This window comes from Coregonus lavaretus (assembly GCF_964263955.1).
Source record: "Coregonus lavaretus genome assembly, chromosome: 13".
Lineage (NCBI taxonomy): Eukaryota > Metazoa > Chordata > Actinopteri > Salmoniformes > Salmonidae > Coregonus > Coregonus lavaretus.
In genome coordinates this window covers 44,040,372-44,178,239 of record NC_140000.1, presented here as the reverse complement: position 1 = coordinate 44,178,239, position 137,868 = coordinate 44,040,372, and the positions used below count along the sequence as shown (strand labels likewise).

Genomic DNA, 137,868 nt, shown 5'->3' with positions numbered 1-137,868 from the left:
TATGAGGTTTTACCATTATAAGAGGGATAGCATTGGACACAGCTAAATCTAGAGTTAGAAGGGTGACATTACATTTACATTTTAGTCATTTAGCAGACACATGGCGACATGTCATAGTCTTCAAGCCTATCAGTGAAGAATAAGTTTAAGGGAGAAGGGGGGACTTCATTCATGGTATGGTGTAACATTTGGAAAATATAAGGGATGCATTTGAAGGGATTTGGTTGCAAGATCAATTAGGCCAGTAGGGGCAGTGATGGGTCAGATTCTAGTAGTTTAAGCTTTGATAACACTGTGTGATGTTTGTACTGACTTTTGAGAAAGTTATGAGATTGAGATAGGTTGGAGAAGTGGTGCCTGGAGACAACACTCAGATGCCGGTGTGGACTGTTCCTGATCTGGATAAAGATGGACAAGTGGAACTGAGGGATAAATATCATTTTGGATTATTTGATGATTTTTCAAATTGTTTTTTCAAATTTAGTATGATTTTTAGTGTGATTTATGAATCAATGGGGGGAATGGATAATGTGATTCATGCATCATTTATGTATCATTTTTTAAATTCTTAGGTGAAATGGAGGTTTAATTTGAAAGTGGTTGTTTTGCAAAGGATACTGTTTGGTCGTTTATTTTCTTGTCATTCCAGAAGCATGTGGAGATTGGAATACTCAAACAAAGACAATATGACTGGAGGAGATGAAACAAGGAGGGTGTGGCTGATTCCATCATCAACAAGTCCATTGGAAGAGGACATTACAGGGAGACGAAGTGTAGTGGACTACATTCCAGTGTCTGCAATGAAATATAGACATATTTGATGTGTAATACATAATTGTGTCATATTCTTAGGTATTGATTTTAGTAGAATTATGTTTGATGTTATTGAATGCAGATGAGGATCGTAGATGCTTTTGTTTATTTCGATGGGGTTAGGGACAGAATGTTTAAGCAGGGAGAGATTCCCTTTCAGGTCCTATGGGTTGACCAGCCTGAGAGTGGATATTTATGGATAGGATTTTGTTTACATGGGTATTTAATTACATCATAGTTTCGAATGCATTTACATGAGTTATGAGGTTATCTGGAGTACCGACGGTGGTTGCCTGGGGCAGAGGGACGGTGAGAGAATTTTACTGTCTTGATTGATATGGATGGATGGCTGCTGGACAGTTTTTCGCTCTCACACTCCATAGAGATATATTCATAATTCATAGTAATGTATTTACACTTCATATAGAGATTTCTTCATGGGTCATAGTAATGTATTTACACTTCATAAACAGGTATTTCATAGAAAGGTATTTACACTCTAGAGGAGAATGTTTTTGGGTTTAAGGTTAAGAATATTCAATGAGATAAATGGTTAATAGTCATAATCTTATTCTGTTTGTTTTCGAGACGTTTATTTCGTCTCGAAAGGGGGGAATATCGTATCTGAAGATTATGCCTTTGTTAAATGTTTTTCATGACGAAATGGAATGTTGGTTGTTAGTATAATGTAACATATAATAGACAGGAAGTGTATTGTAAACTGGCCAGCAGAGGGAGCCATCTTGTTGCATTGGTTATAAATAGGGGTACACGAAGAAGATAGGTCAGAGCAGACATCAGAATTGGACGACACTACTGCTCTCCGGGTGTCATGTCACCTGTTACTCATGCTGAAGCTTATGATCTGAATAAACCTTATGATCGACGTTCAGTATGAGCAGACTCCTTGATTGACGGTAACACCTACGAATAACATACACTACAGAACAACATAAGTTTGGCCTTGAATGCTTTCACGTTGGAATACAGTTCATGCACAAAAACACAATTTCCCTGCAGTTTCACATTTAGATCGTTCAAATGCCCCAATATGTCCACACTGAAAGCAAAGTCGCCCAGCCAATCTGTGTCTTTCAACCCGGAGAAGTCGTCAGCTATACCAACCGAATGAAGGAACATACCTATCCCCCCTCTCAGTTCCCACACACAGCTAAATACTTTCCCCAGGCTTAGCCAGCGCACATTTGAATGGTACAACAAGTCCTGGTGCTCTGCCTCTGTGTGGAAATCCTAAAAACTTGTCTGCTCAACTGCATGCCACTACGCAAATTCGAGTTTACTGTAGATGCATGCAATGCTTTATTATAAAGGGGATTTTTTTTATCCCCCTCCACCACCCTCAAAACATCTTCCCGCTGCTATGACAGTGTCCCATTGCAGACGTTCAGTATAGTTCCATGATGTTGTGTTTTCAGGAGGGATTTAGCCACATAAGTAAGAGTACTGAGGAAGAGGAACAAAGCCTTAATGAAGATCAATAAACTGCTCAAGAAAGGAGAGTTACAGATGACAGAGGTGAGTCTATGTTACATCCTTAGATATTAAAAGAACAGAACAGATCAGAATTGCTTATTCCACATGAAATGTCATGGGCAAACAAACCTCCACAGAGAACAAATACACAAAGAACCAGGACACCGATAAGTGTTATCACGCATCTCTCTTGTTGACAATGTCCTCCCACATATGGTGGAGTCCATAAACATAGTCCCTCACGGAGTGACGTTTCACTGTGGTCACGTGGGTTGTACTGGGGTACTGTTTATGGTCACACATGTGCACACAAATACACTTGACTTCTGAACCCTGAGTGTACATCCTGGAGAAACCACACAGCTGCATGTTCTTTGATGATGAGATCAAGACATCCATGTTCTTCCCCACTTCATTACGCCAGATCATTCACAGGACATGCATAAGGTAAGGCATGAACCTCAAGCATAACATATTACTTCACAATATGTAGTGTCAATTACACATTAGGGAATTGTGTGTACACAAAGGTCTTTCTGTCACAGTATCTTCAGACTCCACTCTTTGTCATTCAGGTAACAGACTGAAGGGTCTGGAAAAGTCAGAGGTCATAGTGTGTTGCCCCTGCAGCCATTTAATGTAATTAGAGGCATGTATATAGATTTTAATGGTTAATAATGACAAGTAATAAGCAATAACTAATGTACTAATGTAGTGAGTAATGATTGGACTGGCTTGTAACCCAAGATCTCATAACAGATAGGCTAAATATGCACGACATGTTGATATGATGATTGATATGATGATTTGCTGATATGGTACTGCTAATACCTATATACACACCTTTTGTGTATACAGTGGTCTGCGGTTGTGAAGCCGGTTGGATACTGCCAAATTCTCTAAAACGATGTTGGAGGCGGCTTATGGTAGAGAAATGAACATTACATTATCTGGCAACAGCTCTGGTGCCAACTGCACGCTCCCTCAAAACTTGAGACATCTGTAGCATTGTGTTGTGTGGCAAAACTGCACATTTTAGAGTGGCCTTTTACTGTCCCCAGCACAAGGTACACCTGTGTAATGATCATGCTGTTTCATCAGCTTCTTGATATGCCACACCTGTCAAGTGGATGGATTATCTTTGTAAAGGAGAAATGCTCACTAACAGGGACGTAAACAAATTTGTGCACAACATTTTTGAGAAATACGCTTTTTGTGCATATGGAACATTTCTGGGATCTTTTATTTCAACTCATTAAACACTTTACATGTTGCATTTATATTTTTGTTCAATGTATATACCAGACACGTACTTTTACAGGGCTTCTGGTTTAGCATGTGAATGGAGAAGAAGCTTGTGGAGAATAAGCTTGCTCCTATGTATGAGTTAATTTAGCCACATTTTTACTTTGCATTCCACTTTCTTACATATCAGATTTTTATTGATGAGTTCGTAAGTTACCTTTTTAATTCAAATGTCACACGATCTGAGGAGCAGAAGACCTGAAACTAACTTTTCAACCACGATGGCAAACGTGAATGGTAAAGGCGCCGACTCCAGTCCAACCGTTACGGAGTCTCATACGGTCACACTCCTCACAGATCTTCAGAACCTCAATACGGTTATGATCTCAGAAATTACAGGTACCATTGAGACTCAGCTCAAAACTGCCATCGATGCCGCTCTGGCCCCCTTCTCCACCGTCCTGGATGATGTCCGAGCCGCTGCGGAAGAACAAGGCCGCCGACTTGACGGCTTTGAACATGACCTGTGTGACTACAGTGACCGCATAGCAGACCTTGAGAAAACGGTCACCCGTCTGAGCTCCGAAAACCAAAAGCTGATTGACAAGACCGATGACCTGGAATCCCGTTCTCGCCGTTGCAATCTTCGGGTTGTTGGTATACCAGAGAAACTTGAAGGAGGGGACTCCGTTAAGTTCATGTCAGACTTCTTCGCGGAGGTGCTGGGTCCGGCCATCGTTCCATTACCCCCAAAAATGGACAGAGCCCACTGCATTGGCCCCTCCCCAGCGGGCAGAGACGACAACTCCAAGCCTAGAGTGTTTATCATCCGTTTTCACTACTACCATGACAAGGAGCGCATCCTCCAGAGGTAGGGCAGAGACCAGCTACACTTCTGCAGACGCAAGGTGTTCATCTTTCCTGACCTCAGCTCATGTCGCAACAGAATAGCTAAATTCCTCGATGTGAAATGCAACCTTCATGAGAAGAAAGTGAAATTCTCACTCCACTTCCCTGCTCGTCTCCACGTTGAACGTGCCGGTGGAAAGCTACAATTCGACTCCCACGAGGACGCCCAGCGTTGGTTCGACAGTCACTTCTGAGCCGTATCTTGGATCTGTGACCTACTCTTTTGCCAGGTAGCATGCAAAGCCTACCCTCCAAGTTGAAGGTATGTATTTATTTCTACGGCAGGGCCCTTTTCCCCCTGTTGCCATTCCTTTTCTATTCTGCAGAAACACTATTGAACTCTGATAGAAATGACTAATACTGTCTTGTGTGGTTGTTATTTAAGCTACACGTTTGGGAGGTCCTTTTTATTTGGCTAGACAGCTAGCGTAGAAATACAGTGGGGAAAAAAGTATTTAGTCAGCCACCAATTGTGCAAGTTCTCCCACTTAAAAAGATGAGAGAGGCCTGTAATTTTCATCATAAGTACACGTCAACTATGACAGACAAATTGAGAAAAAAAATTCCTGAAAATCACATTGTAGGATTTTTAATGAATTTATTTGCAAATTATGGTGGAAAATAAGTATTTGGTCACCTACAAACAAGCAAGATTTCTGGCTCTCACAGACCTGTAACTTCTTCTTTAAGAGGCTCCTCTGTCCTCCACTCGTTACCTGTATTAATGGCACATGTTTGAACTTGTTATCAGTATAAAAGACACCTGTCCACAACCTCAAACAGTCACACTCCAAACTCCACTATGGCCAAGACCAAAGAGCTGTCAAAGGACACCAGAAACAAAATTGTAGACCTGCAACAGGCTGGGAAGACTGAATCTGCAATAGGTAAGCAGCTTGGTTTGAAGAAATCAACTGTGGGAGCAATTATTAGGAAATGGAAGACATACAAGATCACAAGAATGATCACAAGAACGGTGAGCAAAAATCCCAGAACCACACAGGGGGACCTAGTGAATGACCTGCAGAGAGCTGGGACCAAAGTAACAAAGCCTACCATCAGTAACACACTACGCCGCCAGGGACTCAAATCCTGCAGTGCCAGACGTGTCCCCCTGCTTAAGCCAGTACATGTCCAGGCCCGTTTGAAGTTTGCTAGAGTGCATTTGGATGATCCAGAAGAGGATTGGGAGAATGTCATATGGTCAGATGAAACCAAAATATAACTTTTTGGTAAAAACTCAACTCGTCGTGTTTTGAGGACAAAGAATGCTGAGTTGCATCCAAAGAACACCATACCTACTGTGAAGCATGGGGGTGCAAACATCATGCTTTGGGGCTGTTTTTCTGCGAAGGGACCAGGACGACTGATCCGTGTAAAGGAAAGAATGAATGGGGCCATGTATCGTGAGATTTTGAGTGAAAACCTCCTTCCATCAGCAAGGGCATTGAAGATGAAACGTGGCTGGGTCTTTCAGCATGACAATGATCCCAAACACACCGCCCGGGCAACGAAGGAGTGGCTTTGTAAGAAGCATTTCAAGGTCCTGGAGTGGCCTAGCCAATCTCCAGATCTCAACCCCATAGAAAATCTTTGGAGGGAGTTGAAAGTCCGTGTTGCCCAGCGACAGCCCCAAAACATCACTGCTCTAGAGGAGATCTGCATGGAGGAATGGGCCAAAATACCAGCAACAGTGTGTGAAAACCTTGTGAAGACTTACAGAAAACATTTGACCTGTGTCATTGCCAACAAAGGGTATATAACAAAGTATTGAGAAACTTTTGTTATTGACCAAATACTTATTTTCCACCATAATTTGCAAATAAATTCATTAAAAATCCTACAATGTGATTATCTGGATTTTTTCTCTCTCATTTTGTCTGTCATAGTTGACGTGTACCTATGATGAAAATTACAGGCCTCTCTCATCTTTTTAAGTGGGAGAACTTGCACAATTGGTGGCTGACTAAATACTTTTTTTCCCCACTGTAAATGGCTACAATTCCAGGCTTATGCAGAGCTTTACTTTTTTTGTTTTTTCATCTAGATACTTACTGAAGGACATTTCACCCCTTTATTACGCCCCATTGATCATTCGTACGTGTACAGACACTCGGCCCCTTTTCTTTTTTGTAACAGGGTAATATACTGCGGGACACTTATTTGGCCATCCTTAAGACACATTGTACGTGTTGCACTGAATGAAGACTCCCTGAGTCAGCATAATCCATTTTACTGTTATGGGGTTTCTGTCTTTGTTTTGGTTATCTGTTGACCTACTTTACAGTTTTGTGAATGCCTTTTCAAATGTATTTCACTACTCGTGCAATGGAGCCTCTCCGCGTTAGGATAGGAAGGTTTTCTGTTTATATTTTACATTTACGTCATTTAGCAAACGCTCTTATCCAGACTGACTTACAGTTAGTGAGTGCATACATAAAAAAAATTCATACTGGCCCCCCGTGGGAAACGAACCCACAACCCTGGTGTTGCAAACGCCATGCTCTACCAACTGAGCTACATCCCTGCCAGCCATTCCCTCCCCTACCCTGGACGACGCTTGGCCAATTGTGCGCCGCCCCATGGGTCTCCTGGTCGCGGCCGGCTACGACAGAGCCTGGATTCGAACCAGGATCTCTAGTGGCACAGCTATGCACCGAAGCTGTGCAAACATCAACCTGCTGTCTCCATTTGCTGGGGAAGGAGATTTTGGGTTTGGGTGTGAGGGGAGGGGAGGGGAGGGGAGGGGGAGTGATAAAGAAATGTGTGAGTAAGATATGACTAAAATGTCACACCCTCAGTTAAACTAATAATGTATGACTAATTAGTAGACTAGAGCTTAGAGAATTAATCAAATGTTTTTATATCCCAGCAAGAGTATAGACTGGTTCCCAAAACACACAGGGAAAGGGGAGTGAAAGACTTGCAGGATAATGTGAGGAGGCGATAACTAACTGCATCATTGTGTTAACCATATTATGAATTAATCCAGGTCAACCTAAACAGGGAAATGATGAACAAAATAATACCAAGGCACTGATTCAATCTCGTAGAAATACTGAAACCAAGAAAGATTATTGGGGGAATGATTATTTTAATAGTTAAAGTCAGTTTAGGACAAGATGGGGGATTCAAGATACCATTCGACTTCTCCCATGAAGAGATAGGAGGTTTTGGGGGCTTTGGTAAGAAGGGGGCGTGTACAAGAAAGTTAGGTCCTAGAAGGTATGGTAAATACATTTGCACTGGGAAACGCTCATGTCCTTGGGCAAGGGTGTTTAAACATACCTGGGGAACATACTATGAGAAAGGAATGGACGCAGCACACCGATGGGGAATTAAACAAACCCATGATAAATGTAAAACGAAACTGGTGATAACGGTACAGTCAATTATGCAAGATGACATAGCAAGGAACTATTGGGCCTGTGTTGATGATTTTGGGGCAGATATATGTTTGAGGTTCATTTTTCAGGAGAGAAATGAATCTTCCACCCCCGAGACAGAACAGCAGATAGATCTAATGTTATCACCAGAGGTATCAAAAAATAGTCTAATACCCCTTGAAAGGCCCTCAGAAGGAATCCTAAATAGCACTGAAACACCAAGGGTAGAAGATTTCCTCTTGCAGGAAATGAACCAAGGAGAAGTAGAAGGAATTTCAAATGAGAACTTCTGGGTAAGGTGGATGAACTACACAGCTAGGGCGTTGGGTCAAACTAATTGTTATGCCTGTTCAACAGGTAGGCCAACCCTTCTAACTGCACCTATGCCTCAGACCATGTTCTCTTGTGTGATATATTTGGGATCAAACCAAACCTCACCTAATTGTTCTGATATTAAAATAACCACTCTTAAAAAGGATAATACTAAGGCACCCCAATTCACCATGACCCCCAGAGATTATCAATGTTATAGACACCAAAGTAATGCGAATCACAGATCAAATTGGAGAAGGGTTTACAACTATGTTTTTCTGGTGGGTTACAATTGATAGAAATGTTGACAGGATTAATTACATCTACAAAGGTTTGTTAATTAGACAAGGGATGCAGTGAAGAGAATCTCAGACCAACTATCCGCCACCTCACTCATGACCGCAGAATAGGTTGGCTCTCTATATGCTTTTAGCAGAGAAGGGCGGATTTGCAGATGGTGAGGTGTGGACCTGTCCCAAACTCAGACCGATGGAACGACGACCTACAGTGGGGAGAACAAGTATTTGATACACTGCCGATTTTGCAGGTTTTCCTACTTACAAAGCATGTAGAGGTCTGTAATTTTTATCATAGGTACACTTCAACTGTGAGAGACGGAATCTAAAACAAAAATCCAGAAAATCACATTGTATGATTTTTAAGTAATTCATTTGCATTTTATTGCATGACATAAGTATTTGATACATCAGAAAAGCAGAACTTAATATTTGGTAGAGAAACCTTTGTTTGCAATTACAGAGATCATACGTTTCCTGTAGGTCTTGACCAGGTTTGCACACACTGCAGCAGGGATTTTGGCCCACTCCTCCATACAGACCTTCTCCAGATCCTTCAGGTTTCGGGGCTGTCGCTGGGCAATACGGACTTTCAGCTCCCTCCAAAGATTTTCTATTGGGTTCAGGTCTGGAGACTGGCTAGGCCACTCCAGGACCTTGAGATGCTTCTTACGGAGCCACTCCTTAGTTGCCCTGGCTGTGTGTTTCAGGTCGTTGTCATGCTGGAAGACCCAGCCACGACCCATCTTCAATGCTCTTACTGAGGGAAGGAGGTTGTTGGCCAAGATCTCGCGATACATGGCCCCATCCATCCTCCCCTCAATACGGTGCAGTCGTCCTGTCCCCTTTGCAGAAAAGCATCCCCAAAGAATGATGTTTCCACCTCCATGCTTCACGGTTGGGATGGTGTTCTTGGGGTTGTACTCATCATTCTTCTTCCTCCAATCACGTTGAGTGGAGTTTAGACCAAAAAGCTATAATTTTGTCTCATCAGACCACATGACCTTCTCCCATTCCTCCTCTGGATCATCCAGATGGTCATTGGCAAACTTCAGACGGGCCTGGGCATGCGCTGGCTTGAGCAGGGGGACCTTGCGTGCGCTGCAGGATTTTAATCCATGACGGCGTAGTGTGTTACTAATGGTTTTCTTTGAGACTGTGGTCCCAGCTCTCTTCAGATCATTGACCAGGTCCTGCTGTGTAGTTCTGGGTTGATCCCTCACCTTCCTCATGATCATTGATGCCCCACGAGGTGAGATCTTGCATGGAGCCCCAGACCGAGGGTGATTGACCGTCATCTTGAACTTCTTCCATTTTCTAATAATTGCGCCAACAGTTGTTGCCTTCTCACCAAGCTGCTTGCCTATTGTCCTGTAGCCCATCCCAGCCTTTTGCAGGTCTACAATTTTATCCCTGATGTCCTTACACAGCTCTCTGGTCTTGGCCATTGTGGAGAGGTTGGAGTCTGTTTGATTGAGTGTGTGGACAGGTGTCTTTTATACAGGTAACAAGTTCAAACAGGTGCAGTTAATACAGGTAATGAGTGGAGAACAGGAGGGCTTCTTAAAGAAAAACTAACAGGTCTGTGAGAGCGGGAATTCTTACTGGTTGGGAGGTGATCAAATACTTATGTCATGCAATAAAATGCAAATTAATTACTTAAAAATCATACAATGTAATTTTCTGGATTTTTGTTTTAGATTCCGTCTCTCACAGTTGAAGTGTACCTATGATCAAAATTACAGACCTCTACAAGCTTTGTAAGTAGGAAAACCTGCAAAATCGGCAGTGTATCAAATACTTGTTCTCCCCACTGTATATCCTCCCGCTCTAGTGGAAGATGCAGAACATTTCAATCCTGATGAATCTGTATTAAATGAGACAATTTTTGATGTTTAGTATACTATCTTTTCAATGAAAGTTATAGTGAAAATCCTAACAAGGAGAGTGAGTTATGGTTGGAAGTAAAATTTGGTAGCAATGCAAGACAAATTGTATTTTAAGGTGTGTTTTGTACTAGTGATTCATTTAATATGCAAAACAAGTTGTATGCCTTGTTGTGTGGTTCATTTTATAAGAATGTATTTTAAATGTGTGTGTGAAATTTAGTCAAAGGGTGGATTGATAAAGAAATGTGTGAGCGAGATATGACTAAAATGTCACACCCTCAGTTAAACTAATAATGTATGACTAATTAGTAGACTAGAGCTTAGAGAATTAATCAAATGTGTTTATATTCCAGCAAGAGTATAGACTGGTTCCCAAAACACACAGGGAAAGGGGAGTGAAAGACTTGCAGGATATTGTGAGTAGGCGATAACTAAGCAGCCTATGATAAGAACATGTATGTCTGTGTGTGTGTGTGTGTGTGTGTGTGTGTGTGTGTGTGTATGTGTGTGTGTGTGTGTGTGTGTGTGTGTGTGTGTGTGTGTGTGTGTGTGTGTGTGTGTGTGTGTGTGTGTGTGTGTGTGTGTGTGTGTGTGTGTGTGTGTGTGTGTGTGTGTGTGTGTGACCTGATGGTCAGGAGAGCAGTTTTCCAGTGGAAAACTACAGCTCGCCTAAAGAGGGGTGGGATTTTTCCTCTGACATGTGCGTATAAAAATATTGTACCACCATTTTGTTTCAGAGCGCTCTCATTAATAAATATGCTGACCATTGCAGGATTGAGTCTTTGTTTAATTTTATTTAAACTAAGATATTTACAACCTTTTGGGAATTATTCAGAGATTTAAGAAGTAGTTGACTTCAACCATTGAGATAACAAAATTCTTGTGACCTTTTTTGGTCCCATTTTTTATTATTTTATGTCTATTTTTTATTTGTATTTGTTACAGTTTTTGTGCTTTTTTCATCTGTTTACTCTGTTATCTTTGCAAATGCTTGGTCTGTTTTCACACCTTTTTCCTTTCAATATTTTAGATGGCTAACAACGCTAATAATAGTACAGTGGCTTGCGAAAGTATTCGCCCCCATTGATATTTTTCCTATTTTGTTGCCTTACAACCTGGAATTCAAATTGATTTTGGGGGGGTTTGTATCATTTCATTTACACAACATGCCTACCACTTTGAAGATGCAAAATATTTTATTGTGAAACTGTCACGAGAATTTCTATCTCTAAATAAACCTAAGCTTGAATCATTACCAGCGGTTGTAAGGCTCTGGTTTTAATCATGAATAATTCAAGGTCCACAATCAGCAAGAATGATCTGTATGTTTAATCATGGAGAGCTCTCCCGCCAAAACACATAACCAGCCTTTATATATGCTTCACACAAAGGAACTTTGCTCCGCCCACCTTTAGGCAGCCTTTAACCAGTTTCTCAGTCCCCTCCATCCTGGAATGTTTGTCTCAGCAGTTTCTAACTCACCCCCTCTGTTAGTGGGTTTATAATGATAACCCTAACACAGTTCACACAGTCATCATCAGTATTGGGGTGAACAATTTCAGTCATAATCATAAATCCTCTATCAATCCACCCTTTGACTAAATTTTTTCACCCTTAGGATAAATGTATTTACAAGCATGATCAATCTGATCTTCATACGTCAGAACTAATAAACGTTTCATCCAATTGCGGTCTTTCAGGGTCAAAATCTTCGTCATCCACCAAGCCTGGAGGATCGTTTTTCACATGTCCGGATTCCCTCCATATCTCACCATCGGTTGAGACACTGCATGCTCCAATGCCTTACTCACCAACCCTCGGACACAGGGAACAAGACAACAACCACATAATACAAGAATACCCATATAAACGCTGGCTGCCCCCAAGAAGGTTGCTGCTATGGTTTTCCATTTACCAAACATTTCATCAAACCACCCTATCCAATATGTACTAACTCCTGAGTTCTCAGCCCATTCTTCACTTAGAGCAGTTAATTCTGCAAGAGCTCTGGTGACCGTCCCATCCGGTGCGGTGTTGTTAGGGATAAATGTGCAACAATGGCCCACCATTCTATAGACACCGCCCCTTTTTGCCTGATCTAGAGCCAACCTCTTTTCCTAAGTCATGAGTGAGATGGCGGATAATTGTTCAGCGATCCCTTTTACTGCATCCCTAGTCTGGCCAATAAATCGTTGTTGGTCGTAATAGATATAATTAATCCAATCCACAATTTTGTTTATTGTCACCCACCAAAAGAACGTGGTAGTAAACCCTTCCCCTAATTGTTTCATAGCTTGGTATCCATCCGATACCCCCCTTGGTATCCCAATCGCATCCATCTAAATAGGGCTATTCTCCTTCTTGTTAAAACGCCTCCTACGTCTGTTTAACCCTTTACTTGGTTCCTGGTGACTAATTCTAACTAGCTGAATCAGTAGAACCAGGGCGCACGTATCTAGCCACCCTTTTGGTATTCTCTGCCTTATACTGCCTTTACTGGCACACGCCCACCACACATCGGTTACAGGGGCTGTAATGTTCAGAATTCTCTCATGTGCTTCTGAACTTAAGTCAGTCACATTACTACTATCTCCAATTGATAATTGGTGATGTCTTTGTTTCTCTTTACCCCCCATCTGGATGTTCAGTCCTGCCCGGTCTCATATCCCCGTCCCCAAGTGTGTTTAAACAGTTGAGTCTAGGAACAATCCGCCGTGGGGGCCGAACACGAATATAATGGGATTTTATAATCCCAAGTTGCTTATTGACATGTACCCCACCCGTTGGCTACGTCCCTAACCCTTATTTTGAATCCTACAGTCTGCCCTTCTCTGACTCCCATTTTGTAGGCCACTCGTCCTTGACGGTCAGTATGTCGGGTCGCTTCTCTTCTCTTTTACTTCTTAACAATGGTAAGGGCATAGCATAATTGGTGGTGGATCTTGACATATCAAGACCATTGCCGAGACTATGATGCAGCTCAAGTCACCCATATTCCCAAAAACCGCCAACCCTCTCCTGTCCTCAGTCTTTCTGCTTGGTACTACCCCATGCTCACACCCTGAGAACACAATACAGTGATGATAGGTCGAGGTAGGAGATCTTCGTTAATAGAGGTGATCCCCAGACCCTATTGGGCCAGCTCTTCTCTCTAACTCTGCGTGTGTTCAGTGGTGCTTGTATGTGTTCTTACCTTTTTGCAGTGGGTAACGTGGACCCAGGTTGCTCTTTCTGCTATTCTAATGGCAAAGGCAGTGACCAATATAACCTGATAGGGCCCTTCCCAACAGGCCTGCTTCCAGTCTTTCTTCTTTAGGGACTGGATGCTCACCAGTCACCTGGTTAGATAGAGTGGGTCACCTTCTCCTTTAGTTCACCTGTGGCGCACAAAACCTCTGACATACGGGTGTGGTTAATAAACTACCTTCTCATGTGTTCTGCCAGGGTGCTCTCAATTTCTATTTCTGACTGCTCCGGTCCTCCTAACTCGGGCATTCTGTATGGTCTACCAAATCCCTTCTCCAATGGCAATAACCCTTCTTTATCTGGAGTTCTCCTGATCGTCATTAATACTGTCGGTAGATCTTGTACCCCATTTCTTCCTACTCTCCTGTGTGTTTTCCTTAACCCCTCTCTAATAATACCGTTCACATCAGTATTCTCTTTCTAGACTGTATCTAAAATAATGTTTTTTAAGTATTTTGTCCTCTCCTTCGTATATTTATTATTTAATCCTACCATCTACTATCATCCCCCCTCTTGACACATGTCTCTGCCCATGTGTCAATATTACCACCTACCTAAACAATCACTTAGGTAATATTGGTAATTTATCATCCAATTGCCATCCCTTATTTATTTTTGAGACTGTCCCTTGCTTCTTTATTGCTCCTCCCACTTCCTTTGTCTATTATGGCGACTAAATTCGACTTTCATTCAGTTCAGAATCAATAGTAATCCAATCAATCAATCCCTTATCTTGTAAAAACACTCATGTTTAGTTCAAACTCTGTTCTACCCCGGCTCTCCCGGACTTGACCTGAAGACGGACTTGATAGGTCCGTACTCTAATCTTTCAACCATACACAAACCCCCTTCATGCTGTAATCAATCAAGAAGATAGCAAAGGAGAGACAAAGGTTTTAGCCTGAACTCTGCTCAACCCTGGCAGCTTTTTCCTCTCTGTTTGAGGAGAGAAGCAAAAGGCTCCCTTCTGCTTTCATTCACTGATAACGTAGGACAGCCGTAGGACAGCCATGGATTCCCACTTCACTTACACATCTCTAAAACATTCAATCTAATCCATAACACATTAATTACTACTGCTCATTCTCTTGCTACAATCTGCAAATGTACCAATAAATTCTCTTACCCTCATCCTAAATATTTCATAAATGTTACTTATCCCAAGTGTTCATTAAGTCCTCATGACATTTATTCTCATAAGAAATCATGTATACCCTAAACTCAGTAAAAAACGAAAAACTCCATAAAATTCACTGTGTGTGCTCCTTTAAGACTTATCACCTTTGACCTGTTGAAACCCCCCTAAAATCAAAATAACAACCCTTTATAAACATCATACTAGGTGTGTTGTTTTTTATTTGAAAAACCAAATTGAAAAACACAATTGAAAAACAACAACCAAAAATAGCCAGGCCCCACTTAATTTGGTAGCTCACTTTTACGACGTAAATACTGCCTAACTCCACTAAACTGCTCCCCCTAGCCCTGGGCAACATTCCAATGAGATAAAATAATATCTTTCTCCTGGAAGAGGAATTATACATTTTGTTAACCTTCAATTACCATCAGTAATCTAAAGATGGTAAGTACACACAAAACATGATACAGATATCCCCAGTCCTAACTCATCAATAATCGTTTGTATCAATCTAATTCCTCATAATTAATCCATAAAACCACCCAAAATTCCTCGAGTATACAATGATTATGTTTAATTGAATACCCTTCAGATCATATCCTCTTTAAATCTCACTGTCACACCCTGGCTCTGGGGACTATGTTATGTTGAGCCAGGGTGTGTAAATCTATGTTTGATTTTCTATGTTGGGCTGAGTGACTCCCAATCAGAGGCAACGAGTGTCAGCTGGGTGTCTCTGATTGGGAGCCATATTTAACTGTCTGTCTTTCACTTTGTGTTTGTGGTTTCTTGTTCATTTCGGTTTGTGTTAAACTGTAGACGTCACGTTATCGTTTATTGTTTTGATCGTGTGATCAGTAATAAAAGGATATGTTCACCTTCAACGCTGCGCCTTGGTCCTCATCTCTAACCAACGATCGTGACACTCACAATGATTATTGAACCCCTAAATCTGCTCCATGTGATCTCATCTCAAATGATCCATTATTAATTATTTGATCAACACCATAGGAAAATCTGTCTCCCCTTCTATTGTTCCTGTCGCCCCTGTAAATGTCATATTTCATTCATTAGCCAATACAATCACATACTCTGTGTAAGTAAGACATATTTTATCCCAGGCATCCCCTTAACATAATGCTATAGGAGACTTCCATCAATCCTGGAAGACACTATATAGTACCACGTTTCATTAAGTTCACTACAACTTCTAATATAAACCTATAACCCCTTTCTATTAATTTAATCATCGCAACCTGTTGCATTGATGTTTTTCAAATAAAAACCTATTGTTTAATAACTTCATACTTATAACCAATGTTTATTCAATTCATCATCCTAATAGTCACAACTATATCCCATTGTTCAACGTACCATAAACAGATTATCGTTTTAGAAATCACCGATTATTTTCATACACCACTGGTGTTACCCAACCTATACAATAAAGTAATAACCATTAGAATTTGTCTAGGAGTGGGCCAAAATCCCTGCTGCAGTGTGTGCAAACCTGGTCAAGACCTACAGGAAACGTATGATCTCTGTAATTGCAAACAAAGGTTTCTGTACCAAATATTAAGTTCTGCTTTTCTGATGTATCAAATACTTAAATAAAAATTACAGACCTCTACATGCTTTGTAAGTAGGAAAACCTGCAAAATCGGCAGTGTATCAAATACTTGTTCTCCCCACTGTGTGTACTGTCTCTCACCCCCCCCCCCCGCTCCTTCCTACACAACGGGGGAGGCGCGGGGACCTGCCATAATCATCTTCCTTCTTATGAAATCATGTCATTAGTACTTGTAACCACAACCCATTACTACTTAATAACATATTTTCATAGACCTTTCTAGAATATTCATCTACTTAAGCCATCTAATTCAACCTTTCACATTTCTCAATCCACCTAGTAATCTAGGTCCATAGCCCCAATGCGAAAGCTTTACCCACTGTCCCTACCTGGGTTTGAACCAGGGACCCTCTACATACATTGCCAGTCACTCCACAAAATCCACGATCCTTTCAAAGCACGCCAAACAACCAGTTCCATGTCGCACAGCAAACCACGTCATCACTCCCAACTACCCAGCCCTTTCATCCCAAACACTAAACCGCCTAGTAGCCAAAATAAAACACCCTCTCAAACAGCATTCTGCATTTACCTCTATCATCGGGTTTGAAAACTAACGTAACAACATTAACCATCCTCTATTGCTTTAGTAACGTCATGTTTGGTTCAGTTTATTTATTACGATAGTATGTCCATAATACTTCTCTATTCTCAATAGGTTTTAACTCTCACCTCATTCGGCAACACAAAAACTCTCTTCCCGCACCTATTCCTGTTAAATAAGTGAGCCTTTCTATTTAACCCAAACCACGCTACAAATCTTCCATTCAACATCACCAAACCAAATACTCAGTAGTATTCGGTTACCACCCATACCAGCCGTTGAATTCCACTCATATGTCCAGATTTCACCTTATGCCATTGAAATGCCCAATAAACCATAATAGTTCAATGGAACCCTATATTGGCTTTCTACTATATTATACATTACTTCTATAACCACATTAGTTATGGTCCGATTACCCATTAAACCTTATCACATGATCAAACAACGGTACAACCTTAAACTCATAATCTCTACTTTCTCACCCATGACATACGTCTACGTTTGGGTGAGCAAGTTCATACGTATATATCGTTAGAAATGTATAGGTACCTCCCAAATAATCCCTTCGTGGTGTTTTTAGCCAATTCTTAATCAACACAAATCACTTCTTCAAACTTTTTACCCGTGGAACCAAAAAATAGACTGTCATTTCCCGGACACTGCCCTTTCCTTTATCCCTGCAGTCGCGATGGTTATGACCTGTTTTGTTACAGTATTTACACGGGGCCTTACACTCTCTGGCAAAATGACTTTCCTTGTTACAGTTAATGCACTTCCTCTTATCTCCTCCCCTATTCTGCCTCCCTGACTTATTATAGCTCTCTAATCTCTTCAACTCTCTACATCAAGATGCCCAATAAATCCATACCTCTTCTCCCAAATGGATCCATAATAAATATTCCTTTGATCTCTTCCTAACATATATCTTTCATCCCCCGTTAATCCTCGGACCACTTTAGAATATTTGTTTCCCATGGTAGAAAAATAAGAAATCCCCCCGTTTCCCTTATAATTTAGTAATAATTCAATCAATAATTATTTTCTTTGGGACTTATTATTAGGTGCGACTTTTGAGCAAATGTTATGATCAGCTTTTGTAATCAACCATTTAAATTATTCAACCCGTAACCCAGAGTGTTTTAAGACCCCAGTTTCATGAAACAGATGGGACAACCATTTTTTCTCACGCAACCTATTTTAATCCCTTCCTTGAAACAATTATCGCATATTTCGATGGATCATTAGGTCTCACACGTATACAACCTTATATGATATTTTGCTAACACTATCCGTAACCCAGAGGTCATAAAGCTCTAGTTTCATGAAACAGACAGTTAGAGCAAATCTCCAGTTGTTTATGACTCTTGACTTGTTTAAATGTATCTCACACGATGATAATTATCTCCCTTCCTGTTTATATTGTAAAGACTGTATCTTGTACAATCTCAATATTAACTCGTTTATTTTGGTATAGGCCTATTACCTTGAGTCATGTCGGACCCCCTTCCTTCCTTTATACCACTCTAGAATATGGCAAGTCTTATGAGATTTTGGTAATTATTCTCTGCCCTTCACAAGAATTACTATTCTTATACAAGTTCAAATCATTTCACCAAATCCATGAATAAAAATTACTGACCTCCTCCTTGCAGTTGGGATTTAAATGCTTTTTCAGATCTCGTTAACGTCTTTATCGTTCATAAGGTTCATCACTGGATGTTATCATCCGCCCGTGCACGGTTTTCGGTGTCCTCAGAACAATAAAGACGTATTTTTGAGATCCGGCTCGAAGGACCATTTGTCACAAGAATTTCTATCTCTAATTAAACCTAAGCTTGAATCATTACCAGCGGTTGTAAGGCTCTGGTTTTAATCATGAATAATTCAAGGTCCACAACCAGCAAGAAGGATCTGTATGTTTAATCATGGAGAGCTCTCCCGCCAAAACACATAACCAGCCTTTATATATGCTTCACACAAAGGAACTTTGCTCCGCCCACCTTTAGGCGGCCTTTAACCAGTTTCTCAATCCCCTTCATCCTGGAATGTTTGTCTCAGCAGTTTCTAACTCACCCGCTCTGTTAGTGGGTTTATAATGATAACCCTAACACAGTTCACACAGTCATCATCAGTATTGGGGTGAACAATTTTAGTCATAATCATAAATCCTCTATCAGAAACATACAAATTCTTTCAATTTTTTAATAATGGACTTAATGGTGCTCCGTGGGATGTTCAATGTTTCTTATATTTTTTATAACCCAACCCTGATCTGTACTTCTCCACAACCTTGTCCCTGACCTGTTTGGAGAGCTCCTTGGTCTTCATGGTGTCGCTTGCTTGGTGGTGCCCATTGCTTAGTGGTGTTTCAGACTCTGGGAACTTTCAGAACAGGTGTATACATACTGAGATCATGTGACAGATCATGTGACACTTAGATTGCACACAGGTGGTCTTTATTGAACTAATTATGTGACTTCTGAAGGTAATTGGTTGCACCAGATCTTATTTAGGGGCTTCATAGCAAAGGCGGTGAATACATATGCACGCACCCCTTTTCCATTATTTAATTTTTTTAATTTTTGAAACATTATTTTTTTCATTTCACTTCACCAATTTGGTCTATTTTGTGCATGTCCATTACATGAAATCCAAATAAAAATCCATTTCAATTACAGGTTGTAGTGCAACAAAATAGGAAAAACGCTAAGGGGGATGAATACTTTTGCAAGGCACTGTAATATTGGAAAAGGTAGGCCTAATCTTATAACGTTTTTATCTTGGAATAATAAAACAATGAATAATCCTGTCAAGAGGTCTAGGGACTTCCCCTATTTGAAAAAGCTAAAAGCAGATGTGGTATCTTAACAACAGACCCATTTAAGCATTAAAGATCACTCAAGGCTACAAAACTCCAGGTTCAGTCAGGTTTTCCATTCAGACATTAACTCCAAAGCCAGAGGGGTTGCAATTTTGGTTAGTAAAATAATACATTTCTCTACTACTAATGTTCAGACAGTAATGGGAGATTCATGACTGGCTGTAATATTGGTATTCATGACTGTAATATTGGTCCATGTATATGCTCCCAATTTTGATGATGTTGAATTTGGCAATGGGTTGCTGGAGGAAATCCCTTCTCTGAACACCCATCTTTTGATATTTGGCGGGGATCTGAATTGTGTTATTAGCCCGGCTTTAGACCTCTCCAACCCCAGAACTATGTCTCCTTCTGCTATGTCAAAGTCCTTCTCATGTTTTTATGGTTCAGAATGGGTGTACAGATCCCTGGAGCTTTCAGAATACCCAGGCAAAAGAGTATTCTTTCTTTTCACATGTACACCATTCTTTTTCTACTATTGACTATTTATTTATTGATCATAAATTACTTCCAAATGTCACCTCTTCTGAATATTTACCCATTATAATTTCTGACCATGGACCTTTAGCCCTTGACATAGTCCTATCAGGACAAAATCGTACTCCTCTCTGTTGGAGATTCAATTCTCTTCTCCTGTCTGATGCAGACTTCTGTAACGTCATCTCCAGTTCTATTGATAATTTTATTTTTTCAAATCAGACAAGCTCAACCTCTCATTCTCTCTTATGGGAATCACTTAAGGCCTATCTTAGAGGATAAATTATTTATTATTATTCTTATTTAAACAAAACTCGGAAAGTTAAACTAGAAGAACTCTCTAAAGCCATCCTTGACTTAGACCACCAATATGCCTTGACACAGTGAGGGAAAAAAGTATTTGATCCCCTGCTGATTTTGTACGTTTGCCCACTGACAAAGAAATGATCAGTCTATAATTTTAATGGTAGGTTTATTTCAACAGTGAGAGACAGAATAACAACAACAAAATCCAGAAAAACGCATGTCAGAAATGTTGAATTTTAATGAGGGAAATAAGATTTCTGGCTTCCAGGTGTCTTTTATACAGGTAACGAGCTGAGATTAGGAGCACACTCTTAAAGGGAGTGCTCCTAATCTCAGTTTGTTACCTGTATAAAAGACACCTGTCCACAGAAGCAATCAGATTCCAAACTCTCCACCATGGCCAAGACCAAAGAGCTCTCCAAGGATGTCAGGGACAAGATTGTAGACCTACACAAGGCTGGAATGGGTTACAAGACCCAAGGTGACAACAGTTGGTGTGATTATTCGCAAATGGAAGAAACACAAAATAACTGTCAATCTCCCTCGGCCTGGGGCTCCATGCAAGATCTCACCTCGTGGAGTTGCAATGATCATGAGAACGGTGAGAAATCAGCCCAGAACTACACGGGAGGATCTTGTCAATGATCTCAAGGCAGCTGGGACCATAGTCACCAAGAAAACAATTGGTAACACACTACGCCGTGAAGGACTGAAATCCTGCAGCGCACGCAAGGTCCCCCTGCTCAAAAATCACATATACAGGCACGTCTGAAGTTTGCCAATGAACATCTGAATGATTCAGAGGAGAACTGGGTGAAAGTGTTGTGGTCAGATGAGACCAAAATCGAGCTCTTTGGCATCAACTCAACTCGCCGTGTTTGGAGGAGGAGGAATGCTGCCTATGACCCCAAGAACACCATCCCCACCGTCAAACATGGAGGTGGAAACATTATGCTTTGGGGGTGTTTTTCTGCTAAGGGGACAGGACAACTTCACCACATCAAAGGGACGATGGACAGCGCCATGTACCGTCAAATCTTGGGTGAGAACCTCCTTCCCTCAGCCAGGGCATTGAAAATGGGTTGTGGATGGGTATTCCAGCATGACAATGACCCAAAACACACGGCCAAGGCAACAAAGGAGTGGCTCAAGAAGAAGCACATTAAGGTCCTGGAGTGGCCTAGCCAGTCTCCAGACCTTAATCCCATAGAAAATCTGTGGAGGGAGCTGAAGGTTCGAGTTGCCAAACGTCAGGCTCGAAACCTTAATGACTTGGAAAAGATCTGCAAAGAGGAGTGAGACAAAATCCCTCCTGAGATGTGTGCAAACCTGGTGGCCAACTACAAGAAACGTCTGACCTCTGTGATTGCCAACAATGGTTTTGCCACCAAGTACTAAGTCATGATTGCAGAGGGGTCAAATACTTATTTCCCTCATTAAAATGCAAATCAATTTATAACATTTTTGACATGCGTTTTTTCTGGATTTTTTTGCTGTTATTCTGTCTCTCACTGTTCAAATAAACCTACCATTAAAATTATAGACTGATCATGTCTTTGTCAGTGGGCAAACTTACAAAATCAGCAGGGGATCAAATACTTTTTTCCCTCACTGTATATAAGCAATGCTTGAATTTACAATCTGAATTCAATCTCTTGTCCACTACAGATGCAGAACGGTTACTATTGCATTCATGCGGTACCTACTATGAACATGGCGACAGGGCAAGTCATCTGCTCACACACCAATTAAAACACAGCGCTGCTACCCGTCTGATTCCCCACATTAAAGATTCCTCTCATAGCTTGATTTCTGACCCTACGGGGATCAATGACACCTTCAAGTCTTTCTATTCCTCCCTGTATACCTCTGAATTTCCATCAGATACTGCCAATATGACTCAGTTTTTGGGTGAACTGGAGACTCCCACAGTTGAGCCTGAAACTGGAGATTACCTTGATTCTCCTCTCAACCTTGAAGAAGTTATTCAGTCTATCAAGTCAATGCAGAGAAGCAAGGTTCCAGGGCCTGATGGGTTTCCAACTGAGTTCTTTAAGAAATTCCATACCAAGTTAGCCCCTTTACTTTTATCTATGTATAATGAGTCACTTGAACGTGGCTCGCTGCCACCTACCCCAACAGAGGCTTCAATAGCGCTTCTCCTTAAGAAGGGGAAAGACCCACTTCCTGTTCTTCATTTAGGCCCCCAAGCCTCCTTAATGTGGATGTAAAGGTGCTGGCGAAGGTGATAGCAAGGCGTCTGGAAGTAGTCTTACCAGGACTCATATCACAGGAACAAACCGGCTTTATAAAGGACAGATATTAATTTTTTAATATTCAGACGCTGTTTAACATAATTTATTCTAAACAATCCTCCAACTCCCCTGAGGTGGTAATCTCCCTAGACACAGAGAAGGCATTGGACAGAATTGAATGGGAGTACCTATTTGCTCCACTACATCTTGTGCTCGTCTTGGTCTCATACAATTGAAGGTTTTACATTGAGGGCATTTTTCCAAATCCAGATTGTCTGAAATATATCAAAATGTAAATGATGAGTGTGATAGATGTCATGTCTCACCATGTGACCTTAGTCACATGTTCATTCAATGCTCTAAACGACAAAATTACTGGGATTCTGTTTTATTTATTTTTATTTACATTTACATTTTAGTCATTTAGCAGACGCTCTTATCCAGTGAGTGCATGCATTTTTCATACATTTTTTTTCTTCATACTTATTTATCTGAGGTGCTTGAAATTAACCTGCAGCCATGTCCCTTGATAGCTGTTTTTGGTATTCCAGAAGACTTGTTCTCCTTAGACCCCAAACATGCTGATATTGTTGCTTTTATATCCTTATTAGCTCGACCTAGAATTATTTTCCAGTGGAAGTCTGCTCAGCCCCCCTCTATTTCTCAATGGCTCAACGATGTAATGTTCTTCCTAAAGCTTGAGAAAATTAAGTATTCTCTTAGGGGTTCCAATGATACATTTGTTTGAAAATGGCAACCATTTGTATCATACTTCAATGGCTTGCAGAGGCTCCCGTCTGATGAGATGTTTTAAGGTTTCCAAGTAGGTTGGGAGGGAATCGAGGTGGGTGGACTGAGGTAGGGTGGAGAGGTAGGGAAGGGACTTGGGGGGTTGGGATATGAACAAATCTTTGTAATTACACTGATGTACATTTTGTAAAACTTGAATAAAAATATATACACCAAAAAAATAAACATGTACTTTTTCTACTCTTGATAAATCCAATACTGTATAATCAACATGTTTCCTCAGTTATCTCTGTTGGCTTTCTCAGTGGAAAGGTACAAAACAATACAACGAACTTCAGGTAGCCTGGTGGTAAGGAGTGTTAAGCCAGTAACCAAAAGGTTGCAGGTTTGAATCCCTGAGCCGACAAGGTAAAATCCCTAATTGCTCCAGGGTTGCTGTCAATAATGGCGGATCCCCTGGCTGTAGCCCCACTCTCTGGGGGAGTGGGATATGGAAAAAATCTATTTCACACCTGTGCAGGTTACCCACTTGTACATAAGTGAAACAGGACTATATAAGCACCCCCTAATTATTAACTTTGATTGAACAAAAGAGTCTGTCTGTGAATGAAGTTATCCGCATGTGTCCAACATTAATGGGAAGTTCTAGCCTCTTGCTGGGGATGAGCTTGATAACAGGGTCTACTCCCTGGCCTCTCCTGCGAACTGAGAGTCATGGAATTTCGGGAGGGAAGATCTGAGAGAGAGCTCATTATTTTAGCAATAATAAGGTTCCCAAATGATCTTTCGTCCAAAGTCAATCAAGTATGCTGTAATGGTCGATTTGAAACCCAAAACCTTTTAGTGTGATTTTTTACATGTTCACATTTTAGTCATTTAGCAGACGCTCTTATCCAGAGCAACTTACAGTAGTGAGTGCATACATTTTCATACTTTATTTTTTCCATACTGGTCCCCCATGGTAATCAAACCCACAACCCTGGCGTTGCAAGTGCCATGCTCTACCAACGGAGCCACACTGTGATAGGCTGATTGCAGATGTTTTACGTTTATTAATGATGTGTAGACCAATCACTGGGAAGCATTGGAGTCAACATGGGCCAGCATCCCTGTGGAACGCTTCACACCTTGTATAGTCCATGCCCGACGAATTGAGGCTGTTCTGAGGGCAAAAGGGAGTGCAACTCAATATTAGGAAGGTGTTTCTAATGTTTTGTACACTCAGTGTATACTTCTGTGTAGCAAAGCCCTTTTTTTAATGAACATACAATAAAGTTGCTTATTTTCAAATAGCCTCAACAATCCTTGGTATCAACAAAGCAAATACTCCACAGTAAAACACTACTAGTAGCTAGATATAATTTTAGAAGCAGAATAAACTCCTGAGGCATTTGCTAGGGAGGGTGACATCAAATAGCACACTTCAAAAACCATGCAGGATAACAGTTGATAATGGGTCATAAATGTGAGTAAAATACTTTTTAATAAAGTAATCTTGGGGTTTTGTCCTTGACACAATTACAGTGTCACCCCTCTCAAAATGTATTTATTTTCTCCCAGCAGCTATCTTCTCATTTATCGCACATACAGTGGGGGAAAAAAGTATTTAGTCAGCCACCAATTGTGCAAGTTCTCCCACTTAAAAAGATGAGAGAGGCCTGTAATTTTCATCATAGGTACACGTCAACTATGACAGACAAAATGAGAAAAAATAATCCAGAAAATCACATTATAGGATTTTTAATGAATTTATTTGCAAATGATGGTGGAAAATAAGTATTTGGTCAATAACAAAAGTTTCTCAATACTTTGTTATATACCCTTTGTTGGCAATGACACAGGTCAAACGTTTTCTGTAAGTCTTCACAAGGTTTTCACACACTGTTGCTGGTATTTTGGCCCATTCCTCCATGCAGATCTCCTCTAGAGCAGTGATGTTTTGGGGCTGTCGCTGGGCAACACGGACTTTCAACTCCCTCCAAAGATTTTCTATGGGGTTGAGATCTGGAGATTGGCTAGGCCACTCCAGGACCTTGAAATGCCACTCCTTCGTTGCCCGGGCGGTGTGTTTGGGATCATTGTCATGCTGAAAGACCCAGCCACGTTTCATCTTCAATGCCCTTGCTGATGGAAGGAGGTTTTCACTCAAAATCTCACGATACATGGCCCCATTCATTCTTTCCTTTACACGGATCAGTCGTCCTGGTCCCTTTGCAGAAAAACAGCCCCAAAGCATGATGTTTCCACCCCCATGCTTCACAGTAGGTATGGTGTTCTTTGGATGCAACTCAGCATTCTTTGTCCTCCAAACACGACGAGTTGAGTTTACCAAAAAGTTATATTTTAGTTTCATCTGACCATATGACATTCTCCCAATCCTCTTCTGGATCATCCAAATGCACTCTAGCAAACTTCAGACGGGCCTGGACATGTACTGGCTTAAGCAGGGGGACACGTCTGGCACTGCAGGATTTGAGTCCCTGGCGGCGTAGTGTGTTACTGATGGTAGGCTTTGTTACTTTGGTCCCAGCTCTCTGCAGGTCATTCACTAGGTCCCCCCGTGTGGTTCTGGGATTTTTGCTCACCGTTCTTGTGATCATTTTGACCCCACAGGGTGAGATCTTGCGTGGAGCCCCAGATCGAGGGAGATTATCAGTGGTCTTGTATGTCTTCCATTTCCTAATAATTGCTCCCACAGTTGATTTCTTCAAACCAAGCTGCTTACCTATTGCAGATTCAGTCTTCCCAGCCTGGTGCAGGTCTACAATTTTGTTTCTGGTGTCCTTTGACAGCTCTTTGGTCTTGGCCATAGTGGAGTTTGGAGTGTGACTGTTTGAGGTTGTGGACAGGTGTCTTTTATACTGATAACAAGTTCAAACAGGTGCCATTAATACAGGTAACGAGTGGAGGACAGAGGAGCCTCTTAAAGAAGAAGTTACAGGTCTGTGAGAGCCAGAAATCTTGCTTGTTTGTAGGTGACCAAATACTTATTTTCCACCATAATTTGCAAATAAATTCATAAAAAATCCTACAATGTGATTTTCTGGAAAAAAAATTCTTCATTTGTCTGTCATAGTTGACATGTACCTATGATGAAAATGACAGGCCTCTCTCATCTTTTTAAGTGGGAGAACTTGCACAATTGGTGGCTGACTAAATACTTTTTTTCCCCACTGTAACTAAGGCCATGTATTGGTCAATCATGTCACATGACCTGGATTTATACTTTTATTTTAAGCCTTTTCCAGAAATTATAATAAATATAAAAGCAATTGGCTGAAGGATGGTGCTGGACCATCTGACATTTAAAAAAAGGGGAGTTTGATGAAAAAGATTTCAATAAAAGGTTAAAATCCAGGTCATGTGATATGATCAACCAAAACACAGGGCTACCTATACAAACAACGTCAAATGTTAGATCACACGCTGCCCCCTATTGATATGGATGAAATAAAGTTTCCACAACTAATAATATCAAGAAATAATGAGATTTAACTCTTTGTTAGAAAATATTTATTGAGACATCATCAAACCAACATTTTTCAAGATACAATGTCCATTGGAGACCAACACAGGAGCGATTCAAAATGTATCGCTGCTCATTTGACAGTCCAAAAAGTTCATATCAATTCAAGTGAGCAGCAACATACATACATTCACCATAGACTAGTCTCTTTAAAGTGTTTCTATAGAATTAACAGTCGTACAGAACCCAGAGACTCATGTTCACATTATTCAAACCAGTGGAGAGAAATGGGGACAAGTCAAACAATGCCCCTGACTTTGTGGGGAGTTGAGAGTTTACTGATAATAAGGGCGATAGCGGGACTGATCGGGGTGATGGGGTCCAGGCATCTGGCCCTGTGGTGGGGGGCCCTGCATTCGTGGAGGAGGCGGCCCTCTAGGGGCAGGCCACATCCCAGGGCTCAGACCCCCTTGCTGGTTAAAAGGTGGACTGAGTGTGCCCTGATCCTCAGGGAACTGCTGCATGGAGTTAGGGTTGTAGTGGTGGGGAGGGGGGGCGTTGACTGGAGGACCACCATGTTGAGGTGGGGGGCCTGGAGGAGGGTGGTTCATGTAGGGGGGCATCTGACCCATGATGTGTCCTGGCGGGGGGGTAATGGGAGGGGGTGCGTTGGACATAGGTGGGGGAGGGCCTGCCTGGTTGTACACCATGTGAGATGTCCCAGAGCCCTGGGGCGGGTGCTGCATGGGGTGGTTGATGGGTGGAGGGGGAGGAGGAGGGGGGCCATAGTGCTGTTGTGGGGGCGCCATCATGTGGTGGGGGTGGGACACTACAGGCTGACCAGCGTAGTCCCCGGGGTGGTGGTGTGGGGGTGGAGCAGGACCCGGGCCAGGAGGGAGAGGGTCACGGGAGGAAGATGTGGAGGAAGAACCGGAGTCATCCTGGATGGGCACGGTGATGAGGTTGCTGCGTGCGCGTGTAGTTACCGTGGCGATGCGGAAGGTCTCCTGGGCAAGAGGCGGCGCATCATGGGAAGCCGGTGGTGGCTGACCGTAGGGGTCATGACCACCGTGTTGGAGGGGGGGTGGGAGGTGCCCTTGGGTCTTGGGCAGGTGAGGCGGGGGCACGCGGAAGCGGTCAGGCACATCTGAGGATGTGGGAAGGTGCAGGGCATCCTGGCGGCTTGCCAAGGCCTTAGCTGCCCTCATGTGGCGGTGGTTGATGTGGGCCTGCAGGTCACGCTGGGAAAGGTAGGTGCGCTTGCAGCCCTGCACGATGCTGCACATGTACAGGGAACCCCGCAGACACTGTTCAATGCGCTGGACCAGGTCTGTGCAGCTGAAGAGCTGCATACTGAACAAAACAAAGGTTTAATTAGTAGTGCAGTCAGCAACCACACATACAGATAGTATTTGGACAGTTGAATACACTAGTGCAGCGATTCTCAACTGGTGAGAAGTTTTGAATGGGTCGTGGGTAGTAATGGGGAAACAAAAATTCCTGAAGCATTGAGCATTTCCAGCCAGTTGTGTAGAAAATAGGTTCATTACGCAAGGCTTCGATCAACACAGTGTACACTAGTGGCACCTAATGGTCAAAAGAATTTAGAACAGCCAAATTGTTATAGATGACATCACACATGCCTTCACGCCTCGTCTTCTACCGAAACCAATACCAAACCAATCAGGTGGTTGTTCGACAAAACGAAGCGTCGGACGTCATTGATCACGTGCTTCTGATAAAGTGATACAAGCCTCGGCACACTGTTTCGAAGCAAACTGCTTAGCGATTTTGACGCATGCCCCGCAATCAAACGTAAGGTCACTAGACACGGCAGTCTGAACTTAAACAACCAGGTAGAAAGTGTGTAGAAATTATAATGATGCTACATAAAAATAATCTCTTTATTTTTGTTCAATCAAAGTATTTTTTATTGAGCTATTAGCAGAGCTATTTAGCGGATTTGGTTGATTTTTTGGTCTCAAACCAGTGAGCTTATTAATATTATTCATCAATAATATGGGAACATTTTAAATATTGACAATGAAAAATTTGGGAATGTTTTTCCCTCGTCATACATTTTGCTACCTTTACAATCAATATAGCATTCAAAATATTTTACTAGATTGTATTTTGGCTATTTTTGTTTCACGAGACGAATGTTGGGTACCGACTGAGACAACCTGGTTCAATTTGGCAAAAGCAGTTGAGAACCGCTGCAGGTTAAAAATAAGAGCTTACCCTGGGCACATCTTGTCTCCCTTCTTCTCGTGGAGCAATGCACACTCATAGCAGAACACATGTTTGCATGGAATCTGGGGAGTTAATACAGATAATGACATTATATGCTGCTGCACTCATAGCCTTTTACTATAAGAGACACATAACACACTATGAAAAACTTGATCGAAGAGACATACCATGCGTCCATAGATCCTTATGGGCAGACCACACTTGTCACAAAAGTGAGCTGGAATGTCATCCTTTTCACCTATCAAATTCAACTGTGGGGAAAAGACCAAGAGGTCAATGACACAGTAATGATGTAGGACGAATGCATTTTCTCTCCCAAAGATAGAAATGAAAACACTACCTTAAAGTCCCAAAACATTTGCTGGGGGAACCTCCGTTGACTTGCAAACACATCCCCAGCCTTGGTACCACAGTCAAACCTCTCCTCTTGCTTGAAGCTAAAACTCTCTAGAAACACAGATATGTTGCCTTACAGTAGTCCCATATGAAAGCTTGCTTCTATGACCTAGCAACATGCTTCCCTATCCCAATCCTAGCCCTTGGGAATTAAAAGAGATAAGAAAGCACTTGTGGCTGGCTAACCTTCATCCCCAGCCTGGGGTTTGGAGGGCAGCCTGCCCATGGGTCTTTGTGTCCGGGGAACAGGTTTGCTCCTGATGGTCGGTTTGGAGATGAGTTTGATGGGGATGCGTCTGCGGACATCAGGGCCCCCAAGACTCCCCGAGCCGTCCGTGCCTTGCAGGTCATTGTCTGTGGGGGAACGATGGATCATTCAAATTGTCAGTGACCAGATTCAGTCATCAGTTACCAAGCGAACATTTACATGATACTTGCTACTAGCAACGACACTATAAGTTGACAATCCATAGGTGATCAAAACCACGATGATTAGTTTAGCAAAGCGCTCGTGTATCATGTTAGCCAACGCTAACATTGTCTGGAGTTACATAAGTTGATGGGAGAATGCAGACTGTAGCTAGCACTTAGTCTAACCTACAAACATCGCATTATGTACTCTGAATATTTTGTCAAGGTTAGAGTACTGTCCTGGCAATTTGAAGTTATTAGTTTTGTACTGGCAGATCAACTCCAACCGTCACCTTATTCTAAAAAGCACAGCTAACTAGCTAGCTAGCTAGCTACTACTGTTGCAATACAGATCTGTGGAAGCTAATGTTAGCTATATATTAGCTAGCAGTGGGCTGGCAACGAGAGGTTGCTACAAGGCCGCAATTTTTGTACTTTAAAAACTCCACTGATAATACTTGTAATGTACAACTGAATATGAATAAGTTCGCAAATGAAATGTATTTCGCTGTGTATGAAGTTAAATCCACTGATACACAAATAAAACAAAAATACAGCTGAAACTGGAGAGTAATTTGTCGCTTACCACTTTGGTCCATAATTACCGCAATGCAGTATGGGAAATATTATAAAAAGGGAGGAGTTGAATTCAACCATTGAGGGGTCGTCACTAGATACTACGATCGCAAAGTCATAGACCCAGCCCATTTCTCTTCTTAAAATCTGATTTAAACCTAACCCTAACCCCACTGCTAACCTTATGCCTAACCCTAACCTTAAATTATGACCAAAAAGCACATTTTTGTTTTCATGAATTTTTACGCTATAGTCAATTTATACTTTGTGGCTGTGATAATTAGTGGAAACCACCACTGAGGTGCAAAAAACGAGATTTCAACCAAAGACAGTACAGTATAAAGATAGACAGAAACTGCTTCTATGATAGAAATCCCCGATCACGCTTGTAGGCGATATCATGGCGACGTTGGCTAGCTACGCTCATGTGCAGAAACAACGGTCGTCACGCGCAAAACTGCGCATGTGCATGCCGCAAAATCAAAGGCACTCCTTCAATATAAAGTCGTTTTTGACGAAAATAAAAACGTGTCAGTTTGTCACTTTATCGCAGTTGTAGTTATAACATGTTCAACTACTAAATACATTCGCTTGAATCTAGGTTGTGCCTTTAGATTTTGAAAAAATGAACAACTAGGAATAATTATTTACTTCTCTCATTGACTTTCAAACAAAAACCCCGGCCTGGTCTGCTTGGTAAGCGTTCCCAAAAGTCTCGCGATGTTGCACCTCTGGGTTTAAAAACTATGTGGTTCAATGCAGCTGCTTCTGCTTCTGCTTCTTCTGCTTCTGCTTCTTCTTCTTCTTCTTCATGTAGTTTTTCCGTCAGACTAGACGCTTCGTTGTGTATTGCTGCCTGTCAGAGTTCGGAAAGTGCTTTGCACATTTGTTCACAAAAAAAAGGGATATGGGGGGAAAAGGAAATTGCACCATCGTCTAACCAGCTCCTGTATATACCACTATCCCCAACACACCCCACCACCCCTTCCCACTACTTTGGCTGTGAGAGATCCTACTCCAGGCCGTCGGCCTGGGAGGCTGGAACCCCTTCTCTCAGAACCCCCAGTAGTTCTTCTGCACTAAAATCTTTGACACCCAAAAACATCTCTGCTGCTGCTACTACCAGTTCAATCTTCTGGGATTTTCTTTCCATCTGTGCGGTACAATTAATGACCATAGCAATGAGCACCAAGAAGCCAACCTTACTAAAGCACAAACTGTTCGGGTCACTCTGTATTGGCCTACTACTCACAGGGATCCTCTCAGGCTTTCTCACACTTTGCCCTCCATCCTCTACTTTCATCACTGCCTCAGCAAATGACACTTTGTGCACTGCTCTCACCCTAGAAACATCAACCTGTCTCACTTGCATTTCTGAACCCCAGCAACATGGTCACCCCCTGATATAGGAATTAAAATATATACAAGTTAAAAATAATGACTAAATGTTCCACCCTAAAATATAGTTGTGAAATGTTCTTGTTTTAAGTATGATTAGTACTTTCTTAGTAGGGACTAATTATTACACTCTGAAACTGTGTGAGATGTGTTAGAATCTACTACCTGGTAATGTGTGAGTGTAGGACCAGTAAAGATTATGACATTGTGCTACTATTTAGCAATGTGAGTAAGAGTTAGGCCAGACAACAAAGGACAAGGAGAACTGTCTACAGGCAACTGAGAAACCAAGATAACTGAGGAATTTAGGGAGGAGAGAGACTATGATAAGAAAATGTGTGTGTGTGTGTGTGTATGCATGTGTGTGTGTGTGTATGTATGTATGTGTGTGTGTGTGTGTGTGTGTGTGTGTGTGTGTGTGTGTGTGTGTGTGTGTGTGTGTGTGTGTGTGTGTGTGTGTGTGTGTGTGTGTGTGTGTGTGAACTGATGGTCAGGAGAGCAATTATAAAGTGGAGAACTACAGCCTGCCTACAGAGAGGAGGGATTTTTGTATGACGTATAAGTATAAAAGATGGACTCTGAAATTGTGATGGCAGAATTCTCAATGAATAAATATCTCTGACTATGCAGACCGGGACTCTGTCCGTTTCTTGATTTTGGGAGACGCACAGAGACACTGAAATAGTTTGTTAAATAATTCACTTAACAGTTTGGTCCTTCGAGAGCCGGAATCCAATACCTGCCTCTGTCAATCCAGGTAACTCTGAAAACCGTAGACGGGCGAATGATACTAAATGATTGTAAATAGAAAGTCCTGCCCTTTGACATTAAGGGTTAAGACAGGCCAGAGGACACCTGATTAATGACAGAGACAGTGACGGAATCCTACATTGAATCTCGGCTGCAAGGATAAGGTCATTACTTGGTGAAATTGATTTGAGAACTTGCTAAAATAATGACTGAGGGTAACGTCATAATTTAAAGTAGCAAATTGATCAATGCGTAGCCATTTTAAGTGAAATGTTGGTGGGTCCGTAACGATTCACGGTAATAGGCCATTACTAAAAGAAACTACCCGGTGTTGAAATAGAAGTAACAATTAAAAGTACACCTAAGGGATGTAACCTGTAAGAGATTATAGAACAGTCAACAAATAATCCGGGTTAAACAAATACAAAAAGTACACCAGAAGGAATTAAAATAGCATGTGTGAGAAATAGAATATTAGTAAAGTAAAAAGTCACAAACAACTGTAGATTTTGCCGTAACTCTATCCGTTTCATGAAACTGGAGCCTTACAAACTCCGGGTTACCGATGGTGTTAACCAATAATCATGTAAGGTTGCATACGTGTGAGACCTAATATTTGCTCAAAAGTCACATCTATGAATAATTCCAGGTGATTGTATAGAGAAGAGGGAGAACCCATTCCTGTTGTATGAGACTGTCAGGAATTATCAAGATTACATTGTGGGGATAAATTCCTCCGTAGAGTATGAGATAATTCTGGGGGACTAGTCAAAACTACATATACAGGAAGGGGTGGTTCCAGGTGGTTGTATAGAGAGGAAGTAAGTAATTATAATTGACTATTTTGAGGAAGAAACATATAAGAAATTAATTAATGATCGAATAAATCATTAAAAGCAAAATTGTACAATTATTTAATACCTAACAACTCAGTTAAAGTGACAAAAACAATTATTAGAGAGTTGGAAGTAATCTAAATTCAAATAAAGGTGAGATTCAGGAATTTGGTAAAAGCCATAAAGTAATTGTTCAAAGTTTTGGGTATAGGACGATCAAAGAGTCCTGCCAATATGGGAAGCAAACCCTCCAAGGAGGTCCCGGGGTCAACCAGAGATGAGAGATTTATGGAATCCAGGGATAGAAGAAATCTCCATTATGTAACCAGGTGGAGGGAGAGGTATGGTTTTGAGGGACGTCTGGACGCAGATAAACTCGAATCCATGCTTAAACAGATACATAAGGTGTGTAAAGGAGAAAGAAGCAGTGAGAGAGAGAGAGAGAGGTCTAAGACAGAACCCACAGCTCCCCCTGTAGAAAGGTCTAGATCAAGACTATACACCTCCCTGGCAGATCAGGCCTGGAGGAATAAATCCAGACGATGAGGTGGTAGTGGTGAGGGGAAGGGTGCCACAGCAGGCTGCCATTTTGGAGTTTCTACCCCCTTACCAGAACCAAGGGGAAGCTGAGGGAGCACAGAGGGGGGTTGAGGATAAGGCAAAGGAAGATAGTACAGTTGAGGTTCTAAGGAAATGTTTGGAATAACAGCAGCAACCCAATTGGTCATTGCAGAAATTAGAAAGAGAGAGAGAGAGACGGAAAGAGAAGGCTAAGAAAGTAACTAGAGTACTAGGGTACAATAGGGGGGTCAAGGGACCGAAGGGTGGAAGACCAGGTCCCTGAGGAGACTTGAACCCCACGACAAAAGTCCAGTTAGGAGCTGAGCTCAGGAGGGAGTCAGTATGAGTCAGGAGATGAGAGAGTAGGAGGGGGCCAGTACCCCTGATAGCCTTACTTAATCTATTGGCAGGGAATGAAGGGGCCCCAGCAACCTTAGATGTATACAGTAATAATAATAATAATAATATGCCATTTAGCAGACAGGCCATGAACACGGAAGACATGGCCAGAGCGGTAGAAGGAATGACCACCCCAAAACAGGAATAGTAAGGTTTGGGCTGCCGTTAGAGGGCAGTGGGTTTCAGGGGATGCCCAGAGGGCACTTTTGCCATGGGCCGATCACGGAGAGTATGTTGGGAAAATAACTGAATTGTGTAATAGCCTCAGAGAACATTACCATCGTCATGCAGACTTCTCTAAAGTACATGAGTGTAAACAAGAGGATAGTGAGACTGTCAGCCAGTACTTAGAGAGAGTTAAAGATGTGTTTAACGCAAACAGTGGCATACCCGAACCAGACCAGAGACAGGGGAATGATACGCCCTACCATCAGCAATTAAAAATATACTGTTCCTCAGTGGAATGAGACCAGAGATAAGCAGGACCATTAAAAATACTTTGATAGGGTGGAGAAAAGCACAGCAACACATAGAGGTTAAAAGGTTTGCAGTTTACCAAGAGCAGATTGGGAGAGACCTTAAGGGAGTGCCAACTCTCGGGGAGATAGTAAGGCCAGAACAAAGGAGCAGTGTCCTGGAAATCACAGTCTGTTTTGTTTTTTTCAGTTCTGCTGGGAGTATATTTGATGATGGGGATTTGTGTTGAATGAGAGGCTAGAGACTTCATAAAATAATAATTGGAATAATAATTATATATTAACTTGCTCACCCAAACGTAGACATACGTCATGGGTGAGACATAATTAATATAATATTGTACAAAGCCAATTTAGGGTTTCCATTAAGGAACGTCAATCACTACATTGGATATGAATACTATGGAGATAAATTCAAATTGGGTGATGAGAAATGTTGAATTGCATTGTTTAAGCAAGAATGGTATTAAATTCATGCTTTCTAGTTATGTGTATGCAAATATGTTATTCGTTTTTGGTGGTGTGTGGATAGAATTTACTAATGCCAGGATTTAGTAAACAAAGCAGAGAGATGTAGTGAGAGCAGTGGAAGGGATACCTCACCCTAAGACGGGGGTACACCAGTTCAGAAGAGATATGGAAGGGCTGACCGCCAGCTTTAAGCTGAATACAGGGGAACTAGAGAGGGCAGTCAGACAGATAGTGTTAAAGGACTGGGCGGCAGTGAGAGGAAACTGGGTTCCCGGAGATGGGAATGCGCCGGTTCTAGAGTGGGCAGAAGGAGGGGTTTATGGAGATAAATTGGCACAACTCTGTGATAATCTGAGAATATTATCACAGACATGCCAACTTCTCCAAAGTCCACGAGTGTAAGCAGGGAGACAGTGAGGCTATTAGTCAATACCTAGAGAGATGGAGAGATGTGTTCAATGCAAACAGTGGATTTATTAAACAATAGGTTTATATTTTAATAAATTAATGCAACAGGTTTAAATCAGTAGATTACCGGAAGGTGGTTATGGGTTTGTTATTTATAGGTTTAGTGAATTTAATGACAGGTGGAGTTATCCGATGTGTTCTGAGGGGGGAGTTTTTTTTTTTTTTTTTTTTTCCCAGGAATGAGGGAAATCCCCTACAGTAAGGACAGGCAGGGTCTCCTCAGTCTTTTGCTTGCCACCGGGTCTGCATCGCACCAAACGGTATGCATCACAGACACCGGGGATCTTCAACTTCAGTCGATCCACCTCAACATTCAACGCTACCCCAGTTATCACTCCTTTCAGCAGCGCTCTACTCCAGAGAGCAAAGCAGGACACAGCTCTCATCCCGAGTCGCATAGCGCCCTCTCCCTCTGGGCAGCAGACACACAATATTTTTTCCTGATCATTGGGGTGAGGCTCGGAAGGCTTCACCTCACCTGTCGGCACAGGTTCTTCCTCTTCACTTCTGTCAGGTTCAATTTCTGAGAGCACTATCCGTTGACTGCTCAGGGTTTTCAGGAGCGTAATTATCTCTTCTGTACTTGTTGTTATGTGTTAATAACATGAAGACTATGTTAACCAGCAGGCTATGCTAGGGGGAGAAGTTGAAGTATGCCTGCATGGAGAAGGTACTCTGCTTGTGTTTCGCAGATGTTGATTTGGGTTTGAACCTCACACTCTTCTTTCTGCCTCGCTTCATCTCGCCATCCGCCAACTTCCTCGCCCAGGCCTACGACATGAATTCCATCTTCCGCATTTCATCCCAGCTCAACGCAGCATCAGAAGAAGTCCAGTGAGATAAATCAATATCTAACAAATATAATAAAGTCATTAATATCTTTATCATACATAATAACTGAGTTGCAAATGTAATGCATTGTGTTTGTGCAGAAAAACGTATGTTTGAACATTGTATTAGATCTGTAGGCATACTTGAAAAATTAAAGTTATTCCATGCACAGTGCAGATGATGCATGGTCATTTCTGTATTCAACTGATAATTAGCGGTAAATCAATTGATTATCTTATGATGGAATTATCGAAGACCTCTAGTCCACTCTGGTGGAAAAAGGCCTTATCAGAGGAGCAGGCCAAGACCATTAGGTCCACTATCCTAGACAGTAATGTTGCAGACAGGAAATGTCATATGTACTTGTGATTTATTTACATTAATATGCAGCTTGTTGTCAACAATCCACTTAAGCCCCAACCTGGTCCCAATGTATTGAAAACTGTATCAGACAGACAGAACATTCCCCATGCATGCAGCCAGGAGCTGGTGAATTTTTTGAAAAATAAATCAACTGTTTATCCCAATCAAAATGTAATAACGGAAATTATATTGTTTGATAAATTGACAGTCTCGACAGGGAACAGAAGCAAAGAGCTATAGTTTATTCCACGTCTCTCTCTGAAGTCTTTGCACCAAGAAAGGTCGACAGACCAAGATTCAAAGGTCAGATTAGGAAGGAAGAGGTGATGTTTGCTCAGTTGTGTCTAGGACATTGTACATTGAACTCGTCATTACATCTGCTTTGTGTCTGGAATGTATGGTCGATGAAACAGTGGAGCATGTGTTGTTATATTGTTGTAATTATGTTGAAGAGAGGGAAAGATTGAAGTGTAGGGTCATTTGGAAGGGATGGGGAAGGGTCTGTTAGAAGTTAATAGAAGTTAAATGGCATATTATATTATTATTAGTAGGGCTCTTTTAAATGTTGTTAATAGTACAGTTAGGTATGTGGATTTAGGTTTATCGGTTTGTTTCCCTTTATACATGTAGAGCTAATGTAAACAGTGATTGACCACACACTCCAGCACAGTAGGTGGAAGCATGCACCTTAAAGTTTGTGGTTTAAAAGCGGGTGGTTTGAGTAAAAAAAAAGAATAATGATAATAGACCTTTTTATACAGTTTCTTGACTGAGTCCAGCTCGCTAATAATCACAGAAATTCAAGCTAGACAGTCAGGGAGAATATACATTTACATTTTAGTCATTTAGCAGACACTCTTATCCAGAGCGACTTACAGTTAGTGAGTGCATACATTATAAATATATATATATTTTTTCATACTGGCCCCCCATGGGAATCGAACCCACAACCCTGGCATTGCAAATGCCATGCTCTACCAACTGAGCTACATCCCTGCCGGCCATTCCCTCCCCTACCCTGGACGACGCTGGGCCAATTGTGCGCCCCACGGGTCTCACGGCCGGCTACGACAGAGCCTGGATTCGAACCAGGATCTCTAGTGGCACAGCCTTAGACCACTGCGCCACTCGGGAGATATATACTTTAAAATGACTCAATGTAAACTGAACAGAAAAATAAACACAACATGTAAAGTGTTGGTCCCATGTTTCATGAGCTGAATTAAAAGATCCCAGATTTTTTTGCTGATGTCAATGTTGTTGAACAGAGGGCCTCACGGTGGCGGTGGGTGTTATGGTATGTGCAGTCCTAAGCATGATAATGCACGGCCCCATTCAGCAAGGATCTGTACATAATTCCTGGAAGCTGAAAATGTCCCAGTTCTTCCATGGCCTGCATACTCACCAGACATGTCACCCATTGAGCATGTTTGGGATGCTCTGGATCTACGTGTACCACAGGCACAGCGTGTTCCAGTTCCTGCCAATATCCAGCAACTTCGCACAGCTATTGAAGTTGAAAATTGTGGGACAACATTCCACAATCAACAGCCTGATCAACTTTATGCGAAGGAGATGTGTCGCACTGAATGAGGCAAATGGTGGTCACACCAGATACTGACTGGTTTTCTTATCCACACCCCTACCTTCTTTTTAAGGTATCTGTGACCAACAGATGCATTTCTGTATTCCCAGTCATGTGAAATCCATAGATTAGGGCCTAATGAATTTATTTAAATTGACTGATTTCCTAATATGAACTGTAACTCTGTAAAATCTTTGAAATTGTTGCATGTTGCGTTTACATTTTTGATCAGTATACTTTAAAATGACTAAAACCAACTCGAAACTGTGTAGAAATTATAATGGACTGTTTTATACAGTTTCTTGAATGTGTGCAGCTCCCTAATAATCACGGAAATTAAAGGTAAACAGTAAGGGTGTATCGAACATTCCAAAAACGATGGATAGAGGACTATCTTTTGCACATTTTGATGGTGAGGTACAGTAACATAACCCATTTTCAGTGCGGCCCTCCGGACATAGTTGGAGACCGAATGTGGCCCCTGGGCAAAATGAGTTTGACACCCCGGCCATAGAAGAAGTCAATGCGCACTCCCCTGCGCGCCTCCGCGAGAATATTCGCCATTTTGATTCGAAAATATGACCGAGTTTTTCCTGCTTTGCATGCTTGAGCTGGGAAAAGGCTAGCATTTGAATTTATTTACTGTAGAGGATATAAATAGACAGTACGCGTAATAATATTGAATATACAAGGTACAAATGTGAGGTAACTGCCTGTCCGTTGCAAGAGACTAATATCTGTGTCACCAGGTTGACAGATACTTTGCTGATACTGCTCGTCAGCCTGACCCATCAAAACAAATAACGTTTGGCTAGTTCGCTAACTAACGTTAGTTATTAGCAAACGAAGGTAGGTCGCGTTAGCCAACTTCTAGCCGTACATACGAGTGGATTGCAAACTTTGAACAACACGGTAAGTTTCTCAGAACCAACGTTGGCTAGCTAAAGCTGGTGAGTTATTTGTGCTTGGCGACTAACTATCTGGTTAAGCTATCAGTGACAGTACCTAGTTAGCTAAAGAGGGTTAGCTAGCTTTTGCCAATTTAGCTAGCTAGCTCAAGTTATGCTAATGTTAGTTAACGTTAGCTGCTAGTTATCGGACTCCGAGAGAAACTAACGCCGACAACCAGCCATTAACTAACGAACAACGACAAAGTTGATACTAATATGCTCAACTTGTGCTAACGTTAGCTAAATTGTATGGTAACGTTTAGTTAGCTAACTACCTGGAAAGCTAGCGGCTCTGGATTCTCTCTACATTTGACTGTCTATGTCGAATACCTCTGGCTCAGCCAATCTACTTTGCTAACTGAATTAGGAAGCTATTTCGCTTGCTAATGTGTCCTAGCTAACTAATACTAGCTGACGTTAGCTGCTGTTGTTCAGACATTCGACGTTAGCGAGACCAAAAAGAGAGAAGTGAAGTTCGTTCGCAAGATCATGTGTCGGTTGCAAGAAATGTTATTAACTACCTAACATGTTACTTCCTGCATTCGTGAAGATATACTTGTTGCGGAAAATTCCACACAGTTGTAAAATTGTAGTTGTCTAGAAACAAATCGACGGTCTTGGAATTTCTATCCATTGAACAAACAAACTCAACCCCGTTTCCAACTGCAGGGCAAGGGTTTGGCACTGGCAGCGTTACCTTATAAATAATCAATGTCAAATCTCTAAGTAGTGAATAGAAGTAGCCAGCAAGTACTACAGTAGTGACTTGTGAAGTAAACAGAAAGGTGAGTTACCAACACTCAGCAGTTGATGTGCATTTCTTGCCAAGGCCACCACCATATCATTTTACATTTCTACAGAACACCATCCCTGCATTGTCAGACAAGGAGTGATAGTAGACCCTAAAGCAGGGTTCTTCAATTCCGGTCCTGGAGGGCCGAAACACTTCAGATTTTTATTTCTACCTGGTAGTTAATTGCACTCACCTGGTGTCCCAGGTCTGAATTAGCCCCTGATTAGAAGGAGAGGATGAAAAACAGAGGTGTTTCGGCCCTCCGGGACCAGAATTGAAGAACCCTGCTAAAGGGTTCCTCATCTTACAAACGGTTATTCAGAGAAATTATCAACATGGAAAAGTAGAATGGGGGGGTTGAGAAGTGAATGAAACAATAATACAAAATAATATACATGTTTACATGAGACAATAATACAAATAATAATAAGACACTTTGACAACTGTAGCAATGATAAATGTCCATTAGAGATTGGGGGCTATTGGCCATTCTGACAGGTTTTGGCATTAAACTCCTATACTGCCCGCATCAAAGTAATGGAAGCAGGGAGAATAGGCTGTGGTTCAGGTGGCTGAGGTCCATGATAGGCATACAGACAAAATAGAACAGTCAAGTTCGTAAATAAAGCAATTATCCAAAACCAACTACATCTTGAATCCTTGGTATAAGGTGGCAATAAGAAAGAGCATCTTAAATGGGGCTCCCTGTTGCTACTTTTGTTAGCAACTCATGGAGAAGCACACCTGCGCGTGCTTAGCAGTGCAGCCAACTGAGACTGATAAGCACCTAATTAGGAGATGGGAGAGGCTGGCTATGTCCAAATTATCTTAGATAGCCTCCTTTAATCTATCAACTCTCCTTCATAACCACTGATCGTAGTATACTTTATACGTTTCCACCATCTTGCTTTTGCCTAACTAATCAGTGGTCATGGAGGTGAGGAGACAAGGAAAGGAAGCCATCTAAGATTTGTGACATAGCCTGCCCTCTGATTGCTGTCTATGCTGCGTTCACATGCCATCGGAGTTATCAGAAATTCCTAGTTCCGACTGGGAAGTTTCACTTAAACGACCCTCCAAGTCTGAATTACAAGTGGGAAACTCTGAGAAAATTGTTGACAACTACAACCTATCAATATGGATAATGTAGCTAGATTGACCATATTGTCAACAAGCTAGCAAACTTTTATTATTAGCAATGTTAGCTAGCTTATCAAGCTAACTAAAATCTTGTTGGTTGACGAATTGTTCCGATCAAAAAGCACATGAATGAAACAAAGTTGTATATCCAACATCACAACTAGGAAATAGGAAGTTCTGACGAGCATGTGCACTAACGCTGCATTACTACACTGCCCCATAAGCCACTTGCTTTGCTTAATGACAGGCTACTGTTGGGTCATAGCATCCAGTTGATTGCTCTTCAACCATTGTTCCTCTTTTCATCATTTACTACATTAGCCAGTGGACTGTTTTGTTGAGGATGCCCCTGGTGAGTTCTATTTTAGATGAGAAGTCAAGTTTTTGCTTTTTCCTGTGTAGCACTTTGGGGGTTATTGTTGCACTAGTGAGCTCTGTGTAAATGTATGCCAGATGGATGCTCCGCACGTGCAGAGCAGGGTTGTCCAAATAAGTGGAAAAAGAAGGGAAACACGTTGATTTCCTTTTTCAGACCCATTCTTGTGTTGTGTGGGCGGCCAGTCAGTGTTGTATTGCACAGGCCAGCACATTCGTCTTTTGTTGACTAAGCAAGTCGGTTTGACTTTGTCCCTTCTAACATGTCTGAATGATGGTCTTGATAGGTTAGTGTGTTTACCGTAGCAACCATAGCCAACAGATTTTTCGAAACTATTCTCATTTCCTGTCTATAGTTGTGGTTGCCTAGGCTATAGCTAGGTTGTTTAGTGTGCAATGCTGACGTCAAAAACAGTGAAGTAGCTAGAGCTAACCACAACCTTTTCACATTAGTGATGTGTGAGTGAGGGTCCAGGAAAGGGCAGTGTGCACTATATGCAATTTCTTCTGCATATCTTTTTAAAGCATACAGGTAATGATATTAACTGTAGTAGCTAGGCAGCTAACCCTGGTAGTCAGCACAGTATTCATACATTAGACTTACGACAAAGTTCTCATGAATTTGACCGTAATTGGTAGCCTATGCAAGCCTATAATCCATTTCAAAATGCTCATCTCATTTCGTAAAGCATTTGCATAGGCCTAACAAGACCCAAAGCATGCATCTGGAATTTTGTTTAAGATTTTCCAGCTAGCATCTCGTAGTTGATGGCATGCCCATTTTTCAGTGTGAGCCTCTCCATTGTGTTGGCTTAAATGCCATTCACTACTGTCTTCAGGTAATTAAGTTAGCTGGAGTTCTTTGTTGTTTGTGTTCTTGACGACACAACACAAAGCATTGCGCATTTCACCGTTGTTAGGCTAAATTGAGTTGATATATAACGTTAGTCTAGGCCTAGTTTTTTATAAGCCACAAGGCAAGTCAGGGCAAGCTGTTGTAACTGTTGGCACATCAGTTCATTGTCTCATTCATAAAACTGAAGCTAAGAATTCTATAGAAGCAGGTTGACTTAGGGTTTGGCTGCCCGAGGCTAAGATTTCAAAAGTCAAACCCTGCTTTCTCACTAGCAGTCTACTAACTATAAGGCTAGGTCATGACCTTACAACTAATGGCAGCCAGACAAACGTCTTTCTTGAACATTTCTGTTCAGAATCCTTCTTGTGATGTCAAGCAGTCTGAGTAAATATGATGCAACACATGCATCTTGTGTTTAAAGATGACTATGCAAATACTGCTGCTGACTAATAATAGATGTCTTTGAGAGCTGATGCAAGGTCCTATATGAATTTAATTATAATTTATTGTAACCCCCATCCCTTTCTCTCTCTCAGGTTATGGTGAGCCCTTCAGTGTGTTGTGTACTAAGGAGGCCCATGTTCTAAGAGGAGACCCATGCTGATAAATGCCAGGCCTCGCCACTCTCTCTGCCGTCTGCACAAACACAAATGCCTGCCTGTCTGTGAGGGAGGTCTGATTAAAGATACCCACATTTCATCTACTGGTAAGCACAAAATTATATCTGTAATGAGTTTGTTGTTCATGTGTGGACCGAGTCAGTGACTGTGTTTATGTGGATGTTTTTAGATGTTCCTGCTTCATTGTTTTCATCTTTGTGTGTGTATTTCCCCTGTTACCCTCCCCACCTACGCATGAACCTCACCTCTTTTAATCTCCCCCTTTTTCTTCCTCTTCTCCTTTTTAGTAAATTACATTTCTTTTCATAATCTCAAAGCGCTTCAAAAGCAAAAAACTAAAGCAATACATCATCATGAGTAGCCTAGATTTAGTTAGCTATGTCAACCAATACATCATCATGAGTAGCCTAGCTATAGCTACATCATCATGAGTAGCCTAGCTTTAGTTAGCTAGGTCAACCAATACATCATCATGAGTAGCCTAGCTTTAGTTAGCTAGGTCAACCAATACATCATCATGAGTAGCCTAGCTTTAGTTAGCTAGGTCAACCAATACATCATTGTGAGTAGCCTAACTATAGTTGGCTAGGTCAACCAAGAGGCCACGTCTGAGTGTATGCATCCTTTAAAGATGGAGAGGGACAGTTCATGGCTTGCACAGAGGAAGGTAGTCAGGGAGATGGTTGAAGTGTCTGGTGGTGATCTTGTAGAGGGCTACAAGATCAAAACCACCAGAAACATGCAACAAAACTCAATGTTATCAAAAACAAAACAGCTGATAAAAAAAAAAAAACGTTTAAAAACACATTTACAGGAGCTCTCTGCTTAGGCTGCTACTAGGGCGCCATGCCAACATTGCGTCTCTGACTCTCTCCTTCCTTCTCCTCCTAGGGCTGTGCCCCCTGTCCAAGCAGCCATCATGTTCTGGAAGTTTGACCTGCACACCACGTCCCACATCGACCAGCTGCTGGACCGGGAGGACGTGACGCTGCGGGAGCTCATGGAGGAGGACGATGTCCTGCAGGAGTGCAAGGCCCAGAACCGCCGGCTGCTGCTCTTCCTCTCCCAGGACCACTGCATGACAGAGCTGGTCAACCTCATCACCACAGAGCCCCCTGCTGACCTAGAGGAGAAGAGCCGCTTTAAGTGAGAGAAAAGGGTTGACCGAGGGGGAAGAGGGATGGGCTGAGATGTGGCCGCTCAACACACGTGTATATTATGTCATTATTGTAAGAGAACATTTGTGCTAAACAAAGGATACTTTGAATGAAATAAATATTCAAATACACCCTATGCTTATGCCATCACGGACTGACCTTCCCTTTAAAAACCAGTTGTACGAAATGAAAGGGGCTTCTCCGTAACATGCTCTGACATTGCCTGGGTTCTATGCTCAGTGGATGAGAAGTACCAACTGCCAAGTTTCAACGCAAGACCAGCACGGATACACTATTACGGTCTTTTTTATTTTCCTGTGATTCTCAATGTCAAACACAGAGAGATCCCTGTCTAGAGTGAAAGAGCTTGTGGCTGTGGGGTCTAGTCCTCGCCTTGTCGTTAATGAGTTCAAATCCAGTTATGTCTGCTCAGCTGTTATCTGCAGAGTTGGTCGAAGGGCAGCTGTGATGATTGGAGGAGGTTAAAGGGGCTGGAGCACAATGGCCACTTGGTATTTAAATACAGATTTTGCCTATAAAAACTAAAGCCTTGTTCACATTAGCAGTTTGAAGTGACTCAAATCCTTTTTTTTTTTGTTGGAATATCTGTTTAGAATCTGTTCATTTTCCTACAGTCTGAACAGCCAAAACACACATGGAATCAGATATTTCAAGCCACATTCGTAGGTGGTTTGAAATCAAATACAAATCTGATTCCTGGCCATGCAACTTGTCTGAACGGTCAAATCTGATCATCACTCCCTTACAACACCACTGCCCTCCAACCATTTTTGTGGCAGCCACTCCTCAAGAACATAAATAAAACCAGTTAAATTTGAACCCATAACCATCAGTATAGGAGGAAAGGTTCCTACCCCAGAGCCACAACTCCTTCACACATATGTTTGACATTGAGAAAGCACAACCAGTTAGATTTGAACCAATAACCATCAGTATGGGAGGTAAGGTTCTTACCCCAGAGCCACAACTCCTTCACACTTTAAACACATATGTTTGACATTGAGAAAGCACAACCAGTTAGATTTGAACCAATAACCATCAGTATGGGAGGTAAGGTTCTTACCCCAGAGCCACAACTCATTCGCAGTTCATACATGCCTCTGCGTATGATTGACATTGAGAATTGTGAAAGCACAAACTAAAACACAACCAGTTAGCTTTGAACCCATGACCATCAGTTTTGGAGGCAAGGTTCTTACCCCAGAGCCACTGACTACTTCGCTATACATGCTCTCTTTACACAGTTGAGGTTGAGTAGAACAAACACAAGCGCAGCCAGCTAGATTCAAACCTTTGAACCAATGCTTGAGGCAATGGTCTTACCTCATACTCCCCAAAAAATACACAGTTCTCTTCAAATATTTGATGTTAAGAATTGTTCAAACAAAAACAAAGCCTACTAGATTTGAACCCACAAGTTTAGACGTGTGAGGCCAGGTTGTTACCTCTCACCCATTGTCTCCTTCAGGAAATGTGAAATGTCTTTGAAAATATGTTGGGATTCAATCCCATCTATAATAGGCATTGCGGCTTTTAAAGGCAATTTCTATTGAGCCGACATATGCAGCGGTTACTGTGTATGGGATCTCTGCAAAAACGGGAACATTGCCTTTAAAAGCCACAATGCCTATAACCCGTGATTGGATTGAATCACGGCCTTAATGGGAGCCAAGATACGTTTTTGATGGCTTTAAGGTTGAAGACTGATAATTGACAGTGTAGAAACACAATAGGATGTTTTGAACTCACAACGTCATGAACTGGGAACAGAACTACCAGTGCCATGATAGATGCCTCTAAATTAGTTCATGTTTTTAGGTTGATTCTTCTAAATGTGACAGAAAAGGACAACAGCTGGCGTTGGGTTTGATAATGCCCTCATAGAAAACCTATTAAATTACTATTCTAATTCCTAACTCTATGCATGCCCTCTTGTAGACAAAATCTAGCCATGTAAAGAAGCTTACAAGACACAAAGAACACCCAATAGGGCCTGGTTTCCCAAAAGCATCTTAAGGTTAAGTTCATCGTTAGAACCATACTCACTCCTATGGTTCTAACGATTAACTTAGCCTTAAGATGCTTTTGGGAAACTGGGCCCTGATCTTGATTGGGTCCCTTAGCATAGCATACACAACATGGTCTTCAGCATACTCAGTCCAATAAACATGAATTCAGAAATGACGAAATGAGCATCGTCAGAATATTTCCAAACATCGTAAAAGTATCATATTTCAAGAATGAATACAGACTGTACACCTCCCTCCCACACTGACACCCTTTCCTTAGACTGTTTTCTCCCCCTCTCATCCTGTTGTTGTCGACCCACATTACAGGTTCCCTAACATCGCCTGTGAGCTCCTGACATCAGACGTGTCCCTCATCAACGACAAGTTGGGCGGGGACGAGTCACTCCTGGAGACTCTCTACCACTTCCTGGAGCAGGACCCGCCCCTCAACCCGCTATTAGCCAGCTTCTTCAGCAAGACCATTGGCAACCTCATCGCTAGGAAAACAGAACAGGTAATCTCAATGCCCAAGAATTCATAAAGGTGGATAAAGAAAATGTAAGGACCTATCTGGAGCTCACCAAATGTCTATTTTGCTCCAGGTAATCTCCTTCCTGAGGAAAAAGGATGGCTTCATCGGCCTGGTGCTGAAACACATCGACGCCTCCGCCATGATGGACCTGCTGCTTCGCCTCATCAGCTGTGTGGAGCCTGCCCCCTTGAGGCAGGAGGTCCTCAATGTAAGCTGCCACTGTGGGTCTGTCTGTCTGCCAGCCATTCCTGTTCTCATACATTTTGTGTTCAATTAGAAATATCATTTCTTATTGACTTGGACGTCTTGTATTTCTCTCATTCATTCCCTGTCGTACTTTTTCTTTCCTTATCTCAGTGGCTGAACGAAGAGAAGCTGATTCAGAGACTCACAGAGCTCATCCATACAGGCAAAGACGAGGAAGTGAGTAGACTTTAGTCTGATATTGCAGTACTCTACCTGGACAAGGCATGGTAGTTCATATTAACCATCTGGTCAGAAGTATAGTAGTTTTTTTACATTTTTTTCTTTTCTTTTTTTTTTAGAGACAATCAAATGCGTCCCAGACGCTTTGTGACATCATCCGCCTTAGTCGAGACCAGGCCAACCAGATGCAGGAGAACGTCGAGGCTGACCCCTTATTGGCTGTACTAGAGTCGCAGGAGAGCGTAGCGGGGCTCCTGAAGACCATGTTTGAGGGGGAGAGGAGTGAGGCCTCCATTGTTAACGGAACTCAAGTGCTACTTACCTTACTGGAGACCAGGAGGTCCGGGTGAGTGGAACAACTGTTCTCTCTCATATAAACTCTTCCTCCCTCATATCTCGTTCCATTGCCTTGTCCAGAAACAACTCTAGCCACTTGTGGAGATCTTAAAAGGATATGATAGAGTTAAGCTATATGGTAATACCTCCACCTCGCCTTCTGAGAGGCTGGCTGGATTTATCACCACATTGCTTACACCTGTCCAATCCTCTCAGATCTCCACAAATGTTTAAGGCAGGGGCAGGGGTAGGGGCTAGAGGTTGTTCCTGGACAGGGACCATCTCCCCAGCTATTTTAGCATGTGAACATCTTTTTCCTTATCCCTCCCTCGTTCTCTCTCTCCGTCCCAGGTTGGAGGGGCTGATGGATCTCTATTCTCAGGGATATGAAAGGACTTACACTGTCAACAGCAGTATTCTACATGCCATTGAGCCCCATCTAAAGGACTTCCAGCAGCTTCTCCTGAATCCACCCAAGGTAAGGACATACAGTAAGGCCGTATGGCTGTGGCTGATCAGTTTACAGTGGTCAGTGGGTACTAAGAAAGAAAGAGAGACACTCAGTCAGGCTACAGTCAATCATTTTTATGAAACATACAAATACATTTTTGTTTAAAATTGTCTTATTCGATTATGTTGGAAGCCAGCAGACTGCAGTAGAATTCCAACCATACTTTAATAAATAAACTGTTCAGGGGATTTACAACCATTTAACGCACATAATTGAAATCAACTTGTTCAACACAGTTTTTCCTGTATGCATTGGACTGTTGATGGACTGTTTAGTCATTTTATTGAACATGGTGTGTGTTTCTATGTGTGTAGAAAAGTGCAATACTGACGACCGTTGGCCTTCTGGAGGAGCCGCTGGGGAACGCCCGCCTTCACGTGGCCCGGCTGGTGGCTGCCCTGCTGCAGACCAGCGCCCCCAGTGTCTGTCAGGAGCTCTGCAAGCTCACCACCATGGACCAGCTACTGGTGTGTCTGCAACGCCGGGTCTCAAACTGCTCATGATCTCTCACTCTTTCATTTACACTTACATCATCTAGCAGACGCTCTTATCCAGAGCAACTTACACATTTCGCATTCATTCTTTTGTTCACGCGCTTTTCTTTTATTCATTTCCTCTCCTTTCGGTTTCCTCTCCATTCACACTCACTCACTTTCTTGCTCTCGTTCACTCACCCACCATCGGTCACAACGGTTCTCTCGCTCTTTGCTCTCCACAGGACCTGTTCTTCAAGTACTCATGGAATAACTTCTTGCACTTCCAAGTGGAGCTGTGTGTGGCGTCCATCCTGAACCACTCTGGCCCAGAGGAGCGGCCCGTCCCTGGTCTCCAGAACCACGAGGAGGAGAAGCCCCCAGCAGGCCCAGAGAACCAGGGGGAGGCAGGAGGGGAGGCTGGGGAGCCAGCCAAGGCTGGGGAGCCAGCCAAGGCCAGCGACCCGGTGGAGGAGACCACCCTTCACAACACCCTAGTGGCACATGTAGGTGGCTTGGTAGCTCTGCGTCTGTCTATGTGCAGTAATACCCTCGTGTAAAACATCACATTTTATTTGCTTGCTATGAGCCCTTCCCAAGGATGCAGAGTTTACAAAAAAAATAGGAACAAGAGCAATAAAATAAAATCAATAAATGTGCACAGGTATGAGGTACATGAAGGCAGTGTAGTGACTAGGCATCAGGATAGATGATAATAATAAGAGTAAAATAAAGAACAGAGTAGCAGCAGCATATGATTAGTGTAAAAGTGTTTGTGTGGGGGTGTCAATGAAGTGTGTACAGTGGCTTGCGAAAGTATTCACCCCCCTTGGCATTTTTCCTATTTTGTTGCCTTACAACCTGGAATTAAAATTGATTTTTTGGGGGGTTTGTATCATTTGATTTACACAACATGCCTACCACTTTGAAGATGCACAATATTTTATTTTGTGAAACAAACAAGAAATAAGACAAAAAAACAGAACACTTGAGTATGCATAACTATTCACCCCCCCCCCCAAAGTCAATACTTTGTAGAGCCACCTTTTGCAGCAATTACAGCTGCAAGTCTCTTGGGGTATGTCTCTATAAGCTTGGCACATCTAGCCACTGGGATTTCTGCCCATTCTTCAAGGCAAAACTGCTCCAGCTCCTTCAAGTTGGATGGGTTCCGCTGGTGTACAGCAATCTTTAGGTCATACCACAGATTCTCAATTGGATTGAGGTCTGGGCTTTGACTAGGCCATTCCAAGACATTTAAATGTTTCCCCTTAAACCACTCGAGTATTGCTTTAGCAGTATGCTTAGGGTCATTGTCCTGCTGGAAGGTGAACCTCCATCCCAGTCTCAAATCTCTGGAAGACTGAATTCAGGTTTCCCTCAAGAATTTCCCTGTATTTAGCACCATCCATCATTCCTTCAATTCTGACCAGTTTCCCAGTCCCTGCCGATGAAAAACATCCCCACAGCATGATGCTGCCACCACCATGCTTCACTGTGGGGATGGTGTTCTCGGGGTGATGAGAGGTGTTGGGTTTGCGCCAGACATAGCGTTTTCCTTGATGGCCAAAAAGCTCAATTTTAGTCTCATCTGACCAGAGTACCTTCTTCCATATGTTTGGGGAGTCTCACATGGATTTTGGCGAACACCAAACGTGTTTGCTTATTCTTTTCTTTAAGCAATGGCTATTTTCTGGCCATTCTTCCGTAAAGCCCAGCTCTGTGGAGTGTACGGCTTAAGGTGGTCCTATGGACAGATACTCCAATCTCCGCTGTGGAGCTTTGCAGCTCCTTCAGGGTTATCTTTGGTCTCTTTGTTGCCTCTGATTAATGCCCTCCTTGCCTGGTCCGTGAGTTTTGGTGGGCGGCCTCTCTTGGCAGGTTTGTTGTGGTGCCATATTCTTTCAATTTTTTTATAATGGATTTAATGGTGCTCCGTGGGATGTTCAAAGTTTCTGATATTTTTTTATAACCCAACCCTGATCTGTACTTCTACACAACTTTGTCCCTGACCTGTTTGGAGAGCTCCTTGGTCTTCATGGTGCCGCTTGCTTGGTGGTGCCCCTTGCTTAGTGGTGTTGCAGACTCTGGGGCCTTTCAGAACAGGTGAGATCATGTGACACTTAGATTGCAGACATGTGGACTTTATTTAACTAATTATGTGACTTCTGAAGGTAGTTGGTTGCACCAGATCTTATTTAGGGGCTTTATAGCAAAGAGGGTGAATACATATGCACAAACCACTTTTCCGTTATTTATTTAAAAGAATTTTTTGAAGCAAGTTATTTTTTTCATTTCACTTCACCAATTTGGACTATGTCCATTACATGAAATCCAAATAAAAATCCATTTAAATTACAGATTGTGATTCAACAAAATAGGAAAAACACCAAGGGGGATGAATACTTTTGCAAGGCACAGTATATATAGTCTAGTGCAGGGGTATTCAGCTCTTACCCTACAAAGTCTGGAGCCTGCTGGTCTTCTGTTCTACCTGATTAATTGCACCTACCTGGTGTCCCAGGTCTAAATCAGTCCCTGATTAGAGGGGAACAATGAAAAAAACGCAGTGTGACTGGCTTTGAGGTCCACAGTTGCGTTTGAGGAGTCTAGTGAGTGTGCGTAGGGTCAGTGCAGATAGTTTGGGTACCATTAATTGACTATTTAGCAGTCTTATGGCTTGGGGGTAGAAGCCGTCTCGGAGCCTGTTGGTCCGACAGCGTTATAAAGTTGTGTTTTGATGTTGTCTCTGAATCTGTATTATTTTGTTCTTCCTCCTCAGCTCTTCCAGCAATGTCGGTTGGTACAGAGGATCCTGGACGCCTGGGAGGAGAACGATCAAATACAGTAAGACAAAATGTCAGACACTCAAATCTGTGGAACTGCCTTTGGTATTGTTTCACTACAATGCTGGAATCTAACACATGATAGCACCGTCTGTTAGATGTCATTAACCTGTGTGTGGTTTTGTCTCTCAGGGCGGAGGGCGGCGCTAGGAGAGGTAACATGGGTCACCTGACCAGGATGGCCAACATGGTGGTACAGAACCTAGAGAAAGGACCAGTCCAGTCCCAGATCAGTGACCTCATCAAAGGTATTGTGTTTTGATGAGCTGCCAGATTGCATACCTTCCTATTCTTTTATAAATACAGAAGTAGGAAAGAATGTTCAACTGCCATTGCCAGTTACTGTGCCTGGGTGAGTACTCAGAACTGGTCTGGTCTGTGATATTGCAGAGTTGCCAGAGGACTGCAGAGGACGCTGGGAGAGCTTTGTGGATGAGACCCTGAGAGAGACCAACAGGAGAAACACAGTTGAACTGGTGAGAACTGGTATCAACCAATGGTTGGGATGATGGGTTGCTTTTTACATGTCCCGCCGCCTCATTATTGGTGTTGATTGGCAGTGTCCAGGTCCAGTAACTGTGTTTCTCTCCAACACACAAATAGACACACATTTTTCTTGCTCAAGCATTCCCTGCTACACATTCTGTCTGTCATTTCCTCACGCTCTAATTCTGTCTGTCCCAGGTGAGCACCCATAACCTACACTCTTCCAGTGAGGACGATGATATGGAGAGTCCCTTCCCCAACGATCTGTCACTCCAACAGGTAGGAAGCCAAAGCACCGTAACACATTTGTCTGCCCATGAGGAAAGAGAATGATTATGAAAGGACTAATTTCATGTTTTTCCCCCCAGGCCTTCTCAGACTATCAGATCCAGCAGATGACTGCCAACTTTGTGGATCAGTTTGGGTTCAACGATGAGGAGTTCAGTGAGCATGATGAAAACATCAAGTGAGTTTAGTCGTCCGTTCCACTATTCCTTCTCCAATAACTAGAAGTCAGCTTTGAAACAGACTGTACAGCAGTTTGCTATGACAGACCTCTGGGGGCTAACAGCTGCTGTTTGCATTAAATGCTATTTTGTTTCCTTCCTTTCCTAAGTGCCACATTTGACCGGATTGCAGAAATAAACTTCAATCTAGATGCTGATGATAATAGTGTAAGTTGTTGTATTGTGTTCTGTAATGTCTACCAGCTTCATTGTGCGTGTAGTGAAAGTTAAATGTTTACATGTGTTTCCCTCTCCCTGTGTGTGAATACAGGCCAACGCTACTGCCTTTGAGGCCTGCTGTAAAGAGAGGATACGTCAGTTTGACGATGCTGAGGAGGAGGACATTTGGGAGGAGAAGGAGATTAACTATGCAACACAAGTGAAATCCAGAACAAGGTTGGTAAAAATTCAAGATCCAAAAACAAAGAAGGGGATGTTATGCCAATGTGCAGCTCTCTCCTCGATCTCACTCAATTATTTTTCTCCCCAACTCTCGCTCTTCAAACCTCCCTTCTCTTTCTCTCCCTGTGTGTTTCAGGTTTGGGGTGTCCCACACTTCAGAGAGCAGCACCAGGAGCAGTCTGGAGAACGGGGGTCGGGAGCGGGACCGCGGGTCGGGCTCAGACGAGGACGACGACTCCAGACAGAGCGCCCCAGACACAGGCAGCCTGGAGGAGAGCAAGGACAACACACCCAGTACGCCTGGCAATCAATCAGCTACTTGTAAACTATGCTTATTACCCATAGTTACTCAATCAATTACAGTAATCATGAATGGTCTCCTCTTTGCGAAAACCATTATTGTAGACTTCTCCTCTTACCATGTTATCATGTGAAGGTCGAAGCTGGACAGCGAGTTTCGGGGACGCTGGGGGTAACTCATCCTCTCCGGGTCCTGCAGGCTGGGATTCCCCAGGGGGGAGTGGAGGAGACAAACAGGTAGCAGGTTGGGCCAACTTCACAGAGTTCCAACCTTTCAGCAGGTGGGGACCAAACACTCTCCATACAATTTTATATACATTTGATTTGATGTTAGTGTCTGGGATATCGTAACTTGTCAATTTATTAAACATTTTTAGGAAGGCCTTTTTAAATCACCAACATAAGACGTTGTTGTTTACTTCATTGTGTGACATGCCTAGTGGTGTGTTGTCAGTGCTCTGTACCTGAAGCTTACCTCCTCTCCCTGCAGCCCAGAGGCTGGCCCCAGATGCAGCTCTCCCGTAGGCAACAGTGACACAGACAAACAAGTCAAACAGGGTCCGGACAAGAGTGGTGAGTATGGGAGGTTTCAGCCACCTGACATTTGGCTTAGCTCCCCCTTGTAGAGACAGTCACTATTGCATTGAGACCAGTAAAACGTAGTTTTTCAAGGCTTTCATTACCTAACGCACAAGCCAAAGCAATAAAGTGATTGTGTGTGTCCAGGTGCGAGCCCCTCTCCCGGTGGTGAGTGGCCGGTGGGTGAGGGTAGGAAGGCTCCCCTCGTAGCCTCAGATAGCAGCTCCTCCGGGGGCTCCGACAGCGAGGAGGACGACAAGACTGCCGCCGCCGCCGCCTCGGCAACCACCAGCTTGGACGCCAACAAGAAAGCAGAGGTCAAAAGGTTGGGAAACTAGAACCTGTTGGTTTAACATGAGTTAGACGCCTCATCCTCACGCACAGTCAATGCTAAATCACTCTGTGAAGAAGTCCACTCAAGCCTTAGTACCCATGTAAATAAACATCTATATTTGAAACATAACTACCACATTGAAGTAATTATACACTTGACTTGAACTGAAATGACTGGATTCAGAGTTTGGAAATCTAGGGAGCTTCCCATGAACTATGAATGTGCTTTACTAAAGAAAAATCACTAGTATTTTAAATAAGAGTTGGAGTGTTGAAGTTAAATATGTGGTTAAACTACCAAAATACAGTTTATATAAATTCAACAGGTCAATTCAAACCACTCTTCACATGTTTATTTTCTACGCACACTTTTGTTGAAGACTGACTGACTGACTAACATGCAAAAAATCTAAAATCAAACTTTCCTCTCTGTGCTACAGTGAGGAGAACCCCATCCCTCTGGAAAAACTGTCCCTCACAGACGCCCCCAAGTACCACCCAAAGGCACAGCTTGCAGCAGACACACCGCCAACCTTGGCCCCAACCCCTCAGACAGACAAGTAGGTGCAAGCTTGTGTGTGTGTACAAGTAATGCAAATAATGCATGCTTGCACGTATACAACACACATACCCATGTAGAGATCCCAGGCAGATCAGGGCTAAAAATATTCTAGCAACCCGGGTTCCTTTTCTAAACAGCCAGAGCCAAGACATGCATCTGGACGTTGAACAATAGCAGTGCTCGTTGCCAGCGTTGTGAGCCTGTAGAAATATTTCCTGTGAACTCTATCCTGCCAGAGAAAGAGAGGTGGTCTGCAATGTAGCATTATAATAATGTTATCACCCTCCTCTCACTTTGTCTCAAGTCTTCTATCTTCTTCCTCACTTTCTTAAATCGCATCTCTCTACCCCCTCTTCTTCTCCTTCTACCGCCCTCCAGAGAGAATCCACCCCAGGCCCAGTACCCAGAGATGCCAGCAGTCAACGGGCCTGTCTGAGGGGCAGACAGACAGAGCCCTAAACCCCAGACTGGTGTGACAGACTGTGCCATTTCCAGGGAGACCACCCTCCTCCCCAAATAACCTCACTGCAACCTACAGTGTTTTAATGAATCACGCTGCCATGTTATTGGACCTGGACACTGCCAATCAACACCAATAATGAGGCGGCGGGACGTGTAAAAGCAACCAATCATCCCAACCAACAGGCAGAACAGTGTAGAGGAAATTGTCTTCAAAGCCTTTTCTGATGTTGCACATAAGTATGTGTGGTTTTAATGTAGCAGTGATCTCTTTTAAACAACCGAAATCCGAGAGGAGTGTAAAGTTTTTTTCTGAAGGATTTGTTCTCGTACTCTTTTCACAAACAGTTGGACTTGAGTGGTAGGGAGTGGATAGCACAGGTTAACTAAACGAAATGATGCCTCAATAATAAATACCTTCCTGAAATATTTTTTTCCTTGAGAGCTTAAAAGGAGGCACTTATGCAGCCATTTTTACTGTACATTCTAGCACAACGTTAAGTGTACTACCCTCAGCTCTGCTGGCCATCTTGTCTGTCTCTATCACTCAGATCAAGGTTTTTACCAAACAGGTTTTTTTTTGTCATGGAAAAACATCTCTTTATTCTTGTACCTCACCAGTTCTCTGAATGTTTTAAAGTGTCCATCAAGGAAAAAGGGGTGGGTCGAGGAACACAGTTCTATAGTATTAGACTTCTGCTCATGTGCAATAATGACAATTAGCCATTTTATTTAAAAAATGACATTAACTTTTTTTTAAATCTACTTTTAGTGTTGTCAAGAGGAAGACTCATTCGGTATAGTTATATGGGCCAACTAATTTGGATATAAACTGAACAAGGTTTTGATTTGTTTTATGTTATTGCATGTATAACTGGTTCTCTGTTGACCTAGCTAGTGAGCTGAGACCTGATTGGATTTGACTTTAAGTTGTTATTGTTATCCCCCTTAAAATCAACCAAACATGATCTACCTATATTCAAATATCTACATTTAAATAATTTTACAAGCAATCTTGAGATTACCACGTGTCAATGTTCAGTTTTTCCTCAACAGTTACAGGGCAGAAGTTGCCTTTGCACAAGATAGGGTTGAAGCGGTCTTCTTGCGAAACACGATCTGAGAGGGTCTATGTTGGGTTCTGCTAAATACTTGATCTCTCTAGTGCAGTGGTACTAGGACCCCTGGGGGTACTTGGCCTATCAACAGGGGGTCCTTGAAGACTCATGACAGCATAGGCCTACTGGTAAAATTCACGAGGGGGTACTCCGGGCAGAGCAAAATTCAGTAGGTGGTACAGCAACTGGAAAAGGTTAGGAACAGTTGCACTAGTGTACTTAATCATTTGACACCTAGCTAGTTCTATGACTTGTTTTTAAATTAGACAAAGTTGTCCACATGAATAGCAAAGTACTTAAAAATGCATCCTTCCTTTCTTGGAGATTTCACTGATCTGACAGAATTAGATGGATGACAACCATAGTGCTTTCACCCATCCAATCATGTATGATCACCTTCAGGCAGAGAGGAAGGGGAGGATGCATTGGTGTTTCCCCCAGCACCCTCCTTTTAGGACTGTGACCAGAATGGAGGTGAGTGTCTTGATGCCAACTTAACTTGTTTCAGTCTAAATATATAAAGAGTGAGCATAAAACAGATGATTATGCTGTGTGTTTTAACAGGTTAATTAATGGCATAGCTTTGGCTTGTGATTCATCTTCCTCAACTCACTTGTGAAAGCATCCGCTTTCCTCGCACACTGTCATCGCCATCATTTTACGAATAGTATGTCACCGACAGTTCTTGCCTTGGTTAAGTTTAGGGTTGAACGGTGAAAAGAGTAGATTCTAACTTGTCTTTGACCTGACAGAATTTTCTTAAAGTGCATGTACTAACTTGGCCAGTCTGATTTCTGTTTCTCCTGCCAAGTTTAACGACAGTGGCCTCAGGAAGGCTATATAAAAAGAGTTCAGACTGGTGATCCCTGCCCATAGCACTGACCACTAACTACTCCAACAGGGTGAGGCCCCTCTAGACAACCATCCAGCATCACATGCATAGATATATAATTCATAGATCTGTCATCCCATTAGAAACATTGTCAGTCACATATCTATTTAACCATCGCATCCACCTTCATACTCATAACCCTGTAATCTTCAGACTGGTGCTGTGTCTTTATTATAACCAGTGAATGAGGTCGGTCCTACCTGGCTGGAGCTCTTTGACCTCACGTAGCACTGAAATTGAGAGCTTCATAAATCGTAACTGATTAGAGACATTATCACCCAATAAAAGTAACAGTGTTAACAGATCTGTTAATCTTGGACTAAGTAAGAACTCTGTGAGAGAGAAAGGGGACAAACCTACACCAAACCAGTGACGTTTAAACCCACAGTGTTTTTGTTTTAATTCTAAAAAATATATTACATGATTGACAAAGACCCGGCTCAGAAGAAAATGTATAATTAGAGAAAAAAAGAAAAACATAAAAATAAATAATAAAAAGGTTACATTGTACTGATCTGATTAATGTTGTGGATATAATCTACCCAAATCAGGAGAGATGAGTAGACTGCAGTAAATGGGGTGAGCTGGGCTTTTTAAGTGTGTGTGTGTGTGTGTGTGTGTGTGTGTGTGTGTGTCAGTGTCAGTGAGTGACATTTTAAAAACACCCCACCTGTGCAGGTAAGCAACTTAATGAGATTCCTTAACTCCATTCCAGAAAACCCACCATAACTAGGGAGGCTAGTTCTTGCTCATACAAACACACCATTTCCACTCTGCTTAGGGGTTGATATTGGGGAAGACAACAATGTTAAAAAACAAAACAAAAAAAAGACATTGATGGTTTACTTATACAACACATTTTCCAAAAAGTAGTAGCATTAGTCACGTTAATACAGAAATACACAAATGGCACATTGGATTCCTAATTAAAAAAATAAAAGTGGTGCTTGACGAACTTTTCTTATCGAGGAGACAAAGTTAAATAAATTACTACCATAAACGTTACATACAAATCTGAGTAGTATATACAAAAGGAGTTAATAGACACAAACAATCTACAATTCAAATTTTATGTTCAACAAGACAGCAGTATAATCATATTTTACACGGCAATGTGTGTGTGTTAAACGAGAAGGAGTGTGGCTTTTTTTGTGACTTGGGGGCTCAAAATGAGGGCTAACTGATAATGCTCTGTAGCATAAAAAAAAAAAAAAGTGACTTAATCGCAATCTCACAAATTCCAGCTAAACATATTATTTCTCTACAACAGACATTGACTCCTCTATGTACAGGCTTAAGAATAGAATGTAACAGGGCTCTAGCTAAAAACACTGGTTTAGACAGAAGAGCAGCCGCGAGAGAGTTGGGACTCGCTGAAGTATTACTGTTCACACAAATGCAGTTATTCAGAAGCCAAGCTGTGCCACAGACCACCAAACAAAGGCTGAGTAGGTAAACATAGCACAGAGAGTGATATCTTATGCTCGGACACATGCTTTTGAGACTTTCAATGCAATTAATTGGCTGCGTAATTATTGTTGTTGGGGATTTGATTTGAATGTTAATGTGTGAATTTGAATTATTAAGTGCTTTGAACACCACCTCTAACGCCCCCGTCTGGTTAAGAATTGTATTACCTGAAAACAAAAATTGGTTGTTTTTACTTGTTTAGAACACATTCCAATCCAACAGTCTAATACTTGTCACATGCTAAAATCCACTGGCACTTGTATAACTGAAATTCCATTTGTCCTACATTAAACCTGACCATATAAACAGAGGGGTCGTATCCAGGAAGTCTGCCATGTTAGTTGTCATGGCAGTCAGATCCAGTCTCAGCACTGTGCCATGTAAACAGACTAGTCATAAATACCATAATCCCCTCTGCTCTGCCCACAGGCCCCACCCATCTGCATCTCTCACCTTTTAACTTTTTGTCTTATAATTTTGTGCATAAATTAATCTTCACAAAAATATATCCCTCCTGTTCCTTCAGCATCCCTTAACATTTAACTGTAATAGTGGTTTTTATTTTTTAATAAGAAATATAAAGGAAGAACTTTAGCTTGGGAAGTACAGCCCATAGCTTCTTGTGTAAACATGAATGTTGTTCTGCAGACAGAGACAGACTCCCTGTCCAGCGGATGTAGAATCTAATCTCCGACTGCCATTCTCCTGGTTTGATCACGAGGGCTAATAACAGCTTTCACAGTATATCACCATCAACTGCTCTGGGGGTGATAACTAGGAGGACTGATATCTCTGACACAATTGAGTGACCAAAAAACTGTTGAAATCCTTCATAAACCGTTGAGAGGGCTCCCTTGGCGGTGTGTCTGGGGAATAAGAAACATCTTAGAGGAGAGGGGATCTGTGAGTGTCCAACTCCTTACTGGGGTGAGACTCAGCTACATCAGGCAGTGAAAGGGGGAAACTGGGGAGCCTTCAACATCAGCTAGCAGGTGACCATGACGACTGTCCTGCGTCAGTTGGGGACGGTTTCGTTCGTCGTCACGTTCTGGATCCTTTTCAAAGTGGCCGATTCTGTGTTCTGTTGTTAAAGGAAACATTCCAATTCACTTCCTGTATTCATGGACTACAGGCAGGATCCTCTGCATGGCTGGGCTGGATAATGTAGTTCCTGATTACTTCCTCCCTGGAGTGTTGAGGTGTGTGGAGGAATGGGAGTTGTAGTCTTTAGGAGATGGGAGGGTCTGGCTACATCTGCATGCTGGTACATACTGGAGGCCCCATTTAGATTAGTCTGGTGAGAAACTGTCCATCTTCAAGCTCACACAACAAACTACATCATGCTTTTTTCTTTTAGCTCCATTTTGCATAGACATCCAGCGCAAATAGTGGTAGAACTACCAAGGTGAGAGGCTGCAGCCAGCAACACGGTGAGACAAAAGCGAGTGGTCATTCAGGGACTTCTCTTACTTTTGTTTTCATTTTTATAACAAAAACACTAAAACGTGACATCAGTTCAACACTACTACAGACACTGAACGGCGCTCAACTGTGGAAAGGACCCTTCCCTCATATGTCTCAATCCCACCTCCTTATTGAGAGGACCTCCTGTGATTGGCCAGCAGAGATGTCCATCGGGTGCCTCAGCACTGCTCATTGGTTCCTGGTTGGATAGTTCCTGTTATGGTGGAGCCGTGCAACTCTAGGCGTCAGAGAGGCAGCTCTGAATACTGTCCATCCACAGCTGTGCGTTGGGGCGGTCCTGCGCACAGAAGTTATATACTCTTTTGGTCGTCTTGAGCTGCCGTAGAAAGATAATGAGAGATGGTTAAGACTGTTTGATAGTTCTTATGTTACCACGTAGATTTCCCTTTTACATTTGAGTCATTTAGGAAACGCATTCGCTGATCATAACGTGAGAACATGTCATAATACACACTCATAAAACCATCACTCTGAGGGCTCTGGTAACTCACATCAAAGAAGGCTTTCTCCTCTATGTGTTTGGGCGCTCCCATGGTGGGCGTGGCTGGAATGACAGACTCCACCTCCGCCAGCTCAATCACCCCCGTACAGTCCTTGTCCTTCCTAGTCTCATAGTATCTCAGCTAGACAGAGAGATTATCACCATCATCACCACCACAGTAACAATCACCCCCTTACAGTCCTTGTCCTTCCTGGTCTCATAGTATCTCAGCTAGACAGAGAGATTATCACCATCATCACCACCACAGTAACAATCACCCCCTTACAGTCCTTGTCCTTCCTGGTCTCATAGTATCTCAGCTAGACAGAGAGATTATCACCATCATCACCACCACAGTAACAATCACCCCCTTACAGTCCTTGTCCTTCCTGGTCTCATAGTATCTCAGCTAGACAGAGAGATTATCACCATCATCACCACCACAGTAACAATCACCATCAGTATCATGGTCCACCTCCCTCCTCTTACCTGATGTTTGGTCTTGTCCAGCACAAACCAGCGGGGTTTCCATGGCTTCAGCAACGCACCTTTCTTATACAGGATGCCCTCAAAACTCCTGTGGGTCAAAGGTAGAAGAAACACAGTCAGCCACTATCGTAACACACTGAGGGGTAATGTGTTGCTGGGGCAGAGATAAGGGTAGGAGGCCACATTCAGGTGCCCGGGGAGTGGGTACAGACCTGTTCTCACTCTCCGTGCTCTGGAACTGGCTGTAAAGGGTGCTGGTGCTGGGACGCCCGGCCACAGGGGTGGAGGTGGTGCTGGCCTCATAGTCCATGGCAAGGTTAATAGAGGAGCCCACTCCACTCTCCGGAAGGTACACCCCCTGAGACCGCCGCTGGTGACTCAGGTTGGACGACATCAGCAAGGAGCTGTTGAACGACGGCTGAAAGAGCGAGAGAACAGAGGAAGAGCATGAAAAAACAGAGGAGGATATTGTGTATTAGGCAGGGCTAATCTATTCAATAAAACACAAATAGTTGCTTTTCATTTTACCACAAGAGGTCAGTAGAACACATTACTATAAATCTACAAAAAGTTATTTTCAAATAATCTTCAAAAAGTCTAAGTAAGTGTCTTAAGGTTGTGTCTGTCAGCAGGATGGCATCCTAATAGCCAGTGAACCCTAGGTTAGCTGCTGGTTGTCCAGCGTTTCTCACCCTGTTCTCCAGCTTGGCCTCGGCCCGTTGGTTGGCCTTGATCTTGTCCCAAGTGTCCTTCCATTTCTCTGGTGGCAGCCCCAACTCAGCCTCCAGACTCTGCAGGTCCTAGGACAGAATACACAGAGCAAGTCAGATTCATGTATAAGCATTTATACAAAAAGTTAGGGTTATACAGGGACTACTGCAGTGTGGTGATGGTACGTAATGTGTGTAAGTATATCTCCACTAACCTGCAGCAGTTTGGTGATGGCGTCGGGTACCACTCTGCTGCGGCTGTCGTAGCAGGGCCAGACGATGTGTCGCTGGGACTTGGGGGTGGTGGTGTCTGGTTTGTCAGGCACCTCCTCAGCCAGCCTCTCCTGCCGGCCCCTCTGCACCAGCTCCCAGTCGTACGACGGGCCCTCAGACAGCGTCTCCTCTGTGTAGAAGTCCCACACCTTCAGGTTGGAGATGAAGCTGTACGGCCGCAGCACCTGGGGGGGAAAAAATAGTAAAAACACATTGAGGGATTTAGCTAGTAAAAACACATTGAGGGATTTAGCTAGTAAAAACACATTGAGGGATTTAGCTAGTAAAAACACATTGAGGGATTTAGCTAGTAAAAACACATTGAGGGATTTAGCTAGTAAAAACACATTGAGGGATTTAGCTAGTAAAAACACATTGAGGGATTTAGCTAGTAAAAACACATTGAGGGATTTAGCTAGTAAAAACACATTGAGGGATTTAGCTAGTAAAAACACATTGAGGGATTTAGCTAGTAAAAACACATTGAGGGATTTAGCTAGTAAATGACCACATGGGTTTTTTTGTTACCACAAATCGTGCATCATTTATGTAATTAAAAGTAATAACTCTAACTACAATATCAGCTAGTACATCTTAAGTCTAAGATCGTTAAACTAAACTAAACCTCCACATGAATTTTCTGTAAACTTCCCCACCAGGGGGCAGTCTAACGTAACCCAGTAGTGTTCCAGGCTCACCTCCTCATCCTCTGGTGAGAACATGTAGTTGAAGAAGATAGGTGTTTTCTTGTTGAGCCGGTCAATGTAATCCCACACTGACTTACACACCTGTGGGTTCTTCCTCTCCCCCTTCTCCTCGTACAGAACCCCTTAACACAGACGGAAGGTTCATCAACTCACTGAACCCACTCCAATCACTCAATTGGCATACAAGTTACACTTAAATACCCCAAAGTGTACTGAAATAACCTACTTATAAGAATTCAGATAGTATCTATGGGGTCTGGAGTTTCTCCTAACCATGTAACCTGAATCTGGAGATAGGTCATGTGATAAGGAAAAACTCCTGCCCTGTAGAACGGAGAAAAGGCTCACCGAGCTCGATTCGTTCGTAGTCCGAGTCGAGCAGGAAGGTTCTGAAGCGGTTGGACACGTAGTGGTAGGCCAGGAACTTCAGGTAGTACTGACTGAACTCAAACTCCATGGGGAACTGAAGGTGGATCTGAGGAGGGGGGGACAGGATTTAAGGTAACACGTCAGTTGCACTTCCTGTGTTAACTGCTCAACTTCCTGATCGTCAAACATTCACTGGCCTTTTCTCAATTAGATTTGCTCAACTCCTGTGTCCTCTCTCGCCTAATTTTGAAAAAGGTCAAAGGTAATCGAGGACAGGCGGTGAGGAGAAGGAACGTGGACGAAAATGCGCTTGTATGAAATTAGACTCCTCTCCACTTGCGCGTCATCAGGCGAATTACATTTACAGGGGTGGAATCCCAAAATAAATGTGTAAAGTGATAAAACAAATGTAGCTAGTTGTGCAAGACATTTTATAGATAAAAACAATATGCTACTTATCGTTTTAAAACGTGTATATATGCTTTTCTCCTCCAAAAATACAATCTGATTCAATCTGATCATATTTCAAAACTCTTTTGCGAAGAACTCAGGTAGGATACATACGACTATCCTCGATGAAAGGTGGCTTTCAAGGAGGGGAGGACACTTCCATTTGTCTACCCTTCAAATTGACACGCTCCTGTACCACTCGACCACTTAGGATAGACTTTTGCCCAAATGAGAAAAGGCCACAGAGTCAGCAGACTTCACTCTCTCAAACAAATGTTTGGATGAAGTGGAAAAAAGGAAGAAATGTTCAAACTTTTAAATAATCTGTTCTAGCACATCCATATAACAGGATGGTCGGACGTAGCGTACTCATCTGATTACATTCTGGAAATATTTGATCCAGGTTAATAGTTCTTGGCTGAGCTTTGTAACATAGTTTACATGAAGAAGACTATTTAAAGACTGTCTAGGCAGAGAGAGACAGATGATGAGGAAAAACACTAAAAGAAAGGATCCTAGTGAGATATGGGTCATTCCACCAATTAGGTGCCTTTTGAGTAGTGTAACTTAGTGAAATTAACCTTTTTATTTCACCTAATTTTAACATTGTTATAAAGAACACATCTCAAGGGGTTAAATACAAAAATGACTTTAGTAAGTCTTAAATCATCCATAAATCCCCTTGTGACAGGGGAAATGGAAGCTTGTTGTGTGAAACAGGGAGGGGCAATGCAAGCTTCACCAATTTTTAAAATTGTTTAAACATTTCCTAGATACAAAAAAAAATGCCATTTAGCAGACGCTTTTATCCAAAGCGACTTACAGTCGTGCGTGCATACATTTTTGTGTATGGGTGGTCCCGGGGATCGAACCCACTACCTTGGCGTTACAAGCGCCGTGCTCTACCAGATCGTCTTTGTAGGGGTAACAGGGTTGACGTGTTATGCTATACCCACTCAGTTTTCCACCACAAAACACCAGAAAATGGCCAAAAAGAGTAGAACCAGCTCACCTGCTTTTACACTATTATTAGATTATTAGATGTTCAATGTTTATTTTTAATAAACATTTTTATTAAAAATAAATATTAAAACAAGAGTTCAGTTCACGTAACAGGGTTGGCCTTAAAATGAGGGACAGCACTTTTTTTTCCTCCTTAAAATGAATCACTAATCACAACATAAATATTAATCTTCAGAAATGACTTTATCAAAGTAACAAAATAACTAGTGCTTTACAATGATGTTGAAAACTTGGATAAATGTTGGGATTAAGTGGGTTAAAATATTCAGTCAAAAGAGGATGCACAGATTTATTGAATTTTCCATGTGCTCTATATTAAGGGCTCTTCATTTAATACAATATGTTTTTCAAATTCAAAATTTGTGTAAAATATCAAAGGTATGCAAAAGGCACTCATTTCGTGGAATGACCCATATACACTGAGAGAACAAAACATTAGGAACACCTGCTCTTTCCATGACAGACTGACCAGGTGAATCCAGATGAAAGCTATGATCCCTTATTGGTGTCAACTGTTAAATCCACTTCAAAATCAGTGTAGATGAAGGGGAAGAGACAGGTTAAAGAAGGATTTTTAAGCCTTGAGACATGGATTGTGTATGTGTGCCATTAAAAGGGTGAATGGGCAAGACAAAATATTTAAGGGCCTTTGAGCGGGGTATGTAGTAGGTGCCAGGCGCACCGGTTTGAGTGTGTGAAGAACTGCAATGCTGCTGGGTTATTCACACTCAACAGTTTCCCGGGTATATCAAGAATGGTCCACCACCCGAAGGACATCCAGCCAACTTGACAACTGTGGGAAACATTGGAGTCAACATGGGCCAGCATCCCCGTGGAACGCTTTCGACACCTTGTAGAGTCCATGACCTGACAAATTGAGGCTGTTCTGAGGGCAAAAGTGGGTGCAACTCAATATTAGGAAGGTGTTCCTAATGTTTTGTACACTCAGTGTACATCCCTATGTGTGTAATAATAACACTACTGTCACATCTGTACTCACAAAACCCCACACGTACATACCTGGTGCACACAGTCGAGAAACTGCAGGAAGACAGGTGTGAAGCCGCTGCTCTGGCTGGCCAGGGTCTGGGCACCGCGATGACTGAACCTGTGGCCAAACGACAGCCACTCCTTCTCCACCAGCAGGCGGAAGCCATCCAAGGTCCGGTAGTATGGGTCTGACAGAAGCTGGACCAGAGACACCACCTAGAGAGAGACACAGAATCGGTGCGATAGTCAGATAGGATGACTGTAATTTATAGGTTACCTAAACAGCGGAGTGAGGAGACAGAGAGACAAGCAGGCAGTCAGACAGACCGTTAGCACAGGCAGAGACAGGGTTGAGACAATGCATCACATATATACACACAAGGTGACCTACATTAGCTGTGAGAGGTGTGTGTGTTTGCATTGTGAGTATGTTTAGTGAGTTAGTGTGTTGATGTCATACCTGAGTAGTAACGTCCCAGCCGTCCTCCAGACTGACCATGACTGACGAGCCTGTATCTAACAACTCTACCACCAGGACAGACACCTGCAGAACCCTGTGGAGCTGGACACACACGGCATGATAAGCACACTTAAAATCATACACACATTGCAATGAACACACGTAAACCAAATGCATTCATAGGTCTCGCTCTCTCACAATACATACACTTTTACAGTTGCACACGCTAACACACACACACTGTATGAATGAGAGCATTACCAGGCACATCCATTCGGACTCCTCCAGGCAGCGGTGGAAGGTCATGCTGGATTCAGAGGTGGCTGAGCTGGGAACACAGGCCTTCATCAGCTTCTTAAAGCTGTTCTTCACCTGCCGCACGTCGCACACCTCGATGGGCACCACCTCCCACTGCTGGAACGAGTCCTGCTTCCCACCCTTTTGACATGGTACAAACAGGGGTCAAGGTTCAATGACACAAAGACCTCCAAAGACTTCTGGGATATTGAGTCTTTATCGATGTTAAATCAGTAGACAGTCTAGTGTAGTATTATGTATTGGCAGTTACCTTGAGCTGTGTCTTGTCTCCGATGATGTAGAGGTAGGCCCTCTGCTGTCTGAGGAACAGGGCCTCGCTGGGGCCCCCGTTGGGCTGGGGAGACTCCTTACTGGACAGCCTGTTCCCCACTTCTGGGTTGTAGGCACTCAGACGCCCACTGCCCCGGATACTGCCCCACTTCCCTGGAGCACACATATACAGGTAGAGGTTTTAGAGGGGGTTATCACACATATACAGGTAGAGGTTTTAGAGGGGGTTATCACACATATACAGGTAGAGGTTTTAGAGGGGGTTATCACACATATACAGGTAGAGGTTTTAGAGGGGGTTATCACACACATACAGGTAGAGGTTTTAGAGGGGGTTATCACACACATATAGGTAGAGGTTTTAGAGGGGGTTATCACACACATACAGGTAGGGGTTTTGAGGGGGTTATCACACACATACAGGTAGAGGTTTTAAATGGAGTTATCACACACATACAGGTATAGGTTTTAAAGGGGGTTATCACACATATACAGGTAGAGGTTTTAGAGGGGGTTATCACACATATACAGGTAGAGGTTTTAGAGGGGGTTATCACACATATACAGGTAGAGGTTTTAGAGGGGGTTATCACACACATACAGGTAGAGGTTTTAGAGGGGGTTATCACACACATACAGGTAGGGGTTTTAGAGGGGGTTATCACACACATACAGGTAGAGGTTTTGAGGGGGTTATCACACACATACAGGTAGAGGTTTTAAATGGAGTTATCACACACATACAGGTATAGGTTTTAAATGGGGTTATCACACATATACAGGTAGAGGTTTTAGAGGGGGTTATCACACACATACAGGTAGAGGTTTTAAATAGAGTTATCACACACATACAGGTAGAGGGTTTAAAGGGGGTTATCACACACATACAGGTAGAGGGTTTAGAGGGGGTTATCACACACATACAGGTATAGGTTTTAGAGGGGGTTATCACACACATATAGGTAGAGGTTTTAGAGGGGGTTATCACACATATACAGGTAGAGGTTTTAGAGGGGGTTATCACACATATACAGGTAGAGGTTTTAGAGGGGGTTATCACACACATACAGGTAGAGGTTTTAGAGGGGGGTTATCACACACATACAGGTAGGGGTTTTAGAGGGGGTTATCACACACATACAGGTAGAGGTTTTGAGGGGGTTATCACACACATACAGGTAGAGGTTTTAAAGGGGGTTATCACACATATACAGGTAGAGGTTTTAGAGGGGGTTATCACACACATACAGGTAGAGGTTTTAAATGGAGTTATCACACACATACAGGTAGAGGTTTTAAATGGAGTTATCACACACATACAGGTAGAGGTTTTAAAGGGGGTTATCACACACATAGATGTAGAGGTTTTAAATGGGGTTATCACACACACAGGTAGAGGTTTTAGAGGGGGTTATCACACACATACAGGTAGAGGTTTTAAATGGGGTTATCACACATATACAGGTAGAGGTTTTAGAGGGGGTTATCACACACATACAGGTAGAGGTTTTAAATAGAGTTATCACACACATACAGGTAGAGGGTTTAAAGGGGGTTATCACACACATACAGGTAGAGGGTTTAGAGGGGGTTATCACACACATACAGGTATAGGTTTTAGAGGGGGTTATCACACACATATAGGTAGAGGTTTTAGAGGGGGTTATCACACATATACAGGTAGAGGTTTTAGAGGGGGTTATCACACATATACAGGTAGAGGTTTTAGAGGGGGTTATCACACACATACAGGTAGAGGTTTTAGAGGGGGTTATCACACACATACAGGTAGGGGTTTTAGAGGGGGTTATCACACACATACAGGTAGAGGTTTTGAGGGGGTTATCACACACATACAGGTAGAGGTTTTAAAGGGGGTTATCACACATATACAGGTAGAGGTTTTAGAGGGGGTTATCACACACATACAGGTAGAGGTTTTAAATGGAGTTATCACACACATACAGGTAGAGGTTTTAAATGGAGTTATCACACACATACAGGTAGAGGGTTTAAAGGGGGTTATCACACACATACAGGTAGAGGGTTTAGAGGGGGTTATCACACACATACAGGTATAGGTTTTAGAGGGGGTTATCACACACATACAGGTAGAGGTTTTAGAGGGGGTTATCACACACATACAGGTAGAGGTTTTAGAGGGGGTTATCACACACATACAGGTAGAGGTTTTAGAGGGGTTATCACACACATACAGGTAGAGGTTTTAAATGGAGTTATCACACACATACAGGTAGAGGTTTTAAAGGGGGTTATCACACACATAGATGTAGAGGTTTTAAATGGGGTTATCACACACACAGGTAGAGGTTTTAGAGGGGGTTATCACACACATACAGGTAGAGGTTTTAAAGGGGGTTATCACACACATAGATGTAGAGGTTATCACACACATACAGTATACATTCTCCAATCCTCTCTCCAAATCTGCCATTATCAACACACACACAAGCCATATATGCAGTGGCACATACATTCATTGTACTTCATACCACTAGACTAACTGAAAGCCATGCTGATAAGAGTTACCTAAGGTAGAAATAATTGAACAACTACTATAGTAAGATTGATCTAATTTGCTAAATAGTCTATGTGAAAATGATGCTCCAAACCAAACAACGCTGGAAAAACATGAGTCATCAGACCACTCACAGCACACAGTAGTAATCAAACACAGAACAGAAACATGGACAAACACGAGGATCTGCAGCAGCGTGTGTGTAGAGTCGACGGCCCACTAGAACAGCATGCAAACAGACGCCTTGAAAGAAGAAGAGAAGCTCTCCATCAAAGAGATTGGACAACAAAAAGTTAGTCCTGAGAGAGAGAGACACACACACACACTAGGACATCACAGGGAAAAAAAGGACTGACGGACGGGGGCGCCAGCCAACGCAGACAGACCGTCACTGTTAAGAGACCTGATTGGTTAGATTGGGGAGACAGGGAGCCAGTGGTCGGTGCATACTGTACCTCCAGGGGGGTTTCTGGCCTTGCCTGAAACTCTGGGCTGAGAGAGGGAGATGACCCTCGCCCTTTGACCCAGAGCTGAGGTCAAATGACACAGAGATGATGCCCGTTAACCAACACCATAGACCATAGGGAGAGATGGTTTCACACAGCTATACATACACACAGGCCCAAATGTGGATAAGCTATGGAGATGGGTTATTATTAAGGTAACATAACCACCATTCCTCTTTGGGTTAAAACACACTCGCATGTCAATTACTTCCAGTAAACGTTCCTTGGCAGGTAATTGTAGGGCAAGCCACAATACAATCCCAAACCTATAAATATGAGACATTCCTTGAAAAGGAAGTTTCAATGAACTAATTGATGCAAGGAACACAACCACATACACACAAAGTAAAACCATTATCTCACCTCCGCGGCTGAAGGTTCCAGGTATGTCCTCCTTGCCTCCCATCACCTGTTTCATCAGAGCTCCGATCTTAGGCTGCCTCAGCTTATCTGACGAGTCTGGAGATAGACACAAGCAAAAGGTCACAAACTCTGGCTTAAGAGAGGGTGTGTGTTTGGTGTGTGTTTCAGGGTTTCCGTTAGGAAAATGTGTCCCCGGACATTTGATCGACAGCATTTTAAATTTACCAGACCTATATGCGTTGGGTGCGTAACCTGATTAGGGTGTCCAGCCACGCTGCTCAGAATGACTGAAATCCCATTTAGTTTATGGTAATGCCTTTAACAGAATATGCAACTCGAGGATGCAGCGGCGTGCGTCCTTCCGAGTTCCAAAGCGCACTTTGAAGATGTAGTGGGGCAGGTAGCTTAGTGGGTAAGAGCATTGTGCCAGTAACCGAAAGGTCGCTGGTTCTAATCCCCGAGCCGACTAGGTGAAAAATCTGTCGATGTGCCCTTAAGCAAGGCACTTAACCCTAATTGCTAATGTAAGTCGCTCTGGATAAGAGCGTCTGCTAAATGACTAAAATGTAAATGTAAAATGTTAGAATAACTGTCCACATTTACTTTTCCTCAGCCAACAAGACGAGTAACGAACAGGAAAATCACTAGCCTGTGTCAATCTACTGTCCCCCATTGTAGAAAAGTTGACCTATTCTATTGGTCAGCTTGTCGCTCTGTGTGAGAAAGAAATAGCCGATTCCAAACTGACTCTGGGACAGTTCTGGGACGATAGATCCCAAATTCATACAACCAGTACATCAAAATAACTTTAAAAAGCATTGAGGCTCATGCACCGAACAAAACGCTTAAAATGTTGATAAACTATTATTTATTCACATTATAAGCGCAGCAATGCGCACACGGCAGTTATAGGCTACTCGCTAATGCTCGTTCTATAATGCAATTAGCGGGAAAACACAGTTGCCGAAAGTGCACTGCAGATGCAAGCGGATTCATGTGACAGAGATTACAATATCCATTAGAAATGTAGAAAGATCGGAGATCTAAAGATGCAACAACTAGCATGGATTGCTAATATGACTAGGATTGTGTTTTTGGCTACTGGACAATGAAATAAAGTTGATTTGAAAACCAATAGAACATGAGAAAATGTGGATACTTGTTTCATTGGCATATGGACATTTTTATAAAATAAGTGTCTCCACGTTTATAGAAACAGATTTTGGCTCAGCTACACAGCTACATTGAAGCAAGGCAAGACATGCCTCATAATGAAGTAAAACGTTAAGGTTTCACACAATTAAGTATATGTTTTTAAAATGCATACCATCTCCAGCTCACATTGCAAAGTGGTGTGACCTGCTAAACCATGCCTACCGTTGCCTAAGCACTTGAATGGCGAATGGGAAGCACGCTTCAATTACCAGTTGAGAAAAAAAAATAGCTATTTTTAAATGGTGGCTATCAAAACTGTTTTTAACACGCGATTGTATTTAGAATTGTTGTGCAATGATTGGGCTTATAAAATCACATTTCACTCCAGCAGCAACAGGAGCTGTAGCAGCACTGTCTTACAGATTTTCCTCTAAAAAATATGCTCTGTATTCTATGTGCGTGTGATAAATAAGAATCATAACAACTAATGAAAATACACACATGCCAATTTAATTCCACTAAATTAGGCTAATTAACCTATAGACCGATAAGCATGACCGGTCAAATGTATTTCCATCGACTGGTATTTCCAGCAATGAATAGGCTAAAAAGCATTATTTTGAAATGGGATTATAAAAAAAAAAATTTGGGGGGGGGACAATTTACCGGTGCCAATTTTATTCATTGGCTTGTCATTAAAAGAAAATTGGGCCAAAAGCCGGCTATTACCGGCTAACGGAAACCCTGATGTGTGTGTGTCCTACCTGATGTGTGTGTGTCCTACCTGATGTGTGTGTCCTACCTGAGATGCTCATGTGAGTGGAGGTGAAGCCGCTGAGTGTGTTCCTGCCGCTGGGCTCACTGTAGGAGGGCATGGAGCTGATGATCGCCTGCATGTACTTCTCCTGCTCCAGGCTGGTCGAGTCTGCCTGGGAGGGGCCTGGGGAAGGGTCACAACTGTCAATCACCACTGGTTTATGCAGCTTTGCATGCTGGGTATAAAATGCTGAATACTAAAAAATGCTGCTCAAGCTGTAAGGGGCATGCGCTGTGCATTTCAATGCACCTAAAGTGTTTGTCTATTTGCTCATTGTTTCTGATGAGCTGAGACTTTCTCGATCACATTCTTATACTTTTCCATAAAATTGCTACTGATATAGCTAGCTTTGGAGTGTTTTTGAGTGTTTTATTATTCCTAAACAAAGCTCAACATTCCCTTAAAGACACCACCTAACTAACTTTTAGTACGCGTCGTACCGGCGCTGGGGGCATTGGGGGACTTGAAGAAGCCCACCACTCCCTTAGCATGGAGGCCTGCAGAGCGCAGCAGCACAGCCTTGGTGCGAGAGTTCCTCCAGCACACCACAGGGAAACGGTTCTGTCTGTAGCAGCGGGAGATGCGCTGGATGGTGGAGTCTGGGATGCTCTGGGGCACGATCAACAGGCCGGGGTAACTGGTAACACACAGACAGACAGAGAGAGAGAGAGACAGAAATACAGAGAGAGACAGAGAGAGTTAGGGTTGAGAAGACATTCTGTTCATGTCACTGCAGAATGTCATGACCACAAGATAATGTCATGTGTTTAAATATAGTTTGTTAATTGGCCCACTCTGCATATCAAGTTGCATCAAAGTAAAACGACTGAATGTTTATTTATATAAATGTCAAGATCAAACGTGTACTTGAATCAAGAAGCCACTCAACCTGAATGCAATGCTTAGAGACTAAACTCAGAAAGTTACTTACTTGAAACACGGTCCGTATACGGTTTGACCATAAACCTACCACATGCAATTGAGATTCCCTAAAAATACACCACTTCGATACAGCTACCACTGGAAGTTACTTTTTCATAGCAGGTTAGGAGAACTTACGTCTGCTAAATGATGTAAATGTAAACTTACGCAGCAGGTTAGGAGAATTAGGTTCAGGTTAAGAAAATGGTTAGGGAAAATGCTCTCCTAACCTGCTACAAAAAGTAACTTCTAGTCGTAGCTGTATCTAAGTGGCGTGTTTTTAGGGAGTCCCACATGAGATTTGACTGTGAACCTGTAGTAAAAACATGATCCATCTGCGGTTGGACCGTGAACTTACCTCCTGCAGACGGTGTACATGCGGTTGACGGTGGAGATGCGGAAGGGCTCATTCTTGGAGCGTGTCAGGCTGTTACTGAGCGTGCCCAGTCCTAGCCGCTGGTAGTCCCGGCAACAGGCGCGCTCCACCACGTTGCTCATGGTCTGTCTGTCCGAGGAGCGGATGGTGGAAGAGAGGGTGAGGGAGCCCTGGTCCAACTCCTCTGAGACTTTAGCAGAGACATACAGTCAGACACAGTGAACACTGACCTACTACATCAGGTCAAACACTGACCTACTACATCAGGTCAAACACTGACCTACTACATCAGGTCAAACACTGACCTACTACATCAGGTCAAACACTGACCTACTACATCAGGTCAAACACTGACCATACTACATCAGGTCAAACACTGACCATACTACATCAGGTCAAACACTGACCATACTACATCAGGTCAAACACTGACCATACTACATCAGGTCAAACACTGACCATACTACATCAGGTCAAACACTGACCTACTACATCAGGTCAAACACTGACCTACTACATCAGGTCAAACACTGACCATACTACATCAGGTCAAACACTGACCATACTACATCAGGTCAAACACTGACCATACTACATCAGGTCAAACACTGACCATACTACATCAGGTCAAACACTGACCATACTACATCAGGTCAAACACTGACCTACTACATCAGGTCAAACACTGACCTACTACATCAGGTCAAACACTGACCTACTACATCAGGTCAAACACTGACCTACTACATCAGGTCAAACACTGACCTACTACATCAGGTCAAACACTGACCATACTACATCAGGTCAAACACTGACCATACTACATCAGGTCAAACACTGACCTACTACATCAGGTCAAACACTGACCTACTACATCAGGTCAAACACTGACCTACTACATCAGGTCAAACACTGACCTACTACATCAGGTCAAACACTGACCTACTACATCAGGTCAAACACTGACCTACTACATCAGGTCAAACACTGACCTACTACATCAGGTCAAACACTGACCTACTACATCAGGTCAAACACTGACCATACTACATCAGGTCAAACACTGACCTACTACATCAGGTCAAACACTGACCATACTACATCAGGTCAAACACTGACCATACTACATCAGACCATTCAACATTTTAATTGCTGAAAGTTAACACTCAAGACTTTTACATAAAACATGTATTTATGTGAATGGGTGCGTGGATCTCAATTCAAAATGCCGCCCTAAACCTTGACGATGCTACTTGAGTTGTCAACACCATGGCCTACCTGAGATCTCATCCTCGTCCAGCTCTGACTGTTGGCTGCTCCTGTTCTCCCAGGTGGGAGGTGAGTATTTCTTCCGGGTCACATACTGTCGACCGATCGTCCTCTTGGCGCTCTTCACCAGGTTTTTGGAAAGTGTTCTTAGGAAGGGTGGAGGGGTGAGGAGGTGAGAGGAGGAGGAGAGAGGGAAGAGAGGGTTCAAAACATAGTTAACTTAAGACCACAGCAAAACACACAGAGGGGCAGTTAAAGCAAAACTTAATGACGTCTACTTCCTGGGTCATATTAATTTGGGCACACCGTAGCGAAACACTTTGCAACAGAAAATGAAAACAAGCATTTCTTATTGAACAAGTTTAAATAGCACCTCCCTGTTTCGGCCCATTTGCTTCCATTTCATGTCAAGTGAATACAACCCTGGTTAGAAATTTAAAGGTACAAATGCACCGAGTGGGTACTTAGAAGTTTAATTAACCGGTTCATTAAATCCAAGGCACATCCCTAAAGCAGACTCGGTGGTAGTCTGTATGCATAATTAAAGTCCATGAATGCATTAAAAGACTGCTAGCAGAGCCTGCTCACTGCTGCAGGGGGTTTGGGCCCGCATTGTCGTGAGGTTAATATCAGTGAATGAATGGAGTGTTTTAGTGGCGTGACGACTTGGGGAGGAGATGGAAACACCAGGGACAAACATGGAGGAGCCGTCACTGTTTCCACTGCTGCATTATTCAACAGCTGTGAGAGTGAGTGAGTGAGTGAGTAAGTGAGTGAGTGAGTGAGTGAGTGAGTGAGTGAGTGAGTGAGTGAGTGAGTGAGTGAGTGAGTGAGAGAGAGCGAGCTCTGGGGGTCTACTGGCAGTGACAGTGGATAGAATAGAGTGTAGGATGTGAAGCTGCATTCCTCTGTACTTATCCCTGCCTAGAATAAGTCAGTGAGCAGCCAGCAGAACTAAACAGTGCATGCTACATGGACCATTGGTGGTTACACATGAACAAGGGCTCACACACACTCAAACGTTTACACTCGCAAGCAAAAAGTCTATACATCCAGTTGTATTAATATAATCACAGCAAACACTGACTTTAAATCAGACGTCAAATAAAAAAAAGGTTTTGATATATTCTGTAAGCTGTCAGGACGGCTATGAAATGTAGTGCAATAATGTAGACTACTATATCTCCAGAGGGTGCTGCTTGGGGCAGGCCGTATATTCAGCTCATTTTACAGAGCTGGGGTGTTATCTGTGACCCACATTTGTTAGTGAGTTACTGCTTTTTAATTGGATGTTCTGTACTTGACCTGGAGGATGTGAGAGGTGTGAAATGTCTTACAGATTTACATTTTCTCATTACTAATGATCTGCCGACAAAACTGGAACAGTCCTGAAGTTTTATACAATGCTGATGTGTGTCGAAATGTGCATGTTTGGCGTGTGCATGCCCTTACTGTTTCTTTTTAGGGTTGTTTTGGTTCTTGTGGTTGACGTGAGTGTGTATTATCTCGGTCTTGTCTTACTTTATTGACTGGTTCTTGTCCTTGGTCTTGTGTTCGACCAACGTCTTGCCACTCTGGCCCATGGTGAAGGCGAAGGTTCCCTGGACGTGCTGGGGGTAGCGGAGCTTGTGCATGTGCTTCCGGAACACCTCGGCCAGGTCCGACGCCACCTCCTCATCAAACGCTATCTTCAGCAGCTACAGGAGGAGAAGAGAGATATTAGGAGGAGTGTCTGAGAGAGACAGAAATTCATGTTCTGTCAAATTTTTAATGGAGAGAGTTACGATGCAGAAGGAGAGCGGGGGGGTAGATGGGTTGAGGGGGAGAAGCTATAAAGGGGGCCTGGTGTTTAGGCAGTAGGTAAGGCAGACATTCTGGGGTGATGGATATGAGGCTGGCAGGAAGGAGGGTAGAGGTGTACCTGGAAAGTGCAGGAGCGTAGCTGCAGACCCTCCTGTATGAACTGGTCCATGGACAGACTGACAGAGATCCTCTTCTCCTTAGTCAGGGAGGCGATGGGGAACGACCGAGTCACCACCTGCTCACCCACTGCACAGCAACAACACTCAGGGTTAGCGAGAAAAGTGTGTGTGTGTTACTGCTAACGTGTGTTTTCAACACCCTCTTACCCAGCGGGTCGTTGGGCGTGCCCTTGAAGATGAGGCGGTAGGTGGTGAGGAAGATGGCCCCCTCAGCAGGGAGGAGGGGTGGACCCCCCATGGCCCCCGTGGCCTCCTCCCGGCCGTCTGAGATCAGGTGCACCCGCATGCCGTCCATCACCAGCTCCTCCCCCGCAAGAAGAATGGGCCTCAGAAGCTTGGGCTGCAGCACGGAGAGAGGGAGGAGTGAAGGAGAGAAGAGGAAAGGGGGAAGAGATTGGGGACAAGAAGAGAGAGGGAGGGCAGAGGAAGATAAGGAAGAGGTAGATGTGGGGTATAGAAATGAGAAGAGTTGATAATTGATGGAAGGAGAAGAGTAAGCAGATTGAGTAGAAGGACAAGGTAGGTAAAGATGAGGGGGAAAGAGAAACAGTAGAAGAGCTGTTAGTGCTTTATGTCCAACAGAACTCAAATGTATAAGCCATCCTTACATTGGTGCTTCTATATTTCAAAACAAACTAGAGCAAATTCACCACAAAAAAATGGCACACATCAATCCAGATAGCATGCTGAAGCATACATTTATCACACGACACATATCGAAATGGAGACATTCGTTTGCAATTTGTTATTTTTGTTAAATGTTACATAACATAAACGGTTTGCCTAAATCTTCAATTGGCTGGTGGGATCTTGGCAAAGACAACCCTGAGGCTCAACAAGTAAAACAAGCAGAAGGGAAAATACAACACATTTACAGTGAGGGAAAAAAGTATTTGATCCCCTGCTGATTTTGTACGTTTGCCCACTGACAAAGACATGATCAGTCTATAATTTTAATGGTAGGTTTATTTGAACAGTGAGAGACAGAATAACAACAAAAAAATCCAGAAAAACGCATGTCAAAAATGTTTTAAATTGATTTGCATTTTAATGAGGGAAATAAGTATTTGACCCCTCTGCAAAACATGACTTAGTACTTGGTGGCAAAACCCTTGTTGGCAATCACAGAGGTCAGACGTTTCTTGTAGTTGGCCACCAGGTTTGCACACATCTCAGGAGGGATTTTGTCCCACTCCTCTTTGCAGATTTTCTCCAAGTCATTAAGGTTTCGAGGCTGACATTTGGCAACTCGAACCTTCAGCTCCCTCCACAAATTTTCAATGGGATTAAGGTCTGGAGACTGGCTAGGCCACTCCAGGACCTTAATGTGCCTCTTCTTGAGCCACTCCTTTGTTGCCTTGGCCGTGTGTTTTGGGTCATTGTCATGCTGGAATACCCATCCACAACCCATTTTCAAATGCCCTGGCTGAGGGAAGGAGGTTCTCACCCAAGATTCTCGCCCCGTCCATCGTCCCTTTGATTCGGTGAAGTTGTCCTGTCCCCTTAGCAGGAAAACACCCCCAAAACATAATGTTTCCACCTCCATGTTTGACGGTGGGGATGGTGTTCTTGGGGTCATAGGCAGCATTCCTCCTCCTCCAAACACGGCGAGTTGAGTTGATGCCAAAGAGCTCCATTTTGGTCTCATCTGACCACAACACTTTCACCCAGTTCTTCTCTGAATCATTCAGATGTTCATTGGCAAACGTCAGACGGGCCTGTATATGTGCTTTCTTGAGCAGGGGGACCTTGCGGGCGCTGCAGGATTTCAGTCCTTCACGGCGTAGTGTGTTACCAATTGTTTTCTTGGTGACTATGGTCCCAGCTGCCTTGAGATCATTGACAAGATCCTCCCGTGTAGTTCTGGGCTGATTCCTCACCTTTCTCATGATCATTGCAACTCCACGAGGTGAGATCTTGCATAGAGCCACAGGCCGAGGGAGATTGACAGTTATTTTGTGTTTCTTCCATTTGCGAATAATTGCACCAACTGTTGTCACCTTCTCACTAAGCTGCTTGGCGATGGTCTTGTAGCCCATTCCAGCCTTGTGTAGGTCTACAATCTTGTCCCTGACTTCCTTGGAGAGCTCTTTGGTCTTGGCCATGGTGGAGAGTTTGGAATCTGATTGATTGATTGCCTTTGTGGACAGGTGTCTTTTATACAGGTAACAAGCTGAGATTAGGAGCACTCCCTTTAAGAGTGTGCTCCTAATCTCAGCTCGTTACCTGTATAAAAGACACCTGGGAGCCAGAAATCTTTCTGATTGAGAGGGGGTCAAATACTTATTTCCCTCATTAAAATGCAAATCAATTTATAACATTTTTGACATTTTAGATTTTTTGGTTGTTATTCTGTCTCTCACTGTTCAAATAAACCTACCATTAAAATGATAGACTGATCATTGCTTTGTCAGTGGGCAAACGTACAAAATCAGCAGGGGATCAAATACTTTTTTCCCTCACTGTACGTGGTTATGTTTATAAAGTTCGATATGAAACTATTGAAATCTCTTAAGACCGGTATCATATTATGGCAATTTTGAGTGGTTTAGAGTTTTCCCCTTAGAAAGAGGTAATATGTTTACAACCATTTGTATATTTCCTCAAATTTTTCTCATAAAATCATCTAAAAGCATCCTTGAGAGGTATTCAAAGTATGAAGAGTGGCAGGTCTAGTTTCTGTCAAAGACCAATAGACCATCTGGCTCAGAGCATTGACATCATTTCCTGTCTCCAGCAACACTGGAGAGGCCTACGCTGGGGCAACTACACCAAACAGAGCAGCTCCACTCATAATAGAAAATTAATTAAGGCACTCGTTTTGTAACCCATTTCAAATTCTGTTGTGTAACACCTGACGCCCTGGGTGCAGCTCCTTCGGAGGGTTTAACTGGAATTCATATGATCTGAATGCTCACGCAGAAAAAACAGAGAGCATTCTGGGAGGTGGGATCAGGTCAAATGTGAGGCGCTCTCTGAGGTATTATAAGATGGGATAAACACAGAAAACTCACAAAAGGTGAGATTTAATTGGACTGATATCTGATACAGGGCATCCCTGAGCTCTTGGTTGATGCATATGCTTGGACACTGCTAAGTTTCCATTAACACAACAGATATGCAGATGATGCCATGCTAAGCTACCATCCCTCTCCAACTGCTGGCAGAACACTCCACAGAACAACCAGACCAAACTACACCCTTCTGTCTGAAGGCACAAGAGTCAGTGACGCAAGCTGTAGTCAACCAGGTCACCTAGAACAACAATCTCCAGCATGCACTGCTCAGGCTGTAGTCATCTACCAGGTTCACGTTCAGTAGGCACCAACTGGAGAAAATGCAATGAAAACAGAAAATCAACGTTCTTCTTCGTATTGGACAAAGTCAGATAGTACCTCCTCCTTTTCAAAAAAAATTATCCCATTTAGTTCCAACTGAACGAGACCCCAGCTTCTGAGAGGAGGGGAACTACATTACCCAGCATGCACTGCTTAGGCATAGTAGTGTGAGTCACACATGGTGCTGTTGCTGGGACAGACGTACCTGCCGTGGGCGTGGCACTGTGACACTGAGCTGCAGAGATTGGTGGAGAGGGGGTTGGGCGGGGCTGGCCTGGGGCGGGGCTCTGCGTGGTGTTTGTCCAGCGTAATGTAAAATAAGGAATTGGTTACCTTTTGGATCGGTGGCAGTCGCTTACTCTCCCTGTGGACTGCATCCAGCGTCTCTATGTGCATCTGAACGATGTCTGTGGAGCAACACAGGAGGGGGAGAGAAACTAATTAACACTCACTCCTAATACACAATTTGAACTGTCTAGAAAACCTGGGTCATATTCATTAGGGCACACAGTAGCAAAACGCTTTGCGACGGAAAACTAAAACAAGTGTTTCTTATTGGACAAGTTCAGGGAATCCCTCCCTGTCAGTCCGTTTTCTTCCATTTAGTGCCTAATGAATACAACAATGATCTGTCAAGAAAAGTTCACAACATGAGCACCGAAAACACAAAATTGAGATTCCTACCTGGTATCATGGTGTGTAGTGCCTTGAGGTGCTCGTTGGTCACCCCACTCTCGTTACACACTTTGTCTACGAAGCGATTGATAAAGCGTACCACGGAGTTGGCCACGTCAGAGCTCTCAGCGTCCTCAAAGCCGCTCTCTGTGTCGTAGCTCTCCGCCATGCTGCCAGCAATGCTAAAAAAAAAACAAAGGCATCTTAGGAATGACCAATATGAGCTTCAACTTCAAAGTTAAAGTCTTATCCCTAGGCATCATTTTGTTGCTGGTTCCATTGTAAGATGTTACAAAGCTGCCCACAGTTTGATAAGCTGTTTCTAACATGTGATGAAGCTGTTGGGTGTGCTTGTTTGTCTGTGTGCCTCCCTGTTGTCGTGTGTGTGCGCGTGTGTGTGTGTCCCCCTCACCTGTTGGTGTACCTGTTGGTGACGTAGCTGTTGCTAACACTCTCCACGTCCCCAATCCCGGACCTGTTGAGCAGGCGGTTCTTGCTGGTGTCCAGGGGCAGTAGCAGGTAGGACATGCGGTTGGCGTAGTGGATGGCCTGGCTGAACACCGTGCTCTCCTCCTTCTGCACGCGCTCACTCTGCTGCTCCTTGTTGAGCGTGGGCCACAGCCTGCTCTGCTCTGACGCCAACTCCAGAGCACCCAGCAGCTCCTGACCTCCTGCTGCTGGACCAGACTCCTGCTGACCGTGGGACTGGAAGGGGAAACGTCAGATGGGGTCAATGTAAGAATGTACTCCAAGGACTATGTACTATTATCAAGGAAAAAGCCTCGGTTATGTTTTTATTGCTGTGTTTGATACTAATATACAGGAGCATTAGCTTAAAAACAGTTGCATCTATAAGCTTAAAAAGGTTCTGCTTGTTCTGAAGTTTTAGGGTCTGTTCTTACAGGGGTGGGCTGCTCCCCCTCGTCTACCTCCAGATACAGGGCTCTGATGTGGTTCTGGACATCACTGTAGAACATGGCCTCCCAGAACTGCATGTTGGTCCACACCATGTGCTCCTGCACACAGCTGTAGGCAAACTGGGTGATGCCCGCGCCTAGTTTCTGCCAGACACAAACACACAGCCACACAGAAGCTTTAGAAACAGACCACTTTGAGGACAATTATTTGTTTCTTCGTGTTGAATAAGGATTGTTTGTGTTTGTGACGTTTTGTAGACTTACTCTGCAGAAGGCCGTGACCAGGGGAAGGAGGACGGCTGCGATACCGTGTTCATCCATGTGGGAGCAGTCCTGAGTAGAAAGAGAATAGAGGTCAATGTCAGCCATGCAAACAACACAGATTAGGCTACATTATTCAGTGTATGATAATGTGAAAATATAAAAGCCTCCATAGCAGTGCAAAAATAGGTAGCCTTGTACTGTTTTGAAAAAGTCCCAAGGAGTTAGTTATTGCTTTCTGAACTCCTTCAATACAGCCGCTCTATGTAATGAACCCGATTGGAATACAATAGAACTTTGACTATTACATTTACATTACATTTTAGTCATTTAGCAGACGCTCTTATCCAGAGCGACTTACAGGTAGTGAATGCATACATGTTTATTTATTTATTTAATTTTTCATACTGGCCCCCCGTGGGGAAACGAACCCACATCCCTGCCGGCCAAACCCTCCCCTACCTTGGACGACGCTGGACCAATTGTGCGCCGCCCTGTCCTATAAGAGGACAGAGAATTTTGGGGGGGCGTCTGCATGTACCTGTAAGGTGCAGTTCATCATGCGGATGATGTAGTCAAACTGCTGGTCATCCAGCACAGCTCGGTTCTGCAGGACGTGCTGGTTGAGCTCCTGGGTCAGACACACCCTGGCCGCCCGGCCCTTCAGCGCCCGCAGTACCGCTGGCATCAGCTAGGGGTGGGGGCGCAGCACAGGACAACAATATTAGGAGATGCCAACTTTAGGAAGATTTTATGGTTAGGTGTTATTTGCAGGAACTTCATTTTGCTTTTATAAAAAGTTACTAGACTATCATGTAGGTCAAACCTCTAAACTAGCTATAAATCAGCTATAAATTCTTAACATCTAAGGAGTTTCAAACAACTTTTATCATTCCAAAATGGCCGAGCACAGAGATGCTGTTGTGGCCTTGTCTCTCACCTTCTTTGCCTCCAGCATCTTGTTGTCAAATATGTAAGTAATGCAGTTCCTGACCACCTCCAGCCTGCGAGCACTGTTAGCCAGGACATGACCATGCCTGTCCACGATGTCTCCTGGAGGAGCAACACGACTCAGGGGTTATTACATCACACTCATCAGTCTACACTGAATCTACACCGAATACAGCTCAATTAAACCCCATGCTGAGAGATAGATGGGTCACAGAGAGGTTGTCCTAACACAGAGGACAGTCTGGTAGACCGGAGGACAGTCTGGTAGACCGGAGGACAGTCTGGTGGACTGCAGAAATAACTGTCTGGTCGTCTGCTGGACTGTGTGTCTGGATCAGCCTCTTTAGACCAGACATCAAGCCAATCCATCAGACACAATCTCATGTTGGCATCTCTGCTAACTTCTAACCCACAACCCAAAAGGAATGTCTGCATCAGTCTTTCAACTGACCATTCACGGCATCTATTTAATCCCACCATCCCATGCCTATACCGCTCCACCCCCCACTACCCCCATCGACCCCCTCCACTCAGTCTTTCCCACCCAGCCTGGCACACTCACCCAGTGGGGGTCCTGAGGGCACCATGCCCCTGAGCTCGGCCTTGACCACGGGTGGGGCGGTCTTGAGCTTGGCGGCGGCATGGTCGATGAAGAGCTGGACCGTGACATCGTCCAGCGGGGGAAAGATGGCCAAGTTCTTGGGGTCATTGTGACCAGGGCTCTCAGCTGGCCGCTGCACCTTATGCATGGCCACGGCAGGGTACGGGTTCTCCTGGTGGGAGAGAATAAAAGGTGAGAGACCATAACGGGGGAGAAAGCGCAAAGAAATTGGTAAGTGGTCTCCTGTTATTTTAGTTACTACATTACATACAGATGGAGGATCTTAATTTGACCTATATTGTCACAGCAACAGGATTTGAACACTTAGTCCATAAAGTTACTTGATCGGTGGTTAGGCTATTAGCTGGCCAAAAGTAGGCTACATGAAAAGTGCAATAGGGCGATTCCATGCCAGCGTTGGCCGAAAATATTTTTGGTATCTCAGATTGTTCATAGAAACTTAATTGGGAGGAAGGATGTTTGATACTCTTTGTACATTGTAACACAAACCATTTTGAGAAAATCCTGAAAGTGAAAATTTCAGGCCCTTTTTAGACCTATGCATGCCTCCTGTAAGACCAATGATCCAAAAACCGTACATGATACAGACAACACCTTGGTGTCATTATACTCCTTATAGAATACTGTAAAATATGGAGTATCGATACATTCTGAAATACAATTTTACACATGAATCTATTCAACATTAAAACTATTAATATTAAAATCTCAAAAGTACCCTTTTTGATTTTGTTCATTTTTAGACATTGTTTTAAACAATATACTCTACAAGCAATGTTCCCTCAAAAGAAATTAGGCACAGAACAAATTTCAGGTCTGCTGAGCGCAACTTCTGGCGCGTGTTTACTGTGAACACTGAGGCTGTATCCGCTTCAAGTTACAGTTATAACAGTGGCCAAGTAGGCTACTGTGGCTATCTGATCATATGTAGGCCTATCAGAGTGGCTCACATTTACATTTTAGTCATTTAGCAGACACTCTTTTCCAGAGTGACTTACAGTTAGTGAGTGCATACATTTTCATACTGGCCCCCCCGTGGGAAACAAACCCACAACCCTGGCCAATAGTGTTAAAATAACCACGTTAGTGTGGGTTTTCAGTGAATTTTACGTAAATCACGAAGCGCATCAGCATAAATTCTCTTAAGATCCTACATCTGTAAATCAAATAAATAAAATATGTTTTTAATTTTTTTATGCACAACATACGTTTTTGAAGAGCTGCTCGGCCAGCTCCTTGATATGGTTCATGACTTTGTGCGGGCTGCACTCCTCCTGGCGAATACGCTCCACCTGATTGGCTATCAGCTGTAGACACAGGAAAAGAAACAGGAAGTTAGAATACTTTTTCCTTCTTTCCCACTGATTGGGAAGGTGTGTGTGTGTGTGTGTGTGTGGGGGGGGGGACACTCACGTCATCGAACAGGTCTGTGGGTCTGTAAGGCGGCCCTCTCTCCGATATGAACCCAGCGAACGCCATACCGTCCAGAACCTTCATCAGGAAGTCATCCTCAGTCAGAGCCCTCTGGCCCAGGAACGCAGCCTGGAGGAAAACACACACTCGTCAGGCCTGAGATTATTGGGTTCCACTCTAAGTGTTAGACTCAAAACAGACAGTTTGCAGGTCTGTTTAGAGCAAAATGTATTTCTCCTCCAGACAGACAAAGTGATCTATTCCATTATGTTCATAAAGGCCGTAGTTAGTTTTAGGTTAGTATGAACACAACGTAATATATCACCTTAGGAATTAGGTTCTGAGAGGTAGAGGGTGATGTGTACCTTATGGAAGCGGATGACTGGTTCAGGATGGATCCGGATGATGTGCAAACACCAGCGATAGCCATGGAACAGCTGGCCGAACAGCCACAGAAACACCGCCCGGATCTCCTTATCCTGCAACACACAGATAGGGAATTATAACATACTGAGGGGAAAGTACGGGACAGCTGGACAGTAAGCCTGGGAAAGCTCAGAAATCCAGAGACCTTGCTGCTGATGGAGCGTTGCCCCAAACAAAGGGACAGGGAGTTTCTCGCAGTTACGTCATTGTCATTTAGCAGACGCTCTTATCTAGAGCGACTTTCCGTTGCGAGTGCATACATTTAAATAATTTGTTGAGTCACACACCCACATTCACACACTTTCCACAGAGGATAGAGGGGCTCTACATTACCTGGACCTTGAGCGTGGAGGGTTGTGTGGAGGAAGGGGGGAAGGCATGGTCCGCTATCTCCAGCTCTGGGTCCAACACCTACAAACACAAGATGGCAGGAGTCACATTACAACAACATGGACAGAAATATCATCTAACAGTCTTCTCATTACATCCGTTCAGTTCATCAATATTATACAGTACATAAATCCTACAGCAACTGCTGCTATATTTTGGCTTTTGGACACTGCTTCATCGGGTATCATAAATTACAATATGATGTCAGTGGCTTTTAAGAAGATGTGAATTCTTAGAAGCCCCTCTCATAAATGAGACAGATGTGGCTTCAGACTAAGCAGCAGACCCCCATTAACTAAATTAGCTGCAGTATCTCCTATTCAAAGTCCTATTTATGTTTGGGGATTGTGAGGTGAATTCATTCAGCTAATCGTTAAGAGAGCAGCAGAGTACCTAGCTAAGCCAACATCCAACGGTTGCTACAAACTATCTCTAGAAGCATCACTGTAACAACCTTCACCCACCACCCCCCTCCACACACACACACCGCCCCACATAATTTGTTAAATCATCTAGAAAAGTTAACTATCCCTCCAGTTGCAAAACCTATCGCTTTTCACGCTCTGCAATTATCCTCTCTGTGCTGGTCTGGGTGAGGGTCACTGAGACTCAGTCCTGTTATGTTATGTGAGCTGGCTGGGGGGCTGAGGCTGGAACTGGGGCTGGGGAAATGTGTCCTTTCCCTGACAATGCAGGTCAGAACCCATCCAGACTGACAGGGCCATGGGTCCTGGAGCTGGCGCCATACGGAGACAGACAGTGCAGACAGACAAATGCAGGGCAGAATGGACCCCACAATCACACACACACACACACACACACACACATTCACAAAACCACACACACACACTGTGCTTCATTGGTTATGGAAGGACGCATGTGTGCATACACGTCACACAAAGTGTTTTATTGACTCAACAGAGGACTAGGACTTCCAGTGAAATGCTCCCTGCATTACAGGGCTCTGGTCCAGCCCAAGTCTCCCATTCCAGCCATGCAGGGTCACCGGGCCAGCACTACAAGTCTCTACGGCCCACACAGGTTAGGACAGAGGGAGACGGGGGAAGGAAAGAAAGGAGGACAGAACAGAGGGAAGAGAGAGAGGCCTGTATATTGTATTGTAGAATGGGTCGGGTCGGGTCACATCACAGGACTGGTTGTTCTGAGATGGAACAACTTTACAGTCCCTATTACTCACCAGAGCAGGTATTGGCTGGTACCTAGCTCTTTCCACTGTTGTTCATCAAACATCAAGGAATGTTTAAACATGGTAATGAAGGACAATGAAAATGTATACTGGTTTAGGAGCAGGTCCTTTTCATTGTCCCTCTGACCAAGAGGACACTAACAGCCTAACCCTCATTCTCTCTCTCTTTCGCCTTTCCCTCCTCATTTATGTCCCTCCCTCCCTCCTCTCCAGTCTTGCCGTAACAGATTGACTAATAACCGTGCAGATTGAGTATGGCTCATGTTTCATGCCCTCCAGCCAATAGAGATCAAAGAGACCGGCCTGAGATAAAGCCCATAGGCCTCAGACAGACAGACAGACAGCCTTGGATAATTACAAAAGCATAAACACTGTATACTGTTACATGTACTAAAATATAATTTACCCCAGACTTGTGTCAGAAAACAACCACAAATGTTTTTCTTCTATAATGGTTAAGAAAAGTGCCAAAAGGCTAGTGAAATGTGCATTTTGAGCAATTCCGGTCAATGTCTATCCGGCAATATTCTGAGAAATCTATGCAAGTCCATATAAAATGTCCCTTTATCTTAAAACATACAACTTTGACTCTTATCCTGATTAAGAAATGAGGGGAGGAAGACATTTTAATCTAGGGAATAATATGTTCCCAAATATTTCTCATGTGGGACAGCATGTCAGATTCTATGATTAATCTTCTCCCTCTGGTCCAACTCTGTTAACACAAACACACACTATGTTTGGGCTGTGGGAATCAATGCCAATGTCATTCAGGCAAACAAATAACTCCTCGTTTGGCTGCAGATTGTAGTATCATTTCATTCATTGAAGCTGGGAAGATCCATTCTTTCATAATTCTTTATTGGACCTGTGCATTACAGTAAGCCCCGTCTCACCCTGGCACGTACAAACTCACACCAATTCTGAAACTAAAACAGACATATCCTCATGAAGAGTTTATGACTGCATTGTTTTTATAGTTGTCTCTCATGCGTAATTTAAATATTGTAAAATATTATATTGTTTTATAGGGGTGTGTAATGGTAATTCCGATTTCTTACAATTAGAATTTAAGATTGTGATCTCACAATGGAATTTCCCACAAACACATGATTGCTTACAATATCAAATGAGTCATTCAATAAATAACATCTCCTGCTATTTGTCAGCTGTAGCTATTGATGGGAAAGCTATGGCATGGCTCTCCTCTACTCCACGTAGGAACATGCAAACAAAAACATAAACCAGCCAGCAGATACCAATGATAAGCAGGCCCAGTCAGGAAATCTGATTCGTTTTACATAACATGGATCTTATTTGAACAATAACTACAGATGAGAAGATGAATTTCCAGATTGTGCTGGCAAAGAGTTGGTTCAGTTGGTGTGGAAGTAGTAGATCAAAGTCTCAGTGTTGTGCTGTTGTTAAACGACTATAGCTGTACATGGTTCAGGTTAATGTGGTAGTGTGAGTCCCTGTGTTGGGTTATCGTGCTGTATTGGTATTGGTGACGCTGATGTAGCTGTATGAAGTGAAGGTGTAGAAGTCTGAAGGGTGGGAGTGTTGTTGTCATGGTGGTTACCATGGAGAGGGCGGTCTGGGTCTGCTGGAGGAGGGGGTCGGGGAGCAGGGAGATGTGGACACACTCAGGGATGGTCACCGTGCCTCCGTCCAGGTCAGCGATGATCACGTCCAACTGTAGAACACAACACACAAGAGCGGCTCAGTCAGTACGATATCTTTGATAGATCTCATAAGAAAGCACTATACTGCATTCTGTAGATGACGCTAAGTTTGCTGAATGATAACGGTAGTGACTGACAGCGCCACAGACACACACAAACACTTTGTCAACAGCTGTTCATTACAGCACTTTACCTACTGCAGCAGTGAAATGTACCTTTTAACAGGCAGTTGGGGTTGCCAAGGCGATAACCTCTCACTCCTGACCCCTTACACTCCATCATCAATCGATCTATCGAAGCCATGTGACTGTATAGTATACTATATTATACAGACAGGCAGTCCGTTGTTAAAGTCATTACATAACAAAGCATGGCGAGGGACCACATGTAGTTTAATGCACACTAACCTAGACCCCAGAAACAGACTAATGACTGTCTTTTCATAGTCCTAGTCCCAATTTGAAATGTATTTAGCACCTAGCCCACTGTTGCCATTTCACCTGCCTTGATTCTAAATGTATGTTGTTTATATTGTATATAATTTATTTAAAAAATCCTCAGAGCTTTGAGATAACTAATGAAAAGCGATATACAAACTGTATTATTAGTATTATTCATCTTAAATCATTAGTTTGTCCTTAATAACAGGAAACTCTTTCAAAGTCATCCAACATTCCACGGAATATGGAAGAAAATATATTTAATTTACATGTCAGGTATACCTTGGCACGGTTTACAAAGACCGTTGTGTTAGTGCTGAGAGGAATCTAAGGCAACAGAGGTTTCCGATTGCTAGAACACAGGAGGTCTGGGTTGTGGAGTGAGATTAATTATAGATAAGGAAAGGGGGCCCAGAGAACTGACAAACACATTATATCTAGTAATCAAGATCGTACTACAGTCTGTCAAAGTATGGGGGGGGCAACACAGAACGAAGAAGGTCTTTACTGTCATCAGATAGGCTTTACAGATGCATAGACCGACGAGACTATATAAACATTATATAGAAAATAAAATCAAAAGAAGTATTGTAGATTGGGACATACGGTCATGCTACCCACCAGTTCCTGGGTCTCGGAACGGAAGAAAGAATTGACCCCGATGATGAAAGGCGTGGGTGTGCTCAGCACCTCCAAGAGTTTCCCTGGCAGGATGGGGACGTACGTAAAACTGACGGGAGGGAAACAAGAGGGCATCAGATTGACCAGGAATCAGATTAGGAGACGATATGATAAGTGTGAGGAAATCATAAAATTTCCCAAACTAACAGACCACTATCTTGTTAATCAAATCCCTGTAAATTCACTACATTAAGACACCTATGAATGTATTTTACAATGAAAAACACATACAAAAACAACCACACACACACACCGTCACGCACACACTCACACAGTCATGCACACACAGTCACACACCTACCTGTATTTGAGGGGGAACATGATGGCCAGTAGTGCTCTGCAGGCGTCTGTAAGTCTCTGGTAGCTGCTGGACAGGAACAGGATCTTGTGTTCCGTCAGAGCAGCACAGAACAGATACAGAACGTTCACTATACCTGAGAGAGACAACATAACAGAGGTACAGTATTCACTTTACCTGCAGGGAAAGACTGACTGTGTGGATTGTAAAGATCATCAAATGTAAGTTCTAACAAATGATCAAACATGAAGGCATAAAAGATACAGTGAGGGAAAAAATTATTTGATCCCCTGCTGATTTTGTACGTTTGCCCACTGACAAAGAAATGATCAGTCTATATTTTTAATGGTAGATTTATTTGAACAGTGAGAGACAGAATAACAACAAAAAAATCCAGAAAAACGCATGACAAAAATGTTCTAAATTGATTTGCATTTTAATGAGGGAAATAAGTATTTGACCCCCTCTCAATCAGAAAGATTTCTGGCTCCCAGGTGTCTTTTATACAGGTAATGAGCTGAGATTAGGAGCACACTCTTAAAGGGAGTGCTCCTAATCTCAGTTTGTTACCTGTATAAAAAGACAAATGTCCACAGAAGCAATCAATCAATCAGATTCCAAACTCTCCACCATGGCCAAGACCAAAGAGCTCTCCAAGGATGTCAGGGACAACATTGTAGACCTACACAAGGCTGGAATGGGCTACAAGACCATCGTCAAGCAGCTTGGTGAGAAGGTGACAACAGTTGGTGCGATTATTCGCAAATGGAAGAAACACAAAATAACTGTCAAATCTCCCTCGGCCTGGGGCTCCATGCAAGATCTCACCTCATGGAGTTGCAATGATCATGAGAACGGTGAGGAATCAGCCCAGAACTACAAGGGAGGATCTTGTCAATGATCTCAAGGCAGCTGGGACCATAGTCACCAAGAAAACAATTGGTAACACACTACGCCGTGAAGGACTGAAATCCTGCAGCGCCCGCAAGGTCCCCCTGCTCAAGAAAGCACATATACATGCCCATCTGAAGTTTGCCAATTAACATCTGAATGATTCAGAGGAGAACTGGGTGAAAGTGTTGTGGTCAGATGAGACCAAAATGGAGCTCTTTGGCATCAACTCAACTCGCCGTGTTTGGAGGAGGAGGAATGCTGCCTATGACCCCAAGAACACCATCCCCACCGTCAAACATGGAGGTGGAAACATTATGCTTTGGGGGTGTTTTTCTGCTAAGGGGACAGGACAACTTCACCGCATCAAAGGGACGATGGACGGGCCCATGTACCGTCAAATCTTGGGTGAGAACCTCCTTCCCTCAGCCAGGGCATTGAAAATGGGTCTTGGATGGGTATTCCAGCATGACAATGACCCAAAACACACAGCCAAGGAAACAAAGGAGTGGCTCAAGAAGAAGCACATTAAGGTCCTGGAGTGGCCTAGCCAGTCTCCAGACCTTAATCCCATAGAAAATCTGTGGAGGGAGCTGAAGGTTCGAGTTGCCAAACGTCAGCCTCGAAACCTTAATGACTTGGAGAAGATCTGCAAAGAGGAGTGGGACAAAATCCCTCCTGAGATGTGTGCAAACCTGGTGGCCAACTACAAGGAACGTCTGACCTCTGTGATTGCCAACAAGGGTTTTGCCACCAAGTACTAAGTCATGTTTTGCAGAGGGGTCAAATACTTATTTCCCTCATTAAAATACAAATCGTTTTTTTGTTGTTATTCTGTCTCTCACTGTTCAAATAAACCTACCATTAAAATTATAGACTGATCATTTCTTTGTCAGTGGGCAAACGTACAAAATCAGCAGGGGATCAAATACTTTTTTCCCTCACTGTAGAACTCTACTATATACACATGTAGGCGTATTTGGCCTTTTCTCCTAACTCATATCAAATATAGACCTATGATTTGCATTCATCAAGCAATTAAACAACTGGTTCTCTCTCAAAGGGCAATCTTCGAGGTGAGAGAACATTGGACTCTGCGATTGGTCCATGTCATTGATCATAAGGTACCCCATTGGTCCAGGGCTGAGTAAACTGCGTTGTGATTTGCCGTACCGAGCTGTCTAAAGAGATGGGCTACGCTGCTGCCGCTGACAGGGAGGGAGTCGTTGATGGGCGTCTGGATGACCTGTCGATCGCCCGCACCCAATGTTATAGTCCTCTATAGAGAGAGAGAAAGAGGGGGACGCATGGAAAAAGAGAACAGATAGTGTGAACGCCCTTTCTTGGAAAAATTGGGATTAGCAACTACACTTCAGCACAATCACAGAGGGTTGGAGTGTATAGAGGAGAGGAGAAATCAGAGATGGAGAGAATCACAGGGGTTTAGCAGGTACATTAGAACTACACAGTCACCGGCCATTCACAGCTGAACAGGAGAGAACTGACCTATGCTGAACTGAGAGCCCCATAGCAATGGGTCTTACCAGATTCAATCAGCCCACTATATTAATGGACCTCATGGGAGTCAAATACCAACGACATGCCAGATTGTCCATACAGGGACATTTCCATTGCATTTTGAGTAAGTATGGAAAGGGCAGAGTTCATATGTTTGATTGATGTTGGGGGGTCTTAACATTTGAAATGTGTTGGTTTAATCATGTCTTATTGGTTTAGCGTTACTGGATAGTTCTTACGGCCATGTGACGCAGAGGGAAGGGAAGTGAAAGACAGAATGATTTAGATTTTTTGTTGTTGATTGTAACATTCATGAAACATCTGATCTTAGTCATGTAAACTTCACATTGCAGCACATACATTACATTTATAGCTCAAGAGAGTTGTAGTAGTTATTGTAAGATATACGTTGCCATAATTTGTAAGTGTGATCTTTATGTTGCATGCAATTTCAATGACTGTTTTGGATTTTTAAGTATTTGCAAGACCGAAAAAGCCTGTTAGTCCACATGAGTTAAGGCATAATTTGCACAGCATGATTATTACAGTGAGTCTTGGCTGCAAATGAAGACAGATAGCATAGAGTTGCATACAGGACAGGTAGCACAAGGTCAAAGAAAGCATCCAATACACCACATAGAAACCCAACCACGGCAGCCTCTAGGACAGACATCACATAGTAATACAATAGAATACACAGAAACAACTGGATCTGCCTACAGAGGCTGTATACCACATCAGGTAGGAATACTAAGTATTTTAAGTACTTCCAGGTAGTTCTATACACATGTATTTACACATTCTAGAAGCAGGAATCTAATGTAGCCAAATCTTCATCTCAAAGTACTTAAAATACAGGGCCCAGGTATATGTGTATAGCTGGAAAGGAAAGGTTGGCGTTAGCTCATGCTCTCTACAGCAGCAGCAATGGGAGAGCTGTTGAGACATCAACGCAGTGACCCAACTGATCGCCATTTCACCGTCACTCGTCTGGTCAACAATCAATTAGATATCCTTGAATTTTTCCAGGCTACCAATAACAGTTTTGTGAAATGATCAGCCATTGGGTCACAGATTGAGCCTTATCAAAGTGATAAGATTGGTTTTCCCTTAAGAGGTCTGCGTTGTGACTGGCAGAGGAGGAGAGGAGGATGGGCTTAGAGAGAGGTAGGTGAAATACACAGACATAGGAGGATTCCGACAGAACTAGGGAAAGCTAGGAGCTGATTGGTTGAGAGGAGAATAAAGTAGGTCAGGTGGCGTACCAAGCTCTCCTCTCTCTCTTCCTGGCCCGGCTACACAAGTCAAGCACCCCACAGAGAGAGAGAGAGAGAGAGATAGAAACACCATAGGAGAACACACGGATTAGACACAACAGGATCCAAACAAAAACATGACAAAATAATGACAATAAAACATTAACATGACATTACAAATATACACAGACGGTAACAGCGTGGCATTATGACCTGAGAATGTGGCAACATTAACATAAGGCACAGAGTCAAACCAGCTGTCATAAAATGAAAGCTCCCACAGCTCAGTACATACATCAAATGGGCGAATTAGTCAGACGAGGTGTTCATGACTTCGGGGGTGAAATAACTGAGGAATTAAAATGTATACTTGTGTAACTTTGGCATTTTTCAGTGAAGTTACTTTAAAAAGGTACATTTGCTTAGTTCATGTTTTACAGTTAATATTTCAGGACATCAAATAAATACGTTATTTATGGAGCTTGGCCCATTGACAGAACGTCCTTGGGCTGGTAACTGGAAGTCACTGTGGAGACTGAATAGATCATTGTAAATGACTGTCTGTCTGTGCAATCACACAGGCAGGCGCATTCACACAAACGTTCAGGCAGGTTCCATATTAGACTCGTTTATAGTCCAGAGTACAGTAATTGGGCTAAAGGTTGCTGCTCTGTATGCCAGGAGTGCGTATCTGACAGTTGAGATAATTGCCAGTTCCAGTAGTAAAGGGGATGTGTTGCAATGCATGTTGGGTTGACGTGGCATGACTGGGGAGAGTCCTAGCAACTCCAACATTAGACCTGAGTCTAATAGAAAGGCCTGTGTCATTAGAAGTTTGACATTTGACCTGCTATTACACGTAACAAACACCTAGCATAGCTTTTCATGCACCGTTAGATTACAAAACGCTCTGCGCTATACTATCCAATGCCTGAAGATCTGTGTAAGTCAAGTGTATGTTTATTTTTGTTTGCAAGATGTGTGTGTGAGTGTGTGTGTGTGTTAATGCTGATTAGTCCTGTCTCTCATTCAGACCACTGCACTGCCTGCTATGAGGCCATCTGGTGCCCCATATGGTCACCCTCAGAGAACCAGTGTGTGTGTGTGTGTGTGTGTGTGTTGTGTGTGAGTGTGTTCCTCACCAAGTGAAAAGTCTATGCACTTCTATAACAGATCAATAATGGCAACCACATCAGATCAATCCATAACAAACAACGGCACACAGAATCAAAACAATACATTGACTTTAAAAAGGTCTCAAATGATCAAAATTATTGACAGGTTAATGTAGCATGGAATATGCAGGATCCCACAAAAGCAGACTAGTGCAAACTGCATATTAATCAGCATGGTTTGAGATGATTATAGGAAATACAAACATACTTTTTAGAATCGTCATGTTTATCTAAACAGATAAAATCACAATGAGGCAAGCGGATTGGTAAGAAGCTGCCGGAAGGTGATGTTACCTGGTCCTGAAAGCAGCCCAGTAGCCAGTCACAGGCTAGGGCCTGAGGAACCGAAAGATTTAAACTACATACTGGGGATTCATTTATCTGTAACACACAGGAGGAACCAATGTACAGCGGGGTTCAATTGCATGTTACACAAGGGAACAAAATGTACAGAAATGTACGTATAGGCCCAATATACTAGAAGTGCACAATTTAGTATACTAGTTTACTGTATGTTACACTGCTTTATGCTGTAGCATCATTGAATTAGTTTGAGACTAACAGTAAGTTTAAATTGTGCACATAGGGTGAATACAAGAGCTAAGTAGCTATTCCTATACATAGTGTGTTACAGTGGAGGCTGCTGAGGGGAGGACGGCTCATAATAATGGCTGGAATGGAGCTAATGGAATGGCATCAAACACATGGAAACCATGTTTGATGTTTTGATACCATTCCACTGATTCCGCTCCAGTCATTACCACGAGCTCGTCCTCCCCAATTAAGGTGCCACCAACCTCCTGTGGTGTGTAGGTTACTATGCTGCCATCTCCTCTGTGCTGAGGACCCGGCATTGACTCAGCACTGTGGGTTAGCATTGCACACCCGCTAATGCTAAGCTACAATGCTAACAGGTTGGTTAAGATAATGTGCTAGCAGTCTGCATCAGCCAACATGCTAAGCTAATATGCTAGCAGGTTGGATGGGGCTAACAAGCTAATAGGCTAGCTGGTTGGGAGGGTTGCACAGCCCAGGAGAGTACGTACAAGTCGGTATGCATGGTGAAAGGAGGTGTGTTTACCTGAGAACCACCAGCAACGGGGATGACGCAGGTTAGGAGGTTTCCGATCACTGTTTCCAAGGGAACGCTGAGGCTGTCCACGTGCACGGTGTAGATGAGCCCCAAACAGTTCTGCACAGGGGAGGCACACAGTCAGAAGACAAGCACACACTTTCCTTGACTTTTAGTGAAATGACACAAATGGGGGTTATTTTGGTGAAGAACACATCTACTACCTAAAGAAAAATACATCCAAACCAAGCCTAGAGTTTTGTCTCAAACACTCTTTGTTGTAACAAGAAACAGAGATGAGATGTGCAATTGGAGTATCGGACAGAGACATGCAGTAGTGCTTTGAGGTGCGTCGTACCCTGAAGACCTCTGTGTGGTCCAGACGGGACACCAGCACCAGGCTCTTGGGGGCGAAGACCTGAGCCGGCTGGACCAGCCCTGGGACCTCGTCCTCATCCACCTCACTGGCCTCAGCCTTCTGTAGCTACACACACACAGGGAGAGACAGAAGATCAAACCGTTTACAGAACATAGCTTACTTTGTGCAAATGTTCTATTGTTGTATCATTAAAGATCTAACGTCACATCACAGACGTCACATACACATACAGATCGCCTAATTTCCACAACTTTGATGCCAGTGTAACATGTTGGCACACAGTAGCTACACAGTACTGCTGTAAGGACACGGTTATTGGTTCATAATGACATTGGCTCAGTGTGTGAGGAGCAGCGTGGCCAGTCTCTCACCTGAGGGTTGTCCAGGCCCTCCCAGAACGTGAAACAGGCACAGTAGTGACGCTCTGAGTTGATGTCGGTCAGAACCGACACGAAGAACGACGGACGCTCCCTCTCTGGAACTAACTGCCATCCGTTGGGCTGACAGAACTGAGAGAGAAAAGGAGAGAGGGAGAGAGAAGAGGAGCGAGGGAGGGTGAGGTCGACAGAAAATGGGTCAAGGGGGCAGGGGTGGAGAAAGAAGGGAAGAAGTAGGGAAAAGGGAATGAGGTGAAAGGGATAGAAGGAGAGAAGGGAGAGATTGATGAGGAAGCACGAGAGAGTGATGACAGGAGAGGAACATACAGTATTAGTGTGCCATGTCCCAGTGTGGTATATCACATGACCCTACTCTTCATCTCTCTGTGACTCACTTCTGATCTTTAGCCTATCATTTAGTTATTTTCCACCACTAGGCTACACCAAGTTAAGAAAACTTTGCACGTGTCAGAAATTATTAACCTTACACCACTATTTTGAATCAGGGTGAGAAATAGGCTAGAAGCAAGCCAAGGAATAACCATTGAACACATTGTGCTGTAGGCATTAATCTTGTAAAACATAATGAACACTTAGGAATTCTTCAATATTGACTCTGGCAAAACACAGACAATAATTAGGTAATCAATATTGGAATAAGGGTTATTTGGGAGACAATAAATACACATTAACAGTAAATGATTCTGGGTTATGTTGATCCCTTCATGATGCAGCCTTTCTACAGGTATGGATGATGCATGTAGTATCGGGTAAATATGTAGGCTATTGTGCATTTGTGTGTGAGAGTTATGTTAGTTACATACCAGTTCGATGCCTTGTGGAAAGGGATTGTCCTCCCAGTCCTTCTCAGGAAAGCGCTGGAGAATGTGACCTTGCCCCTCACTGCCCCCTAGAGAAAGAGAGAGGAAAGAGGGTGACAGAAAGGTCAGGTCGGAGCTCTTGATCAGAGAGCAGAGTTATCTGTCAGGGCCTAGTCCGCTACTGTAGGGCTGGGGATTGCCAGGGACCTCACCATACGATATTATCACAATACTTAGGTGCCGGTACGATATCTATTGCGATTCTCACGATTCTATATGTATTGCAATTCGATACTGCGATTTTATGTTCCAAACATATTTCTCATTATATTGCTGCACAGAGACAAGAGAGAGCATGAGAAAATGAGTTGGAAATAAAAAGGCTGAAAATAGGTTGACTCACTATATGAGCATGGCCTTATTTCTATTACAGCATATTGGATGACTCTCATTCATATTCCATTCATCCAGTTCAATGTCACAGCAATAGGTTTAGGCTCCTACATGATACTCTAATGTTCCCTATACCCATCATTAGGTTGCTACAACCAAGCCTATGAATGAAAGTCTACCACGTAGGTGCACACAGGCCGAGAGACAAATTTGAGGTGTTCCATTGCCATACTGGCTGGCAACGTTCTTATCCCTTGCTTGCTAGCTAGCCAACTATGGCTAACTTAGTGTCAAATCAAACAGTGCAGACAAAATAACAACAGTAGCTGCATTTGCTTTAGCAGTTTTCTAGTGATATTTATTTGGATACATCCATAACAATGAGCTAATGAGGCGCGATTTCGCCTGACATAGAAAATGTGCTCTCTCATCAGGATAGTGTTGTTCAGAGGAGCTAGCCAACAACACAGCTTACACAAACAATAATGTAATTACTAGTCCAACAGTTGCAAACAAGAGTTTACATTTGTTTTTTGCGACTGCACTTGAAGAAAGTTCTTGACATTTTCCGGATTGACTGACCTTCATGTCTTAAAGTAATGATGGTCTGTCGTTTCCCTTTGCTTATTTGAGCTGTTCTTGCCATAATATGGACTTGGTCTTTTACCAAATAGGGCCATCTTCTGTATACCAACCCTACCTTGTCACAACACAACTGATTGGCTCAAACGCATTAAGAAGGAAAGAAATTCCACAAATTAACTTTTAACAAGGCACACCTGTTAATTGAAATGCATTCCAGGTGACTACCTCATGAAGCTGGTTGAGAGTGTGCAAAGCATTCATCAAGGCAACGGATGGCTACTTTGAAAAATTTCAAATATATTTTGATTTGTTTAACACTTTTTTGGTTACTACATGATTCAATGTGTTATTTCATAGTTTTGATGTCTTCACTATTATTCTACAATGTAGAAAATAGTAAAAAATTAAGAAAAACCCTTGAATGAGTAGGTGTTCTAAACCTTTTGACCGGTAGTGTAGTTCCAAACAATGTCTAAAAATAAACCAAATCAAAAAGGGTACTTTTTAGATATGAATAGTAGGTTTAATGTTGAATAAATGAATGTGATTGTTTTAATTTCAGAATCAAGACACACCCATATTTTAAAGCACACTATAAGGAGTATAATGGCACGAATATGTTGTCTACATGATTCCATGTGTTATTTCATAGTTTTGATGTCTTCACTATTATTCTACATTGTAGAAAATAGTAAAAAATAAAGAAAAACCCTTGACTGGTACTGTATATCTTGACCAAATCTATGCAAACTGGTATTGTTCCTAAAGATTTCATAATTGGTCAAGTTATCACCTTCTATAAATCTGGGGATCCAAGATCTTTTACAAATTATCGCCCAACATCTGTACTACCATGTTTTTCTAAAATCCTAGAAAAATTGGTATGAGCACCAATATGGTTTTTGTAAAAACTATTCCACAGATATGGCTCTTTTGCAACTTGTGGATAAAATATTTACAGCCCTTTAACAATGAATACACTCTTGGCATCTTTTTAGATTTATCCAAAGCGTTTGACACGGTTGATCATAAAATATTACTTTCTAAATTGCATTATTACGGTTTTCATGATTTACATATAATTTGTTATATAGTTATGTTTATCAAATCAAATTTTATTGGCCACATGCGCCGAATACAACAGGTGCAGACATTACAGTGAAATGCTTACTTACAGCCCTTAACCAACAGTGCATTTATTTTTATAATAATAAAACAACAACAAAAAAAGTGTTGAGAAAAAAAGAGCAGAAGTAAAATAAAATAACAGTAGGGAGGCTATATATACAGGGGGGTACCGGTGCAGAGTTAATGTGCGGGGGCACCGGCTAGTTGAGGTAGTTGAAGTAATATGTACATGTGGGTAGAGTTAAAGTGACTATGCATAAATAATTAACAGAGTAGCAGCAGCGTAAAAGGATGGGGTGGGGGGGCAGTGCAAATAGTCCGGGTAGCCATGATTAGCTGTTCAGGAGTCTTATGGCTTGGGGGTAGAAGCTGTTGAGAAGTCTTTTGGACCTAGACTTGGCACTCCGGCACCGCTTGCCGTGCGGTAGCAGAGAGAACAGTCTATGACTAGGGTGGCTGGAGTCTTTGACAATTTTGAGGGCCTTCCTCTGACACCACCTGGTATAGAGGTCCTGGATGGCAGGAAGCTTGGCCCCAGTGATGTACTGGGCCGTACGCACTACCCTCTGTAGTGCCTTGCGGTCGGAGGCCAAGCAGTTGCCATACCAGGCGGTGATGCAACCAGTCAGGATGCTCGCGATGGTGCAGCTGTAGAATTTTTTGAGGATCTGTGGACCCATGCCAAATCTTTTCAGTCTCCTGAGGGGGAATAGGCTTTGTCGTGCCCTCTTCACGACTGTCTTGGTGTGTTTGGACCATGATAGTTCGTTGGTGATGTGGACACCAAGGAACTTGAAGCTCTCAACCTGTTCCACTACAGCCCCGCCGATGAGAATGGGGGCGTGCACAGTCCTCTTTTTTTTCCTGTAGTCCACAATCATCTCCTTTGTCTTGGTCACGTTGAGGGAGAGGTTGTTATCCTGGCACCACACGGCCAGGTCTCTGACCTCCTCCCTATAGGCTGTCTCATCGTTGTCGTGTGTCGTCTGCAAACTTAATGATGGTGTTGGAGTCGTGCCTGGCCATGCAGTCATGGGTGAACAAGGAGTACAGGAGGGGACTGAGCACGCACCCCTGAGGGGCCCCCGTGTTGAGGATCAGTGTGGCAGATGTGTTGTTACCTACCCTTACCACCTGGGGGCGGCCCGTCAGAAAGTCCAGGATCCAGTTGCAGAGGGAGGTGTTTAGTCCCAGGATCCTTAGCTTAGTGATGAGCTTAGAGGGCACTATGGTGTTGAATGCTGAGCTGTAGTCAATGAATAGCATTCTCACGTAGGTGTTGTCCAGGTGGGAAAGGGCAGTGTGGAGTGCAATAGAGATTGCATCATCTGTGGATCTGTTGGGGCGGTATGCAAATTGGAGTGGGTCTAGGGTTTCTGGGATAATGCTGTTGATGTGAGCCATGACCAGCCTTTCAAAGCACTTCATGGCTACAGACGTCAGTGCTACGGGTCGGTAGTCATTTAGGCAGGTTATCTTAGAGTCCTTGGGCACGGGGACTATGGTGGTCTGCTTGAAACATGTTGGTATTACAGACTCAGTCAGGGACATGTTGAAAATGTCAGTGAAGACACTTGCCAGTTGGCCAGCACATGCTCGGAGTACACGTCCCGGTAATCCGTATGATAGAGAACAATTTGTTTATGCAAACGGTTGTGCATCTACCATATCCTGTGGCGTCCCACAGGGTTCGATAACTTTACCTTTATTATTCCTAATCTATATCAATGACCTTGCTGCTGTGTCTTCTACCATACTTCCCATTCTCTTTGCTGATTATACCAATTTGATTTTATCACAGAATAACTTTCATTGACTAATTAATGAAGATAACTCAGGCATGGCCAAATTTTCTGAATGGTTCCAAATAAACAAATTATCTTTAAAATGTAAAAAAAATCCTACTTTATTGTATTCAATATTAAGAATAAGAAATATTGTAAAAAAGAAGAGCCAGAATCTCAGTGGGTGGGAATGAAATGGAACAAGTCACATCCACTAGATTCCTCTGAGTTCTAATTGCTGAAAAGATATCCTGGAAAGATCATATTCAATTTGTCTGCAGCAAAGTTATGAAATATGTTGCTATCATCAGAAAGATTAGTGGTTTGGTTCATCAGGCTTGCTTCCTAACTCTTTACTATAGCTTAATTTAACCATATCTCACTTACTGTAATATTGTCTGGGCCAGTATTTACATTTTAGTCATTTAGCAGACACTCTTATCCAGAGCGACTTACAGTAGTGAGTGGATACATATTCGTATATATGTTTTTTCCGTACTGGTACCCCCATGGGAATCGAACCCACAACCCTGGCGTTGCATGCGCCATGCTCTACCAACTGAGCCACACGGGACTGTACACATGCCTCCTATCTACACAAATTACTCATCATACAAAATACATTTGCAAGACTAGCCACCTCCTCTAATTACCACGTGGCTCCATCTGCACCTTTGTTTAAGAAACTCAATATCTTGTATATTTATGACATCAATGTATGCCAATTATGCATTTTCATCTACATAACAAAAGACACTGTGATAACCTTCACCCTCCCCACTGCCGCACCTCAACGTAGTCAATTCTCTATCAGATACAGAGGTACCATACCCTGGAATCCTTATCTTCACATTGCCAAACCCTCATCATCCCTCAATAACTTCAAGCGAAGACTGGGGGTCAGCCTAATGAACCAAACTACTCCGTAACCTCCTCCATATAGCCCAACTCTCACACACTCACATCCACACACACATTTAAACAAAACATATACTGTTTATATATTTTTTGTGATTGCTGATTGGTTTTTACATTGATTTGTACATTTATGATTAGTGGGTTTTGTTATCTGTTTTTACAAACCTTTCTTATTTTTGTACTTATGCATTGTATATTGTTTTTTTGTGATGTGGTTTTTACAGTATATAATCCCTTGGGCTTCCAACCACACCTACACGGTTTATTTTTTAAATGTTCTTTATAACTTATTTTCTTTGGTGCAAATAAATTAAACCTAAAAGTATCGGGATATATAACTGTATCGATTTTTTACCCCATCACTACTGTCCTAAAGAAAAAGATAAGCTCAATGCCAATGCCCCGAACTGTTACTTCATGGCACAGTTATTGTTGACACAGTGGTTTAGGTTCCTCTAGTCTAGGGCTCTGACACACCATTAGTGTTTGCTAACTGAGTGTGCACAGATAGTACATGTAGAGTCGCGTGAAAAATGGCGGCAGTCGGACGTGTAAAGCGGGTTGTCCCTAAAACAAAGCGCGCTGAACGATCGGCAGACAAACGCTAGATCCACATTCGTGTGATGTGTGCGAGCCTTAAAACCTGGCCTTGAGGGATCAAGACGCAGAAGTGCATTGTTCTAAGCTGCCTCACTAATAGGCAAATACTTTCTTGGCACAACGCTCTTGCGATTCTTCCCGAACACAGTACAATTTCCTTTCAGACTTCAGCTAAAACATTAGTGCTGCTCATCTTAGCAGAATGCCAAAGACCTTCTTATGTAACCTCTACAAATCACCCTGTTAACCATCATTTGAGCTTCTCTGTCCAGACAGTCGTCTTCACACAGAATTCTCTTTGTTATGTCAAAGCATGGGACCAGTCACTGAAAGAGACATTATTCCCAAAGTAAAGAAGGAGGGAGGAATAGAGGGTTTGTGGTTGAATGCTGCGTCAGTCTGAGAAAAGAATAAAAGCCTTGGGTCTTTATCCCAGGAACAAAAACAGGAGCCCGGTAAGCCCAGTCACAATACACAAACAAAAACTAGGGCCGGCAGGCAGGCAGCTCCCAAAACCAAACACACAGATGGGAAGGAAATCGCCTTCTCTCTCCCTCGCTCTCCTCTCTTCTTCTTCTCTCTCTCGACACTGAGTTGCATTTAGCAGACCAGCTGTCCTTCATTCCTGACCATTTTTTAAAAAAAGAGTTGGGTGTCAAAAACACATCATGACCAGTCAAACACAGAGCTGCAGGAATGCAGGAAGCCAGCCTTTCATATTACATTCACTCTCTCATTCGTTTAAAACACCACTCAAGATATGTCTAAACGGACGTGAGCAGCGGTCAGGGACAGGGAAGGATTATACATTTTCAACTTTCGTATCGCACTGCTGTTTATTAATTTAGACCTACTTTGTGCAGGCAGCATAGAAGGGATGGGATGGGCAGTGGCAGATTATCAATAGTACCTCTGGCTAAATTATCCGTACTAGCATACCACTTACAATGCATGTCCAAAACATTCCTTCATTTTAAGTAGTATGCTAGTGTGGATATTGGGACGTATTGTTTCAGTAGCAGCCAGGTGGTGGTGAAGAGTGTGTGTTTTCTACATGCACTCAGAGGACCTCCTCAGTGGTGGACTGTAAACTGAGTGAGAAAGGAGAGGAGTTCATAAAAACTTCCTTAAGGTTTGGCTCTGTGAGCTTCAGCACGTAGCACAGGTAGGTAGGTGTGTGTGTGTGTGTGTGTGTGTGTGTGTGTCTTAATTTCACAGAACATAGTCCTCATGCATTTTGTGTGTGTGAGTGAGTGCACGTAGTAATATGTGGAATGGGTTAATCTGTGCAATAACAGCTTGCGTGACCAATAATCGGTCCAAGGTAGAATATTTGACAGTACCTGTCTGTCGCTACATGCAAGTGGCTTGGCCAGTGTTTACACATCTGTGTTTGCAATACAATTAGTCTAGGGCTGGGCGATATGGCCTAAAAATCTTGATTTTTTCAAAAGTATGGGCGATTCACAATATACACTGAGTGTACAAAACATTAAGAACACCTTTCTAATATTGAGTCCCCCCCATTCTTGATACACACGGGAAACTTGAGCGTGAAAAACCCAGCAGCATTGCAGTTCTTGACACAAACCAGTGCACCTGGCACCTACTACCATACCCTGTTCAAAGGCACTTAAATGTTTTGTCTTGCCCATTCATCCTCTATCTCCAACTGTTTGAACAGCATACTAGCCTGTCCACTGTTCAGATGTTGAAATAGCGGCCTACCTTATTTCTCAGAATGAAAACGAGTTGCCAATTCATTATATAATCGTTTTTTATGCTCATGCACATTTATAAAACACAAACTAGGCAGATGGTATAACAGTCTGTGGCTAAAATACTGCTAGCTGTTCCAGCGTGAGACAGAAACTGAGCATTCATTTTCCAGAATCAATGTTCATTGATGCTCCCGTTTTAGTAGGGTCTGCTGTTCGAGCAATTTGAGGAGTTGTCGTCTATTACAGTAAAATCATGTCTCAATGTGTTTCGGTGTCCATATGACCGATTCTGTTTGACAAAACCTCAAATGCAAATAGTGAATGGAAACCGCTAGTTGTCAGAGTAAGTAGTGATCTTTCATCTTTGTTGTTGTGAGTGGCAGGGGGAGGGGCTTGATGTGTGGGGGAGGGGCTTGGTGTGTAAATGGGAAGGTGAAAAGCCGTGAACATGCGGACATAAGCGTTCATAAAAACAAGAACAAAATTATAATACTTGATTCTTGCAATATAGACATTTGCAAATTTGCGCTTAAAACAAACTCAAATTAATTAGATATATTGCCCAGCCCTACATGAGTCAATCGTAACGTGGTCGGTACGCAGTGACACATCACCTATGTGAATTCTGTTGGTGCTGCTTTTTGACTGCAATACCAGTGTTACACTAGTGCAGACATCCTGATGTTATACTAGAGAAATTGTGTTTCCATAGCTAGGGCTGCCTTGGCCCCAAGTCAGAGCAGGTCCACTGAGGCCATGGCCCAGTGAGTCCCAGGAGCCGGGCCGTTTTTGGTAAAACACCAGGGTAATTTGGAGGTGGAAACACAAAAGTCTGAGGCTTTTTAGCAAAACACCAGGGTAAATCTTCAGTGGAAATGGAGTTGACATGCGGAGTCACTGGGCCCACAACAAATTTACAGTAACCTAAAATTACCTTTAATAATAATGTCTCACAATAGACTGCAGATACCGTAACAGATACAGTCAGGTAAACACCCTGGCAGAGTGATTCCTCTGCCACTAGGTTGAGATATGCTATCAGCCTTGGGCAGTGATTGGTGTGGATATAGTAAAATCTAATTTTAATGTCACATGCTTTGTAAACAACAGGTGTAGACTAACAGTGACATTCTTACTTACGGGCCCTTCCCAACAATGCAACAATGCAGTGAGAGAAACAAGAGAAATAGTAACAGAAGGAATAAAGCCACAATCTGCAATATTCAAGCTGATCTAACCCCCCCCCCCCAAAAAAAATGAGTAACATTAACTTGTGGAGATAAGCGTTCTAGTTTATGGCACTGAGTACACAGCCAGGCTGCAGGACATCCTGCATCTGGTAAAGGTCATATTACCAAGCAGAGCTGAGGGAAGGAGTCTGCCTTAAGGCACGGACACAGCGTTAGTGTTTGCCGGCCGAGAGTACTTAGCACCTCTGAACAACGTGGCGGCTGAATTTGCAAACCGAGTGCAAACACATTCTACATGCAGAAACGGACAGAAATATCGGCAGTCAGACGCCCAGGCGTGTAGTCCCTAAAACACACTGTGTAGTCAGCAAGCGAACAAAAGGCAGACAAACGGCACACCATATTTAGGTGCGATGTGTTTTCTTAAGCGCTTCTCAGACAGCTAGCAAAATGTCGCCTAGTAGCTAGCTAGCTGGCTACAGCAGGCCACTGTGTTTAGGCTAATGAGCTGCTAGCTAGCCAATTTGACATACTGTATAGCTAAGAGAACTATAAAATCAGCTAGCTAATTTCATTTTAGCTTGTTATCTTTATGTATTTATCATTGTAAATTAAAAAACACATGCTACAAATGCATGTGTAGATAACAGGCATGGAGGAGGGTGAAAGGATTTGCCTCTCCAGCTGTCAGAAAAGGGAGAGAGTAGGCTACTAGCTAGTTAGATAGGGCAGGTCATTTTAAAAGGAGGACATTACAAAAATATTATCCACTTCTAGTCCCTAGAGGGGAAAACTATGAAGACCGACAGAGTCAATAGCAACCACAGGAGGCTGCTGACGGGAGAACGGTTCATAATAATGTCCGGAACGGCGCTAATGGAATGGCATCAAACAACCGCAAACCATGTGTTTGATGTATTTGATACCATTCCACTTATTCCGCTCCAGTCATTACCACGAGCCCATCCTCCCCATTTAAGGTGCCACCAACCTCCTGTGATAGCAACATAATAATCAGGGCTGTCTAATTGTAATATAATGCTGTGAAAGCCTGTCTGCAGATGAAGAGGTTCCAATGAATGTCCCAAGAGACTGCTGGCACATCCTTGTATGCCATGAGTGGTATGTGTACTTATGTTACCAAATGTTGTATACAACAATACAGTTAAAAGTCACAATGTAGCTATTACAACTTGAGCGGGCCAATCCTGCTCCTGGGAGGTGTGCAGGCTTACGTTCCAGCCCAGTACTAACACACCTGATTCAACTTATCAAACCTAATGAGTTGATAATGTGTATTGTTGCTGGGCTGGAATAAAGGTCTGCTCACCCAGTAGATCAGGGAGTGGAGCAAGGTTGGCCAGCTCTGGTATGGTACATTTTTTGTTCACCTGAAATTATCCTCTAGTAATAATAGCCTACTTAGATTTCTAACATTTACAAACAAGTTAGCTTATATGTACATTTTAAAATGATATGTTGATTCATTCAATGTTGCTTCATTGAAGTGTTTGTTTTAAAACTATTATTCAAGAGTAACTAGTGTCAATGTCCATTTATCCCAGATCATAATTCTGCAATAAAAAGGGGTAAAGATCTGTCTCCAATGTGATTGTGTTTCTGTGTTTCTCAAATGAACAATAGCGTTGTGAGCTTTCCAATCTGTTGAATTGATTTGATTGTCACTCTGTTCTCAGGATATCAACCATGTTGCTGCTTATCATAATGGTGTGCATCACCGATGCAGCCATAGGCCCACAGTATGATGACATTACTAGCCTTATCGGCATGTGCAATGCGCCCTTGTCATTGTACATCTGAAGCAGAGAATAGCTAAACTCACACATTGTTTCCATATTGTTAAGCTGACTATATGTTCAATTTAAAATGACTGGGGCTCCCCCGAAATTCTCCTGCCGATGCCGCGTCTGGTGGAAAATGCACTGTTAGTCAGTAGCACACAGATTCCCACATTCACACTCTGTCAGTGTACCCGAGTCATCCTACCCATCACTTCCAGTGGATCTCTCCTCCTCCTTTCCATCACACTCTCCCTCTTCATCTCTCCCTCCCCCACTCTCCCTCAGCCCATCAGACTACTAACAAACAGAGGAGCGCTCAGATCCATGTGATTTTCAGCGGCTGTGTGTTCAGTCAGCCATCTGGAACGGGAAACTCAAGCTGACTTTCCTTGACTCCCTGAGTGCTGATGGGGGAATACTACAGCCTCACTCCGGTTCCAACATTCCCATGATCCATTCCAGGATTCTTGATTTCCAATATATTTATGTTGCTGAGTCAGCGAAACAGAACAGGCTCTTAGGATTTCCATTAATACATGGCATGGAGGACAACACACACACACACACACACACACACACACACACACACACACACACACACACACATGCGTTTAGGGATGCTTTTAGTGTTTCAGAGGTATTGCTAATGGATTTCCTCTCTGCTGCTGGTTCTGTCTCTGTGGGATATCACCGCTTTTAAACACTTTACAGTCAAGTCATTGGCTCCTTCACTTCTACCTAAAAAGAAGAGGCCTTTTCACTTCAGCATTGCATAGAGAATCACGCAAGAACATGTATGCACACAACCACTGACTTGCAGTGAGTACACATCGTTGGATAGAAAGAGTCTTGGTTGGTGAGGTTGTGTCTCTCTCTGGCGGGAGGTAAGCTTGGCTTATATGGTGTCGAGTAAAGCTTAAACCATGTATTTAGATTGTAGGTAGGTATTGTAGTTAGGTATTGTAGGTAGTTTATCTAGGTAGTTATTGTAGGTTATTGTAGGTAATTATTGTAGGTAAGTATTGTATTCGGCTGAGCCCGGTGAAGCACGAGGCTAGCTAACTCACTACCTGGACCAATAAAGCTAGCTAGCTAGCGGGTAGCTACTGGTAACTATTAGCAACTGTGGATAGTTGTTTCCAATGTTATTTCACACTTAAGAGTACCTGTAATTATGCCAGCTAGCTACCTACCATTCAGCTGTTTTTCTAACCTCATTATCTGAAGCGTTAACCTTAGGTAGTTAGTAGCTACTGTATTCGAAATGTAGCTACCTGGTAGGCTAATTAAACAATAGCTGGAACGACCTAGCTTTAATATTTGGAGACGTGTTCTCTCTGTTGGGACAGACGCGAACTGGCTGAATCGATTCAGTGGCTAGCTTTGCACTTAACTGGCTAACAGTAGCTACTAAGGGTAAGTTATAACCTACATTTATTTTGTTTTGTTCTTACATACTGGTAACCAGAGTCGTTCAAGGGAATTCCGGACATGGGTGACTAGTTAACGTTAGCGTGGCTCTCTGTGTGTTCGTGCCGTGGGAGGAGGGGTTAGCTCGTAGGCAGAGAGCAATGGCTAGCTAGTATGCTAACTATTCTAGCTAACTAACTGGCTGAATAAGTTGATGACGTACTCACTCAAACTGTCAAAATTAACCCAAAACTTTACACAATGTTAGACACAGACACAAATTATCTGCTTGGCGTGTTAACACACTGGTGGTTTGTTGTAACCGAGTATTGGTGCTAAACCGTGTTATTGGAGGCTGGCATGCTAGTTGGCGTCATAGGATTCGGTGCCCTGGACAGTTTTCACGGAAGAATACTGTACCAAGTTAGCTAGCTGAATAAACTAAGTTAGTCTATTCCTAGAAACCTCTGTAGTTTACAACAATTATAATTTCTAAAGTGGAAGTTGGGAGAGTTATATTTGATTGTTTCAGTGAAACGTAAGTGAGGGAGGCCCCGCTCTCTCGCTTTCCCAGATGTTTAGTTCATTTCATTCCGATCTCCTTTGCATTATTGTAGCCTTTTTCTGTAGCCTGTCAACTATGTGTCTGTCTATCCCTGTTCTCGCCTCTCTGCACAGGCCATAAAAACGCTTCACACGACGTGGCTGTTGCCACTCTAATCTGGTGGTCCCTGCGCGCACGACCCACGTGGAGTTCCAGGTCTCTGGAAGCCTCTGGAACTGCTGTTCTGCGGTCAACAAGGCAGAGTTCATCTCAGCCTATGCTACCCTCCAGTCCCTCGACTTCTTAGCGCTGACGGAAACATGGATTACCACAGAAAACACTGCTACTGTTCTCACATCCCCCGAGAGCATCTGGTCAGCGCGGCGGTGGCACAGGAATCCTCATCTCTCCCAAGTTGACATTCTCTCTTTTTCCCCTGACCCATCTGTCTATCTCATCATTTGAATTCCATGCTGTCACAGTCACTTGCCCATTCAAGCTTAACATCCTTGTCATTTATCGCCCTCCATGTTCCCTTGGAGAGTTCATTAATGAGCTTGACGCCTTGATAAGTTCCTTTCCTGAGGATGGCTCACCCCTCACAGTTCTGGGTGACTATAACCTCCCTACGTCTACCTTTGACTAATTTCTCTCTGCCTCCTTCTTTCCACTCCTTTCCTCTTTTGACCTCACCCTCTCACCGTCCCCCCCTACTCACAAGGCAGGCAATACGCTTGACCTCATCTTTACTAGATGCTGTTCTTCTACTAATCTCACTGCAACTCCCCTCCAAGTCTCCGACCACTACTTTGTATCCTTTTCTCTCTCGCTCTCCACCAACACTACTCACTCTGCCCCTACTCAGATGGTAATGTGCCGTCGCAACCTTCGCTCTCTCTCTCCCGCTACTCTCTCCTCTTCCATCCTATCGCCTCTTCCCTCTGCTCAAAACCTTCTCCCTCCGATCTCCTGATTCTGCCTCCTCAACCCTCCTCTCCTCCCTTTCTGCATCTTTTGACTCTCTATGTCCCCTATCCTCCCGGTCGGCTCGGTCCTCCCCTCCTGCTCCGTGGCTTGACGACTCATTGCAAGCTCACAGAAGAGGGCTCCGGGCAGCCGAGCGGAAATGAAGGAAAACTAGACTCCCTGCGGACCTGTCATCTTTTCACTCACTCCCTCCTCTCTACATTCTCTTCCTCTGTTTCCGCTGCTAAAGCCACTTTCTACTACTCTAAATTTCAAGCCCCTGCCTCTAACCCTAGGAAGCTCTTTGCCACCTTCTCCTCCCTGCTGAATCCTCCTCCTCCTCCCTCTCTGTGGATGACTTAGTCAACCATTTTGAAAAGAAGGTTGACGACATCCGATCCTCATTTATTAAGTCAAATGTCACATCCGATCCTCATTTATTAAGTCAAATGTCACTGCTGGTCCTGCTCACACTGCCCTACCCTATGCTTTGACTTCTTTCTCCCCTCTCTCTCCAGATGAAATCTTGCGCCTGCTTGACCCTATCCCCTCCTCTCTTCTCCAGACCATTTCCGGAGACCTTCTCCCTTACCTCACCTCGCTCATCAACTCATCCTTGACCGCTGGCCATGTCCCTTCTGTCTTCAAGAGAGCGAGAGTTGCATCCCTCCTCAAAAAACCTACACTCGATCCCTCCGATGTCAACAACTCTTGAGCGTGCTGTCTCTAGCCAACTCTCCTGCTATCTCTCTCAGAATGACCTTCTTGATCCAAACCAGTCAGGTTCCCTTGGAGAGTTCATTAATGAGCTTGACGCCTTGATAAGTTCCTTTCCTGAGGATGGCTCACCCCTCACAGTTCTGGGTGACTATAACCTCCCTACGTCTACCTTTGACTCATTTCTCTCTGCCTCCTTCTTTCCACTCCTTTCCTCTTTTGACCTCACCCTCTCACCGTCCCCCCCTACTCACAAGGCAGGCAATACGCTTGACCTCATCTTTACTAGATGCTGTTCTTCTACTAATCTCACTGCAACTCCCCTCCAAGTCTCCGACCACTACTTTGTATCCTTTTCTCTCTCGCTCTCCAAAACTCTTGAGCGTGCTGTCTCTAGCTAACTCTCCTGCTATCTCTCTCAGAATGACCTTCTTGATCCAAACCAGTCAGGTTTCAAGACTGGTCATTCAACTGAGACTGCTCTTCGTGTCACGGAGGCTCTCCGCACTGCTAAAGCTAACTCTCTCTCCTCTGCTCTTATCCTTCTAGACCTATCCGCTGCCTTTGAGACTGTGAACCATCAGATCCTCCTCTCCACCCTCTCCGAGTTGGGCATCTCCGGCGCTGCTCACTCTTGGATTGCGTCCTACCTGACAGGTCGCTCCTACCAGGTGGCGTGGCGAGAATCTGTCTCCGCACCACGTGCTCTCACCACTGGTGTCCCCCAGGGCTCAGTTCTAGGCCCTCTCCTATTCTCTCTATACACCAAGTCACTTGGCTCTGTCATATCCTCACATGGTCTCTCCTATCATTGCTACGCAGACGACACAGAAAGCGGCACAGGTCCTTATCCAGGCACTTGTCATCTCCCGTCTGGATTACTGCAACTCGCATTACTGCAAGAGCAGACGCTCTTATCCAGAGCGACTTACAGGAGCAATTAGGGTTAAGTGCCTTGCTCAAGGGCACAACAGATTTTTCACCTAGTCGGCTCGGGGATTAGAACCAGCGACCTTTCGGTTACTGGCACAACGCTCTTAACCACTAAGCTACCTGCCGCTGTTGGCTGGGCTCCCTGCCTGTGCCATTAAACCCCTACAACTTATCCAGAACGCCGCAGCCCGTCTGGTGTTCGACCTTCCCAAGTTCTCTCATGTCACCCCGCTCCTCCGCACACTCCACTGGCTTCCAGTTGGGGCTCGCATCTACTACAAGACCATGGTGCTTGCCTACGGAGCTGTGAGGGGAACGGCACCTCCTTACCTTCAGGCTCTGATCAGACCCTACACCCAAATGAGGGCACTACGTTCATCCACCTCTGGCCTGCTAGCTCCCCTACCTCTACAGAAGCACAGTTCCCGCTCAGCCCAGTCAAAGCTATTTGCTGCTCTGGCACCCCAATGGTGGAACAGTCTCCCCCACAACGCCAGGACAGCGGAGTCACTGACCACCTTCCGGAGACACTTGAAACCCTACCTCTTTAAGGAATACCTGGAATAGTATAAAGTAATCCTTCTACCTACACCCCCCCACACCCTCCCCCCAGGACTGACCATCTGTGATATAAAAATTATAGTTTCAACCATGTTTTGAGGCTATATAGTGTTTTACTTTGTTTACAAACATTGGTGTAAAACAATCTTATATTTTGGGTTCTGATGGGCTACGACAGTTGAACTAAGCTTATGAGGCATTTATAAGTTATATTCTTCAAGAATCATCCAAAAATGGATGTAGCAACTGCAGATTGCCTCTTTAAAAGTGGCAGTTTGTATTCGAAGAGGTGAGAGTTTTGGCTTTAGTTTTGGTGTTTACCTATGATTCTGCAATGGTTAGGCACATTCTCAAAACATACATTTTTAGTGACCGTTGGCACAAGCTGGAGCCTTTGCATAATCCTTAGTTAATTCTCCCTGTAGGTGAAAGTTGAGCCATTTTGGGGTTTGGCTGATGGGAAATGAACAGGCCCTAGGCCCTGGAGGCACTATCAACATTTACAGTAAAGGGTGTTACCTGCAAACACAAACAAAAATACTATGATTTGAAATATGAATCATAGCTACAGTTCTGGAGAGGCAGTTGGCAGCAGCATGTCAAAATTAAAGATGTCAAAATTAAAGTTAGGCCTATGCCTGGTGAACTTTAACAAAGGTATTTGCATGAGTGAGGTTTGCAGGCCATTGATCAGTAGGTTCCCCTTGCGAGAGGCCCAGTGACACACTCAGTGTGACACAGCGGAGGTGACGTGAAACTATGAGCAGGTGATGCTTATTTTGGGCCGTGGTCACGAAGTGAGAAAGTTAGCGGATGTTAGAATGTGTGGACTGGGTGGTTCTGCTCTTCCAGAGAAGAGGGAAGGTCTCAGACAGTATTGTAGTGCTTCCCCTAGCATCACAAGGTAGAAGTAGCCACTAGCCACCTGACGTGTTGGTAGCAGCCCTGACCATAGTTCTAAGTTCTTTAGACCTCACCCTTAGAAAGAAAGCTGACATGGAGATCACCTGTATAGAGACCATAGTAACCTGAGTTAACTCCAGGGGACCCACAGGGACTGTGCAGGCTTTTGTTCCAGCCTCAGGCACAAATATGTGAGCTGATCAACAGTGAAACCTCAGCAGGGTGAGTCTGGGCCAACCTGGACAGTAAGGTAGACTAGACTACAGTTGTCTCCTGGGTGATGAAGTAACAGAGTCTGATGTAGGGGCAGAGCATTCAGACTGGAGCGTGACTGGAATGTGAACTGAGCCGGGCAGCGTGAGGGAATGTCAGACACTACTATCAGCGGGACCTGCTGTTGGGTAATAACTACTGGAGGTGGAGAAAGAGAGGGAGGTAGAGGGGAAGAAAGGTGGAGGAAGGTGGAAGGTAAGAAACCAGTGAAGCAGGGTCAGAGTTGAGGTGGGGGAGGGGTCATATGCTGACAAGGTGCTGAGATGGAGGACTTAGATCAGGGTTTCCCAAACTCGGTCCTGGGGCCCCCCCTGGGTGCACGTTTTGGTTTTAGCCCTGCACCACACAGCTGATTCAAATAATCAAAGCTTGATGAGTTGGTTATTTGAATCAGCTGTGTAGTGCTAGGGCGGCCTAGGACCTTTATCTAATCTTCATAGTTTCAACATGATAAAATAGGTTTTTACCTGATAAAAAAGATGTCAGGACACTTAAAGCTAACAAGGTTAGCGTGCCATGGTTATTGCACTGTGCAGCTCTGCATTTTTCAGGCTCCTGAGGCCAAACCACACATGGCCCTTGACTGTCCATCCAAGACCATATGATCATTATCAGTCTACAGTCAGTCACTATTCCAACTGTCTATCCTCCAAGATCACTCAGTGTTTCAGTCACTGGCTCTATGTTCATCTAAGGCAGGGTTTCCCAAACTTGGTCCTGGGTCTGCCTTAGATGAACATAGAGCCAGTGACTGAAACACCGAGTGATCTTGGAGGATAGACAGTTGGAATAGTGACTGGCTGTAGACTGATAATGATCATATGGTCTTGGATGGACAGTCAAGGGTATTAATGCACTGTTGGAGCTAAGAACATAAGCATTTTGCTGCACCCGCGATAACATCTACAAAAAAGGTGTGTGTGACCAATCAAATTGTATTTTATTTGAAAGCAGGCTGATAACAGCTCTCTGTGTGTGTTGTGTTCTTGGCATCAGAACAGACCACAACCACAGCTTCTCGCTTTAGTCTCCAAACCACTATGAGGTGACAGCCGGTTACCATGGTTACTGCACCTCACAGGATAAATGAGCACAAAACGGTGTGTGTGTGTGTGTGTGTCTGCATGGTGACAAGAGGGGAGCTGCTCTGGGGCCTGCCATCACATTACATCACTTATGCTTAGCACATAGGTCATTACCTTTATCTAATCTTCATAGTTTCAACATGATCAAATATGTTTTCACCTGATAAAAAAGATGTCAGGACACTTAAAGCTAACAAGGTTAGCGTGCCATGGCTATTGCACTGTGCAGCTCTGCATTTCTCAGGCTCCTGAGGCCAAACCACACATGGCCAGAGAAGTGGATCCATTACAGGCCCGACGCACAATGCACTCTTTCTCCCTCGCACACAGTATACAGGCCTTAAACCTACTCAACACACACCATGATATCATTTTCAAGCCTATCACCACACCCACTCACACTGTCCTCTCTGTAATGCACTCTGACACAGTCCTCTCTCTATGCTGCACACACACACACATTGAGCGGTGTAGATGTGTAATATGAATGAGGGTGAGGGTGTGTCACTCTCTCTGATTAAAAGCAGCAGTGCAGGCCCAGACCCAGGCCTCTACTTGGCTCAGAGACACTGGTTGGGATGCACAATGTGACTGGACACTGGAGAGTATGGCAATAAATTAATTAATAGGATCCAAATATCTCTAACATTTGTTTTCAGAATTTGCAACAGTAGACACCAGGAAAAAAATATCACTATGGAAAAAAAGATGAACCCAATCCATTTTAAAGTGGTTTCCTGTAGCAACCAACACTGGCATGCAAACAGACCAGAAAGGGGAAACCGCCGTCGCCAAGGTGACCATGAGGGTAATTTTCTTTGCGCAAAAAACCTCAAACTCACATCCTTCCTGCTAAACTAATACCCCCCTCTGTCGGCCCCTCTCCCTTCCCAAACCAAAAACGCAGGCTTTCAAGGAGAGGAAATTCTCTATTCTGTGAGAGAGAAAGAGGCCGTGTCCCAGATGGCACCCTATGTAGGATATCCGCACTACATAGAGAATAGGGTACCATTCGGACAAGAGAGATGTGACCAACAAGTCTTCGCTTTAACTTTTCCCTTTTTGTTTTGCAGCAAAACAGTCAAGGTCACGATTCGCCTCCAGATATGGTCGACTGATAAACATAATTTACTTTTAAAAATGTTACTCACTTCCTTTGCAGTCGTCTGCGTTTGTCTCTGAGGTCTATCTTCTGTTTCCGTCTCCTCCTACTCTACTACTTTCTGGTCATAGCGACACACCACACACACACGGGTGAACTTTCCAGTGAATCTTAGTTCTGTGAAGTCAGAGGTCAGACTTTTTTTTCTAATATCAAACTAAGTGCCTGTTCTGTTTCAAACTTCTCCATTTGAGCCCCTGTCTTTTCTACATTACCAGTATGCAAATACAGCAGCCTACAGTATCACCTGCCCTGTCTCAAAGCCCTTAGTGCCCTGGTCTAGAAAGAGTGTTTTGGCTTTGCTTATCATGGACGGGGTCAGATTTTGGGTCAAGAAGAACTGATCTTCCAACAGTTCATAAGCGTCACATTCCTTGTGGAGCATGGCACACATTTAACTACTCGCGCACTATACACACACTCCTGGCCAGCCAGCAGCAGCACACACAGTCTGTTAGGTTACAAGCTACTTAACTAGAGTTGCCAACATATCACATTCACATCACAGCTGTATGCAGACAGACTAGGAGGAAAGGATCCAAATATCTCCAACTTTAATTAGTGACACTCTTCAGCATGTTAGCACAGTGCTATGCTAATGAAAATAGCCTATTGTTTTTAGGCCTGTAGTGGTCATTGACTTCTAGAGCAGGGATCATCGACTAGACTAGGGCGGTATACCATATATACCCTTAACTGAGGTATTTGGAAAAAGCGACGGGATGGTTTTTTAATACATTTGAATATTTGTAGCTACTTTTTAAGTAAATACCTGCAGTCAACTTGTGCAATACGTTAGGAGATAAAGAACATTGCGTTCTTCATTTCACTGGTCACATTATTATGTTGCTTATGGTAGTCCTCAGTCACGTCACGTGACTACAAGCACACGACGAGAGACCCTTGTGAGTCACTCACTGTTGTACAGCATGCGCCAGGTGATCTAATTACAGTATGGATTTCGCAACTAAATGTTTGCCAGCTGTATATCTTATAACTATTAAGTTAACTGTCTAAAATGTGCTAAATGCTCTGCAGCTGTGCATTTGGTTTGCTAATTTAGTACCTAGTTAGCTATCTAGCTAAGTGGTTAGCTTCTTCCAAAATCAAGCATTCGCTTGGTAACAGCAGAGAATGCCCTCCTGGATCAAGAGCCTTGCTGGCTATTATTCACAAACTGTGAGTAGAGTTTCAGAGTTAATTGTATAGTTTAGGTCAGAAACTGTACAAAATGTTCGCAATGCGCTCGTTAGCATTTAGTTAGCATTCTCTATGAGGATTCCTTAGTACTTGTTAGCATTCTGGTAAGTGATGTTTTTTGGACTTTGAATATTAGTACTTTTAAAATAAATACCTGAAGTCAACTTGTGCACTAGGTAATACATAAAGCAGATCGCGTTCATCATTTCAGCCATTAGATAATTTTTTATTATGAAGCTTTTTCATTATGAAGCTTACCAGTACTAGTTTTCCAAAACAAGGGTTTACAAAGAAGCACAACGAGCAAAAATGGGAGCTTCGTAAGGTGAGTAATCTCTGCAGCGCAACTCCTAATGTTAGCCAGCTATTAAGTTAACTATCTACAATGTTTTTACAGTCTTATGTCCCCAGAAGGTTTTTGCTCAGAAAACTTGGGGGGCCAAATAGAATCAACCACGGGCCAAATTCAGCCCGCAGGCCACCAGTTGGGGAACCTGTTCTAGAGCCTTGGTTGCGGTCTTGTTTAACAGAGAACAGTGACAATGAGGAGAGCTGTTACACAGGGCATTGGCCACGGAGATTGACCACAACAGACTAAAGGCCTATGGCTTAATGACCATGCAGTAGTCTCCCAATGATCTCCTCTGAGTGGGACAGGGGTGGGTGGCTCAGGAAATTCAAACAATAGATTTACAGCAATCAAACTTATCAAAACCCTCTCCCTACGCTTCACTTACAGCAAGTAAACTGATGGATAGAAGATATGTTCACTCACTATGGCTGGGAATTGCCATGGACCTCGCGATACAATATTATCACTAAATAGGTGCCGATATGATACGGATTGCAATTCTCACGATTCTATTGTATTGAGATCTATGATGTAAAGTTGTTTGTGGTGACGAAGGGCACGATATAGCGTCCATTATAATATTGCGATATGTAACTATCGATTCTTTCCCCCCCCCCCATCACTATCGCTTACCCTATGCCCCTCTTCCTCTTTCCCTTTACCAGCTCCCCAGGTACTAGTATCTACCTCCCATGGCCATCCTAGTAGCTATCCCATCCAAAAGCATCGTCCTAACCCCACACCATCCATCACACCCAAAAGGTAGGAGTTTATCTCCAAGGTGTCAAAAGGTCACACTGTTACGTTTGCTCTTCCGCTGGCCAACACAGGAAAGAGGCAGTGGATGATTTAGCCACAGATTTTCTAAACCCAGAGGCGCAACAATGCGAGACTTTTGGGAACGCTTGCGAAACAGACCAGGCCGGGGTTTGGGAAGTCAATGAGAGAAGTGAACAATTATTTGTTAGTAGTTAATTGTCTCGAAATCTAAAGGCACAATATAGATTCAAGCCAATGTTTTAAAGTGTCACTCCAGTCTCATTTTCACCTCATTTAACACCTGATTTACTTAACAAAAGGCACATCTCAATAGGTGGTCCAGGTAAGTCATGACATTGCACAAGTGGGGCGTGAGCCTTTCCTCTTTTGTTCTCTATTGCTCCTATATTGTTCCTCAATCAAAGCGGTAGGCCGATGATATCACGACTTCCCATCAGACCAACTCCTTGAATGCCCTACTTCTTGAACTTTGCAGTTATGTCAAAAAAAAAAAAACTTTTGCTCAAAACATATTTTTTTACCCTTTAGTGTGTGTACGTTACTGTATTTATACTTGGGATATCGCTTTTCAACAGTAAAAGTTTAAAAAACGCTGTAGGACGCCTATCAAAATCACACTTTAATAGAAAAGTCCACAACAATGCTTAAACAACATTAGGAGACCACTTGAGTTCTGTAAAAAAAAAGAGAAATTTTGATTTTTGGGTGTAATTACCCTTTAATTCAAGTGTGCACCTTGCACGAGGCTGTTTAGCTGTGTTTTTGTAGCACACATGGGATGGTAGAGTTTGCAAACCCAATACCCACTGGATTGATGAAAATAATCATGATATTCTGCCAGGTAAGCATAGGCTACTTTGTAGTTAACATTCAATTGACAACGTTTTTTGGGAAAGCCTTTCCATCTACCAGAAGACTGTTTTCATTAGCATCATCGCTAACGGCTACACAAAGTGGTAGATGCACGCACCACACACACACACAGACAGGGGCATTCTCATTGCCCCTTCAGAAAGTTGCAGGAAATACGAATCACTGATGCATTCTGTTCATGTCTTTTGATCAACTCGGGCAAAATAAAATGTTCAATACATTTAGTTGATTAACCTACTAAGGTCAATATATTTTTGAATATTGTTGAATTCCGTTTTAATGCCTGAATTCCGTGAGGGCCCTAGTTATCATATGTGGACCAGAATGAGGCTCTCCACTACCTAATGTTCTTGCAGTGATGATTCACCATCTTCATCAAATGTTTTCATAAATTATCTGCAGATAACCGCCAAAAAGCCTAGGCCTACCAGTAGCCTATGTAAATTAGGGATGATGCCATTCGGTTGCATGGCTACCCACACTACTTGCTCCGGCCAAATGCTACGGCATGCCCACTGATGTTAGTTTCTTCTCTGCAAGGAGTCTGGATCGGCGTGCCTCCCCGACCATTCACCGAATGCGAACACATTCGGGGCCATCTGATTGGTTCAGAACCCGATGGGTTGAGCCAGAGCTAGAACACACGTTGGTAAAGCAGCGGTTAGAAAATGTGTCATTGGCTTTGATACTCTGATTGGTTAGAGACTATCCAATCGCTGATGACTTGATTTTGTACAACGCCTCTCGTGCCCTTTGTCACCACAAACGACTTCAATGATGTCAGTCTCAAACTAAAGTATGTAGAGAAAGAGCAGCGGAATAATTTAGTTTGAGTCGTCACGCTAGCGATTCGGTAGGCTACTACACTGACTGAGGCGACGAGAGTCACTCACTTTAACATGACAGCGTCTGGCAAGCCCCAACATCATAGGAAAGGAAACCTAGGAAATCCTTTGGTTTACTTGTCCCGACGCGACACCATGGACATAACCACATTGCATGATTTATGAATATTTCAAGTTTTAATGTCATATGCACAGGGATATAGCAAAGGTATATAGGAGATCGACTTTATTCAAATCAGTTCGACAACTTTAATAAACTAGTCAACACTAGTTGTTCAGTTTTCAATCAATCAAAGCAAAGTAAATAACCTACCTCTCCAATCCGTTTTACCTAATTTCTACCAGGATGTCACCTGTGCAGCTAGAAGCGAAAACAATTATAGATCACCTTTACTCCACACAGACACATACAAAGCTCTCCCTCCATTTAGCAAATCTGACCCTAACTCTATCCTCCTGATTCTTGCTTACAAGCAGAAAAATCAAACAAGAAGTACCAGTGACACATTCAATATGGAAGTGGTCCGATGAAGCGGATGCTAAGCTATAAGACTGTTTCTCTAGCACAGACTGTAATATATGTACCAGGATTCATCTGATGACATTGAGGAGATTACCAAAATCAGTCACCGGCTTCATTAATAAGTGCATCTACGGCGTCTCCCCACAGTGACCGTACACACATATCCCAGCCAAAAGCCTTGGATGACAGGCAACACCGCACTGAGCTAAAGGCTAGAGCTGCCACTTTCGAGGAGTGGGAGACTAATGCGGATGCTTAAAATAAATCCTGCTATGCCCTCCAACGAACCATCAAACAAGCAAAGTGTCAATACAGGACTAAGCTTTAATCCTACTACAGGGCTTGCAAACTATCACGGATTACAAAGGGAAACCCAGCCGCGAGCTGCCCAGTGACACAAGCCTACCAAACGAGCTAAATGCTTTTTATGCTCGCTTCGAGGCAAGCAACACTAAACCATGCATGAGAGCACCAGCTGTTCCGGACGACTGTGTGATCACGCCCTAGCGGTTCTGAGTAAGACCTTTAAACAGGTTAACATTCACAAGGCCACAGGGCCAGACGGATTACCAGGACTCGTCCTCAGAGCATGTGCTGACCAGCTGGCAAGTGTCTTCAGTGACATTTCCAACCTCTCCCTGACCCAGTCTGTAATACCTACCTGTTTCAAGCAAACCACCATAGTACCTGTGCCCAAGAACACCAAGGTAACCTGTCTAAATGACTATTGCCCATAGCACTCACATCTGTAGCCATGAAATGCTTTGAAAGGCTGGTCATGGCTCACATCCACACCATCATCTCCAATTCGCATACAAACCCAACAGATCCACAGATGACGCAATCTCTATTGCACTCCACACTGCCCTTTCCCAACTGGACAAAAGGAACACGTACTTGAGAATGCTGTCCATTGACTAAGGCTCAGCGTTCAACACCATTGTGCCCTCCAAGCTCATCACTGAGCTAAGGACCTTTGGACTGAACACCTTCTGCAACTTTATCCTGGACTTCCTGACGGGCCGGCCCCAGATGGTGAAGGTAGGCAATAATACATCCGCCACACTGACCCTCAACACAGGAGCCCTCAGGGGTGCGTGCTTAGTTCCCTCCTGTACTCCCTGTTCACCCACGACTGTTGCTGCTCACGACTCCAACACCATCATTAAGTTTGCCGATGTGATAGATTAATTTGTATTTTAAAGCTTAATGACTAAAGGATTTCACCCCAAATACAGTATAAAATGTGTAAACAGTGTTAGAATTAGAATGTAGTGTCAATCAACCCACTAACAGAGGGGGGCGGGACTAAACATTCCAGGGTGAAGGAGAAGGTGGAAACTGTTTAAGAAAGCCTCCTAAAGGTGGGCGGAGCAAAGTGCCTTTGTGTGTCAAGGGGTATAAATCAGTATGCATGTGTTTTGGGCGCCAGAGCTCTCCATGAATAAAAATACAGATCATTCTTGCTGGTTGTGGACCTTGAATCATTTATGATTAAAACCAGAGCCTTACAACCTCTGGTAATGATTCAAGCTTAGGTTGAATTAGAGATAGAAATTATCTTAACACGATGACACATCGGTGTTAGGCCTGATCACTGACGACGATGAGACAGCCTATAGGGAGGAGGTCAGAAACCTGGTAGTGTGGTGCCAGGACAACAACCTCTTCCCTCAACATCAGCAAGACACGGAGGACTACAGGAAATGGGGGTCAAGCACGCCCCCATTCACATCGACGGTGCTGTAGTGGAGCGGGTCGAGAGCTTCAAGTTCCTCGGTGTCCACATCACTAACATGGTTCAAACACACCAACAGTCGTGAAGAGGACACGACAGCGCCTCTTTCCCTCAGGAGGCTGAAAAGATTTGGCACGGGCCCTCAGAACCTCAAAAAGTTATACAGCTGCACCAGTGAGAATATCTTGACTGGCTGCATCACCGCTTGGTACAGCAACTGCTTGGCATAAGTTTTGACTGGTACTGTACATATTACATCAATTACCTCAACTACCTCGAAGCGCTGCACATTGACTCTGTACCGGTGCTCCTTGTATATAGCCTCGTTATTGTTATTTCATTGTGTTACTATTTCCATTTAGCTAATTGTTCTTACTTTTTAAACTCTGCATTGTTGGGGAAGGGCTCTTAAGTAAGCATTTCCCAGTGAAGTCTACACCTATTGTATTCGGCGCATGTGACAAATACATTTTTATTTAACTCCACGTGGCTGGCTATGTGAATTGTGAAAGAAAATAAATGAATATGCCAGAAAACAATACTTTGGCTAACTGAATTGACTCATTGTTACCGCTTACACATTACATGGGACGTGCATATTCACGAGCATCATGCTCTCTCCCTCCTCTGTGTAAAGAAATTTGACTGCAACAAACCAAAGCGCACACAAATTGTACCAGGAGGCGGGACAGAAAGCAGACTGCATTTCCCTGTCGTAGCTCGCTTTGTGACTGACAGGCGCCTATCCTATCAATAGATCACTAGAAGATGCATATCTTTCATTCTAGCGGGAGATGGCTCAACGGACTAGCGAATTGAAACTTAAATGAAAAGTAGCCTACTTAATACACAGTCAACAGTAAACATGTCGTCCCCCACAAATGATGCAGCGGCCCCCTTTGGGACAATCAGTGTAATTTGGTAAATGACGAATCTCTATGGCATGACTCATCATTCATTAGGTAGTAGACTGGAAAATATTGCGTCTAGAGACCTTTGTCCATAGATGCCACATATCAAGTTTCGTGCATATCGGTCACTATGTGCCAGAAGAATAGCATTTTAAGTGTTTTTCAAGAAATTCTAAACCATCATGGCGGACCTTATGGGACATTGAGGCAAATGTGTTCCTTGTGAGGCGAGATAACTATGGATCTACAGTCATGAAATTTGGGACAACGGGGTGGGGGCGTGACCCTTCAAAGTTTGTATTTTCAATATCTTGTTATAGCGCCACCATCTGGCCAATTAGTGTAATTTTGTAAATGCCGTATCTCTATGGCAAGACGGATCATTCACCAAGTTTCGTCAAAATCGGGTCAGCGCTGTCAGATATCACGTGTGACTAAAGTACGGACGAACGCACTAACGGACGGAGACAAATCCACAGTCCCCTCCCCGATTTCATTGTGGAGGACAATGAAGAGGGAAAAGTAGCTGGCTGAAAATGAGTCTGTAACCGGCTGATTAGCTGACGGCCGGTGCTAATGAAAAACACTGCCTAGTAGACAGACCGGTACAGAGACGCCGAGAAAAGAGCCAGTGGGCAACACTGAGGAACGCAGGACATTTGCATATTAACAGACAATCTTATCTGGAGTGACCTACAAGGAGGGGTGCATACAAAAGACGGCAGGGGTGGGGGGTGAATAACACACAGTAATAATCTGGATCCATAAATCAAACAGCTTTCCTTGGGAGAGGGGAGGGGGTGGGGTTGACAACTGTAAAAAAATAAAAATATCACCCATTCACCAGAGATGAATTACCATCCAATCAGGAGCAACCTTTTCCGGTCCAGGACCAATCAGCATTGCTTCCTCTGTCCCTTTCAACCAAATCAGATGCTGTGTACGGGATTAGGCCAAACACAGTGGGACACCAGATTATAATTCCTTTCTTTCCGAGACTAAACTGTGATGGCGATGATGAAGAAGGGGAGGGGGTCTTGATCATAGATAAACTGTACGGGCCTAACAGACATAATCTAGTCCCACCGCTGAATTACCCTGGGGGGGATTGGAACGATTACTCCTCTAACCCCAGGCTGCCTGGGAACAGGATTGCCCCAGTCCTGCCCTGAGGGGTAACAGCAGGAGGGGAGGAAGGGTGAGGGGGATAAATTATCCAAATTCCAGGGAAGACAATCAAAGCAAAGCATGCTTCTAGTAGGGCTGGGAATTGCCAGGGACCTCACAATACAATATTATCACGATACTTAGGTGCCAATACGATATGTATTGCGACTCTCACAATTGGCTAACTTTTTAAAAAGAAGATTGAGCACAAGCTATGAAGGAAAAATACTGGCGTATTGGTGCAGGTACAGCCTACTAGCGTAAAAATAATACTGCGAAATTTGCAAAACGATAAGACATATCGTAAAATAATATCCCGATATGTAACTGTATCGATTTTTTCCCCCACCACTAGCTTCTAGAAGTGGTTCACTGAGGGCAGGCTGCAGGGCCCTGGGGCACTCGGCTGCCTCCTGAATAAAAATCATTCATTACAGCAGACAGAGAGCCATGAAACAGCCACACGCACACAGCCCCGGGCTGGGGCAGGGACATAAACAAAAGCCCCACACTAGAGAGTCACTTTACATAATGTCTGCAGGGAAAGAAGTATCCGGCACAAGCCCTGAGCGAGACCAGACCAGCCAGTATTCTGTGTAGCTCCACACTGAGACAAGCAGTGGCTGTTTATAGCCTAACAGACAGGGAGAGGGTAATGTTACCAAGATACCATGGCATGACGAGTCCCTTTGCCATGCCAAATACACAGAAAGACACATTCTGACACACACACAGGAGCACACAGGCATGCACGTCACACACTCACAGCTCTGTCCCCCTTCCAGTAGCACCCCCGTCCCCTATGAAAGACAGATTGTGAGGTCTATTTCTGGAGATCCTGAGTGGCTGCAGCCTGGCCTGCTCTGGAACCAGGGAGGAAGTGGTAGCCCACAGATCGAGATGGGCATTCGCTGGCAAGATCACAGCACTCCTCTCTCTCGCCTTCTCCCTCACTCGTGTCCTTTTCTGCTGCATTGGTTGTTGTGGTGTTTCAGTCTCACTCTGGCCGTCTCCAAATGTAAAGCTCCTTCAAATCGTCCAGCAAAATGTAGGCATATCTATGCACCTGACCTAAAGAAGCAATGGGTGAATCTCCTGCCTGTCAATGACAAGAATGCTGCTCACTTGTCGCTGATAGGTATTTAGTTTTATAATGAATTGGACACAACACTATAGTAGGTGGCATTCTTCATGCTTCTCTTGCCTATACAGATCTGTGTACCTCTATCTGGGCTGCATGCTGTTGTAAAGGGAGCTGAGGCGCAGCGCTGAGCTCTGGTCCAGGCTCTCTCACTGTGCCAGAGCTGTCACTCCTGGGTGAAAAACAACTGCCGTGCATTTTGTCTAGTCCCCCACTGCTGCATACACAAACAGTAACACTCCTCCAGTTGCCTGGGAGGGAGGTAGAAAAGAAGGGGTCAGAACGGAGAGCAGTGTGTGTGTGTGTGTGTGTGTGTGTGTGTGTTGCGGCTGATAATGGAATGAGGCCCTTGGCTTCTACAAAATGACTAACAGCTCCCCACCCACATGAGAACACACACACACCCCTCTCCCAGTTTTCATAGAACACAGACACACAACAGGGGGACAATCTGGATTCTCGCTCTAAACATGTCTCCCAAGGGTCCTCTCTCCTATTTCCTGTTTGGGCCGGGAGCCCCATGGACGGAGTATGCGATTCGCTGCAGTGTTCTCAGCACAAAAGGGGACGGCTGTCAAAACAGACCTACACAAGAAACCCCAGTCAGGCTGACCACAGACCGGCCATCTTGTTCCCCATGTGAAGTCTATCTGATGGATGAGAGTCTGGGTTGAGCACAATTATCAGGCAACCTGACACCTTAGTGACTAAGGGACTGTGTGAATGGGAGCTGCAGGCAGCGGTCATCAGGGCGGGGGCATGTCCTACAACCACAACATTGACTATATACAGTACAGTAGCAAAACCTGTCCCACAGGGTGCAGAGGTTTTGTTCCTCTGGATATCCTCTTCTAATAATTCAACTGATGAATGCTTTAAATTGTACACTGTCGACTCTAATTCTAAGCCTAGTCACATACAGTTAAAGGATGGGTGTACGCAGGTAAAAGCCTTTATCCATCACTGAATGTCATTCAACATCACTGAATGTTATGTCGATGATGTAATCACCCAGGAGGCATCTTCTCTAGAAATACAGTGATGTTTCAACAACCCAGTCAGTGGAAGCAACTTGCAAACACTGATCTCACACACCCAACCTGTCAGTCAGCAGTTGTGAAACATTCCAGGCCTGTGTAAATGTAGGACAAGCAGGCTGCAGCTCTGTCATAATGTCAGGGAGCATCAAGCTCTCTCTGGCATGCGAGAATGATGTCAGAAGACGATGTCATTGCCCCATGGAGCATGCATCAGCCTAACAGAATAAAGAGTATCAAACTGGAGTATCGATCTGATTGCAGAAGAGGGGGTATCCACTTTAGGTAATGAGTATGGAGCCAGGGAGTCAGTGTTCAGGAACAGGGGGTAAGACTCTAAAATATGCTTGTGTTGTTGAAAAGTAAAATGCATACGTTAAAGAATAAGATGCATATGTTGCAACAAGTTATTTACTATGCATGTATTTATTATGCACTGGGCTGCTGTAAAAGGGTTTCAACTACAGATAAATCATCATCACCCCTGAGTGTTGTTTTTATATTGGTACAGAGGCCTCGTTTCTCCTTGATCACCTCAGCGCTTGGGGTTTTAATGTCTGCTTCCCAGATGCTTTACAGGCCTAGTCTGCATTCAGCAGCAAGAACAGCAGGGTAGAAACAGGAAGGAGAGACATTCTGCAGTGTGTGCAACGTCCACATTATGACACTGAACCTTGCAGGTATTGTCCCCCTTCAATACAGAGATGCATTAAATGTATGCAAAAAATATATATATATATATATATATATAAAATTGTCCAACCTGGTTAACTTTCCAACCAAGAAATAAGTACACAAGCCAGTTCTTGCTTGATTTTAGACGCAGAGGACTTGTCATAGTACGATGTTTCTGCATGCTCCATCTAAATATGTCAGACAGAATCCATTCTATAAATAAAAGAAGTTAAAAGTTTCGAACTAGCTTAATATGTTAATCGGATAAGGTGGCTTTAATATTTTCATGGAGAACGGGCCATTATACCGCACGGATCTAGGCCACCACACAAACGGGGGGGGGGGCGTCAGATAACGGTCCCTACACTCAGCGTCCGCAACAACACAACAGGAAGAAAACGGAGCATCTACTGGGCTCCGTTCTGTTTCAAGTGGCTTGGGGAGGGGCATAGCCATCTAGTTAGTCCACAAACAAAAACAGACAAAGAAAACAACCAACAATACTTCCATTTCTAAAACACATATAAGGTTAGTTGTTCACAAGCATTGGCAGTAAGAATAGTACGCTTTTATCAAGCAAAGATTTGCTTGCTTCTCATGTAAAATCTCGACACGAATCTGTGACATTTGCACTAACTAATTCCTGTTAGCTTGGCGAGCCGTGACAGAAAATGGTTTCGCTTTAGTTAACTAACAAGTTGGTTTAATAAATCCGTATTTGCTAGAAGTCTACTCTAACCAACGCCGCCAGCACGTTAGCTAGCTAGCTAACAATTATCATATACCAAGCTAGTTAGGTTGCAAATTCACTTCAGTTATTAGTTAACGTTAGTTAGCTAGATATATAGCAATGCAAAATTATGCATGACAGCAAAAAAATGCAATGCAGACATTCACTCAAACTCTTCCCTCGTGGTTTGAAATGACTCCAGACAGCGGGCTAATCTCGAGAGGCCTTTGACATCCGCGATTTGTAGTTCAGTGTCCTGCCCCATAAAATAGCCCAAAGCTGTGGGACGCCGTTTTGTCCTGGCCCGTCACCGCCTCCCTTTCCTCCGCCTCCTCCTGTTTACAAGGTCTAAACCGCGGCTAATACGCTAGCATTAGCGAGCTAGCACTTAGGAAAATAGCTAGCCCAACACTCACCTCTCTTATCGAGGTCGTAACCGACCACCACGAAGTAGTCCGCGAGCCTGGCCATCTCAGAGTTCACGGAGACAGGCCTTTATTGCGGTATCCTTTCCCTTTACCGTCGATATTCCATTCACATTCTGTTGGCGAAAGACACATCACGGGCGACAGTAGCATCCTTCCAGCTGTATCCTGCCGCCATACTGTCAGTATGCCTTGCCCTGACAGCAGAGTGTGATGAGTCTGCGCACTGGGTTACAGGGAGGGGCACATGGCAAGAATGTCCCACAACGTCCCATTTATGTAGTTGGGTGTAGATCCTTGCAAAAAACTATAACCACAATAGCCTACAAATGCAGCACTTAGCTATCTAGATGCTGACAATTATCTTACTGAAAACATGCAATATTTGCGGTTGAATGATTCTGAACAATTATTGTATTTAGCATGCATCAATAACATATTGGCTACAGGGCACGGTACACTTGGGAAACCTTATGTAATCTACCAAAGCATATCAACATATCAAATAAACACGTTAAAAGAAGTATTTGACAGCTCAAAATGGCTATTTACAGTGAAAATGACAAAACTGTATCATAACCTTTCTGTGCACTCACTGTCAATATTTTGGTTATCTAAACTAGAGACCATATCTTACCCATATCTGTCACAAGGGTTCCCCAGCCTGCATGTCATTCCTGAAATACTCTGGAATCAGAGGGTCTGCCAGAACTGATCAGAGGACAGCCCACCGGAATGCCTGCTTTCACAGTGTGTGGTCAAAACAAATGGTAGCCCATGAAGTTGAAATGTAGTGTAGATCTATGCAGAAAATAATCGGTATAAAATAGGATTGGTACATTTTCAGTTTTACGCAGTATGCTTGTATGAGAGAGAGATTGAATAGAACATCACCTCCGTGTGCAGCTGAATAGCCAGTGTGATCCTAACCACAAGCGTCACACCCATTGTCTCCTCATGATCGCCTAAACAGAAATAAAGTACCTGTTACATAATACATTCATGCCCATTTCAAATTCCAGCATAAAACTGCAGAGCACTTGGCATTGTTGCATACAACATCACCTTTAAAATAGAGCAGTCCCAACACAGAAAAACTCTTGCCTTGTAACGAACACAGAACAATATTGTCACAACATTGCAGTGATGTTGCGATACCGTTAAGTGATAGGGAGGTACCGTAACGCCACTGAGAAAATTCCAACACTTCCTGCACTGCGACCTTTGACCCAAAGTACTTATCACTCCGGGATTAAAAACCAGGCATGGATCTTAAGCATTTTCGTCTTTCGCTATTGTTTTGTATAGCAATCAATCAATCACATTTATTTATGAAGCCCTTTTTACATCACCAAACAGCAAGCAATGCAGATGCAGAAGCACAGTGACTAGGAAAAACTCCCTAGAAAGGCAGGAACCTATGAAGTAACCTAGAGAGGAACCAGGCTCTGAGGGGTGGCCAGTCCTCTTCTGGCTGTGCTGGGTGGAGATTATAAGAGTACATGGCCATTTAAGGCCAGATGTTCAAACGTTCATAGATGACCAGCAGGGTCAAATAATAATCTGTGGTTGTAGAGGGTGCAACAGGTCAGTACCTCAGGAGTAAATGTCAGTTGGCTTTTCATAGCCGAGCATTCAGAGGTCGAGACAGCAGGTGCGGTAGAGGGAGAGAGAGAGAGAGAGTCGAAAACAGCAGATCAGGGACAAAGTAGCACGTCCAGTGAACAGGTCAGGGTTCCCTAGCCGCAGGCAGAACAGTTGAAACTGGAGCAGCAGCATGACCAGGTGGACTGGGGACAGCCAGGAGTCATCAGGCCAGGTAGTCCTGAGGCATGATCCTAGGTCTCAGGTCCTCCGGGAGGAGAGGGAGAGAGGGAGAGAGAGAGAATTAGAGGGAGCATACTTAAATTCACACAGGACACCAGATAAGACAGGAGAATTACATGAGATATAACAGACCGACCCTAGCCCCTTGGCACATGGACTATTGTAGCATAGATACTGGAGACTGAGACAGGGGTGGGTCGGGGGACACTGTGGCCCCGTCCGACGATACCCCCAGACAGGGCCAACCAGGAAGGATATAACCCCACACACTTTGCCAAAGCACAGCCCCCACACCACTAGAGGGATATCAACAGACCACCAACTTACTACCCTGAGACAAGGCTGAGTATTGCCCACGAAGATCTCCTCAACCAAACGAGCCCGAGGGGGCGCAGAGCCTTCTCTCTTACTGTACTTGTCCCAGATGATTGGTATCCCCCCTTCACTTAGAATGATAGACTGTCACTGTGGGTGGTTGGCAAAAAAAATTCTGTCAAGAAACCCCACCCCATACCTTCCCCTTTCAGTGAGCACAGTGTCAACCCGATAGCATATACTGTAGATAAGTCATTGTTGACAATAGAGAGATGCTATTTTCGTATGCCTGTAGTGAGCTTCTTACAGCTGACGTGTAACATGGCCTTGAACTTCACTTGACAAACTGCCAGTAGGCAGGAGGGAGGGAAACACACAAGATCCATATCCTTGGCTCTCCTGGTTGAGCACTAGGCTATAAGGTAACACCATTCACTGCCCTGTTAACTGCAGTAACCCTGCTGGTGCTTAATTAAAGGTGTTGTAGATACAGAGAGACCTGAGAGAAAACCTAGAGCCTTTTGGCCTTAGTTACAATGGATACACTGATCAAGTTCCCCCACAATGCCTTGGGCAAGACAGCGTCTGTGCTAATGAAGTCGTCCCTTGCAGCTGTCATCTCCGCATCCAGTTCCAGTTCCCCTCTGAAGACGACCCAGCCCAGCACTGCTGACATTCCTGGTCCTTCTCATCGCTCCTGTGTGTCTCCCCTGTGAGGAGCATCCATGCCCTGGGTAGACAGCACAGATAGCAAGATCTCAGATTGGCATACATACACTGTTATTATGTTGTGTGTTGATTATGTTACTAAGCAAAATTAATAAGTTCATATTGAGTTACACTTGAAAGCGCCATTGGCATGGGAAAATAAAACAGACTTTAAAGCAGAGAGAATTGGCTACAGTATTTGTTCCTGATCTCAGTTCCTACATTGATTACTATTGTCACACAGAGAAAAAGACACACAGACAGAGACAGAAACAGCGACAGAGAGGGTCAGCTCCTCCTGTCACTGATTCTCTGTAACTCATGACACACAGCCCACTCAGAACACAAAGAGCAGAACTGTCGGGCCGGATGCAACGAGTCACCTGACTTCCTGCCATCAAACCAACAGACAGGAAGTGGGTTGAAGGCCTCTTGCAAATCATAGCTCTTCGTGAGGCATCCAGCGTTCAATTGCTCATCCTCTGAGATTAAGCAAGCGTGAAAATGTCCTTAATGAGGACAAGAAGAGTAGCGATCAAAGGGTTTCACTTCCCCAAGTGTCTCAGACAGACTGTACTGTATCTGACGATGTAAGTGAAAAGGGGAACTGTTTTATGATGTACTGGTAGTCTGGTAAAGGTAAAATCTGGTCTCTATATACTGCAGTGCTCCCACCATGGAAGGAAGAGGGGTAGTTCAGGATGTAAATACAACTGACGTCTATAGTGCTGCAATAATACAGAATGTTTCCTCTCAAAGAGGCAGATATCATCTAAGAATACATAAACACAATAGTAATTGAGCCAATGATATTTATCTGCCATGGGAATTTACTCTTTGAGAAAACAAACCAAATGTAAGTGTTGGACAGACTGAGGCCTGTATGAAGAGGTCGTTGGACCAGTCTGCGATTGATAGGAGAGGCCCTGACCCAGGCTGTAAGGCCCAGCCTCCTCATCACTTCCCAGGGGTCAGAGCTCCACAGAGTCCCCATGGTACCCAGGTGCCTGGAACACACACTCACCCGCAGGCGATGGGAAATGTAGCAAAGGGCTTTGTGTACAGTAAACTCTACCTTCCTGCTCTGTAACTATTAGTGTTTTCATTCATAACATACAGAGAAGAAGCTCCGGGGCAGGAAGAGATGTCAGAGATCGCTCTCCTGAGCTGTTTGGTTCAAGAACACTTCTGTTCATTTATTTAAAGTGAATTAAAGGTCACATTCATTTACTGTATCTAAAAAATATTATAAGCGAATTGTATTTTGAAAATCCCTGTCCATTCAAGGAGCTGAACCAAACTTAACCCCTGACTTTGGTCGTTGCCAGGTCTGTAAGTAAATATATTAATGAACCAAGCATGGCTCTGAGAGAATGCATAAAGTAGGTTAACTGCAGTAAGTTTGCCCTCAGAACAGCCTCAATTCGTCGGGGCATGGACTCTACAAGGTGTCGAAAGCATTCCACAGGGATGCTGGCCCATGTTGACTCCAATGTTTCCCACAGTTGTGTCAAGTTGGCTGGATGTCCTTTGGGTGGTGGACCACTCTTGATACACATGGGAAACTGTTGAATGTGAAAAACCCAGAAGCGTTGCAGTTCTTGACACAAACCGGTGTGCCTGGCACCTACTGCCATACCCCCGTTCAAAGGCACTTAAATTTTTTGTCTTCCCCTCTGAATGGCACACATACACAATCCATGTCTCAAATCCTTATTTAACCTATCTCCTCCCCTTCATCTACACTGATTGAAGTGGATTTAACAAGTGACATCAATAAGGGATCATAGGTTTCACCTGGATTCACCTGGTCAGTCTATGTCATGGAAAGAGCAGGTGTTCTTAATGTTTGTATACTCAGTGTACATAGACATGATACTATCATGAATCTTATATTTGTTTGGCTATTTGATACTGGGATCTCCTGTTCTACTGCCGCCAGTTAAAAAGGGCCCGGTCAGGCGCAGTCAGTTCTGGAAGCACCACTATTGTCTGCCTCCACTGTCCCACCTAGCAACAAGCACCCTGTCTGTGCTTTCATCTTTCACCACACAGATAAGTAATCCCTCATTTGCCCATGAAATGGGCACACTGGGCAAAACCCTGACTCCCTTTGGCCATCTCCTCCAACCCCCCTCACCTTCGGCCCCTCGCTGGTAACAAGAGCCATACAAACAAACTTGACTGTGAGCCGTCAGAGAGACGACTAGCCACACAAACAAACTTGGTTGTGCGCCATCCCAAACAAACTAGCCGTGTAAACACATTTGATGGGGGGAGCCACTGTGCCTGTGAGCACACAGGGGAGATGGGGATGCTCATCCCATGTCTCCAAAATTATTTTTCATAGAGGATTTAACGGTGCCTCATACTTAGGGTTTAAGGGTCTGCTTGACATTACAAAAAGTCCTAATTCAATCATGTTTGTTTTTTTGTGTTTTAAAAAATGCTGACAAATGAGGTTTATCTTCTATCTGGGACATAATCTAGGCTGTCCCCAGCCCCATAGGAGGTCAAAGCCTTTGTGTTTGGCAAAGCTCCACTGGGATCAGCCATGTGTGTCTCTGCAGCTGGCCTCAGTAACTGGCCTCTCCTGTAGAACATTAGACTGATAGGAGGTTCACTAGGGGGCAGCAGTTGTAAGATAACTAGATACAGTGAGGTTTCTGGTAAAACGACAGAAAAAGCAGGAAGGAAATAAATATATGGGTGAATTGATGGATGAATGAATAGATGCACATGGAATTGTTGGAGGATGGAGTGAAGTAGAAATTAATATTTGAGAAATCATTCCTGAAATATCAGACAGGCTCTTGAATTGATCAAGTTGCTGTGCAAGGAAGGAAAGTAGGTATTGAGTACCCACTGGGCAAACACTGATTGAATCAACGTTGTTTCATTTCAATGAAATTACATTGAACCAACGTGGAATAGACGTTGAATTGATGTCTGTGCCCAGTGTACTGTTTACAGTACATACCGAAAATGAAGTAATATATCCGTGGATTTTTTCAAGAGGTTTTCTCAGAAACAGGGGTGAACTTTTGTACACACATCTTCTCCGCCACTTGAATGCACATTACCGGTACTAAAATGGTTAGGTTGTTTTGCAACGAAGCCACCTACTTTGAGAGAAATGATCAGAACACTTCAGCTCTGTAATTTCTTTATGTGGTGCTTCCTGTTCAGAAACCATAAGCGGACATATCCCAACCCCCTGTGTACACAACATTAGATAGCACAGATTATTTCTACACACATTATGACGTGGAATATGTTCAGTTTCGCCCTGGGGAGCCTCTGTTTATAAGGGCTCCCGTGAAATCACAGTAAAACATTTAGCATTTTCCTAATGTTTACACAACCAATCAGCCAGTCTGTGACCCCAAAAATGTCACAAGACAAGAAGAGAAGAGGTTGGGCAGTACCACTCTTGAATGGGTTGAGACCTACTTGTTGGGGAGGGAACAAGTGGTTGAGGTAAATGGATTGCCCTCTGAGGCTACCCATAAGCTGTGGCGTTCCACAGGGGAGCGTGCTAGGGCCTCTGTTATTCCTGCTGTACATTAATGACATGAAGGATACTTGCTCATGTCACCTGTTTCTGTATGAAGAGGACTCTGCACTCCTGGTGTCTCCCAAAAACCAAACGACACTGGAGAGTATACTGAGCGCAGAGCTCACTAACATCAATGCATGGCTCATAGACAACAAGCTATCTCTGCACCTCGGCAAAACAGAAGCAATTCTGTTCGGGTCTAAATTGAAACTTAGCAAGTCCTCAGACATCAGGGTACAGCTAGCAGGAGAGGTATTCTGTGCCAAAACAGCAGTTAATTACTTAGAATGTACACTAGATGGCAACCTGGGAGGGGGGGTATGGCCACTAAGGTACCAGGTAAGAAAGGGCTAGCTAATACACTCATTTTGATTATGCTAGTGTAACAGGTTAGAACCGTCAACCTATTTTGAATTCACTCTTGTTGGTCTGCCTGTGCCAGGTGTGTGTGATAGTTATTTAAGGGTGTGGCCTTTTGTATAAAACCCTTCCAGTTTGTGTACTATGTGCTGGTCGGCTTGCCTTGAGGAGCGGTGAAGATAGTTTTAACAGACCTGCTCTCCTTCTCCCTGGGCACGCCCTCCGTGACTGTGGCAACACATTATTATTGTCTGTTTGAGTATGTGAATGGAATGTATAAACCTAGTTTTATTTGTTTGTGTGAAATCTGATATTGAAGTCTGTCTTGTAGGATCAAAATTTATAGTTTTTGTCTGATTCCAATGCTCCACTCTTTGATGCAAAGAAACTGTTGTGTTTAGCTTAGTCCCAATGACCTCACCTCGCATATTCATTCATCGCAGTGCTAGCTGTGCCACTAGAGATCCTGGTTCGAATCCAGGCTCTGTCGTAGCCGGCCGCGACCGGGAGACCCATGGGGCGGCGCACAATTGGCCCAGCGTCGTCCAGGGTAGGGGAGGGAATGGCCGGCAGGGGATGTAGCTCAGTTGGTAGAGCATGGCGTTTGCAACGCCAGGGTTGTGGGTTCGATAAAATAATGTATGTGCTAACTGTAAGTCGCTCTGGATAAGAGCGTCTGCTAAATGACTAAAATGTAAAATGTAATATTAAAAGGCGGCATAGTACGACTACGGGAATGAGATGTTTCTGTGTATTTCCTCCACGTTACACTTCCTGGTTCGAAGGCTTAACTAATCTACTAAAAAGCAAGCTTCAGATAGCCCAGAACAAGTTCATTAGGGTGGTGATAAATCTGAGCCCAGGTACTCATATTGGTAGGAGTCAGTTTCAGGAGCTCAACTGGCTGCCCAAAGGTCACACATACTAGGCTTAGTCTGGTACATAGGATCATCCATGGGGCAGCTCCTAGGCGTTTATCTGACTACTTTCCCCATGTTAGAGATTCACACAACCATAACACTAGAGCTTGGATAGCTAGCGTGTGTGTGTATGTGTGTGTGTGTGTGTGTGTGTGTGTGTGTGTGTGTGTGTGTGTGTGTGTGTGTGTGTGTGTGTGTGTGTGTCTCTGTGTGTGTATAGATTCAGAAGCCTGACAGGGAAAGGTACTTTTTTACACTAAGGAGCCTCTAAGTGGAATAGTCTGCCTCTGTTAAAACTATTCCCACTCTGTGTAAGATTTAAAAAGAAGGTGAAATCCTGGTTATTGGTTAGTGTGCCTCTGTGAGCAATCCCTCCTAGCCCATTGATGACCAAAGCGTTCCTTTTTCTATAGTATGTATATGTGTTTTTATGACTAAATAATCAATTTGCCTGCCATTTTAGCTTCAGTTTTTTTTATCCTGCTACATGCCAAACTTGCCACATGCTATCATGAAAATGAGGACCACAATGGAAATAAGTCGTAGACTTTGTGGTGTTTATCCTCAATGATTCTTAATCAAGTGCATCATTTTGTATGTGTACCTTGTTTTAAATTATATTTACACTACCGGTCAAAAGTTTTAGAACACCTACTCATTTAAGGGTTTTTCTTTATTTTTACTATTTTCTACATTGTAGAATAATAGTGAAGACATCAAAACTATGAAATAACACATGCCATAACACCTCCTCCTCCATGCTTTACGGTGGGAAATATACATGCGGAGATCATACGTTCACCCACACCGCGTTTCACAAAGACACGGTGTTTGGAACCAAAAATCTCAAATTTGAACTCCAGACCAAAGGACACATTTCCACCGGTCTAATGTCCATTGATCATGTTTCTTGGCCCAAGCAAGTCTCTTCTTCTTATTGGTGTCCTTTAGTAGTGGTTTCTTTGCAGCAATTCGACCATGAAGGCCTGATTCACGCAGTCTCCTCTGAACAGTTGATGTTGAGATGTGTCTGTTACTTGAACTCTGTGAAGCATTTGTTTAGGCTGCAATTTCTGAGGCTGGTAACTGTAATGAACTTATCCTCTGCAGCCGAGGTAACTCTGGGTCTTCCATTCCTGTGGCGGTCCTCATGAGAGCCAGTTTCATCATAGTGCTTGATGGTTTTTCCTCCGGATTGACTGACCTTCATGTCTTAAAGAGATATTTGAGATTCTTCTAGGTGACTACCTCATGAAGGTGGTTGAGAAAATGCCAAGAGTGTGCAAAGCTGTCGTCAAGGCAAAGGATGGCTATTTGAAGAATCTCAAATATAAAATATATTTTGATTTGTTTAACACTTTTTTGGTTACTACATGATTCCATATGTGTTATTTC

General features: G+C 43.4%; 3 protein-coding genes across 14 annotated transcripts; 1 reads left to right on the top strand and 2 right to left on the bottom strand.

The window, feature by feature from the left end:
- Window positions 1–27,070: 27,070 nt before the first annotated feature.
- On the bottom strand, window positions 27,071–30,712 carry LOC311139618 (E3 ubiquitin-protein ligase Hakai-like). Its single transcript, XM_084174529.1, has 6 exons — window positions 30,687–30,712; window positions 29,876–30,043; window positions 29,634–29,740; window positions 29,461–29,544; window positions 29,282–29,355; window positions 27,071–28,393 (listed from the first exon to the last, which is right to left on the bottom strand). The coding sequence occupies exons 1-6, from the start codon at window positions 30,697–30,699 to the stop codon at window positions 27,376–27,378; spliced, it is 1,464 nt and encodes a 487-aa protein (XP_084030655.1). The 5' UTR covers window positions 30,700–30,712; the 3' UTR covers window positions 27,071–27,375.
- An 8,651-nt stretch (window positions 30,713–39,363) lies between these two features.
- Window positions 39,364–57,385, top strand: LOC311140665 (serine/threonine-protein phosphatase 6 regulatory subunit 2-like). 2 transcript variants are annotated; one of them, XM_084175833.1, is made up of 23 exons: window positions 39,364–39,726; window positions 43,465–43,634; window positions 44,440–44,694; window positions 47,063–47,249; window positions 47,338–47,475; window positions 47,625–47,690; window positions 47,813–48,039; window positions 48,381–48,507; window positions 48,855–49,007; window positions 49,259–49,519; window positions 51,796–51,860; window positions 51,992–52,107; window positions 52,250–52,335; window positions 52,544–52,624; window positions 52,714–52,811; window positions 52,962–53,019; window positions 53,123–53,247; window positions 53,390–53,547; window positions 53,690–53,834; window positions 54,044–54,126; window positions 54,280–54,457; window positions 54,906–55,025; window positions 55,406–57,385. In XM_084175833.1, the coding sequence occupies exons 3-23, from the start codon at window positions 44,468–44,470 to the stop codon at window positions 55,461–55,463; spliced, it is 2,757 nt and encodes a 918-aa protein (XP_084031959.1). In that variant the 5' UTR covers window positions 39,364–39,726; window positions 43,465–43,634; window positions 44,440–44,467; the 3' UTR covers window positions 55,464–57,385. The 2 variants fall into 2 exon arrangements, with proteins under 2 accessions (XP_084031959.1, XP_084031958.1); XM_084175832.1 differs by having other exon boundaries at window positions 53,390–53,574.
- A 481-nt stretch (window positions 57,386–57,866) lies between these two features.
- Window positions 57,867–128,973, bottom strand: LOC311140662 (myotubularin-related protein 5-like). Of its 11 annotated transcripts, none has more exons than XM_084175819.1 (44): window positions 128,776–128,952; window positions 97,716–97,801; window positions 96,886–97,023; window positions 96,494–96,619; window positions 96,145–96,255; window positions 95,358–95,444; window positions 93,898–93,927; window positions 92,288–92,393; window positions 90,227–90,359; window positions 89,851–89,974; window positions 88,702–88,815; window positions 85,856–85,933; window positions 85,462–85,575; window positions 85,097–85,225; window positions 84,892–84,990; window positions 83,624–83,834; window positions 83,051–83,163; window positions 82,652–82,801; window positions 82,114–82,182; window positions 81,835–81,993; window positions 81,345–81,637; window positions 80,942–81,114; window positions 80,591–80,664; window positions 77,067–77,259; window positions 76,859–76,986; window positions 76,459–76,634; window positions 74,947–75,083; window positions 73,651–73,858; window positions 72,812–73,008; window positions 72,357–72,494; window positions 70,400–70,495; window positions 69,986–70,060; window positions 66,972–67,144; window positions 66,665–66,841; window positions 66,404–66,505; window positions 65,974–66,159; window positions 63,460–63,586; window positions 63,103–63,233; window positions 62,347–62,589; window positions 62,114–62,221; window positions 61,634–61,839; window positions 61,422–61,509; window positions 60,943–61,074; window positions 57,867–60,767 (listed from the first exon to the last, which is right to left on the bottom strand). In XM_084175819.1, the coding sequence occupies exons 1-44, from the start codon at window positions 128,828–128,830 to the stop codon at window positions 60,669–60,671; spliced, it is 5,892 nt and encodes a 1,963-aa protein (XP_084031945.1). In that variant the 5' UTR covers window positions 128,831–128,952; the 3' UTR covers window positions 57,867–60,668. The 11 variants fall into 11 exon arrangements, with proteins under 11 accessions (XP_084031945.1, XP_084031948.1, XP_084031949.1 ...); XM_084175822.1 differs by having other exon boundaries at window positions 81,357–81,637; XM_084175823.1 differs by having other exon boundaries at window positions 89,866–89,974.
- Between the last annotated feature and the right edge of the window lie 8,895 nt (window positions 128,974–137,868).

What these genes read in the sequence shown, in the direction of transcription:
- LOC311139618 (XM_084174529.1), bottom strand. An exon ending in ACCCCAGGCTGGGGATGAAG is followed by an intron (nt 29,741 to 29,875) that starts GTTAGCCAGCCA and finishes CTGTGTTTCTAG; the next exon opens with AGAGTTTTAGCTTCAAGCAA. An exon ending in AAATGTTTTGGGACTTTAAG is followed by an intron (nt 29,545 to 29,633) that starts GTAGTGTTTTCA and finishes TTTTCCCCACAG; the next exon opens with TTGAATTTGATAGGTGAAAA.
- LOC311140662 (XM_084175819.1), bottom strand. Translation starts at nt 128,830, where the DNA reads ATGGCCAGGCTCGCGGACTACTTCGTGGTGGTCGGTTACGACCTCGAT. An exon ending in CACTCACATGAGCATCTCAG is followed by an intron (nt 70,496 to 72,356) that starts GTAGGACACACA and finishes GTCTATCTCCAG; the next exon opens with ACTCGTCAGATAAGCTGAGG. An exon ending in TTCTCGACTGTGTGCACCAG is followed by an intron (nt 63,587 to 65,973) that starts GTATGTACGTGT and finishes CCCCCTCCTCAG; the next exon opens with ATCCACCTTCAGTTCCCCAT.
- LOC311140665 (XM_084175832.1), top strand. Translation starts at nt 44,468, where the DNA reads ATGTTCTGGAAGTTTGACCTGCACACCACGTCCCACATCGACCAGCTG. An exon ending in GAGCATGATGAAAACATCAA is followed by an intron (nt 52,812 to 52,961) that starts GTGAGTTTAGTC and finishes TCCTTTCCTAAG; the next exon opens with TGCCACATTTGACCGGATTG. An exon ending in CCAACCCCTCAGACAGACAA is followed by an intron (nt 55,026 to 55,405) that starts GTAGGTGCAAGC and finishes ACCGCCCTCCAG; the next exon opens with AGAGAATCCACCCCAGGCCC.